This window comes from Rhinolophus ferrumequinum, chromosome 20, assembly GCF_004115265.2.
Source record: "Rhinolophus ferrumequinum isolate MPI-CBG mRhiFer1 chromosome 20, mRhiFer1_v1.p, whole genome shotgun sequence".
In the NCBI taxonomy this organism is placed as follows: Eukaryota; Metazoa; Chordata; class Mammalia; order Chiroptera; family Rhinolophidae; genus Rhinolophus; species Rhinolophus ferrumequinum.
The window spans coordinates 42514546-42658724 of record NC_046303.1 but is presented as its reverse complement, the minus strand read 5'-3'; the positions used below and the strand labels follow the sequence as shown (position 1 = coordinate 42658724).

General features: G+C 34.3%; 1 protein-coding gene across 2 annotated transcripts; it reads right to left on the bottom strand.

Annotated features, from left to right (window-relative positions):
* Positions 1 to 51371: 51371 nt before the first annotated feature.
* Positions 51372 to 122323, bottom strand: HGF (hepatocyte growth factor). 2 transcript variants are annotated; one of them, XM_033088901.1, is made up of 19 exons: positions 122134 to 122323; positions 121739 to 121865; positions 114764 to 114929; positions 111126 to 111238; positions 109458 to 109572; positions 104981 to 105108; positions 98694 to 98814; positions 97286 to 97404; positions 82706 to 82880; positions 79208 to 79335; positions 71252 to 71354; positions 67827 to 67960; positions 63164 to 63202; positions 61850 to 61946; positions 59243 to 59317; positions 58242 to 58388; positions 57356 to 57462; positions 57088 to 57233; positions 51372 to 54569 (listed from the first exon to the last, which is right to left on the bottom strand). In XM_033088901.1, exons 2-19 carry the CDS (start codon positions 121824 to 121826, stop codon positions 54393 to 54395), a joined length of 2178 nt encoding a protein of 725 aa, XP_032944792.1. In that variant the 5' UTR covers positions 121827 to 121865; positions 122134 to 122323; the 3' UTR covers positions 51372 to 54392. The 2 variants fall into 2 exon arrangements, with proteins under 2 accessions (XP_032944792.1, XP_032944791.1); XM_033088900.1 differs by having other exon boundaries at positions 104981 to 105123; positions 122134 to 122322.
* Between the last annotated feature and the right edge of the window lie 21856 nt (positions 122324 to 144179).

The window sequence follows — 144179 nt, the reverse complement described above, 5'->3', positions numbered from 1 at the left end:
TATGTGTTATATAAACCAAAAACAACAAAAGAACAAGGCAAACAAATGAGAAACAAAAACTCATAGACACAGACAATAGCTTAGTGGTTACCAGAGGGTAAGGGGGGTGGGGGGTGGGAGATGAGGGTAAAGGGGATCAAATATATGGTGATGGAAGGAGAACTGACTCTGGGTAGTAAACACACAATGGAATTTATAGATGATATAATACAGAATTGTACACCTGGAATCTATGTAATTTCACTAACAATCATCACCCCAATAAATTAAAAAAAATTATATATATAGATATATAGTTATTTATATATGCATATATATATATGTGTATATATATATATACATATATATCTATATCTATATCTATATCTATCTATATATATATAGATATCTATATATATATATATAGATAGATATATACATGAAAAGAAAGAGAAAGAAAATGCCAGATGCCAGATACTGTAGTCCATCTCACAGAAGTTCAAGTAATATGAAAATTAACTAGGTCATCTGAGATAATATCTAAGAGATAGGTAAACCCTCAAACCAATTGATTTCTATCAAAATGATTATTAATAGTTCTTATTATGTTAAATTAGTTGGTTGTTTCAAATGTGTAAATGTGATCATGTTTCTTAATCTTGGGAAAGTCGTGCATTTAAATATATTTAGATAAATAATATTTAGTAGGTACCAATTTCACTTAATTTGGAATATTACAGTGTCACCACCCACAAGGCAAATTATACAGTATTATTAAAACATCTGACATGTAACCCAAATTCAAATCATTATAAAAGAGAAAAACAATAAGCATAAATATTATTCCAATTATCAAACCATTTAAAAAAATCTAAGTCTGAAAACACTTCAATTATGTATTTTTCCTAAGGCAATATATAATACATATGTTTGTTCAACTCAAGATACAAACTCTTATTAAGGAGCCATTACCTACCTCGCCATTGAATTAGGCGTTTAAGGAAAGAAAAATGAATAAGGTATCACCCTACCTGAAGGGAATTACAGTGTCATGGGGAAATGAGGATTCAAAATTAATTTAAATCTACTCTGGTAATTTAGGTGAGAAAGACTTGTATTGAGGAAATGTATTTAATTAAACCTTAAAAAAAAAAAAATCAGATAACTCCTCCGTGGAGGAAGTAATATAAGAGCTGAGTTTAAATGTTTTATATGTTCTAACCAAACTAGAAATGAAAGGAAGTCCTTTCCCTTCCAGGGGGAGGAAACAGTATGAAGAAAAGTACAGAAGTAAGGCATAGTACATGTGCACGTGTGTGTGTGTGTGTGTGTGTGTGTGTGTGTGTGTGTGTGACCGAGAGTGTCTGTCCAAATAATGAGTAAGGTAGTCTGAGGAAAGGCATCACAGAGCTTGTACCTTGAACAGCAGAAAATCAACAAATGACCTTGTTAAGTGATATTTTTTTTAAATGTTGATATAATCAGATCTGTGTTTTCAATTCATTGATTTGAGTGTGTTGCAAAGTTTTGAGGGGTACAATCCAATGCTCAATTTACATGGGACTCTGTTACAGTTACTCAGGCAATAGGTAAGGAGGATCCAAGCTGAATTAATAAAGACAAATGGAACAAAAGGGGGCAGCTTTTTTATTATATGCAAGTGATGAAAAGTGTAAGACTTGATACTTCATTAGATGTGACTAGTAAGAGTGAGGTGTAGCCCGAATAGCTCCCCAAGTCCCTACCTTGGGTGTTATGTAGATGGAGGTGTCGTTGAGTGAAATGAGTTATATTGAATATATGATGGAGAAGAAGGAGAGAGCAGTGAATGATGATTTGAGTTTGGGTTACATGTCAGACATCCAAATGATTATTCACTGTGTAATATATGTTATAAATATTTTTTTTTCTAAAAGTCACAATAGAGATCATGTCAAGAAGTAAATATCTGGCGTAAAAATCAGCATAGGGTTGTTAGTTAAAATCTTGAGTTTAAGGAAGATGGACCAAAGAAGAAGGAAACTTAAAAAACAAAACAAAACAAACAAAAACACTAAGAAGAAATCACACTAAGATCATTCCCTAATGGAGAAAATCAAAATATGATTTTAAAAATATGTAAGAAAAAATCAGGGCAAAGATTGTCAGAAAGCTAAGGAAATAGAGTTCAACCATAAATTTGATGTCATGGAAGTCATTGGTTAAAATTTCTTCGTCACAATAGATGGAATGGTGAATGGGAAGGATGACTGCTGGATTTCTCTCAAAAGAACTTCTCTAAAAAGGGAGAAAGAATGAGAGAGAGAGAGAGAGAGAGAGAGAGAGGGAATTGAAGAGTAGAAAAAAGTTATTTAGAAAAGGAGAAACTTGAACAATGGAGCTGACAGAGAAGAGAGCAGAAGAACAATAGCTCATGTTCCCTGAGAAGAAAGGAGGTGGAACCAAGCGCTTAGAAGCAGGAATTAGCCTCCATGAGGAAAGCCCCTCAGATTTTGAGGACAGAAGAGAAAATATTACAGTAGGGCAATGTAGATAAATTGGCCTGTGGGAAGGGAGTAAAGTTGAATTGTTTGTAATTGTGCATCTTATTTTCTTAAAGAAAAACAGGAAGGGAGATTGTAGAGGCTGAAGAGACTAGGTTTGATTGAATAAAGGGATTAAAGAGAGCAATGAAAATTATGACAAGGCAAGCTAACAAAAAAAGAAAAAAGAAAGAAGCAGAGAGACTATAATAGATAGTAGATGTTAACCTCTCTATTATACATTTTTAGTTAGGACTTTCGATTTCAATGTTACATTCAGCCTATAAATGCAGCATACTCCATTCATCCAAAGGATAATTTTATATAGCTGATTATATATAATTGGGACCTTAAGCAATCCAGAAATTAAGAGAAAAGTGCTGGAAGATGCAGAACAAATGGAATTGAAATAGAGAACTGTAATATTGCAGCTCAAACCTAAACTGAGTTACAGGACCCTTAAGAAGCTTGACTATAGGAGTCAGTAAACTCCAAATCTATGATTAGGCCTTAGGCTAATCATCAGAGTTTAGAAAGGGAACTACATCTGAAGAGCTGAACCAAAACAGCAGAACAAACTTCTCTGGAAACAAAATGACCCATCTGCGAAAGTAGTTATCCACATGTGGGAGTTGCAGACTACGGAATCTGCAAAGCAGACCTTGAAGTAGCTCTAGAGTCTAGACTACCACTTGTAAGACTGTGTAAAAGCAAAGCCGGCCTTATCTGACAGTGAAATACATAGCCGCCCTCAAATGCCAAGTGCAAATTTCCTGTTTTGGTAAGGGTGGTGCTCCTGGCTTTTCTGCCTGCTGCAGACTCAGATACCACACTGAAGCCTGAATCTGGATGTGAGAGGTGCTAATTACGACTTAATTGTCTTTGCTTATAGACTGGGTTCTTAAGTTTCTAAGCCTTTTCAATGAATGGAGCTTGGGAATGCATATTAGTTTTAGAAACATAAAAATAAACTACTAAATATTTCTGATATTTCCAAATCACCTTTAAGAGCATAGAGATTTATCTTAGCTTAAATGCTGTCATCTTTTTTCTTTCATGCTGAAATCTTAATTCATAACTTTAACATAATGTCTAATTTATTTTCTCTGCTCTATGTTACAAAATAACAATACTAATGAATACAATTTATGTAACCTTGCTTTATGTGTATTCATGTTTAAAAATACCCTATTATCATATATTGTTGACTTATTAACACTGAACTCACCACCAACAGCACTATGACTTATTCCTGAATGCAGCTTTTCTGACTAACAGACACATTTTCTGGATAAAGCACATTATAACCTGCTTGCATTTAGGGACACTAGAGAGCACTTTAGCACTATGCTTGGGGTTCATTTTAAACAGCAAAATCACTAAAAATGTGAAAAATGTAACAGCAAAGAGATCACAAAGAGGACACTTATTTACAGTAACTGGGAATGTCCAAGGGACATTTTTTTTTCTTCAAGATGAAAAGAAAAAGGATCAAAACTATGAATAATAAAAATGGCAATAAAATTACTTTAAATGTAAGTGGATTGAATGCTTCAAAAGATAGGGAAGCAGAATGGATAAGAAATCAAGACCCTTACTTATGCTGCCTACAAGAGACTCACTTTAGATCAAAAGGTACACACAGACTGAAAGCAAAGGAATGGGAAAAAATATTTCATGAAAATGGAAATAAACAAAATAAGCTGAGGTAGCAATACTTATACCACACAAAATAGACTTTAAAACAAAGGCTATACCAAGAGACAAAGGAGAACCCAGTAATTCCACTTCAGGGTATTTATCTGAAGAAACTCAAACGCTACTTTGAGGGTACATGTGTATCCATATGTTCATTGCAGCATTGTTTACAATGGCCAAGACATGGAGGAAGCCTGATTGTCCATCAATGGATGAATGGATAAAGAGTAGGTGGTACATATACACAATGGAATATTGCTTGGCCATAGAAGGGAATAGGTTCTTGCCATCTGCGGTGGCATGGATGGACCTGGAGGGTATTGTGCTGAATGGAGTGTAAGACAGAGAAAGGCAGATACAATGTGATTTCACTTATATGTAGAATCTAAAGAACAAAACAAACAAACAAAAGAAACAATTAAAAAATGAATTAAAACATGTCAGAATGGCAAAAAGGAAATTGAGAGTGTTTTCATGGAAGCTAAACAAGAGCGAATTTCAATAGAGAAGAAGTGGGTAATAATGTTAATTATGACAAAGAAGTGAAACAAGTTAAACTCAGAAAGACATCCAAGAGATTTGGCAATTACGAAGGACTTGGTGACTCTAGCAAAGAGTTTCACTGCAATGAAAGTCAGATTGGTTTAGATTGAGAGGGAAATGGATAGTTAGAAATTCCAGGGAGCTTACTTATGATCAAGCACAGAGTTTCAGGCTTGTCAAGGTTCGAATCTCAAATTGGCCACTTGAAAACTGTAAAGTTTGGAAATTTATTTAGTGCTTCTGTGCTTTTGTTTTGTTATCTGTATAATAGATTTGATAATAGTATTTAAATCACAGAGTATTGTTCTAAAGAAGGAATGAGTTAATACATGTGAGGTGCTTAGAATATTACCTGGCACATAGTAAGCACTTAAAATTAGATACACTCTGATCACATACTTTTATAATAAACTCACTGTTAAAAGAAATATAGCAATCAAAAAGGGCATCTATATAATCGTAACTCTATTTATTGGAAAAGAAGGCCGACATAAAAACTCTACAAATATTTTTAAAAATTGGGTAAGACTTTGTTTACCTTTAAGTAAAAACAGACTGCAAAAAATTTAATTATGTTATATACTTCAGTTTCATAAAAAACAATGTTTATTTTTAACTTCGAAATCATGTCCCCTTCAAAGAGCCTTTATAATATTTCTTGTACATACTTAACTTAATATTTATCATTTTAAAATGCATTATGTACTCTACATTATAATATTTTACAACTTAGTTTTACTTAGGATTAAAACATTAAAATTTTTTCTAAATTAAAAAAATAGTAATTAAGATGAAAAATTGTACATTTATTTTATTTGATTCCCAGTTTAATCAAAATGTTATGTTTCACTTATTTATCCTTTAACATCATGAAGTGTTGAAAATTTTTTTAATGTTGTGGTTTTCTTGGACGTTGCATTACCATGAAACTGCAATGTTTTAAGTGTGAAAGCATTAGAGTTTCAACTTTGATTTGGCATGAAAACTTTTCTTTGGCAAACCTTCAGCATCAAAGACATACATGCCTATTTGTGGTTTCTTATGGTTTTGAGCTTCTTTGGGGGGAAAGGCATTGGCTTAATAAGGTTAAAAATATCTTTGTGGGGGTGCTGGCAGGTAGAAAGAGAAACAGACAAGAGAGACTGATTACATGATGGATTCTCAAAAGATGTCCCAGGAGGAAAAAATTATTCTGTTAACCATTTTAAATATAATACCCATATTAGGTACAGTTCATACTTGACAAAGTTGTGTTTGGTATTTATTTTAGCTAAATTTGCCTTGGTATTAATCCCAGATATTCAGTTTTCTATTTCTGGAACTTGGTGTGTTGTCTTTACCTTAAAAATGTCTCATCTCTTCTGAGCAACCCACAGTTGTTCCACCAGATTCTCGAATTCAGTTTTCCCAAATACATTATCATCAACTCTGTCATATAATTCCACTTACCCCTATATGAGTGGAATTTTATCATTTTAGTGGGGTCAGGATCTCTTTTATTCTTTCAACAGAATAATTCAACAATAAATGTTGAATAGCTAATATGTGCTGTACACTATTTATATGTGTTGGTACAGAGAGATAAAGAAAATCTGTTCAATGGTCCCTGTATGTAACTTTCAACTTAAAGAGCAGTCAAGTCAGTAATATTTATTGAAAATCATCATAATCACATTTTTCTAATGAGGCATGATGAGAACAATTCATAAGACCTATACTTGTAAGAAATCAGACAGTAAAGCTAAATTTCTGAAGTGAAAGCAGAAACAGTACGTGCAAAGACTTTATGAAAAGTAGGTATGAATAGCAATGAGGGAAAATTATCTCAAGGCATTCAGAGCTATAAAAATACCAGGAAGGCTGAAGTTGTATCTTGATTGGTAGGCAAAGGGTTGGGATGGTATGTGAGATAAATATGAAGATGAAGGTAAGAGTTGTGTCATGCAAAAGTTAATACCTATTAAGATATTCATTAAGTACTTAGTACTGTGCTAAATGCACTATTATTTACACTCACTTAATTTTCACAGTAATTTCATAGTATAGATACATTTTTATCCCTACTGTATAGAAACTTGGAACAGAGAGTTAAATAACTTTCCCAGAATTACATAGTTAGTAAGCAGAAGAGCTAGGATTTGAAGTGACTCCAGAGGCCGTTTGATTAGCCAAGAGTTTTACAGTCTCACTAGATGGACTGCTGGGTGATGCTAAGGATTTAACATTATTTCAAGTTTACATTATTCTAAATGCATTTTAAAACTGGCATGAAAGATACTAAAACTTTTAAGGCGAGAAGGAGCCAATACGATCACTTTGTATTTAAAATACTCTGATGGTTCATCGGGGAGTCGAATCAAGAATCTTACTGTATTTATTAAAGTTTTCTATTGGTGCAATAATGGTGGCTTAGACTTCGATGATGGCACCAAAGATGTTGGGAAGTGGATAGACCTGAGAGCTACTCAGGCCTTAGAATTCAAAATGGTTGGCTACTGGTTAGATTGAGGTGAGGGAGATATATAAAAGACTCCTAGGTTACTATCATAAACAATTTTGATTACTAGATTATGGAAATATAGACCTTTTACCCCACAAAGCAAATATACTAACATACGCATATAAACATGTGTGTGTTTATGTATGTCATGGAGCTAACAACCACATGAAGCATATGCAATGGCCACTCAAGGAATCAGGGATCTCAAGTTAAGATATTCTGCCCTATCTGTCTTCTGTATCATATTTCATAGAGGTTAGTTCTTTTGCTAGTGGAGCCAAGTTTCAATGCTTGGAATACAGTCAGTTCACCAGAAATTAGTCCAGACAGTGAAAGTAGTGTTGAAGGTGAGTTGAAGTCTGGATTCAATTCAAGAGCAGAAAATAGTTAGTATAAGAGTGAACCTGAGAACCAAAATCCAAAGAGCAAATTCCGCATCTGAGCTAGCAAGCAAAACTTAGAATTCAAATGCTGATTCTAGAAGTTATGAAACTGCTGTGGCAGATACCCATGAAAACACGTAACTGGATGCTCAAGGGTTTTTCTCAATTGTTCTTATAGGTAACATAAGAACCTATAAGAAATTTATAATTTGTACCATAAATTTATAATCACTTTACAAAATTCCTCTTAAAAATTACTAAAAATCTATCACTTTTCTATCTCTAGTGTTACTGTCCCATTTCACTAGACAACAAGTTCCAGTTGGCAGAGATAGTTGCCTGTTTTGTTCACTTCTTTATCTCCAACATTTAGAAGAGTATTAAATCTCTGAACACTATAGTGGTCACTCAAGAATATTGTTGAAATCATTCATAAATGCCCTGCCTTCTTTGTCTTGCATATAAGCTGACAAAATGGCATCCTGCTCCATCACATTTTAACTATATATCTTGGTAGGACCCAGAGAACAAGACATGAATTAACACAATTTTTGTCTTATCCTTCCAGCAATGATAGAGTAGCTTGTAAGAGACAAATTCTGATGCTGGGAATAACAACTATAAAAGCTATGTAATATTACAAATATAGCTGTTATAAGTATTTACAAGAGCAGCTAAGACAGGCAGGACTTCAGAGGCTAAGTTGTTGAGACAGGAAAACACATTAAGGTAAGACCCAGATTCTCCACTGCTTTTCAACCCAAGGTATTTGCATGTATATAACTTGCACAGCCTGATCAGTAGCTTGGCACTTTTGGAAGCCTGAAGAGTGTAGGTAGGCAAAAAATGGAGTTGAAGATTACAAATTAGTGCTATAAATTATAACTTCAAGTTACAGCTGAAGGGTTTAAGTCAGAGAGAAATAAAACTATAAGAAAAGGAGCATGGAATTCTGCACTGCTTTTTCTAGAGGTGTTTCCCAGTCCCTGTGTTTTATATGGTAAATGGCCAGGAAGCCAAGCCTAAAGTAGGAGAGGCTAAAAACCTTAAGCAAAACTTTAGTAGTAATAGTGCTGGAGAGACAAAGAAAAAAAATTAGAAATGGACCTCAGGGCATAATAAGAAAGAAGATACCTGGAACACAACCCAGGCCTCCAGCTGAGACTTCTGAATGACTTCACCATACAGGGAAGAAAATCACTCTTCCTAAGTGCTGAAATATAGCCTCAAGTCATTTTTGATGTTAACCTGTATCTATTCTAATAAAATGCCAGACAAGCAAAATCTTCCCTGAAATAAAGTAGAAATCAGAGAATAAATAATTTGTGTAGAAAGTAATTATTAAGTCAACTATTATAGCTGAGGAGGATTAGACAATCAAAACCAAGAAAAATAAATAAATTCATTGGAAAGATGTTCCATATAGTCGTTTTCAGACATGAATTTTAGAAAAACTAGTGCATTCAAGAAAATAGATTTAGAAAACAGAGAGAGACAGAGAGAGACAGAGACAGAGAGAGAGAGAGACAGAGAGAGACAGAAATTTTCCAGGGAACTTTAGACTACTAAGAAGAATCAAATGGGGATTCTAGAATTGAAAAATACAATAACTTTAAGTAAAAACGCAATAGATGGGACTAACATCCAAATAGACACTGCAGAAAGACAATTAAACTGGAAGACTGATGAGTAGAAATTGTTCAAACTGAAGAAAGGTGAGCAAAAAGAAAATAAGAGTTTACACAAATAGAAAAATCATCAATTGCTGTGGGAAATTGTAATAGATATTTTAGATAGCTGACAGAACATGTAGAAAAAAATGTATCAGTGTAGATTTGAATAACAACATTAAGAAACTAGCCCTACAGAACATGTATAGAATACCAATACCAATAATTATAGAAAACTCACTATTTTCTAAAACAGACGGAACATTTACCACAATGCTGGAAGCGAGTCTGAATACATTTCTAAGTATGTAAATAATAGATTATATTTCTAAACCAATTAAAAAAGAAAACAATAGGAATAAGAATCTAACAAATAAATAATTTTTTTCAAAGAATGTGAAAAAGAAAGAAACATCTCCATGTTTTATAGGAAGAGCATAAGTATGACAGAAAAACCTGACAAGGACATCACAAGAAAGGGGAATTGTGAGTCAACTTTTCTAACACACATCATAAAAATTCAAAACAAATATTTTCTAACTGAATATATATATATATATAATATATATACATATATATGTATATATATATATGTATATATATTCAGTTGCATATATATAAGTGTGTATATACTAATATATGTATATACTAATATAATAATATTATGTATATATACATATATACATACACATATATACTTGGGAATTAAGCAATTAAAGAGTAAGTATACCCTTATTCTGAGATACAGAAATCTACTGAAAAAAATACATATTTACATATTTGTTTCCAAAAACAAACATACGTATATATTTATGAAACAGTAGAAGTTATCTCCCACACCTCAAGTTTAAAATGAAACAAGAGTATTCATTATCACCATTTCTATTGATCATTGTTCTGGATATCTTACCCAGTAAAATAAGGAAGCATAGCAATATCATTATTTATAGTCAACATGATTGTATAGACAAAAAAAAACCCTAACAGATCTATACACTATGCTTTTATACTACTTTCCATTATTACAATTTTACTTTTAGAATTAATAAATTAGAAAGGTTGATGATACATAGTTAATATAAAAATCAAATATGTTGTTTATATTGTTATGTATCAAATATATATTTGTAAACAACTAAATGATACACTTAAAAAGTAATACCATATACAGCATATTAATATTTATAATATCTCAACATTGAATACTACATTACAGAGGAAAATTAATCACCTGGAATGTATTGTGGTAATAGATACACTTAATAATTAACAGAATATTTATTCACATTTGTCTCCTGGGCCACAGATTAAGGACCATTATGACAGGAAAAAAAAAAAAATGCCATGCCCTGGAATCACTTTCACCCCACACCAGCCAGCACTGAGTCAGAAAACAAAAACAATACTACAATCTCCGCTTGTGCAGGCCAGGAGTTTAAACTGTACCCAATTCCCATGTGAGCTATTGGGCTGTAAGTGAAGTTCTAGTGTCAGTTTTTAGTGTCCAATTTGGTAGGCAGTGCTAGACTAGTTGCTCCAAATTTCATTCTGTGTTTAAACTGAAGAGAAGTACAGGGGCTAAATCCTTAGAGCCATGTGACTTGTCCACAGTAGTTTAAGGTTCACCTTTCACCTTATGGTTTCAAGTTGGTCCTGGATGTGTTAATTATGTAAATTCTAAACAAGAATTACATAATTCTTAAAAAATAATTATATAATTTAGAATTATATAAATTCTAAAATTCTAAAGTAACATTCTAGAAACCAGAGGCCTTGAGGTCTCAGCTTCAATGAGACAAACATTATAGTTTTTAATCAATGAACAAATGAAGGGAATATAGGTCTGTATTTTAAAGGGAATATACTATCTTTTTTGTGATAAAATAGAACTGAGTGAAAATATCGAAACCAATGTATAAGAAGATAACTAAACCGGGCTTGGATGTAACAGTGTGCCTAGGGATTAGGTTTCCTCGAAGAGAAAATTTGGTGGTTTGTAAAAGATATTTCAGTAAGAAATAAACAATTGATAAATGACAGAGAGAGAGAGAGAGAGAGAGAGAGAGAGAGAGAGAGAGAGAGAGAGAGAAGGAAGGAAGGAAGGAAGGAAGGAAGGAAGGAAGGAAGGAAGGAAGGAAGGAAGGAAGGAAGGAAGGAAGGAAGCGAGAGGAAGGAAGACAGTAGTTCAATTGTACGAACAGAGACCTATCATGTGGTAAAAGATTGAATCCAAAGTTTAGCTGGAGATACAAACTAGAAAAATGGTATATTGAGGGAGAAATTTAATGCTTTCAGATCTTATTAATCTTAAATAAATAAAGAAAGAAGGAACATGTGTCAGCTGTTAATAGATCATACTGAGTGCCTGATGGAGCCAAGTCTCAAAGAACAGATTGGATCTTTCTTCCAAAGGAAGCTCAGATCCAGAAAATGATTGAAATGTACCTAGGTATTACATTTTCATAGCAAGAACAATTAAGAAATTATTTCCTTAAAGACTGAGACATCTAGGCCACATGATTATAGAAAACAATTCACTAACCTGCGGAGGAAGCCCAAGGGGATTGGAATAAAATACTCAAGGGATTCGTACTTAATTTTCAAAATGATACTAGAAGCAGAGCTACAGGTACTACCTGTGCCTAAGACATGTGTGAAATTAGTCTTCTAAGAGAAAGCCCAGAAAAAAAGACATATTGAAACACTGAGGATGGAGATGGAAAGACAAAGACAGATTGTGATTCCAGGCCTAGGTAATGTCCTTATGGGAGGACATCTGCTGGATGTGATTCTTCTAAATGAAGAATTTCAAGAAGGACAAGATTTATTTGAACAGTGGATAGTTTGGAGAGTTCCTGAGCTAATTTTACTATTTATCCTATGGAGCACAACACAAGACAGCAAATAGAAGATGATGAAAGTGGAGGCAGGGTAGTTATTGAGGCACAAAAGAAGAGGAAAAGGGAAATGAAAGAAAACACTCTGACCCAGTTTTAGTCCAAGTGTACTAAAGATGGAAAGGAAACAACTGGAAATAACTGGAACTTATACCCGCTCAGCTAAACCTCCCAGAAAAGAATAAAAATATAGAGAAATTGAATGCTAGATGCTAACCCACTACTGCTTAGAAGGTGATGTAGCAGAGAGACTGCTGCTCAAGGCCTGAAAGCTACACAAGCCTTTCAAACACTGAAGAATGGCGATGCCTGGGCAGCACAAGTAGTGCTACTGGTTCTGACTTGAACTATGGTGTCCACTTTTCAGAAATATCAGCTGCAGACTCAGTTCAGAAATCTCCTGAGAACAAACATACAACTGAAACAAATGTGGAGATGAAGGATAAAACCTTCCTTAGGAGTCAGGTATCAGCTGAAAGCCTGTGGAAGACAGGCCACCCCTGAGGGCCACGCCCAACTCAGCACAGGAGGAGCATATCAGGTAGGAGAGTTGAAATGAGCTGGACGTCCACACTTTGTGCAGACTGGCCAAAACACCATTTGCTGAGAGGGGAGAGAGTGTGAATCAGTAGCTTTTCCTCCCAATAGAAAAATGCATAATGTTAAATGGACCACTTGAAAGGGGAGACTCCCAATTAAGTTTAAGATCTCAACCTGTAACTCTGGACAACAGGTATAGGAAAATAAAAGGCATCAGTTAAGTCAAAAACTGATTTTCTCTATTTGCTCTCGTTATGTGAGATACCACTGCATTTCCACTTCATATTTTGGAATAATTCTGGAATCCTGTATTTGCCTGAAATAGGAGTAAGAGTTTGAAATTTTTATTTTTATTTTTAATTTTGGTAGATGAGGGGCCAGTGTGTTGATCATCTAATTTATTCCGATAATTCTTGAGTTCCTTTTGAAAGTGAGGCAGCTGAGAGACTCCTTAAGCCTCTGAGATACTGGAGGAACCACAGTGATTCCCATGAAGAGAACTCAGGCTCCAGTCGCTCAGAGGTGCTCACATCCATACAGGCACGGAGAACATCTATAGCTGAGTCTGAGCAGAATGAAAAATCAGTGAGAATGAGTTTTAGACTTTAATGTCTTTGAACTTGACCACACAGGGTCAAAGGAATTTGATTTTGCTCTTTAGCTATTCCTACTCTTTGAACTACTAATTGGCAACTTGGCCAAAGTCAGCCATGTAGGGTTCCAGAAAATTGGCCAAAAATGGTTTCTCCTCTCACATCTTTGTCATAGGAAATGTTTGATAAAACATAAGTAAACAGTAGGATATCATTTGGAAGAATAACATCCAATAATTGGAGAATTTGTATGTCACATCAATTTTCCAACAGATAGGTTTACATAATTGCACATATGCTAAACTTTTATGAAAATGATGGATGGATGGATAGATAGATAAATAGACAGATATCATCAATGATTCTTTCCTGTGTTTCTTTCTTCTCAAACATTTAAAAATTATTTTATGTCTGGTTTTCTTACCTGCCTACTTTTTTCTGTTTTCTTTTTCTTTCTCTTATTTTTTTTTTTTTAATTTGGGTGAATAAAATGAAGCAAATTTATTCTCTTTTGAAAGATGACTGACTGGACATGCTTGTATTTCTGGTGTTTCCCTAGCACAAACTTCGAAAAGGTAAGATAGCAGGCTGAAAATGAATTTAATATGATAATGACAACAATCGCTAACATTTATTAAAGCACTTATTCAATGCCAGATGCTATTCTAAGAGCTGTACAAATACTAAGGTATCTAATCTTCAGCATACCAATAATAGTGTTTTACTCTACTATTCAGAGAGTTTAGGTACCTTGTCCAAGGTCATGCAGCTCTTTTTGAGAAAATTATTATTAGAGTTGGGACATTATTTTTGCTTTGAGCAGGACTTGATAAAAGACATTCCAATTTTCAGAACCTGGCTGGGAATTTGTGATAATGTTGTTCTATGTTTCCTTTATTTTTAAATACATTGTCACAATAAAGAAAAAATCATCCAGAGTAACTTGAATTTGAACCTAGTGAAACAAATGAATAGTTGTGAGACCTTAACAAAGTCACGAATTTTATATTCTTTCATTCTTCAATACCTTGAAGTTATTCTAGGTACTGAGGATATGCTTGTGAAAAGACAGAACCAGGTCTCTGCTCTCCTGGAGAGTACATTCCAGTATAGGAGATGGGGAAAAGCCGTCAAACATAATTATAAGATAATTTTAGATAGTTAACTAGATAGCTAATACTTCTTAGTCTAGTCGATGAAAATCATCCAGCTTAAGAGAAAGTTTATAAAAGTTTGAGCCAAAATGACGACAATTGCTGGGAAGCAAAATCTCAACGGATTGAGAAAATGCTCCGCAAAATGTCAGTTTGCAGCTTATTTTACGCATAGACTCAAAGGAGGAGGATTACATGAAATCCACTGGTGGTAGATTACGGGGATGAGAGAAAGCAAAGTGGGGACATCTCTGGGATTGGATAAAAGTAAATTGGAGAGACAGGTACTTCTTTTACATTGGTGGGTATGGGACACTTAATAGTCCACATAGAGATGTTAATCAAGGGACAAGAATAATAATGAGGGATTCTGTAGTTTCCTGCTCTGGTCTGAAAAAAGGGATTACTGACATTCCAAGGATATCATCTTAGGTGCAAAAAGACAATAGACAGGCTCACTTAAGGTGAAGATTAGCTTTATGAAGGAAGCTTCAGGCTAAAGATGTGATGTCACACCATGGCCCACCTGAGTTATGAATTTTGTTTATGTTCACGCCATCTTATGTGGTTATTTTCAGTTTCCCAAGCTTGTCAGGTTTAACCTGTGGCTCCTTTTCTGTCCTCAGCCTCAATTTTCTTTTTTAAGAATTAAGAAAAACACTACTGACTTCATAGCTTTCACTAAGATTAACAAGATAATATGTGGAAAGCATTTAGTACAGTAAAAATTGCAGCTCTACTATGACTATGAATACATATTTAACTTTTTTGAATCTCTCTCGGTACATGTTTTTTTTCTTATAAAGCACAATATACATACTTTAACAAAATTTAAACAATGTAACTGACTTTCTTCACTATCATACAATAGAAATCTGTTTATCTTTGAAAATCTAGCCATTGGTTTCCCCAGGGTTAGCAATATTCTATTGTCTGTTCAAAATCTTTGCCTTCATTAGTAGCTTTCAGGAATTTAAGATAAATATTTGCATAAGAAAGAGTTTTTATTGAAATGATCCCAAATCAACATATGCTTTGTCATTTGAAATATTCCCCCTAGGAAGTAGAATGAATAATAAATGGCCAGCCAGATGTAAAACTTATTTAAGTACTTAACAAAGAGTTTATATTTGAGGCATTTAGCCATAACCATACTTCAGCTGTATTTTTGTCTTGACACATATTTTGTTTTCTAACTCCATGCATACAGAGAGTTTCAAATATGTACCATCTACTTTCTCTCTCTCTCTCTCTCTCTCTCTCTGGCTGTAATATATTTCAGTAGTAAAAGTTAATGTAGTTAAAATGTAGTAAAGAAAACTCAATAAACTTTGCTTTAATCTGATAAATGGTGTTCACAGGGAACTACCTATATAGGTCAATGTCTGGTTATTTATAAATATAAAACATAGTGAATTGTAACATTTTCCTAGAGGCACTTTAGCCTGGCCAGAATTACACAAAATACTGTAAGTTTATGAGTAAGCAGATAATTTTACTGTTTATTTTTTTAAAACAGATATACTAAAGGTTTTCTATTTTTTTATTAACTTAATAGCTGTTTTATGGAACTTAATGTGTGGCAAACAATGTTTTAAGCAATTTAAAAATATTAATTAATATGTTATAAGAACTCAATGAGGAAGGTTCTAATGCAGACCTTATTTTACAGATGAAGAAACAGAGGCAACAAATAAAGTAAATTTCCCAATATTTCACACTAATAAATAGTGTTATTGAACCCTAATATTTGAGTCATTTGGCCTGCATGCACTGATTGAAAGAAATACAGAAGCAGAAGTTTGTATTGGAGAATGGAAGTAAATTATTATTATAGGATTGGCCAATCTGGAGTGAGGAGAAGCTAGTGTTCTGGAAGACCCAACTCCCCTCAATGGAGTATAGGTTACAGATTGAATAGGGAAAAATCATAAGAGACCATTGGTTAGAGGTTCAGCATCATATTAAGAGCTGATTGCTCAGAGGTGAGGTAAATGTAATAAATCATTTATTCAGGCCTTGACAACAGCTCTGAGGTCTGCTCTAGCAATGGTGATGCCGTGGGTCCCCCCTCAGCCCAGCTAGTGCTGCATTGCCAGGGATATTCTTGTCTCCTGGGTGGCTGGAAATAAGAAAAATCTGGGGTAGCAATACTTAAAGCACGGGTGTCCAAACTTTTTTCAACATTTTTTACCAAGGGCCATAAGCGGTAAAATATACAAACAGCCGGGCCACTCACTCGAGGTGAAGTACGTATTGCCTCACCTGGTTTATTTAAGTAAACTAAATATATTTTTGGAATTTGCTGCAGGCCGATTAAAAATGGATTGCGGTCCGCAGTTGGCCCGCAGGCCGCAGTTTGGACACCCCTGACTTATAGCAAAAATAATAAATTTTAAAATGAAGACTATAATAAGAGACAAAGAAGGACATTACATTATGATAAAGGGATAAATCCAACAATAGGACATAACCCTAGTAAACATCTGTGTACCCAAAATAGGGGCACCTAAGTATACAGCGGGTGCTAAAACAGGTAAACACATTTTAGGAAAGGAAAAAAACTATTAAAATTGTAATAATATATACTAATAACAAATGATGAATAAATACAAATCACGTTTGACTTCAGCAATTACAAGAGGTGCTCAAAGTGGTTACCATCAGTGTCCACACACTTCTGATTACAGAGAACTACTGCTTGAGCAACACTGACGAAAGTGTCCACTTGTATACATTTTTTGGCACCCCTGTATAAAACAAATATTGACCAACATAAAAGCAGAGATCGAACGTAACACAATCACAGCAGGGGACTTTAAATCACAGTAGGGGATTTTAACACCCCACTAGCACTAATGGACAGATCTTCCAGACAGAAAATCAACAAAGACATAGTGACCTTAAATGACATACTAAACCTGATGGATTTAATTGGTGTTTTTAGAGCATTTCACCCCAAAGCACCAGAACACAAGGTCTGATAATTAAGGTCACAAACGATGTTGCTAACCTTTTTTTGATATCAGATGGATTATTCATTATGAATTTGTACCAACTGGACAACCAGTTAACCAAGTTTACTATTTGGAAGTTCTGAAAAGGCTGCGTGAAAAAGTTAGATGAAAATGACCTGAACTTTTCGCCAACAATTCATGGCTCTTGCATCACAACAAAGCACCAGCTCACACAGCACTGTCTGTGAGGGAGTTTTTAGCCAGTAAACAAATAACTGTATTGGAACACCCTCCCTACTCACAGATGACTTCTTTCTTTATCCGAAGATAAAGGAAATATTGAAAGGAAGACATTTTTATGACCTTCTGGATATCAAGGGTAAAACAACAAAAGCTCTGGTGACCATTTCAGAAAGAGTTCCAAAATTGCTTTGAAGGGTAGACTAGTCACTTGCATCGATGCATAGCTTCCCAAGGGGAGTACTTCAAAAGCGACTGTAGTGATATTCAGCAATGAGGTATGTAGCACTTTTTCTAGGATGAGTTGGTGAACTTAATCGTTGGATCTCATATACATTCTTTTCAAGTGCATGTGGGACATTTTCCAAGATAGAAAACATGTTGGGGCACAAAACAAGTCTCAAAAAATTCAAGATTGAAATCACATCAAGCATCTTTCCTGACCATAACGGTGTGAACCTAGAAGTCAATTACAAGAAAAAAACTGAAGAACACGCCAACACATGGAGGCTAAATAACATGGTACTAAATAATGAATAAGTCAACAATGAGATCAAGGAAGAAATCAAAAGACACCTTGAGAAAAATGAAAATGAAAACACAAACCCCCAAATCTATGGGACAGCAAAAGCAGTCCTTTGAGGGAAATTTGTAACAATGCAGGCCTACTTAAAGAAACAACAAAAATCTTAAATAAACAATCTAAATTAACACCTAAAAGAGCGGGAAAAAGAACAGTAAACACAAACAAAGCCAAAACCGACTACAAGGAATGAAATAATAAAAATCAGAGAGGAAATAAATGAAACAGGAACTAAAAAAATCAACACAAAAGATCAATGAAAGCAAAACCTGGTGTTTTGAAAAGATAAACAAAATTGACAAATTTAACCAGGCTCATCAAGAAAAAATAGAGAGGATCCAAATAAATAAAATCAGAAAAGAAAGAGAAGTGACAACAGACACCACAGAAATACAAAAAGAAAAAAAGAGAAAGAAAAGGAAAAAAATACAAGCAACTATACAAGTACACAAGAAATTAGACCATCTGGTAAAAATGGATAAATTCCTAGAAGCATACAATCTTCCAAGGCTGAATCAAGAAGAAACAGAAAATATGAACTGACTAATTACTACTAATGATTTTGAATCAGTAATCAACAAGTTCCTAACAAACAAAAATCCTGAACTAGGTGGCTTCACAGGTGAATTTTACCAAACATTCAAAAAATAATTTACACCTATTCTTCTCAAACAATCTCAAAAATTCCAGAGGGAAGCCTCCCAAACTCATTTTACAAGGCCACAATTACCCTGATTCCAAAATCAGACAAAGACATTACAAGACAACAACAAAACAAACAAAACAAACTATAGACTGATATCCCTAATGAACATAGATGCAAAAATCCTCAACAAAATGTTAGCAAACCGAATTCAGCGATATATTAAAAAGATCATATACCATGATGAAGTGGGATTCCTTCCTGGTATGCACGGTTGGTTCAATATCCACAAATCAATTCTTGCGATCCACCACATTAATAAAATGAAAAAATAAAAATCACAAGTTTACTTCAATAGATGCAGAAAAAGCATTTGACAAAATCCAGCATCCATCTATGATAAAAACTCTCAGCAAAGTGGGAATAGAGGGAATGTGTGTCAACATAATAAAGTTCATATATGACAAACACAGAGCTAATGTCATACTCAATGGGTAATAGCTAAAAGCATTCTCCTTAAGATCAGGAACAAGACAAGAATGTCCACTTTCAACACTTTTATTCAACATAGTACTGGAAGTCCTAACCACAAAAATCAGAAAGACAAAAGAAATAAAATGTATCCAAGTTGGAAAAGAAGAAGTAAAACTGTCATTATTTCCAGATATCATGATACTATATATCATCAAGATTCCACCAAAAAAACTACTAGAAATGATAAATGAATTTAGTAAACTACCAGGATACAAATGTAGTATTCATAAATTTGTTGCACTTGTATATATGAACAACGAACTATCAGAAAGAGATATTAGGAAAACAATCCCATTTACAATTGCATCAAAAAAAAAAAAACAACAACAACAACAAAAAGAACCCTAAGAATAAATTTAACCAAGGAGTAACAGACCTGTACTCAGAAAATCATAAGACACTGACAAGAAAAATTAAAGAAGATACAAATAAATGGAAATATATACCATGCTCATGGATAGGTAGAATTAGTGTAGTTAAAATGTCCATACTACCCAAAGTAATCTATAAATTCAATGCAATCCCTATCAAAATGCCAATGGCATTTCTCACAGAACTAGAACAAATAATCCTAAAATGCATATGGAACCATAAAAGATTCTGAAGAGCCATAGCAATCCTGAGAAAAAAGAACAAAGCTGGAGGTATCATACTACCTGATATCAAATTATACTACAAGGCCATAGTAATCAAAACAGCATGATATTGGCATAAAAAACAGGACTATAGATCAGTGGAACAAAATAGAGAGCCCAGAAATATATCCAGGCCTGTATGATCATTTAATCTATGACAAAGGAAGCAAGAATATACATTGGGGTAAAGACAATCTATTCAATAAATGGTGCTGAGAAAACTAGATACGTGCAAAAAATGAAAATGGATAACCTTCTTACGGTACATGCAAGAATAAACTTAAAATGGACTAAAGACTTAAATGTAAGACCCGAAACCATAAAACTCCTAGAAGAAAATATAGGAAATAAACTCTCAGACATTACCCTTAATAATATTTTTAGTGATATTTCTCCTCAGGCAAGGGAAACAAAAGAAAAAATAAACAAATGGGACTACATCAAACTGAAATATTTTTTCCACAGCCAAGGAAACCATAAACAAATGAAAAAGACTTCCTACTGAATGTGAGAAAATACATCTGGTAACGGGAAATTTGTTAAAAAATGCATACAGCTCCACACCAAAAAAGCAGTCCAATTAAAAAATGGGCAGAGGACCTGAATAGACATTTCTCCAAGGGGGACATATAAATGACCAATAGACATATGAAAAGATGCTCAACATCACTAATCATCAGAGGAATGCAAATAAAAACCACAAGGAGATACCATCTCACTCCTGTCAGAATGGCCATCATCAGTAAATCAACAAACAAGATATGTTGGCAACAATGTTGTGCACTGTTGGTGGGATTGCAAATTGTGCAGCCACTATGGAAAACAGTATGGAGGTTCTTCAAAAAATGAAAAATAGAACCACATTATGACCCAGCAATTCCATTCCTTGGTATTTAACTAAAGAAATGCAAGACAATAATTTGAAAACACATTTGCACCCTTATGTTTACTGCCATGCTATTCACAATAGACAAGATATGGAAACAACTGAAATGCACATCAACAGACAATTGGATAAAGAGGTGATACATATATACAATGGAGTATTACTCTGCCAGAAAAAAAAGAATGAAATTTTACCATTTGCACAACATGGATGGACCTAGAGGGTATTACGCTAAGTAAAATAAGTCAGATTGAGAAAGATAAATACCATATGATCTCACTTTTATGTGGAATCTAAAGAACAGAATAAATAAACAAAACAGAAATAGACTCATAGATATAGGGAACAAACTGATGTTTGCTAGATGGGAGGGGGGTTAGGAAAGATGGGTGAGAAAAGTGAAGGGTTTAGGGAGTACAAATTGGTAGTCACAAAATATTCACGGGGATGTGAACTACAGTATGGGGAATATAGTTAATAATATTGTAAAAACTGTATAGTGTCAGATGGGTATTCAACTTATCGGGGACATCAGTTCATAAATCATATAAATGCCTAACTACTATGCTGTACACCTGAAACTCATATAAAATAATTCTGAATGTCAAGTATAATTAAATATGTATATATTTATATATATATTTATATATGTCAAGTATAATTAAATATTTATATTTATATAGAAAAGAGAGGTATCATTTGGTAAAATGTATATATATACATATATATGGGATATAAAGTACAGCATAGGGAATACGGTCAGTACAATTGTAATAGCTCTGTGTGGTGTCAGATGAGTAGTCGACTTGTTGGGGTTATCACTTTGTGAAATGTATAAATGCCTAATCACTTATACAGGTGTTGTTTTGTACACCTGAAACTAGTACTACTACTTCTAATAATAAAAATGTTATCTTTAGCTTGCCAGAGGTCCAGAACTTGTGATCATTAGTCAGGTTCAGGCTATTGTTTCTACTGCCTCAGGGGTTAACGATTATAAGGGGTTATAAGGGGGAAATACTAGGTCTATGAGGTAGAGAGAGAGAGAGAGAGACAGAGAGAGAGAGAGAGAAGGAGGATGGAAGGAAGACAGTAATTCATTTGGAAGAAAAGAGAGGTATCATTTGGTAAAAGATTGACTTCAAAGTTTAGCTTGAGACATAAAGTGGAAAAATTCGAGAGCATCACTTCTGAAGTTATAATCACAAATCAAATCAAATCCTGAGATCCCTCGGTTTCAGTGGCCAAGCCAGATTCAGCACCAGCAGATGAACTTCTGAGGCACGGTTCTTACCCATAGTCTTACGATGACTCTTACTTGAAAAACATGTAGATAAGCTCGCTTTCAGGTAGTAAAAGAAAGTCAAATCTGGTTCTATTTATCATTTTATATCCCTGAATTTTTCTTATTCCTTTTTAAAAATACCATTATTTCCAAAAGTAAGTAATGGCATTCTAAGTTAATTCTTGTGTTTCGCAATAACTACCATTTGATCTCCACAGTTATTGAACATAGCATGATTGTACAAAGGGAAATGGCTTGTTATTTTTTAGGGAGAAAAATATATAGCCTCAGTTATTAGAATGTTCAAGTATATTTTAACAGACTTTTTTACATTCTTGGTAAAAAGTAAGATCAAGAGTTTTATATGTAACACAAAATGCATTTTGTGAGAGTTGGCAAATAATCGTCTGTGAGGTGTTCATATGGTGTGCAGACAACAGTTCTTTTAAGCTAACTTATTTCACTAATGCTGTATCCAAAAGAAGATTGTATACACTTGGATATTGACATTTAAAGTTCAGGTCTTGTTTTGTTTTGTTTTTAATTTTGTGGATTATCATAATTTCCTAGCTGATGTTACCTATGATATGTAACTATTAGCAATAATATAATAAGACCAATTGCTATGCTAGACACACAAGGATTGTGTAGCCTTTTTCCACATATCAATTAGTTGAAAACTCTGAAAAAGAAGAAAAACAATATGTCATAGAAAGGAAAGTGTATATTTCATATACTTAATAAAGAAAATGTGAGGTAGGAAGAAACTTTACCCTCACAATTCTTTTGGTTGGTCTAATAAATAAATCTACATGAGACAGATTAACAAGAGAAAATAACCAAATTGAATTACATACATACACATGGGAATCCCACATACACGAAGGAGTCAGAGACCCCACATACATGAGAGATTCAGGCACATAAATTTAAAATGAGGTATAAATGGCATCCTGAGCTAAGGATGAGGGAAGGTGCCGTAGGGCACCAAAGGTTTAGGGTAGGATGATAAGAAGAACAGATGTTCAGTAAGAACAGATGTTTAGAAGTTTGCCCTACTCTATAGATAGGTCATAAACAGGTTTTTTTCGGTGATAACTCTTACTATGGACAAGGCCCCTAATTTAAATTCTTTAAGGGAGAGATAAAAGTTTGCAGGGTCTTGATTGCCTTTAGCACAAAATAATTCACATGGTAATGTGGCACATTTCGGGGAGGCCTGTTCTGAACCCCTAGAAAAAGAAAAGCCAAGGATTACTGAATAAATTACATTTCACTGTAAATCTGGATATTATATTATATTATATTATATTATATTATATTATATTATATTATATTATATTATATTAAAGACCCGGTCTTATATTATGGTAAAATAAGACCGGGTCTTATATTAATTTTTGCTCTAAAAGAAGCAGTAGAGCTGATTGTCCGCCTAGGTATTATTTTCAGGAAAACACTGTATTATCATTTAATACCTTGGTATCCTTAGCATAGTAATATAGATAAACCATTAATCATATGCCAATATTTTGCCACTTTGGCCCATCATGCTATGCTATATCATAATTACATAACATGTGATTGACCCTTAATCCAGGTCAACTGCTTGCCAAAGCACAAAGTCTCCAGACTTGACTGAGCAAATTGAGTAGCTCTACAAAGGTAAATTGGAAGTGTAACCTTGAGTTCCTTTTACTTCATGTTTATCACAAGTTCATCATCATTGAACAGTAGCTGATCAATCTGCAGCCCATTCCTTTTTCTATATCTGTTCCTGGATTAATCTAGAATCTAATTGACCAGAGGACAGTCTGCCTGGTTCTTATTAGGTGCATTTTCCCCTTGGAAAAGCTTTCCCTGAAATGCTTCTTATTCAATAGTATTTGTTTAGATTTTAAAATATTGTAAGGAATGAAACTCATCAGTACAAAAAGATTTTTGAGTACAAGTGTTGTTAAAGAGAAAGTTGCAGGTCCAAAATGGCATCACTCATGCTAAAAGCCCATGATCTCAAACCTCAATTTAATACCTGATCTAATTGCAGTTTCAACCTCCCCCAAAAATGTAGTCTTAACCAACCAGTTTATAATTCTCTGGTCAATTACCAGTAAGGTAATCTGTCACTTGGGTCCTCTCCATCTACTCCTCACCACCTCCCCATAGAAAGAAAAGGCAATCTGTATAACGAATCCCCTTGCCATTCCCTTTTCTCCAAAAGAAGACGTCCTGGTCTACAACTAAGTTTTTTTCTTCTTTTCTTTTTGTTGTTAATAGCTCCCTTGCCCTACCTTTCTTTCTATCAAAAAGAACCTTCCATTCTGTACAACCCCTGGAGCACCTTTCTAGTTGCTACATAGGATGCTGCCCAATTCATGAATCCTTAATGAAGCCAATTAGAGCTTCAAATTTACTCAGTTGACTTTTTCAACAGTGAGCATCCCTTTATGTCTTTTTAATTAGAACATAGGACAAATTCATTTCTGGCTTGGGCTTCAGGAAAGCTCTGCCTCTTCTGAGTAATTTTTGACACTGTAAACTACATGGCTACTCATATGTCCCTCTTTGATTTGTTAGGAAGCTGGAAAAATGGCTGCCTCCGTTTACCGAGCTAGTATGCTTTTTTTGAGGCAGAGTTCTGTATATATTTCCTGTCAGTCTCAGCTATGGACTAGGAATGCTTGGGACACTCACGTGGGCTGGTACTACTGGGTCACCTCCCACAAACATTGCCCCAGTGGGACCCAGTATTGTGACTTTTGTTATGATTGTAAGATGCACCTTCGCAAAAACCATCGGGGAACTTTGAAAAAACAAGTTTTATTATTCACAAGTCCTGGAGAATACACAGCATGCTCAGGGCTACACAGTGAAGTCAGAGAGGGAGAGAGAGAGAGAGAGAGAGAGAGAGAGAGAGAGAGAGAGAGAGAGAGAGAGAGAGAGAGAGAGAGACAGCATACCCGAGGCTCTACTTTTATTGTGGTCAAGGATGGGGTGCCTAGAGTTTTGAGGTTTCACTCTTTATTGGTGAGTTTAAAACATTAGAGCAGAAATTAAAGCATGGGAAGGAAAAAGCAGGGTTATTCAGGTGGTCAGTTATTTAGGTCACCCAGGGCTTGTTAAAAGGATAACTTCATGAGTGGAGTGGCCTGGCTCTATCTCACTGCATAGCTGGAAATATGTTGCTTTGAGATGGATGCCTCAGCAGTCAAAAGCTTAATGTCAGGCACTTACATTACAATCAAAACAAACTAATTTCAGACACTTACACCACATTGTACTACCTCACCTTTGCTGTGCATTATTGTTTGCTACCATTGTCTTTCTTTGGAATTCTCTCTCATACACTGCCCCCTCCCATTTTTTCTGGGTGGGGTGGGCCAGCCCCTCCAGGGAGAGATATCACAGATATAGTCTCCATTATAGGAGTGGTGTTTGTACAAATTCCCAGTCGCAGTTAGGATGGTGCCAATAGCTATGAAGAAAGCTGCCAGGGAGAGCCGGGTCCTCAGTAGGACAGGTGAGAAGAGGAGGCAGAGAGAGACCTTGGTGATTCAGTCTCTCCTGGGGCACAGCCTGGGAAAAGAGAGGGAGTCCCAGTGGAATCAGTGAATGACGGGGACAAGAGCCTTGTTTGTGGTGGTGGCCTCTAGCCTCTGGGCCTGGTTTCAATCCCTGCCCTTCACTGAACTCACCCAGTATATGCCACCTTGTTTCTCATTACGCGGAGGCAATGACTCCAACCAGCACAGTGAGGCGGGCTGCTGGAAGCTGGATATGCCTGCGCATCTGGGACTCACACACAGATCCATTAACACTTCCCTGGCTCTCTTCTTCACAGGGGAGCTGACCTCCGCAGGCTGCACTTCCCAGCTCCCCTCAGCTGGTGTCTCACTGTATTCAGCCTGTGGGAGGCACTGTTGGAAAACTTGATGGGGTCCAGAGGATGAGAGAAGCCAGAGTACTCCCTGTCTCTCTCTCTCTTTAGATGCAGTTAGTAAGTGCTTTTTCATGTGGCCCTGGTTCCTGCCAGACAGGCCTGCAGTGGGTGTAGCTTCTCTGAAGAAACTTCAGTCCTTGTGTCCCACTAACACAGCCTCCTCACCATGTCCCTTCAGCTGAGGATGGCAGCTGCTTCCTGCTGTTGTTAATTTCTATGTTGCCTCACTGTCCCATATTTGGCCTCTCTCCTAAGTTATCGCCTGTGTAAACAATGTCTTTTATTAAAACCTGATTAGAGCCGTCTCTATTTTTCCGGCTAGACCCTGACAGTTATCTTGCTGAATTTCATGTACTTCCATTAAAACCTTTCAGAATAACAGCAGAATCTGGATAGATAGAGAGGGGAGAGGAAGACAAAGAGAGAGTCAGTCAGAGAGAAAGAGGGAGAGACTATGCAAATATTTCAAGATTATAATTGTTGTAAATAGATTTCTAAGGCATAATTGCTTTCAAAGTTGCATTTCTCAGATTCTGCAATTCATTGAGATTTTTAAATTCATTTTTGCTTCTTTCATATTTTTTGTAAGACTGATGTGAGAGAATGTTAAGGACTCTAACTTATGAAAAGAAACAATTAACTGTTCTTTTGCATGACTCCAAAAGTAGCTGCAATCTTTTAATACTTTCCATTTCTCATTTGGATTTATTTAAAGCATTCTTTAGTCTTGCCTAAAATAACATTTCTTACTTACGTACTCTTACACATTGAGTCAATTCAAAAATTATGGTCAAAATTTGATTTTTCAAAGAAAGGCACACTTGTTTTCTTTTTAATGTCATTAATATTAATCACTCCTAGAAGTTCCTGATATTAACATGTGGGGAGTATAATGGAAATATTATAAATCTGTTTAACCTTACAGCAACCTAACAGCTGTCTTATTCCATATGTGTTCCAGATATTTTTCCAGAATCCTTTAATGAGACATACTTGTATTATTATATACACATAATTTTAATGTGTTTGTTAGGAGTTTACATTTTTTATTTTTTTAAACATTCCTTTGTGACATGCCATATGTCAAGAAAAGACACGTGATGTGTGAGTTGTAGCTCTTCAGTAGCAGATGTACATCCATGGGAGACCTCGGGTTTCCTTTTGTTAAATATTTATGTGACATTCACACCACAAACTAAACTCTCAACAGGCAGCACTGATTTCTTTCTCCACACAAATACTTATATAATAAACATATTGACAAAGGCAGCTACTTTCCATTTTGTCAAATATTACCAACATAGAAATCAGCAATTGTTACTAATTATAATTTTAAACTATTGAGACAGACTCTGTCCTCCCTTAAAATCAAGACTATAGTTTCACAGATGGGTAATTATGATTACTGTTAATAATTACAGTATGTATTACATTGCAGCATTTATTTCCTTTTCCACAATGTACTGATTTCTCTCATCTTAATTTACTTATGATGTATAATTCACTGTCTTCCAATAAGATTCGGGACGAATAAAATAAGGTATACAGGGAAAGGTGAAAAAATATTATGAAATTTAAAAATAAATGTAAGACCACAGATATAGGGGTTGTCAAACTCTGGATAAACTAATTACCAAACTAAGTGATAAACATGAACATTAAGGCCAAAGAAGCCAAACAAATATTGTCTCACTCACAGACAAAATATGCGAATTCAATGGAACAGGTTTAAAGCACTAAGAGAAGGTTGAATAATCCATTAGGTTGGATAAAACTCCTTCTGAAACTATATTTGCTTATAATTTACTTGTAATTCCTTGCAAGTTTCTTTTCCAAGATCTCTATTTTGTGATAAAGTAATTTGCATATATTTAATACCTACTGAGAGTGTGATTATTCAAAGCATGGAGGTAGAATATTAAGAAAAAAACAAATCTTTGTTTTTTTTTTAGCATATCATAACTTAAAAAGGAGAATTACTTTAACAGCTTTAGTCTTGGTTACATTAAATCTTAAAAACATTTTAAGGAATGATTGTGGCTTTCATTTTCTTGTGTAATTTTAATTGCCTTATTGTCAGCTTTCTTTTACCTCCACCTAATCCTACTGGATCAGAAGTGTCCTATCCCTTCGCAGTTATCTTTGTCGCTTACACTTTGAGTTGGAAAAATCATAACTATTAAATACAACGTTGTGCCAAGAAAACTATTCCAAATTTTAAAGTAGTAGTATTAAAATTATTTATTGTGTATTTCTGTCAAAACTGGGATGACAAGTAAAATACCATACCAGACACAAACTCTTATTCAAAGATTGCAGTCTCCCAAAGGACAAAGACAAAGCAAACTGATAACTTTAATCATAGCAACTATGAAGATTGATTAGTAAGGTAGCAAGGTAGCTGAATTTACCCAAGAAAGCCCCTAAAATAGAAGTTATTTGTTCACATGCACAGTGCAGAATCCTTACATTTCAAATTTCTAACAAAATTTAACTCTAATTCCAAAGTAAACTTTGAAGCTAATTAAAGATAAAATGTATGTCTTTCAGCCAAAGATGAAAGAGTTAGAAAATGCAATAGGAACTTGGAAGTCAAACTTGGTGAATTACATTCTCTGAAAGGACAGAAAAATGATTCCTTCATACTGAGATTTACAGTAGTACATATTATAGTTTAGGGCAGTTTAGCTTAATTTACCACCTGATCTTCATAAGATTTAGTTAAAATATATACATATAGTTTTATATTAATTTATTTATAAAGGAAAATAAGTTGTGCTCAGCTCTGGTAATGTTCCCTTTTGCTCTGGCAAAGAAAAAAGAAAAGAAAAAAGGAAGAGAGGAAAGGAGCGGGTAATGAGGGAGGAAGGAAGGAAGGAAGGAAGGAAAGAAGTAAGGAAGGAAGGAAGGAAGGAAGGAAGGAAGGAAGGAAGGAAGGAAGGAAGGAAGGAAGGAAGGAAGGAAGGAAAGAAATTTGAAAGTTTGGTTAATGAAAAAACTTGAATGCACATTACACTTTATTATTGTATCAGTATGTTCACAAGGGAAAATTTTATTGCTAAAATATCCCAAGGGCGAAGCATTAAAAAAAAAAAAAAGAGCCAATTTGTTTCTGCAATTCAATCAGGGAAGTCAGAGCAATGAGCTCATTGGAGCAAGGTGGGTGACAAATTGGAGGGACAATTTTCAAATTTAGAATATACACTTCTATTCCCTCATAGTGCAGAAGACATATTTGTTTATGTGCTGCCTTTTTCACTGTTACACTTGATCTTTTTCTCTTCTTCCAGATATTTCTTTATCTTTCCGCAGTCCCTTCTGAAAAGGAACAGTAATTCTACTCCTGGATTGCCTTCCTTCATCGGGAGCCGAGATCCTCTCTAAGAACTTTCTGAGGAGCTCCCAGCTGCTGGGACATAGGTTAAAATCTCGCAAATGAATTTATCAGTTGTTACAAGAATAAAATATAGAAGTTCATCAGCTTAAGAGCCTGCAGTACAACATTAGCGCCACTTCCCTGATCATGTTGATGGCAGGGACTGGACCCTATTTCCATAACTACCTTAATTCTGAAGCCAAAAGAGCTTAATTTATAAAACAGCCTTGTATTTACACCAGATAAATGTGCAGTACAGTTTGTATTTGCACTTGATTGAAAGCTACATTGAATTATATGCCATTCTTTAGAGAGAATTTTACTTTTAGATTTATTTTTTGGAAAAAATCAAACAGCTGTTTTTAGTTTAAATAGTTTACTCTTGCTAAAAGCGATGGCAGTCCAGAAACATTTTTCTATCAAGGTTTATCTCCACTCGTTAAGTTTAGATAAGAGACTGCCAGATTTTCTGCTTCAAAAGAGATAAGAACAAATGTTACCACAGACACTGCTCATTTATCACTAGCATGTATGGCTTTACAGAACAAAGCAAAAATGCATCTATCTCGGCTTAGAAAGAGGATACATTTGAATTAGACCAAGGAGGAAACATCAGATATTTAATTTCAAAAGATAGTGGCACAGTTTTTGTACAAAGGAGAGACTCATTCATAACTAATACAATAACGAAATTTTAAAGATAAAGTTGATAAATTAGTTTTGAACTTCTAGACTCAGGTGCTTTCAAGGGTTTTTTGGAGAAGACTGAATGTTTTAAAACAGTCACTCATCATTATTCCGATGCTCAGAATTGAAACATAGTGATTTTTTCTACCCAAGGAGATTTGCAAATATTTTTGATGCCTACATAATATCTTTTTTTATTTAGACACTAACACTTATGTTCACTGAAATAAATAAATTGAGAAACATTAATCATTATAAACAAAATAATAATTGGGAATTATTGTGTAGGTAATATAGTCTAAGCTAATGCTAAGCACAGAGGATTAAAAGACAACAAATAAAGGATTCCAAAAGGAGAAGTTACTGAAAATTACAAGCAAACAGAACGTAGTATGATAGGGATTATGATACAACAATGAATGAACAATTTATGGGCAAAGCAAGATTCATGGATAGGAGGATATTAGACCCAGGACTTCAAGAATAATCAGGATTATACCAACTAAAGAATGCAGAAGGGAAAGACATTCTATTTAAGAGCCATAAGCAAAGGTACTGAATCATAAAAAGATATTAGGAGTTTGGAGTCAGAAATATACCATGTTTCCCCAAAAATAAGACCGGGTCTTATATTAATTTTTTTTCCAAAAGACGTATTAGGGCTTATGTTTATGGGATGTCCTCCTGAAAAATCATGCTAGGCTTATTTTCCTGTTAGGTCTTATTCTCTGGGAAACATGGTAGTATGACTTGATCATACATTACCAGATGCTGAAATGGTCTGGTGAGAAACTATGTAGGAGATATAGATTTGGGCCAGGTAATGAAGACAATGTAATTGAAGCTTTGGCAAAATTGCATGGTACATTTCTCTCATGACAAATAGGACACTAAGGCTAAAATATCTTTGGGTAACCAAAGAAAAAAAGAGGCAGATAAAAAGACTGGAAAGATATGTATATAACAAATTGAGAAAGTTTTTATGCATCACATCATCTAAAAAGTTTGTATTTAGCTTCTGTCAATAAAGAGCCACTGAATTAAAGCTAATGATTTGGTTAGATCTGTCTTTTGGGAAAACTGTGGTGATGCTGTGTAGTGTATGTGTAAGAACGTGCAGGAACTGAATTGCACAGTATCAGGCTCATGTTAATTTTGCCTTCCCATCATTCTTCTTCTCCCTTTCAGTAAAAGCACTTTTTCCTTTTTTTTTTTTCCTCCTGATTCTGGGAGCAATGAGCACCCTATCCTACTGCGTCTGGGTTAATTACAGTATTTTTTATCCCTGGCTACAGTGAAAGGACCAGAAATGGGTTTGTATGCCTAGTAGAGGAAATTAGCGTTTCCCTCAGGTGTTTTTTTTTTTTTTTTTCCCTTCCCTCTCAGCTGTTGCTTTCTGTAAGCACAAAAGCACTCACAATCTTACAACCAGACTTGTGGAAATAGCTGCCTAAAAATTACAAATTAGAAAGGAAGAAAAATAGAGATTGATGCCTGATAGACTTCTATTCCCGTATCTAATCTTCTTTAAAGCAACTCCATCCCATTCCTACATTTGTTAATGTGAGTATAGCAGATTGAGTGTGAAAATGGCACCAATTCTTCCTCTCCCTTTACATGTGCCCTCTGTGATATGAATTATCAGCTTCTCCCATTCAGAAGTAGAGTCTATTTCTCCACCCCTTGAATCTGGGATACCCTTGTGATTTACTTTGACAATAAGATGAGGCAGAAATAACTGTGTGCCAGTTCTGAGCCTAGGCCTCAAGAGGCCTAGGGCAATTTGTTCTCTGGAAACCCTGCCATTGCCCTCAGAAGAAACTCAGGGCAACCTGCTGAAGGTTGAGATCGACTGTAAAGAAGAGCTGAGCCAGCCTAGCCAGTTAACAGTTAACTTGCCAGCCTACCTCAGACATACAAGCTAGCCCAACCAAGATTATCCAAACCTACTCCGTATCAGCAGAACTGCTCCAGCTCATAGACTTCTGGAGCAAAACAAGTTTTATTGTTATATTCCACCAAGATTTTACGGTTGTTTCAGGTGCAGCACTATTGTGGCAGTACATGATTGACACAGGAAGCCAATAAATTTCCTCCTTTCTTGAGTAAGTTAATTGGATTTGAAATTCTGACATGATTAAATGAATCTTAATATAACTGGTTAAGAAGGCATGTCAATATCTAGGTAAGAGTTCAAGCCTGAAATACTGTGGAATGCACAAGACTGATATTAAAAACCAATCTGATGAGTACTGTACAAAACTTGTTATACAACTGGATATGGTTAGGGACAGAGGAGGCGTTATTAAAATGGTGCTACGGTTTCAATCTAGAAAAATTGGGTGATTGGTAATTAAAATGGGGAATGAAAAAGCAGAACAGATAAAGGTGGTCTGATAAAACAGTAAGCATAATTTAGGCATATATATATATATATATACATATATATATAAACATATATATATATATATATATACACACACATACATATATATATATATATGTATCCCCTGAATATAGAGAGTTGTAAAATTGTATAGGATATGATCTGGAATTTCATCAGTTTGATTTTGCTGGAGAAGAAATTGTGCTGTAGGAACTGGAGTCAACCAGGTCAGAGACAAAAGCAGGGTTCAAATCATGAAGAGCTTTATCCATCCCTAAGATTGGGATTTGTCCTATAGAGAAGCTTAGGAGTAGAAGACACTTATGGCAAGGAGCTATAAGTTTTTTGTTTAGAAAGATAACTCAGAAGACAGTATGGAGATAAAAAGAAGTAGAGCATGAAGTTGGGGTAAAAAGACAATCCAGGTAACGCTTTTTCAAACATCAATTATTCCCATAAAAAGTCATCAGGATTTTTTTTCATATCAATGTGTTACCTATATATGGCTTTACTTAATGTTTAAGTTATATCCACTTGCTTTAAAATGCAAACCTATTTATTCATAAATAAAACAAGTTATCTTAAAGTAAAATAAACTCTTTTTATGATTTATTCTTACATGCCTTCTCAAACAGTCTGTATTACTGGTGGCATGTGAACAATTTGGAAAACAATATCCTTTGTCATTATCAGGAGTAACAAAAAGGAGAGGATAGAGTTGAAAGACACTAAGAAAGAGATTCATCACACCTGGTAACCTATTGAGTTGTGGTGGTGATATTAGCTAACTTTATATTAGACCCTTAATGTGTGCTGAATGTAATTGTAAGCACTTCACCATATAAGAATACTATTAGTGGCCCTGTCTTATGGACTTATACACATACCATAGATGGGAAATGAGGCAGGATGATTCTCAGGATTCGCATCTACTTGATTTTTTCTAAAGATTCAGGCAGATGAAATAAAGAAAAACATCAATATCATTGTGATTAAGCCAAAATTTATTGGATACGTGTATATTATTATTAGATATTATAACAGGATATTGATGGTTGTTGGTGATATTAAGTCCAGGCACAAAGAAATAACAATATTCTCCCCACTTATGAAAACTAACCTCTTGTCTTCCACTACTATGTGACATGAATTTTCCTATAAAATTATTATTAAAAACTAGTAGCAAACTGAGGATTAAAGTGCCCATTGAAACTGTATTTCATAATCCCATCGGAAAACTGGTGAAATTGAGTCAGATGTAGAGCTTGGGCATTCTACTTTCTGCCAATCTACCTTTCTTTCTTTTATTTATTTAATTTTTTTCCCTTTATTTGGTAAACAAAGATTGGGTACCTACACTGTGTCAAGTAGTAGGATTACAGGATTGAAGATACACCTTTCTACCGTCCTGGACTTTATATTCTATTGAGAAAAGAAAGACTATCAACAAGTTAGATTTTGAGTATGTTGGTTGATCATAAGTGGCTGGGGGCAATAAAACAGGGCAAATAATAGGGAGAACTAGAAAGGTGGAAATGCAGTTTGTAATAGGATGGATCAGAGAAGACCTCATTGAGAGCTTTGCACTTTGACAAAGACCAGAAGGAAGGAAGTCATAAAATAACTGAAGTATTTCTATGCAGAGATAGAGAGTGAGAGCACCACAGCTCAGCTAAGATCTTATCCACTCAGCTGCCTACAAAGAGAAAGTGGAAGCAAAAGAACCAAGAGATGGCAGCCACCCTTTAAGTTATAGTGATTCCATTTGCTGGTTATTGTGATTTATTTGTTTATTCTTATTTATTTGTTTGTTTGTTTGTTTTATAATACACGCAAGCTGATCAAGCAGGCCAGCAATTACCTCTTCAAAAGGAGAAACTAATAATGGGTTTCACAGAGGCAGGCATGGCTCAAGCAAAGCGGAAAAGTGTTCTCCCTTGTGCTAGTCTTAGATTATTGATAGGCGAATAGAGGAACTTTGTACAAATAACTCCAATCCGTGCCAGAATGTGTTCAAAGGATTGCTTTTCCAAACTGATCTCCTTGTGTTATTATCATGTATGCATCTACTTCATTGAATTCATCACTGAAATAAAGGGTATGCTTAATAAATACTATGCTTAAATACAATGTCTGTTTTCTAGTAATTAAGGAATAATTAAAAGTAGGAAGTTTAAACACCGTAATAATGCAATTAATCACCATTTTGTTAGAGTTCTCTCACTTAAATGTAACCTTATTTTTCATAATGTATTGAGTTACAGTTTATAGAAATCAATACCTCATTGGAAAGGAATTTTGTGATAGTATAAGTACGCATTCAACCATTAAAGTTGCTCATAAGAGGAAAACAACCTCCAAACACACAATATCATTAAAAAGAATTTCTTATATCTCCCACTGGAAAGACTGTTTCTAAAATCATAAGAAGAGGGAGCTTATAAAACTGAATCAAAAGCCACTCAAATGTCAGCAAAATCCAGTAAAAGAGACACTAGCATGACTTTCCGATGTTGGCTCTACCAGAACTAGAAAATGCTAAATGGAGAAGGTATAGCTATAATGAAGCTACAGAAGGTTCTGGTGCCTTTAAAAACAGGCCAGGGGAGTATTCCCGTGGGTCTGCTTTTGCCCCAAACAATATACTGTATGCAATTTGAACCTAAGATCATAGTAAACTCGGGCAACATCTGTTGGCTTTTTTGTATTGGCCGATTGTGGCAAGTACTGTGTTCTTTTTACCTTTTTCATCATATCAACTACAGAGTGGAAAAAGCCACAGAAGTGATAAGGTTTAGACCATAATTAGTATCATCCACAAGGTACAAAAATACACCCCCCACAGAGATGCATATTTAGATTAAAGCTCATCAATATTCTCTTTGAAGATTTAATAATTTTGTATTTTATAGTCAGAGCTAGTATGTAACCTTAAAGTATGTATTCCGTTGGTATTTATTTACCTTGCATTACTTGAGCACTGACTATTTGCTAGCCAATAGGCTAGACTGTGGAGAAGACAAACAGAAGCTTTAAATACAACTCTTACTTTCTGAAAGTTTTTTTCTAGTGGAAATAGAAACATAATTATACTATATTATATGAGAGTATGTACCACAGTGAACGCATGTCCAAATTGTTTTAGTAACTCATAGTAGGAAGTGATTATTCTCTCTGTGGAAGTCTAGGAGTGTTTCCCAGAGATGGTGATGGAATGGAATATGAAATATGAATGTAAGTTTACCATTATAGAAGTGAAGTGGGGTAGTATGTGAGAAAGAATATGCAACATTGTGAAACAATATGTCATATCGGGTGAATGAAAATTAGTTTTGCATGATGATGGTATCGAGAAACAAGGGACAAAAGAGTTTGAATTATTTTTAAATATTATCAATGATTTAAAACTAGATCCTTTAGAGAATTTGTAACCATTGAAGGTTTTTAAGTAGGATTACTACATTTTATTTTTAGGAAGATAAACTGTGAAGCAATGTAAGACAAATATTACTCATTACAAACATTTAAATAAGTGATATTAAGTGGTTTAATGGAAAGAATAAAGGCTACGTATTTTTACAGACATGTTCAGATACTATCATGGTCATTTATCGCTTTTACTTTTTAAAAGCGATAGAACTAATTTTTTCTCTCTTTTGTAAAATGGTGATTATATATCTAACTTGCATGATAGCTGGACAAAATTTACACATTATCAAGTACACGATAGGTGTTCAATAAATAGTTTACCAACAATGGATTTTATTTACAGGGTCATTGTGATGACAAAAACAAATGTATACATTTAAAATTCTTAGTATAAACCGTGACGTATATGAAGCACAATGTTTCATTTCCCTTTCTCTTTATTTTTTAAACTGAAATAAGTGGTTTATTAATGGTTATTTTAACAAGGAAAGGCAAAACATAAGACATCATTTTGAAAATTCCATAAGAAAATCTTGGGGATTATAAGCAGTGTGATTAAGAAAAAGTGACAATAATAAAGTTATGTGGACATTTATTCATAAAAAAAATAATAGTTTTCAAGTGAAATGTTGACCTCTATATATGCAACCACAATATAAAATGAGTTCGGATACGGGGAGAGAAATGGTCTATAAGTGTGATCATGGAAAGAGCACATGATATAGTGCTGAGAGTACAAAACAAATTGCAAAACACTATCTGTAGGCTGATCTCATTTTAGAAAAAAAGTGTATGTTATTATATAAATAGAATACTATTTGAAAGATATATACCAAACTGTTAATGTCATTTCTGTGATAGTGTGTTACTTTCACTTATTTTATATTGTTATATTGTTCTGCATTCTTTGCATTTTTATAATCATAGGTGTGTATTGTATTACATCTTCATAATAAATACAAAGCTTGGTAAGACAAACACACCCACCCCTCAACAAGCTATTTATCTTACACCAAGATAATGCACAAAAGACAACATTAATGAACAAAATACCAGTTCCTTTTCCACAGGGCCCCAGCTCACAAAAATGCAAAGGGGAAGTGGTGGCCTTACCTTAATGAAGATAAAGCTGACATTGAGAAAGCCCAGGGGAGGGTGATTGAAGAGACAGGCAGAGGAAAGCCTCCACTCATTATGGTGACTGACTCCCAACAAGGCTGCCATGCATGGACAGCAGAGGCAATCTGTGAACTCACAAGTAAGCAAATAAAGATAAATTTTCCCCTTTATTCTACACAGAATTCGAAGCAAAAGGGGTCAGCAACTGAAGTGATAAATGGCACAAAATTAAACTTCAGCATATGGTACCTACAGCCACAGAGGATATGTTTCAGAGATTCCAGCTAGAGTTAAGAAAGAAAGTTTGCGTCATTTTCAAATGATAAATTGAAGGTATAATATTGTGAAATGGATTAATATGGAGTCATAAAGACTCTCATTCTGAGTTGCACAAAAAAATGTTGGCAATGTTCAGGGGAAACATGCTATTTTTCATGTAGATGAGAACTCAGGTTTTCTCTTTTAAACACTTTATGAACATTTTGCATTTGTATATATTATGTTTTCTGCTTAGATAATCCCAAGGCTGAGAGGGAACATTTGGAAAATCACAAACTAAAATCACCTACTAATTTATACATCATGTTTAATTTCTTTTCTTCCTCAATTGACTCTTGTCTTTCTAAGATCAGCAATAGCACACTCTACCTGCCAAATCCTATAGCCCCTATTTTTTCCTATATTAAATGCGTGTGTGTTCATACACTAGAGTGATAAAATTTAGTGAAAAGTAGCAAGAATAATTTAAAATCACTTCTTAGTCCATCATCTTATGGTTGTAGATGTCATTATTTTGGTTTCTTGCCATCCCACAGGTTTTTTTCATATATATATATATATAGATATATATATATACATATATATATATAGATATAGATATAGATATAGATATGGAGAGAGAGATCTCACAAGCACAAGCATTTTATATGTAACATCAGCAACATAACGTTTTAATAGCAGCAAAATATATCTATGAATTTGTACTATATATTCTATTATTCTAAAGCTGAATATTTAGGTTGTTTTGGTATGTGAGTATTATAAAATTCTTATTTCAAACATATTTGCGTGCTTTTTGCTCTCTGTATACATTATTGTTTCCTTAGGCTAGATGAGTTAGCCTTCTTGATCTTCCTCTCAAGATTCAAAATAATGTGTATAATAAATCGGTACTTGACACCACTCACTCTGGCCCAAACCAGAGTTGCCTACGAGTGGCAGATAAACTCTAAATCTACTCTTCTTCATTTGGAGTGTCTGCCTGTCTGAATTTTAATTTTGGTTTCATACGTGAAACTGCCATTTGTTTTCTCTCTTCAAATAATCTTTTCTTTTTCAGCTTTATTGAGGTATAATTTACAAGTAAGACTGTCGTAGAATCTTAATGCTTATTGTGTTACTACCTTCATGTAAGTGTTTTAGTGTAGAAGGTCTGACAATTAAGTTCGTGAACTTGTTGCAACAATGTTGCTAACCTTTTTTGATATCAGAGGGATTAGTCACCATAAATTTGAACAAACTAGACAAACAGTTGACCAAGTTTACAGTTTGGAAGTGCTGAAAAGGCTGCGTGAAAAAGTGAGATGAAAACTACCTGAACTTTTCACCAACAATTCATGACTCTTGCATCACGACAATGCACCAGCTCACACGGCACTGTCTGTGAAGCAGTTTTTAGCCAGTAAATAAATAAACTGTATTGGAACACCCTCCCTACTCACCTGATCTGTCCCCCAGTGACTTCTTTCTTTACCTGAACATAAAGAAAATATTGAAAGGAAGATATTTTGATGACATTCAGGACATCAAGGGTAATATGATGACAGCTCTGATGGCCATTCCAGAAATAGAGATCCAAAATTGCTTTGAAGGGTGGACGAGGCACTGGCATCAGTGCATAGCTTCCCAAGGGAGTACTTTGAAGGTGACTGTAGTGATACTCAGCAATGAGGTATGTAGCACTTTTTCTAGGATGAGTTTGCAAACTTAATTGTCCTATCTCGTATCCTAATTGCATTCTTCTGAAACATAAATAAAGCAGTCAAGATAGACTAGATTATGTCAGGTGATAAACAACATGAATATCCTGGTGGTTTTCAAGACAAGAGCTTTGTTTCTTTTCACCCCACATACTCATTGTTAGTGAAGAGGGCATGAAAAAGGCCATCTTCAGAGCTAGACAGACTTGCGTTCAAATTCCAGCTCCTCTTGGAAGCTAGAGCAGGAGAAAATTGTCCTTATTGTACTATGTGAAGAAACCTAAACACATCAAGCCAGAAAACAATTTATTATGCTCCAACAACATTTAAGTTTTCATGTTGTTGATGGGAGCTTAAATTCACACAACCCTATTTTCAAGGCAATTTGAATGTGTGTGAAGAGCTTCAGAAATAATCATCTCAATAATCTATTGATTCTTTTTGTAGGGCTTTAAGTAAATAGAGAGGTTGACCTGTTTAACTGGTAAATCTATTTGTTTCAAATAAATAGCTGAAACTTTATTTTTTCAAAATTGGAAAAATGTATTTTAAACGGTATGATTTAAATTTTGTTATATAGACAATATAAAATTTAGTTGGGGGGCCCAGAAGACCCTCAAAGTCACCACAATTACTATGGTAGTTTATGTCATTATTCACAAATGTTCTCTCCCACTCCCTGGGGGAGTATTACACTGTGTCACACAGACTCTGAGTTGCCCATGTGACACACTTTTTGCCCACGGGCAGCAGCTCTAAATCCCTTCTGCAATAATGACTGGCAGTGGTCCAGACTGAGCTATTTTCATCGAGTTGTGTAAGCAGAGAATTGTACTACTTTTAGGATAAATGCAAACTCCTAATCATGGCCTGTAAAGCTCTCCATATATGTCCTGTCTATTACCAAACGATACCTTCCACTGCTGTCCAAACCCTCCTCTAGACACTCGGTCCTCCTTGCAGCTCTCATTCTATAATTGAACAAACTGGTACCCCATGAAGCGTACCCCACTTCATGTCCTTTTCTTTCCCTTCCCTCCCCATATAGCATGGATTTTTCACCACATGCTTTCTGTCTCTACTCAAAATGATCTTCTTGAAGAGAGACATCTTCCCTGACCATAGATCTACTACTTTAGGCTCTTCTTCTGATTTATTTCCCTCCACTTTGATTTCTGACTTCTAAAACTATTGCTTTTATATTTTTAAATATAAGATTGGTTTTTACTTGTTTACTGCCTGGATCATTCACTGCTGCGTTTTCAATGTTTAGAAAAGTACCTGACTCTCAGCATCTGTTCAATAAATGGGTGCAGGTTAAATTAATTAACAAATGTAACTGGGAGCAGGGTCTAGTTTCCCATTCTTGAATAAATGGTTTGTTGTCTTGCTGTAAGGAATTTCCATAAATATCAACAAGCAGAAAGTAAATTAATACTAGGAAGGCAGAGCATACAAATACAGCAACAACACTAGTATTTATGTAAAAAGATGTTTAAATTATTTCATCCTATTATCAAAGAATGAGACTAAAGTGCATATTATGATGGAGCAAGATGAAAAATCCATGGTTAAGAGCACATATTGGATACTATCAATTAAGACTATCACCATATGTAGTTCTTAATATTCTGTTAACTTGTAAGTAAAATGAAGATGTGCAGATTATTGTAAAGTTTAAATTAGAAATCTATATTCATTTCTTAGTATAATATCTGTTATATAGGAAACACTCAATAAATATCAGCTGTTTTACCTTTAATGAATATGCTTTCATTTGGGGGTATATAACATTGTTATTTGGAAGTAGATTACCTAATCATAAATATTTCCCAAATGAAATGTGTATTTAATAATGAAAAACTATGCATTACACTAGTTATACATTTTAATTTAAGAAATTGGCCGTTGTAAAATAAAACTTTCTTCCGCATAGGTACATAGAATGCATAGAAGAAATGTTTATGGAATATCAGGCGTTAGTGGCAGTATTTGATGTACTGCATTCTTTATCACAGGAATATAAAAATGTTTAATATAAATTGAAATAGTTGCTAGAACATTCATAAGAAGTACTACTCCACTTTCCCTCCTCTATAAAATCTCTTTTATTATCAGGGATATCATTAAATCACATGATTGTTACCTGAAATACTCATGACACGATGTTAAGTACAGTTTTATCTTCTTAATTTTAACAAGATATTTTTAGGTTTTTCTTGGTTTTTAAAGAAACTCACTGATTGATTATACATTTTTTCCTACAAAGTATACAAAATTGGTTACAATACAGGTATACATAACATACATTAAACAATAAAATTTCAGGACTATGATCAGATGAAAACACTAGAAAATAAATATAAAAGGAAAATTTGAGGAATGTGAAATTTCATTAGCAAATATTCCCATTCTTATTCTGGATACTGGAAATACTTATTTGAACCTCTTATAAATACTGATTGTTCCTTTCTGTAGCCTGCCCCTGTCATTTAAATAAAATTATCTTGTCACTTTGTGAGTTAGATAATTATATCAATAGTTCCTCTAAGGAAGTATTATAAAAATACAGTGGTACCTTGGTTTTCGAATGTAATCTGTTCTGGAGACCATTCAAGTTCTGAAACGTTTGAAAACCGAGATGCAGTTTCCCCATAGAAAGTAATGCAAAATAATTAATCCATTCCAACCTTTAAAATCAACTCCCAAAACTGCAAATTTAGCATGAATTTTACTATCTAATGATACCATAGATCCATACAATGTATGGCGTTCGTAAACCGAAATGTTCGGTAACGGAGACGTTCGAAAACTGAGGTACCACTGTATTAGCTTGTTACTTACTTTCCATCCTTCCCATATAAGCCTCCTACACAAGGAAGAGTGAGATGTATGTTATATATTCTCTTCAAAACTGAGAACAATTCTGAATATATTAGTCCCTCCTTATCTGTGATTTTGCTTTCTGTGATTTTAGTTATGCACCTCAAACTGCAAAAGTTACAGCCACAGTGCATAAATGCTTATTTAAAATGAAAAAGCATTGAAATTTGTCATAGGTATGTATGTGTGTATAGGAAAATGCACAGTATATATAAGCTTCTGTATTATCCGTGGTTTCAGGCATCCTCTGGGTGTCTTGGAAAGTATCTCCCATGGATAAGGCTTACTATAGTTGGGAAGAAGGGAAAAGAAGGTTTAAATGTTTTCTATAGAAAAGTAAATCCTCTGTATCACAGAATTTGTTAGTGTTCCCCCAAATCTATTCTCCACTTCTTCTTTGGTAATAGAATCCCCAATATTTAGCTGGGCACATGGAGCCTGAGACACCATATATCCTAGCCACCCTTTCAGCTAATTTGGCTAAGTTTTGGCCAAGGAAATCCTGGCAAGTGTTCTTAAAGGGAGGTGCCTTTTCTTCCTCCCTTTTTCTTTCCTGCTATCTGGAACACAGACTTGATGATAGGCACTTGAGCAGTCATTTCGGACATAAATTGGAGCTGAGGCTGAGAATAATGCAGCAATAAAATAGAAGGAGTCAAAGACCCTGATCGTTTCCTGAATTTACCATGCTGACTCTGGACTTTTATCTCCATATTGCTTTTATATGAAAAATAAATGAAATTATTATTTTGAAGTTTTATGAATTGTAGCCAAATCTAATTTTAACTAACAAGCCCACACCCATGGACTTTTCTTCTATGTTAATACACAGAAGACTTCCTAACCTTGTAAATTACAACACCAAACCCACAAAAGTATCGGTAGAGTCTCTTAACATCATACACGTCATGTTAAGTACTTACTGGAGTAAAAATTAGAATGATCCAAATCACTGCTGGTTAACTAAAAATCTAAAATTAAAATAAATAAAATAAACACAAGTTTATAATAATTATTTTAAAAGGCATTTATGTGTTTTCTAGATTCTATTTCATGGAAGGAAAAGCAAAATTATCAGAATCTATGGTTCAACGATAGACACCTGTTCCACCTACAGTTGTAAGCACATTAGGTAACACATGATGTGGAAGGTGACGTTCCAAGGAAGACAGACCACCTGTGAGAACAATGTCACAGGGGTTATACATGTGCCAGTTGTTCAAGCCCTAAGAGCTAGGCCCAGTTAATAACTGCAGAGCTGAGATCCCGTTGCCACAGGGAAAGTAGGTTCTTTAAGGATATCCATCTAAAAACAGATGGAACAGATCTAGAGCAGTGCTTATTTCCCAGACAACGGGGCTGGCAGGAACTAAACAAGAAAGTGGGACCCAGCCAGCCAGCTGGTTGGGATAAAGACCAAAAGGAGGCTACACCTAGGGTCAAACTCAAAATGCAAGTAGAATTTAGCAACAAATGGAGATGGTAGGCAGAACTATTTCAGGAAGACAGACACCATGACAAAATTGTTGAGGCAAGAAACAAAATAGAAAATAACAGACAAACAATAAAACAAAACAAACCACCCCTCTTTCAAGTCAGTTACCATGGTATCTCTTTGCGTACAGCTGACTTAACAAAGAGGGAAGAGGTATGGAAGGGGCTATGAGGTCACTAAGAAGCTTGGGGTCTGTATTCTGGCAGATGGAGAGCCATAGCAGATGTAGGCACAGGCTGCCTTTTTCACATGTGCCTTTTAAACAGGTCATGCAAACAGCATTGAAGAGGATGGCTTACGAGAGAACCAATTTGGATTTAGACTTTTAGACTACTGAACCAGTGAGGGAAATAATGAGGGCATCAGCCAGGGAAAAAGAGGTGCAAAAGAAGAAGGGTGGTCATTGTCAAGGCATAATCAGGTGGCAAAACCAGCAGACCTGGAGATCTGAGCAGTGGGGAAGTAGGAGAAGAATGGGATGAATCAGGGCTCTAGTTTTGGTGGTTTTACAGATGGTACTGCCACCACTGGAATAGAAAATATTCGAGGAAAAGCAGGTTTAGGGGGAAACAAGATGTTCTGGGTTTAGAAGATATCATCTGAAGTACCTACTGGACATCGAGGTGGAGACAGGCACAGGATTTGTCCTTCTCAGGAACCCTCAGAGAGAGCATTTCGGACCCCACATACTGGAAGTTGGAAGTGTAACACTGTAAGAAAGGTCCACAAATTTAATTGACTAAAATGCATGCCACATTATTGTGAGGTTACTAAAAACAATATTTTCCGGGTTATCTTTACTATCACACACACACACAAAAGTCAGTTTTATGCAATTGTACATCATTAACCACAAGCTGAAGTGATAAAACTTCAAATGATCAAGAGACCACATTTGCCAACCCCACCTCTTCCTCCATGGAGACTATCACGTGAAGGAAAGAGACTGAAGTTTCCAGACAGGGTCGTTGGACTAAGGTGGGCTTTTGTTATGTTTTCAGATATGTCCTGGAAATGCTCATAATATTCTAGGGTACAGAGAGAGTATGAAGAGTCAACGTGATGAATTAAGGTGGCTGAGACATATGGAAAGCATGCACATAACATTGAGAACTATAAGCACAATTTAATAAGTCTTCAATCCCAATGTGTAACCTCGTATTTGGGAAGCAGAGAGCGAGAGTGTCAAACTCATCTGTTCACAGGTTGCACAACCACAGAACACCCCTAGCCCTGTCTGGGGAACTGAAAACAATTCTAATCTGCCAACCAAGCCAATCTTTTAAAGCTGCTTTAAAAAATAAAATGACCTCTCTAGGTCAAGACCTCTTGCAGATTTCTGAATTGGTTAGCCCGGCAGGTTTATTTCCCTAGAGCTGAAAGAGACAATCCTGCATTCCTCATTCCATTTTATGCTACTGCTTGTTAGCTCTTGCTTTTTCTGAATTTCAATTCCGTTTTTGCCAAAAAATGAATCCCCCAGCTTGTCCTTCTGACTGGCCGAGTCCAGGATGGGGTCAGATCACAAACAGAGGTAGGGAAGGAAGCCAAGTGACATCCCTTTTGGCTTGCTGCCTCTGGAGGAGTTGGCTAGATCCTTACCTGCTCTCTGTCCTCTCTGCCAGGCCTCTGTCCCGATCTCCTTAGACTGTGAAGTAGATCCGGCCCCCCCTTTAATCGGGCAGCATTTCGCGTTTTTGTTCATCATTCTTTTAAAATTCTTTTAAAGTTCGTTTGAGGTTTTGACTGAATTTCAAAATTATGTATTTTATGTTTATGATCTCAGACTAAAGACAAGTAAATAATAAAAGCAAGGTTTTTAATTTAAAAAGTAGATTTAGTTTCTAGGACAGGTTTTGCCTCTAGCTGTCCAAGTCTGTGTACCACGCAATAAATGCAAAAAAAAAAAAAAAAAAAAAGTTATACTAAGGTGCTCCCCCCACACACCTCCGGGACTGCAATGGCCCTGTGTAAGAGATTCTAATTTCCTTTGAAGGTGTTTCCCTCTTTCACGAAACACCCTGTTGTATCTGCAATAAAGGGCCGGCACTATTTCTGCTTTTCTTTTAGAATAAATTCTGAGCTTTTATCTTCCCTTCGAGGCCCCTTTGAATTCTTACCACTTTGTTATTCTCTACAGTTCTTACTACTTCGATCTCACAAGTCTGTCATTTTTCTTTGCCAAGAGCTATATGCCCCTCCCCTATCAAAGATAAAGAAACCTCACTGCTAAACTAACCCCTTTCCCCACTGACCTTCGACTTCTAAGTAATTAGCATTAGTAGCAACTCATATTTGAGCCATTCCTATTTGAAGGTGAGGAGGCCGCGTGCCTTTAAGTGATGTCTCACAGAGCTTTGAGGAAGGCCTACTTGAAAAGCCGTTTGACCTCTGAAAGCTTCTTGCTCATATCCTTCCCAGATGATGGCAGCGTTTTCTTGTTTAAATAGGAGTTTCCCCCTTTTCGTATTTTTCTGGAAATAATTAAATGAAGTGCTCATTAAACGGGATAGAACTAAAGGGTCAAACAAAATTAATATTGAAAATCTGCCCCTAAGTGTGCTGTTGTTACAAGTTATTTAAGCACTTCCTTTTCTCTAAAAGAAATGTAGTTATAAAACCTGACTACGTAATATTGTAATGATGATTAAATGAAATAAAACAGAGCCTGGCAAATAGAAAGAACTAAATAAGCATTATCTATTTTTCTTAGATCATCTTCAATGATAATTAGAAACTTACAATGATAAAACATTTATTAGTCTTGCACTAGCAAAAGAAACCTGTCTAATTTAATCTCGAAAAAATTGCTAGTCTTCTCACCATTTAAGAAGTTACATTATTTCCTTGGTAATAAATACATAAACCTCTTTGAATCTACTACAAGTGTCATAATATTTTTGGGAACATAAGGAAGAAGGAGCAGGATTTAAAAGCTTCGAACTTGGAAAAACTGAAAAAAGGAAGGGGAAGATTAAAGAAAAGCAACATGAAACTTGGTTAAATAATTAGTAATGCAATGGTGGAAGTGTTCATAAAACAGAAAAAAATGATATTCCAATCAGCAGGATTTAAGACTATTATAATATTGAAAGATTAAGGGAAAATGAGCCAAAAAGCTCAGTAAAATCTTACAATATGTTCCAGAACCTATTTGGGCTTCTCAGTTAACACTTTCAGGTTCTGATTCATGCTTGTCTCCTAGATCGTCTGTATTTATAATGAAGGTAGGGGCCACATTTTATTCACACTTGTATTCCCAGGACCTAGCACTATTTTAGTAACTGATCAATAAATATATGCTGACATAAAACAAAAGTGTATGACAGAAGGCAGTAGAAACCACCTCCCCAACATTACCACCAAAGAAATTTGGAGATAATTACTATTTTCATAGTAAACAAATTTAAAGATTGTAATGTGATTTAGAATTGAATAAAAAACCAAAAAACCAAAAAAACCTGCCTGCAAGAAGATAACTACTGATACATTCATTTAACAAATATTTATTATGTAATACTTAGACAGCAATAAAGATAAATTTGTGAAGAATTTAGACCTAGCCCATGTTCTCATGGAGCCTACAATCTAGTAGGAGAAACCATATACATATCTATACCTATACATAGGTACATATGCAAATAATTTAATGAACTGGTGCATCATACTTTGAGTTGTGTAACTGGATTAGGAGAGTGGGCGGGAGGATAGTTGGTGACATTTAAGCTGAATGATGAAGTAAGCATTAGTCAGGCAAAAACTGGTGGGTGGGGGATAATTTCAGGCAGAAAGAATAGCATATACAAAGGATTTGAGGAAACAAAGAATTTAGCCTACAAACAGAATAGAAAGAGTCTGATGTAGCTGGAATATAGTGGGCAAAACAAAAAGAAGTGAACAGTCGAGGACATGTAGTTATAAGTAGGCCAATGGGAAATCCTTGAAGGATTTTAAGCAGGAGAATGACACAGTTGTATTTTAAAATGTCTCTAGAAATTGAACAGAAAATGGTTTGGAATATATATGGAGAAATTATTTTCATATTATTGTAGTAACAAAGGAGAAAGAAAATTGTGTCATGACCTATTGTGGAGCCACTGGAGACGGAGACATGAGAGATACAATATATATTCAGGAGATAAAATTGATGTGTTGGTGTTTGAATGTAGAAAGGGAGGCACAAAAAAGGTAAAAAGTTATTTTTTGAATTGTGGTTTGAGCAAGAGAGATTGACGTATCTTCTACTGAGAATGAAGGGTAAGAAGGGATTGGTGTTTAGTTTTGAATACATTCAATTTAGATTCTGAGAATATATGTAAGCAGGGAACAATGTCAAGTGGACAGCTGAACTTTTGCCTTTGGCTCTCCACCTGGTACTTCAGTTTTTTCCCACTGAGTTTCCTTGAAGTTCTAGCCAAGTTCACCTGTAAGTTTTGGCAGTAGAAAGATGCTGAAGTCCTTGAATGTGAGAAGGTCATTGTAATATTTAGAGAGCAACATTGCAATAATACAGAGAAAGCTCTATGTTTTTCCTCTTACTTTGCGTCACAGGTAAGATGTAATTGATGGAGGAAGCAAGTGAAAAAGGAATGGAGAAGTTGAAAAAATAAAAATGGGACACTGACTGTGAATGTAGGCAATTTATACTCATACTCTGTTAATTTTAGGATGACTCATTATATTTAGTGTTTACAAAAGGATTAGTGAAGCACAAATGGTTGTGACTAAGAAGAAAAGGGCTAATAAAGAATAATGCTTTATATCTTTTTGTTGACCTTACAAATGGGGATATGTAAACACCTCCAGAAAACTTTTTCCAGCTTTCCTTCAGGTTTTGTTTTTCTTCTTTTTCCTCTGTTCTACTTTTTTTTTTTTTTTAAATAATCTTTACTTATCTTTTTTTCCTTAGTTCCCCCATGAACATTCCAAAGCTGGAAGTTTCAGCAGTTGAAGGGATATTGTGAAGGCTACTAAGGTGGAAAAACATATTAACTTATTTTCTTTTTTTCCTCCATCTTTAGGTGGTAAATAGTATCACTTTCACATTTCTGTTATATTTTTGCTTTTACATTAATGATATATGAGAGGTCAAGCAGATGGTACACATATGTCAAGAAAAATATGCCTTAACTCTTCCTAAGTGTCTAAGTTTTACTCAAATTCAGTATGAAGGAATAAATCATGTAAAAACAAACAAAAAATTGATCTGGAAAAATTTGTCAAATGGGAAGATTGCTGGAGATGGAGACGTGAGAGATACCATATATATTCAGGAGATAAAATTCTCAGAATATATTTTTGTAGAAAAGAAAAAATATTGTAGCTTATAAAAGATAATAGAAATCTCAAACTATGTAGTTACCACTGCCTCTGATTCAGAAAATAAGTATAACATGTAAAATAAGTATAACAGAATATAAGTATAACAGAATTTCCGGAACTGTATTTAGCAGAACTCTAATGCTCAAGGTGTAAATATTGTCTCCATAATTTTAAGGGGGTTCTGTTCAGTAAATTTGTAGACTATGTCCTACCGTACTGCCTCATGGAGCTTCAAAATACACGTGAACATCCAAGGTCCTGGACAATTCTGCAGCAAAGTGACCTACATAAAGCATCTCAGCATACCTAAAATTTATTCAAGCCCTGAATATTTTGTTCTTCTCAGCACAGCTTTTACGTATCCTGCAGAATGGTGTGCCACTAAAGAACAGTTCAGGTAAAGCTTCCTAAGTCATTGAAGGCATATTTCCTGTTTTAAGAAATGTCCATAGTAAGAGAGTCCATGAGTTTTCTTATTAATTTATGTATTCTGGAGCCTTCAGAATTATGAAGTTCTACCCGGTACCAAAATTATCTAACTCAAATATCAATCTTATTTTTCCCAAATTCTTGCTCTCTTAACTAGAAGGAACTGAGAATTTTCTCTTGCAACAACCTAAGAAAGATATTAAATCATACGTGCGCCTTCTCTTCTCTACTTTAAAAATCCTTAATCACTTTTATCATTCCATAGTGTCAATTTTCCACTTATTAAATTACTCATTATTTTCACTCTATAGGATATAAACTCTTTGTTTTAGGGTATAGTAATACAGGTATTCTAAACTATCAGTGCAGTTGGATTTTAGCCACCTAAAAATCAGAGGTCTGAAACTGGACAGTATCTTTGTAAAGCTTTAAAAATATATGAAGAAAATAATACAAAGATCCATCTGCCTTTTCTTCATTTCATTCCATTGCAACATGTTACCCAAGTTGGTTTCTCTCAGTTAAGAAAACTCATCATATTAAAACATTTTGTTAATTGAGTCACAATATTGTGAAACTTCTGAATTCACAGAACATGGCATATTTGCACACAAGTAATGAGTGGACTATTATTGACTCATAATATATTTAATTAATTGATATGATCCTTTTCCCCTTAGTGTTATGACCTCAACACTTCATGCAGGAAACTCAGATGGGAAATGTTCACCAACATAATCTACACTGTATTAGCTTATATGAAGTAAACATTTGTAGCCATTAGCAAACTAAAATCCAGTTTTCCATTTTTATTTTTAATAACCACGTTTACAAATATAAATGTATAAACTCTTTAAAGTTAATAATTTCTCTTTTCCAGCTACATGCTTTAATGACAAGAAACCACTTAAAAATAGTCGTACTATTTGTATTTGAAAATACAAAATACTATTGCATTTGTATTTGAAAAAGATTCAAATACAAAATCCTACAATTCTTAACACTCAAAAAGAGAGAGCTGCATGATTTTTACAAAAATTTACAAATCTTGGGTTATACTGATAAACCTTAAAAGAGATGACTTATAGAATATTAATAATTATAAAATATATAGGGTTTCATGATATGTAAAGCACTGAGCAAAATGAAGAATATATAAATATTAATAACAAGACATTGCTGATTTCTCCAGGAGCTCAAACTGGGTGGAGGTGGACTTGACATTAAATACAAAGCAAAACAAAATGAAACAGATCTCATGTAGTCATAGGCAGACTGTTATAACAAGTGTAAAGAAAGCTCCAGCAAACCCTGCAGTAAGCTGAGGAAGTGATTTCTAGATAAGGAAGCTAAGGAAGGATTCACGAGGGACATTACAAGACGTTTGACGGTTTTCAGGAGTTAGAGAAAAGCCCGATGTTGTCAGGGACTGTTCGAATGCAGGCATGAAGTTTCAATGCAAAATCAGGTTCAAAATGATGAAAAGAAAGTGATGAGTGTTCAGGATTATTTGGGAGAGATAAGGGCCCAAAGTTAGTCTGGAGTAAGATGATGTCATATTGATAGGTTTTGTTTGACGTTTACTTTTTTGAGGCAAAAATATACATATAAGTAACCTATAATCTCACAAGTCTTTTGAATTATATAAAGTAGAAATGTCTTTCTTTTGCCCAGTATTTTCTGTCTTGCTTTGATGTGTTTAGGCAATAACATATGCTTCGTAGTACTGTAAACTTTGTCCAAATTGCTACAAATAGTATTTTTATCTTAAAGTTACTTTTAAATTTCACCTTTCTTAAACAACACATGCAATGGGGATATTTGTAAATGTAAGGGGCAAAAGAAAAATATAGACTGCCTAGAATAATACATTTAATCTGAATTTTACATGAAAGTGTTGTAATTTGGTGAAATGACATAGAAAGTATTTTTAGGACTATATGGTTTAAGGACGGTGCCTGTGTAGACAAATAATGGAATGGAATGAGCAGATTCAAATATGCCCATATACATAATTATAGTAAGAGAAGGGGATCATTTTGATAAAAATGTTTTATTAATAATAATAATAATATAATCATGGTTATAAAAATAACAACTTTATTAACTACAGACTCTTTATATACAAGTCATAACCACAGTGTTCCCTTTTTGGGTTAGCATCCTGCTATACCACTCGATAGACAGCTTATCAATTTCCTATTTACACACAACACAAACAGTCATAACATCCACAGTATTCCATTTTCAGTTTCCTAAAGACAGAAACTTTCTGTGCAAATGGAAATGAACTTACTTAAAATTACACTGTCAAGATTTATAAGGTCCAGAAAATTTTAACATTTCCTTTTCATTAGTAAATTCTTAGTTCAAAACTCAGTTGAATGTTGAAAGATAACTTATTTTTGGACTTTATCATGAAAAGTAATTTATCCACACAAAGACTGTCTTTTTATTCAAATTAATTTTATTTTTCAAATGAGGTTATCTATATATATATGGGATATTATTGTTTGAAAGTGATCAATTTTTGAACCTCAGTAAATCAATTAAAATTTTTTAGTATGAGATCTTATTAAAATTCTTTACCTCATAATCTTTATATTTCAAAACCAGTATTTCTTTTTAAAAAAAGAAATGTTTGAACCAATAAGAACATGCCTCACAGTCATTTTTCACTTCTTGACAGTGTTTTGTTTTTTTGTTTTTGTTTTTTGTTTTGTTCCAAGAGAATGTTGTGGCTATAACATTCACTTTGTACAGTACCATTGGTACCAACAAAAAATATTCACAGGAATAAGTGAAATACAATTTTGCTATCATATACCATTATTGTTATTTTTCTTGCCTTCCAGTGTCTCGATTTTCCCATAGTTTGAAACACTTAGATAGCAAGCCAGAGCCTGTTAATACTAGAGATTGATTCAATATAAACCGTTTTACCGAGGACCTGCCCACAGCAAATAGGTAAAAGTCATTACATATTTTACAATAAAATTAAAGAAGTATACAAAAGGATTATTATTCCTTCTGCACAGCAGAGGCATTATGACAAACAGTTTAAATTGACATTACTATTCCTGGTAGACATAAGAAAATGTCCACAATTATAACAGCATATAACCATCAGTCAAACAGCCAAAACAAAAATAGCATTGAAAACTTCTAATTTGAAAGATACTTTTGTCCATGATTCAAAATGAAATGATTTTTGGATAAATTGGATTTTTCATTTTTTTGTAGTTTATTAAGAAAAGAATGCCCAGGAAATAGTATTTTTCACTAGAAGAAAAAACATGATTATACCCTGTCCTACCACGTAAAATCATATGGATCTTGTTGATCTTGTTTTCATTGTCAATTCCACCCACCTCTGTCTATTACAAACTTTCCAAAGAGAGAACTACTTTATATACCATGTCTGATGGTTTATTGGTGGTGTTGTTTTTAACCCTTTAATAAAATCCCTGGCCTTAATAGAGATCTTTCAAGAAAAACGAGTTAGAGAAATGGGAATACTGGATTTAAATCATTCAAATAATTATGTTTTAAGATTTTTTTTTGTACAGGAAGATATTTTAAAAATTCGGAACTTATGATATTACTCTGTTATTTCATTTCATGACAAATACATGATCTTTAGCTAATCATGACAAATACAAAATATAATAATATGATAATTTGGCTATGATGATACAGAGTACAAAATTTGAATGAATATTTCCCATCGCATTAGGAAAGATCTATGTAAAATGAAGTAAGACAAAATGAAGATATCTTGCTAAAATATCTCATTCAGGAGATTCAACTCTACTTAAAAAATAATAATAATTGAATACAGAGTTTAGACAAGCCATTTTCTTTCCCTATACATTTTCCTTTGCTTGATTAAAGTTTTATTAGGCTAAAAGACTTCTAGGTTGAAAAAATATTGTTATTTTTTTTCTTCAATATACACTTTAATGCATAATTTGATAAAGGGCTATTTGCAAATCTTTGGGGATGTGGAAATTTTCCTCTGAAACAATTTTTAAAAATTAAGGAGGGTAAGCTAGAAGTCAATCACAGCTGCAAGTCATAGAATTAATGTACTTAAGTACATTTTAAAAACATAAACAATTTTAAACTTCAGTTACATATTTATCTAAGAATTAAAAAAAAGAATACTTTAGGAAAATAGATAAAAAACGATCTTGCATTAAAAAGTATCCCTAAATTTGGAGGAGATAAATAATACTAATACACATATTACCCTCTTGCCTTTAAGAATTAGAAACTACAAAAACTAACTAGGATGAGAAATATAAGTAACCACCTAGATTAGATGTTATTTAATTTTGTGGGTCATGAACACACCTTAAATGCTAACCAGTAGAGGTAATCTGCAGATTATACATGGAGGATGAGCTAGTCATTTCTATCTTGGACCTTTCCTTAATATTTCTACTGGTTTTCAGAAATTTCTATTCTTTTTTCTTAAGGAAAATCTATAAGTACACACCTTCAGAATATTTAAGGGTTACATTAGATACACCACAATTTGAACTCTAGTGCATGCACATGTTTACCCAGGCATGTGTATATGGGTACATGTTCTTGTAAAATGTATATGTACCAGTATTACAGGATACATGGTAAGGAGAAACAAATGAAATATAATGTATGGCATATGAAAGGTGATATAATTTAATATTGAGTAACACTTTAAGGAAACAAGGTATAAATTGTTTTGTGAGATTAAAATAATGTTTAAGTTATGGTTTATTCATTATTAAGAAACTAACTTTGGAAAGCAGCGTAGAGAGATTAATTGATCTTTTCCATTAAGTCTTTTATCACCCAATTCCTTTGCATTTTTAATCCATTCAAGTATCTTCAGGAGATATGTTACTACACTTGCATGTACCTTAAGTCACTTCAACATTTACAAAGTAACACTGACAAACAAAAGAAAACACGCATAAATATTAATGAGTATCTTAACAAACATGACACTCAAGTAGTTGTCTTAGGATTGTTTTATGTGACATTTTAATTCCATGTTCTCTGAATCTTCATGTAAAAGAGAGTTGTTTTGATGGAAGCTTCAGTCACAGTTACACCAGCTATAACTGTGGTACCTTATAAGTTAATATAATTTTGTGTATCCATTTTGCATAATATGCTACTCGGACAAAAATGCCAGGACGATTTGGAATGGCACATCCACGACCAGGAACAATGACACCAAGAACCATTCTCATTTTATGTTGTTCACAAACAAGTGGGCCACCATAATCACCCTAGGGAAAAGACATGTAACAATAGCAACAACAAAGTATTATTTTAGAAATAAAAAATTAATAATTCATAAACATTTTCTATATAGATTTGTATCTTAAAGGTACATATATACAGAAAAAGAGAATAACTGCAACTGAAATATGAAGACATAAAGTTGATGTATTAGACCATTGTTTATCTTTCTATTGAATTAGCCAAGTAAGACAGAGATAAGTACAAAAGTTCAGTGTTCTATCATATGTAGTATTTTTTTATGAATGACATATTTTCCAAAATATTCACTCATCTTTTAAAATGGGTTTTGCCTTTTTGAATGCATACTAATCCATAACCAACTAAAAGCTATTTAAGAAGATAGATTTTATGTTTATTTTGATTTTCTTCTGATGTTCAAAATATGCTCAACATAGAAAATTTGGAAAATGTAGAAAAATGAAAGTACAAAATCCTCACAGGTAGTCACACAGTTTTAATGAATAAACTGCCTTAAATATTCTCTTATTTCTAAAATGTTTTTTTCCCTTCCTCCAACCCTGCCCTTTAAATGATCTTAACAAGTGAAATAAAAACTGGTAGTTGATAAAATGATCCTATTTAATATTTAGAAATTGCTGTTCCAGGCATAAGGAAAGAATGTTTCTGCACTTACTGTTGTTATTAGTAGTTAATATAGTTATACCGGCTAAGAAGGCAGCCTATGATTTTATTGCAATTTTTATATAGTAACCCTGTTGTATCATGAATTATAGATAGGGGATAGATGAAAGATGAATAGATTGATTTGTGTGTATATTTTTATATACATATATATCTATACACATTGTTGTATATAATCATTACAAATGTGCTGCATCACTTCCATGCACCATGTAGCCTCCTAAGATTGTGATGACATGTTTTTGACATCCTTGTATGAAGAAGAGTGGTTGGGACTATCTTAATTTTCCCACAACAGTGATCAGACAAGATGAAAATAAACTACTGAAAAATTTACTTCTATAATACAAGTAGAAAGAAGAGACCTATCAATATTCTATGAAAGCGGAAAAAAATCAAAGCAAGGGTAAAGTAGAAGATAAAACAGTAAAGAAAAACAGTTTATTCTAACAGACTTCATATAAACTATGCCATGTAAGTTAATAAATTTGGTTTTTAAATAAAAGCACCAATGATTACTGATATGATCTCTTCAAAGCAGTTCACTTTGGGAAACTTTCACTAAAGATGATGTTATTGCTATATCTCAGAACTTCATGCTTACAGGGATCTTAGGGTAAGGAAGGAGGGAAGACGGAAGGGAAGGAGGGAGGGAGAGAGAAAGGAGGAAAAAAGCAAAAAAGGAAGGCAGAAGGAAGGACAGAAGGAAGGGAGAGAGGGAAGGAGGGAGGGAGGGAAAAAGAGAGGAAGGAAGGAAAGGAAGGAAGGAAGCAAGGAAGGAAGGAAGGAAAGAAGGAAGGAAGGAAAAATTCCTTCTCCTAGCAGATTTTCACTTGTTATAATGATTACAGTAATGCTGACTTACTGGGGGGAAAAAATTAAAAGGGGTTATAAACACATAATCTGTTTCTAACCACATCATTTAAAGCTGTTCTAAAAAAATATTTAACTTATTAAACATTGTTTTTGCTTTCAGGAATAAACCGCAGATATATAATATATATATATATATATATATATATATGTATATATATATACATATATATATATATATCTACATATATATATGTGTGTGTGTATATATATATATGTATATATATATAAAACACAAGCATTTCAGTACATATTTATGCTCTATTCTTAGGGCATTTTCTGTATGTCAAAAGAACATTTCACTATTATTGAACTCATTCTATGCTTTGCTACACATAATATTCTATAATTCCACAGCTCTCCGGATTGGAGAGCATGTCTCTTATGTTCAAAATACATCTAAAATAACAGTTGAACAGCTTGTCTATGTAAAACAGGGATAGGAACACTGCCAAAGTGAAAGAACAGTTGCCTAACAAATGACAGTGTCCAAGCTCTTACATTCACAACTTTGACCTTTTGTTTTTTTTTAAATAGAATTTGTTAACACACACATAGACATATACACACTGGCTTAACCAAAAACACATTTAAAAGTTTAAAACCAGGTTTGTATTTCTTAGTAAAATTATTAATATAGTTCATTAAGGGAGAATTTGGGAAGATCACATAAATAGAACAATGCAAGCTATTGTATCAAATTCATATTGTGTAGTTCTAATTAGAACAGCTATCCTTTAGAGTTCTGGCTGTATTAGTTTATTTTATTGAGAGATAACTGTCATCATAGTTTGCTGGTAATAAAATGGATAGCCTCACTGTTAAAAGAAATATAAAAGGAAAATACAGAGTTATTTTTTCCTAATTCCTCTTAGAACATGTTGGTGCACAGTGATTTTTGAGAAAAATAGACAAAACAAACATGAGAAACTGTACTATTCATCACATACTCCTTATTTAAAAAAAAAAAAAAAACTCCCTTTTTACCTCGCATGGTCCTGTTACAATATTTTCAGATCCAGCACATATTTCAGATTCATTCAAAGTCACCTTCCCTTGATGATACTGGCTGCATTTCTCATTCCCCATAATAGAGAGATGGGCTACTCGTAATAGATTATCAGAGTTGATCACTAGATTAGGGCAAAAAATGTACAGTTAATGAGCACAGGATAAGGTGACAAAAATCAGAAACAAATACTATCTTTGTATAAAATAAATATGATATCGCCTTATCTTTTTAAAAATAGCTTACATCCAGTGTAGCCCCATCCATAAATACTGCAAGTGGTTTTTTCAGGAATTGTGCATCCATAATTAGGCAAATCAATTGTACTAACAAAATCATCCAGGACAGCAGGTCTGAAAAGAGAAAACATGGTGTAGTACTCTGACTGGATTCAACAGAAAATTAATATGTTAAAATGTATTGTTAATATTTAATGACATTTAGAGAGAATAAACGGTTATGTCTTAAAACAGATGGAAGAAAAAGGGAATGTCTAATATATAATGCAGAAATCTACGCCATGTTTCCCCGAAAATAAGACCTAGCCAGACAATCAGCTCTAATGCATCTTTTGGAGCAAAAATTAATACAAGACCTGGTCTTATTTTACTATAATATAGGACTGGTATAATGTAATATAATATGATATGATATAATATAATATAATATAATATAATATAATATAATATCGGGTCTTATATTAATTTTTGCTCCATAAAACACATTAGAGCTGATTGTTCGGCTAGGTCTTATTTTCGGGGAAACACAATAGTAGGTGGTAGAGAAATGAGTTATTTGCTGATATTTAAGAATAAATGGTCACTGCTCTTCTTTTAATCATTAGCTTACCAGTTAAAGTTATCATATAATCATTGCTCAGTAAGCTTTGGTTTTAGAGCAGGCTGATTAGACCATTGGTCCAACTTCATTTATTCATTTTAGAAAATTTTGAAAATGCCTCAATGTGTGCGTGTGTTTACACACACACATACACACACACACATATGAAACATGTGACATATGCTTTTATAATAAAACCACATGAGAGAGAAAGAATAGCCACATAGCTGAAGAAAAAGCTTCAACAATTCCAGTCTCGGTTAAAAATACAAAACCTTTTAAAAGAACTAACCTAGCAAGCTTCAGCAACACCAGATCTGATCCTTCAGGCCCATATACCAGTTGGGAAACATTCAGAACCTGTTTGCGTTTCTCGTCTCCTCTTCCATGGACATCATGAATTCCAAGCCAAGCTTCATAATCTTTCAAGTCTTTGTTTCTAAATAAAAAATCAAAATGCAAAACCTAATTTTAAATTGTACAATACTATTCACACATATTGTTATTTTAGCTTATAAGGACAGATAAATTACCTAAATTTAGAATTTGATTCAAAGTATAATGAACAGCAACACATTTGTCATGCGAAATTCTGACTGCTACAAACACATAAACGTAGGAAGAATCTATGAATTTGTGAAAATCTAAATGGCTATTTCAAAAAACTTTTGATTATGGTTGCTAGAGAGTAAGTTATTTGTGAAAAATTTTAAGGTAAACCACATCACGTGAAGTATAATATTACTGCAAATTATCCTTTTTATCTCAGCTGTGTATGTTTGGTTTCTTAATGGGGCTTGCAGACCTATACTAACAAAATCAGCGTAAACTTGATGAGAATCAGCAAGTAAGCTTACAAATGTTGCCTCTATATATTTTCCTTAGGCTAATTTTCATTGCAAATTATTCCCAGGATGATTCTGAGGCTGGCTCTACATAAGAAAGTAGAAATGAGGATTGAAAGAAATTTTTTGAGAATTTAGAAAAATAATTTTTGTCTAAAAATATAGAGTGCAAGTATGAGGAGGTTGGAGTAAAAACTATTTATGTAATTCTAGCAATTTTTCCCCCAAACGAGAGTAATGCCAATTGTGGGAAGTATTACCCAGTAAGTATATATTAATTAAATCAAAGAAAGTTTTGTTAGCTAAATCTGAAAAATAAATTAATTTGTTTACCCCATGCTGGTAAAACTCTGTTAAATGAATACACATTCTAAACCTAAAAGCTAAGTGAAAGCCATACATATTTTTAAATGCTCAAAACAAATAATTGGTTTCAGAAACACTTTACCGTGAAGGGAAACACTGTCTTGCCGTTAGAATCCAACTTTCCTTTATCAATGATCCTCCGCAGATATGTTTATTTCTTTGAGAAAGAGGAAAGAGAAACAAGTAACATCTGTTCAGGAAGGTTGCCTGCCAATTAATGCAAAACCTATGGCAACGTTTGTTCAAAATAAATTCAACTGAGAGAAAAATGTAGAAATTAACCCAACTAGAATAAAAGGAGTAATCCTTATGTATCAGAAAGATATTTGGTGATTATAGTTATTAGCACTTTTCTTCATAATGTAATTACAATTTTATGAAATCAACTTTGTTTTTGTAAAAGGAACCCTGTCACTACACACCAAGATCCCTGCATTGTGACAGTATGTGCTACAAATATAGGATAATTAGAATGAACAAAAACACAAACAACAGAAACAATGTAGACTTATTTTAAATTCAGTGTTTGATTATGAAAAATGCAAATTTGAGTTTTTATTTAAACCCTAAAAAACATGTGGTGGTAGTGATATATAAAATTTGCACACTACCTCCTTCTTTCATTACCATTATTTGGTTTTGATATGTTAATTTATAATATTACTGAGTTTAAGTAAATTTGTTCAGATTAAGATGAGCAATATATTATTTCATTTATAAAATTAAGACAATTATGCAAGACATATCATCTAGGAAATTATAAAATATTTGTAGAGAATAATAAATACTAGTACATTTATTTGATGATATCCCAAATCTGTAAATCCATTATTTTTGGCAGAGATGTGAAAAAAGTACAACATTTCACAATTTACATTTCCAATGAGTACAGATGTTCAGTGCTTGAGAGAGTAATAGAAGAAATTTCCCAGACTAAGACCACATTTATGGCTTGTACCACACAGGAGGATAAGAGTATATATTGAGTTTTAATTTCTGTTCCTCTCAGTATGTGTTTTGGAAGAATAACTAAACAGCTGCTGTTACTAAGAACTTGGATTTAAAGAAAAACTATTTTTTTCTAAAAGTTTGTAGTACTCTGATCTGATGAAAAACAGTTTCACCTGCTTCTTCATAGAGACTTTCAAAATGCTATCCTTGTGTAATCTCCTATTGGTAATAATAAATTCAGAAATGCATGCCTCTTTTTTTCCTAGATTTATGAGATTTGCAAAGAATCACTAATTCAGAGACGTGGATTCTTAAACTGTTTTCTATAATAAAGAAAATGAAACACTCCCCCTAAATTTTACAGTTTCATTAAATCTTCATAATGCACAATTAGCTTTAATATTCTGGTGAGTTTCAAAATTCTATTTCAGTATTACACACCTAGGAGAGCTACACTATACTTTCAACATACATATTTATAAAATTTGATGATTTACTCTTCGAAAGAAAGACAAACTAAAAGAGAATTTTAGGCCATCTTCTACTTGGTGTATATCAGTGGATATAAATTCTATGTTTGCTAAGAATTGGCTTATTCATAAAAGAAATTCAGTCGTAAGTTGTCTTTATTCTACTTTAATATCACTGTGATTTAATTGTATAAAATTTATATTTTCTTACTTTACTCTAGGAGGCTAGAGGTAAAGGAACAGGGAGGGTTTCCCCAAACAGGAGATATTTGAGTTGGTATTTGAAGAATGAGAAGGATTTTCCAGGTATAAAATATACCACATGCAGTAGAAACAGCAGCACAGTGGCTCGTAAGAAGCAACATAGGGTGTCTTGAAAACAAGGGAAAATGTGGCTAGAATTCAGGTGAATTTTTGGGTATGTTATGTGATGAGGTTCCACTAGAGTTAGATGTTGAAAAGGATATTTTAACATTCTGATTACCATATGGTGTAATATATGTAGTATATGTAATATATGTAGTATAATATATGTAGAAAATTTTAAGATCAGATTTTAAGTTAACTCCCATTTTCAATATTTAATTCTTGTAATATTGTTACTAAGCTTAATTAGTAAGCTTAATAACAACAGTATATTTTGCAGTGATTTTACATAGAACATGTCATTGATTCTTAAAAGCACTGAGAAATAGACAAGAATAGTCAAGATTTTTTTATCCGTACTGAATATTATAATAAACAAGCTATGCAACCATCAGTGTTGTCTGTGAATATTTTTCTTAATGATAACATATTCTAGAATTTAAATTATTGCTATTAGTATGACAATGAAAAAAGTAAAAAATTATAAACAAATACAAAATTTCTGATAAGATCATGCGTAGGCATGTTAGAAAATAAAGTCAAAATATCCTAGTTTAGGAAATTATTATAATAACATATGCATTATAACTAGTATGGCAATATCAGAGTATAAGTTCTCTGTATAGTTGTCTTTTGATTAATCAGAAATTGTATCACATGTAAAACAATGCCAACACACATTTGACCTTTGTGAACATTTCAAGTCACTATCTCTGGAGGCAAAAATTGCAAAATCTAGGGCTCTTTGGCAAGCAGAGTGTCATCAGCACCCTCCTGTGCCCATCTCCTATGGCTGCCCATCTGGAGGGCACAACCTGCATGACCACATATGGCCATACTGCTGGGAATACGCCTTTTGCAAATAAGCCAAATACATATGATTTGTGTCTGTTAATAATTACCTGTATTTCAAACTAACCATCCATCCTACATTTGTTCGTGTTGGAATTCCATTTACAACTCGCAGTTGTTTTGTTTTGGCGCAAGATATTACAGGATCTACAAAGAGGACAAAACATAACATTTTGACAAAAACATTTTGAAATACTCTTCCTCTCGGCTTTCTTAAATGCAGTGGTAACTAGACAAATGTAACTATTGTAATTGTGTCAGTAGAGCATTTTTTTTGGGGGGGGGGAGGGAAAGTAAATCTTATCACTATGGAGCCAAATCAGGCCCAAAATGTTTGCTATCCTCATTTAGGTAGACGAGTAACACAGAAAAACGGATCAGCTCAAGGTTAACAGCGTTGCCATGACAGTGACAGTGGCTTTGCTCACCCAGCACTACGTACAAGTTCTTCAGATCTAATGCTAATTGTATTTCCCTCACCAGCCTCAATGTAAAATGAAACACTATTAACTATAGCAGTTATTTCTCAATGTCAATGGAAATCAATAGCTTGAGTGAAAAAAAACAAAAAACGATATTTGGTTTATTACTTCTGAAATTGTAAAGTAAAAATTCAGAGCCATTTTGAAAGAGGTTACCAACACTATATTTACTGAAACTGTATCCAAACGACATTATTATGTCTAAATCACTATATCCAAATGACACAGTACAGAATTCTTTCAAGTAAACATTTCCTGACCTTCCACTGTGTCCCTTGCCTTATCCTTTCTACTCCTGCCCATGGTCTGAAACAGATTTCCAATAGTTTCCTCAGCTTGGAACAAAGCAGGTGGTCTTTTAAATCAAAACGTTTGAATAACTTCCTTTAGCCCAAGAAATATGTAAAAATTAAAAACATGCAACTTTCAACAGATTTCCTTAAATTCAGGATTAACTGAATCTGTCAGATTATGTCACCCTTTGCCTAGTAGAATGTGCAAAGAGCTTTAAAGACAGAGCATGATAGAGATGCTGCTAACTTTGCAACCTTCAGGTTTCATTTTGACTTTTTCATCTTTGTTTAATTTAAAGGAAATGAAGACTCATATATACATTTTGCCTGAAATTAAAAGCAATATAAATGCTTTCTCAAAGTTAACTATAACATCTATTTTCTGATAGAGAATTGAATTTTGGTATTTATTATGCAGTTGCCTTTGTAACCCCATTACATATGCACATAGAAAAAATTAAATAAAAATAAATAGATTAATTTACTTTTATGATGGAAGTTAATATAGAGATATTTTTCTATGAAGAAAATAATGACATTTCTGACAGTAGAGACTCAAATATACTGTATATTTTGAAATATTACTTACGGTCTAAATTGACTATTGTAGGTGTAGTATCACCTTCACCTGTAAAAATAAGTATATACATATAGGCATAATTGGTAGATACATATTTCTGTTATATACAACCAAAGCTATATATTAAAATTCAAATATCCATGAATTGGATAATTTACTAAAATTCTTGACATTTTATTCAAAGATAAAATGTCATAGTACTCTTTTGAGTAATTATGTATCACTTTTACTGGACAATATTGAATACACATGCCTTCTGGTATCGGGTGATATGAGGAAAAGGTCCGTTTTATGACAGGAGACTCCACTGGCTGCCTCAAGGAGTGGCCTCATTCTACAAAGATGCCCAACATTGTACACAAGGAACATTTCATTAAATAGCGCCAATGCTCACTATTGCTTGCTTGTGCCATTCATATAGATAGACTATGGTTTGTTTGCTCTTTACTGTAATTTGGCACATTTATATTTTTTTCTGAAAACTACTTTTTTAAAAAATATGATTGAGTATAATTGAAACTTCACAGGCTTCGGACAACTTCAAAAATTCCAGAAGATACAAATCAATGTTATCATTGGAAAAAGAGTGATAACAGAATATAATTTTGTTTTGTTAGAATGTTTCAAAGATTGTTTTTCCCAGATGATATTAAAAAAAGAGTATGGAAAAAAGAGAACACCAGAAACTGGAAATTAATTCTGACTAAAACCACATAACTCACTCCTTTTTCACAACCTCCCTACTGGGGCTTAATTGCTACAAAGTGAGGCTTGGAAGATGCTAGGATTTGAAAATACTTACACAGTAACGAATGAGGCACGAAACATTTCCTGCATTTTAATGTCTGACTGCTCTGAATTGATGGCATAGAGTTTAGTCAGGTACTGTTTAGACCCAGCTGGTTGTTAATCCCTGGAAATGCCCTGAGCTCAAATAAACTGGCAACAAAACAATAATGGCATATGGATTTCTTTGTAATAGATGCAAATTTAATTTCTATTTATGGAGAATCTCCAAAGAATTAATACCTGCTAAAGAGTTTTTCTTAAGTTCATTTACCAGACCTACACATTTTAAATGAATAGGGAAAAGGTGAACATAAATTTTATAATTTCTCTTTCCCTTTAGCTTATCCTGGAGGAGGGTTTTGTCTTAGAGCTTAGGTCAGTGCTTTATATATATACGTGTGTGTGTGTGTATATATATATATATATATATATACACATTTCCTCTGAGCCAATATTTCTCACAATTTAGAATAAGCTGAAATACCACTTAAAATCAGATTTCTGGAGATTCTGGGTTGAAAGCTAAATTATGAATTTTTCAAATGCGTCCCAGGTACTTCTGCTGCACGCTACGAGCAAAACCTTAAAAAACTGCTCTCTAGACATTTTTCATTTTACCATCAAATACTATTCTCACTTTTTCTCATTTGCTTTTCCACCACTAACTCCACCACAGTACTCAATCTGAAAAACTATATATAACACAAATCTTATTTTGTATTGATTGAACTTTAATTTAAAGAAGGAAAACAGGTCAATGGTAAAAGTTATACCTCTGGAAGAGTAGTTCTGTGTGTGTGTGTGTGTGTGTTTGTGTGTGTGTGAGTGTTTGTATGGCCTCAGAATCAAATACAAACTCTTGCTGAAAACAAACGAAATCTTTTAATATATTCTTAAATTTTTGATTCGGGTTCAAAACTTTATGAACATCACATATTTCTCCAGGCAGATATCTATGTTCCCATCCTCATTATATAATCTAATGTTAATATGTATTTCTTAAATGATTACATTTGCAAGTATTTACATAAATGTCTCCTTTCTACACTGAAAATAATTTGAAGGTAAGAAATGTTGTTTATATTGCTGTATAACTAACATATTATATAGGGCTTTGCATACAATAGAGCTTAATTTCAAATTGTTAATAAATGAATAAATAAATAAATAAATAATAAATAAATACAAACAGAAATGGATGTTACTTGCCCAAGGCACTTACAGTAATAGAGCTAGAATTCTTAGCCAGGAACCTAGAGTTGAAGCTTTTAACTAACTATACACTCTCAGTAGTTAAAACAAGATTTTTCAAAGATATATTGAGTGTATATGGGCATAGACAAATATAGTTATTTCTACAGTTTTATTTTTACATATTTGTATGTAAAATAATCTTAAAATATAGTATAACAATAATCTTAAAATATATGTTAAATATTATTTTGTACGCAATTTTAAAAAAGAATAAAAACTTAAATGTTTTGTATGACAAATATACAGTGCAAAAATGACTTATACAGTCAGTGCAGTTAAATAAATAAGAACTCAGATCTTCTAAAGATAAATGTTATTAGCCTTTCACCAGTGGGAAATGTAAATAAATCCTGGCTATAAATATGAGTTAGAAAAATGACAGTGTAAAAATATTTATTGAAATTAATGTTCAGAATACATTGAAATAAAAATGAGTTATCTGCAATAGCATTTAATCAAACACAACACCTTGAAGACTTTCAACTTCACATTACAACTTTTAGTTTTAAAATGTTAGTTGAAAATGTTTTGAAAACTTTAAAATTATTTGAGTCCTGTGTCAGTTAGAGTTATAATATAAAGCACAGTTCCCTTAGAGTCTACAGGAACATTTTCCTCTATGTGCTAAAGTTAAGCTACTGTGATTTTTATAAATCTGGAATTCTGTAGGGAAAGAATTAGAACCTGTTATAAAAGCCAGATCATTGATTTTGTTTCATATTAGCCTCTATTATTCTTAATCATAGAAATTTCATGAAAAGTTACCATGAGGTAAAAGTAATATTTAAAAAAAATAATCCTTTAGCCATTTAAAAAACAGTTTGTGTGCCTGAGACGTAGGTTTGTTTGCTTGTTTTAGTGTTAAAACTTGAAAGATGTCTTCTATAGAACATTTTCAGGACCTATGAAGCCCTAATATTGGAAAAGTAGAACACCAGGGAAACACTAATTAATTTGAAAGGCAATGATTATAGCTGATGAAATAAAATATAAAAATATGAAAGAGTATTTCTTTGCAACCATAAATATTTATTATTATAGGTAATTTATTAAAAATAGTTTTGGAAGTTCCAAGTCTTAATTATAGATACACTTTATTAACACTGTATTTAAGAAGTTTCCCTTTTCATGCTAAATATCATGAGACATGACTAGTGTTTCCACTTAAGGTGAGAAATTCTCTCTTTAATTTGACCTACATGAAGAAAAAACATAGACTTGTATTTTTATTTCATGTTTTACAGCAAACATCATTTCTTCAATCTACTCTCTAATTTTTAAAGTGGGTATTTTTGCTGCTGTTTTCAAGGTACTTGCTACTGGCTTTGTCTCACAAAAAAACAGTCTTAAAATACACTCTTACTCAACTTATAAAGGTGTGTCCTTTTTGAAAAAAGAAGGTAGATTAACGTAGTGTTTAAAGATGTTTGCTATAACATGGAGCTGTGATATATGTAGCATAGTACAAAGAAGCCATGCTGCTGACGCAGCTTTATAACAAGGCTTTTTCACTCAATAACGTACTGAGGACATAGTCCCATCTGACTATCAATTGCTGTACATCAGTGGATCTCAATGGAGGTTATTTTGTCCACTCCACGGGGACACTTAGCAACATCTGGAGATATTTTGGATTGTCATGACTGGAGTGATTGGTGGTGCTATTGACATCTAGTAGCAAGAGGCCAGGGAGACTATTAAACATCTTATATTGCACAGCACAGCCTTCCACGAGATTTATCTAGCACAACATGGCTGCAGTGCTGAGGTTGAAAAATGCTGGTACGTTTCCCCAATCTACTTCCAGACAGGGTTACCATTTCAAACTGTAACACAGTATTGATTACCCAGGCCCTCACTAATATTGGGTGTTAACAATCATTTTCTTATTTGCCAACCTGCTAGGTGGAAATTATTTCTTATGCTTTTATAGTTTCATTTTTCTCACTATTAAGCTTTAACGTCTTTCATTTGTTTATTAATTATATTTACTTTTGAAAATTCATTTTCTTCATTATATCCTGAATTATCTCATCTTTTTCTTACTGATATATAGGAGCTCTTTTATATGAAGAATATCAGACATATGTATTTTACATATATCTTTTAATTTACACACTAATACTCTTTTAACAAAATAACCTTGGGCCAGAGAAGTGGATGGAATACTCTAGGCTTCCTAGTTGGCTAAAGAAGACAGAAGATGATGGAAGCACCATCAGCACTATTTCAGGTCTGTTCGTTGGTCTCTTAGTGGGCTGGGGGCTTTGCTGAGAGCTTGGCTACATTCAGAGACTGAACAGCTAGTATTCATGGTGGGGCATGGAGAAGTCGTTCTAGAACAGTCATATTAGAACCACGGCCATTTATTGTTTCTGGATTCCAAATGGGAATCTCCTAAGGGAGGGAAATCTTTAAATGGTGAGCAGAATGTCTCCTTGTCTAGATGAAAAATGAAAAAAGGTGTGTGTGTGTGTGTGTGTGTGTGTTGCTCTCTGGAGTGCCTCCTCACTTGGGGGTCAGCTGCAGCCTTCCTATATTATTTCTACCTCCGATTAAGGTATCAATTTAAAGGCGATGCAGTATATTTAAAATATGTCATCTAAAAAAGATCACTAATTATACTTACAACGAGAAATAGGGCAGTAATCCCAAGGAATGAGAGGATTCCCGGTGTAACACCAGGGACCATGGGCGTCATCATCAGGATTCCGGCAGTAATTCTTATTTAGCTTACTAGCATCTGGTTCCCAGAAGATGTGCCTGCATAAACAATAAACTCTGAATATCACAAGATGCTTATTTTGTCCAAAAAAAACAAAATGTCATCAAGATGATATAATCCTAACACATAACTTTCATTATAGATACAATGCATGCATCGACTAGTATAAATTTTGGTTACTTTGTTTGAGATTTAGTTTGTTGTTCTAACGGTTTGGAAGCATGTTTTCTAACTCAAGCATTTGGAACAGGGCTGCATAATTAGCATAGATAACATGAAAGATTTTGTGACTTTACTTCAGTTTAATAATTGCAGTGGCAAGGTAACAATACCCTTGTGCATAGAAATGGAGAAACCTTAACAACAAAAGAGCAGAGGATAGATCAAAGCTCTAAAATACATAAAAAATATAAGCCATTGCAAAAGTATTTTTTTATATTTCAGAAACACTTGAAGCATCACTAGCCAAATCACTATGACAAAATATAAGATATATTGAAAAATTAATAACAATGTGCTAACAAAACAGTTACATTTTAAAATACCACTCGTCATAGAGTTACAAAATACAATTGTTTTCATAGATAACTGAGTAATACTTTATTTAGCCTTTCTTATTTTATATCTTAACAAAATTACAAAGAAAAGCAAAAATATTGTATGTTATTATATAAAACCATGACTCCTCATATAACATCAACATTTATATTTACCTCAATGACATTAATGGAGTCAAATTCCACATGGCTATCCTACGTCATGAAAACTATACATCTAACTGGATTTGTTTTGGATTATTCATTACTACAATGTTTGAATGTAATTAATATGTCATTTTAAAAATCAAGAAGAGTTTTGATGTGGGAACTTGGATTATCTTTCCAAACTCAGGTTCATTTTCTGGAGAAATAATAACAACAAGCATATATAGTACTTACTAAGTTCTAGATTCTATTATATGTGATTTACATATAGAAACTTAGACCAACATAATGAAACCGGCTCTAAGATGATGCTATTTTGTATTTGAGGACACATGGCTTATAAGCAGTAGAGCAGGGGTTTGAATACATCACTCTTCCCAGAGTCAATGTTCAAAACCTCCATGCTGTATTACCTCCTTACTCAGGTGTAGTTTGTTCTTGAACCAAAATGGTACCACGCAACTTAGTCATGCATCAATTTTGTACAAATTTTCTCCAAATGACTTTAAATTATTTCCATAAGCCAAACCAAACCCAATTAATTCATTATTATAACCACAGTGATACCTGAATAAATATGTCACATATTTCCAATAGTAAGCTGCTAAATGTTTAACTGGCACTCTGAGGTGTGCCTGAGGGGAGTCTTTATTTGTTGTTCATACTGATTTCTGTGGTGTAAATAATTTCACTATAAAAATGATGACCTTCCAATGTGAGATCACTGAAGGCAGAGTTGGTACAATTGTCTCATATTAGTCCATGAGAGCTAGATCCACCAAACTCGATTTGTAAAAATAATTTTAAAAATAGCAATGTTGAAATCATTTAATTTCAATCATGCCAATTCTTGCTTAAAATTCTTTAATGAATGCTTAGGATAAAATCGAAACTTCTTACCACAGCTTATAGGGCTTTGCGTGGCATTGCCACTGGAGAATTCCTTCTCTGTCGACATTGACCAAATTATACTGTGTTTCAACCTTACTAAAAATATTTCTGATTTTTAAACACTTCAATCTTTGGGCATTTGCACAAGCTATTCTTTCTGCCTGAGGTACTCTTCCGCCTACATTTCCTTTTACCAATTCCTACTTATCACGTATGTCCCAGCTAATGTCTCTTCTAGGAAGTCTTCCTGACCATCTAAGGCTTGGGTTTTTCCACAGCATAAAATATGTGATTTCCCCCTGGCATTTATAATATAGTCTTGGCATTTCCTGTTCTCTGGCATTCCATACTAAAGTGTGAGATCAATGAGTGCAGAATTCTGCTTATCTTCGAAGTCCTAGAGCTATGGTGTCTAACACAGTAGCTACCAGCTACATGTGATTACTGAGAAATTGGTATGTGGCTAGTCCAAATTAAGAGGTGCTATAATTGTTAAAATACACCAGATTTTGAAGCTTTAATATGAAAAAATGTAACAGACCTCATTAATAATTTTTATATTGAATACATATTAAAATTTTAAGAAGCTTTAAATATGTGGGATTAAAAAATATATTATTAAAAGTAATTTGCCTGTTGATTTTTACTCCTTTAAATGTGGCTGTTACAAAATTTAAAAGTACATGTGCAGCTTACATATGTGAATTGCCTATTTATATCAGAGAGCACTGCTTAGAACTGTCACTGTTTATGAAGTAAATGAATTGAAACAATATCATCCACTAGTTAGTACATTTTGGAAAAAAGTGAAGGCTTTAAGTTAAAGTGGGACTGGATACAAAATGACGCAACTTCTCTGAGTCCTAAAATTCTTATTCACACATAAAGAAATATCTTCCATATAGCACTGTGATGGCCAAATGAGATAACAACTCATGTAAAGCAATTGTGTACTTGATCAAATGACACTAACATTTTTATCTCTTAGTCTAGTGCATATATTTTTGGATATTTATTAAATATTGGTTTTACGTCACAATTATGTCTCATACTTTTGTAATTTCAATCACATTAGCATTATTGCTAGGGTCGAGTGGAAAATAACTTATTTTTCTGTGAATATATCCAATGTCAAAATGTCTAATTCTCTGAAATATATAGATTTTTTTTCTAATTACATATACATTCCTTTAATTATAGAAAAATTCTATATGTTAAAATCAGGCTATACAAGGAATTGTGTCTAAGTTTTTAGTAGTTGATTGGATATTAAGGTATGTATGTACATGAAAATGGTAACTTATTGATTTTTCATGAATAGCAATTAATAATTAATTATGAGAAATAATAATATAATGTACTATATGAAACATGAGCTTTGCCACTTAATTATACACTGTCTTATCAAGTTATATAATTGTTTTCTCAATATGACCGTATCTTGCTCAAAGATGAAGCCAAAATGTGTGTCCACTTTTTGTTACTGTTCCCCATGGCACCTATCACAGAGCAAAACATATAGTAAATGCTCAATAAATATGTGCTGGATTGACTAACTTATTTAAAAGTTTGCTACTTAGAAAATATTACATTGAGTTCCACGAATCATCAAACTAATGCTTTTGTTAGCTTACAATGATATACAAATAATGGAAAGAAATAGCAATGTACATGAATATACCTATTTGCTGTTATCACTACATACTAACTATTGAAAGAAATATATTTACACACCGGTGTAAGTCTTCCATGTTCTTGTCCCACATTGAACATGTTAGTCCAGATCGTGTTTTGGATAAATTGCCCATATAATTTTTGCCATTCCCACGATAACAATCTAAATGTAAATACATGGAAAAAAAACACACACACACATACAAAAAAACTAGTGAATACTAGGGAGGATAGAACAAAAACATTTTTATAAGCATATAAGTTCATGAAAATCAACATAAAAATTAAAGCACTCTGAAATTTGTACAAATCAGAGATTTAAATATCTCAAATTAGAATATCTTTATTTTTCAGCCAAATTTCTTTCTCATTAAAATGAGTTTATGCAGCAAATTACACAGTTGTTTTTTTTTTTGAAAATCAAATAAAAAATTAAATGAGTGGCTCTTAGGGACACCAAAGAAATGAGAATTTTTAGAATGACATACGTATTTCCCAACATTTTCTTCTGAAAAATGTACTCCACAGGAAATAATGATGTAATGAATACTCATGTACTACTCCTCACATTTGCTCTGTTTTGGTGTTTATCTTTCAGGAGATTCTCGAGTCACCGAAACCAACTGTTTTGCAAATGCTCTTTAATTTCATTTTGTCTTTTTATTTTCTCAAGAATAAAACCAAGTTTAAGACAGGGATATTGCATAGGTGATATTTTGTCCAATTCAGAGCATTATATCATGCAACATATGATCAGTTTGCTTCATGATTGGTGGTGAGTTTCATAACTTGGTTAAGTGGTGTAAAGGAAGAACTTCTCTTTGTATATAACAATAACAACAAAAGAAATAGTTGTGGCCTTTGAGACAGAGTAAACATCTTATTGTCAAACAATTTTCACAAAATGGCTTCGGCATACTTTGATTAATTTTGCATGAAGTAGTACTACGCTGGTTTTAAAGTAGTTATTTTTTTATTTCCTATACTTTATTTATTAGCTGTCATTCTTGTCAATGAGAGCATTTCCTTCTCCCCTATTCCTTCCATTTAGGTATTAGTAGTACCAGTAGTAGTAGCAGTGATAGTAGCAGTAATACTAGTACTAGTGGTAGAAGGAATAATATAAATATGGATTTTTTTTTTATTCAATGTGATATATAATCTATTCCTGTTATTCATTTTGATGCTCAAATTGTTCCAAATTTAGCCAATAGGAGCCACTTTAAACTGGCTCCTGCATCTTTCATCATGTCCCATGTGGTTTTATTTTTTACTTTTTTTCAATTGAGCAATTTGTGTTCTGTCAGGCATTGATCTAAGTGTCCATATTCTTAATTTTTAACAAATCATGAAAAGAAGTCAAGCTCTTCCAAATAAGTTGCAGTTCTACATCTTAAAGGAAACACTATTCCATATTTTAAAATAATAACATGTATTTAAAAAAGTTATTATCTGTGAAACATTCCTAATTTTTGTATGAATAAAACCTGTAGATTTGACTATAAAATGTTATCTACAAGTATACATCAAAATTGAGATCAGTCTCTGTTTTAAACTTTGTAAAATATAGTATATTATCATTGGTTTTGAATACACTCTATTATAAATAATAGGTATAAATCCTAATAAAATTTAAAAAAATAATTTAATAATTTGTTCAGGAATCAGTTAACACAGTGAAAAAATACATACACACTTACATATATGTAAGTGTATATATATAAAAGTACATACCTATATATAGAATACACACATATATACATATATATTATGAATATAAAATATTTGTATATATATTCTATACATTATTATATCCCATTCTTCATTACTAGTAGTAAATTCATGTATTTATTACTAATAGAATATCAAATATATACTTTAGTGTCTTGCTTTTATTTTGCTTTTTTTTAAAATTAACAATATACTTGAAAATCACTTGATATAAGTTCATGGAGAGTTTTATCATTCATTCTTTTTTCATTACCTGAGTTTGTTTGGGTTATTCTGCTATTACAGAAAATGCTGCAATAAAAAAATACACATGTGTATGTTTTTGCATATGCTGGAGCTATATTTTGAGGTGTTGGTAGTGCATTATTGGGCTAAAGGGAGAATGCATATGTTATTTTATTATTATAAAATTCTGTTCCATAATAGTTTTACCATTTTGCACTCCTGAGAGCAATGTGTGAGAGTTCCTTTGCCCATATAGCTCTGCCAAAAGATAGTGCAAAAGCTTTTGAATTTTGGAGAATGTATATTTGAGAAATGGAAGTTTCATGTTGTGAGACATCTCAATACTTATATTTTACTTTTCTCTTGTTATATATGAATTTAAGCATAATTTCATATGCTTAAGGGACTTTTGATAACCATTTTTAAAGATATCTTTTTGTTCATGTATTCTTCCATTATTTACATTTTTTGGTCCTTTATGTTTCAATTTCAGCTCTTTTCCATATTAAAATATTTTCTTTATTTATGATATTCAAAACTTATTTCAATATTGCCACTGTCTTTTGAATGTTTGTTTTGTTGTTAGTGTTGTTGTTGTTCTTTTGCCATGGTAGGTTTTTGATGTAGTTTATATAACTTTTTCTTTTTTTGCCTCTAGATTTTGAGTGTTAATTAGAAAGCATTTCATCACATCTAAGTTACAAAGGCATTCTTCCAAGTTTACCTCTAGTATTTATATGGTTTCCTCTTTCACAGTCACATCTCTAATCCATTTGGAGTTTATTTTCAGGTATAGTATAAGGCATGAATTTAATTTTATCATTTTTCCAAATTGTTACCTTGTTGATCCACTACTACAGTTTAAAAATTCATTTTTCATTCAGTGATATATAATGTCACATTCTTAATATAATGTCCATTCTTAATCCCAGTAAACAGTCTGCTTCTGGATTCTGTGTTTTGTTCCAATTGTCCATTTATTCATGGGCTAGAACTACACTCTTTTAATTATAAACTGTTCATAAAATATTTTAATATCTGATGTTTAATTACCTGTAATCACTTTTTTCCAATGTTTTCCTTGGTATAGTTACATATTTATTCTTACAGGAGAACTTTAGAATTAATATGTTTGGAATCAGAAAAAGACTTGTAGATCTATTTAATAACATCACATCAAATTTATTAATTAGCTTAGGTATAATTTATGTATTTATGATGTTGGCTTCTCATATTTAGGATAATGAATCTTTTTCTACATTTAAAAGTACAGTTTCATGGCTTTTCAAAGTGATTTAAAATTTTTATTACATATATTTTGCACATATCTTTATAAGTATATTCCTGAGTTTCCATCCATTTTGTTACTAATATAGATGTAGCTTTCTATTTAATTAGATCTTCAAACTCATATATATAATGCTATTGATATTTGTACACTAATTGTATGTGCTGCTACCTTAGTGAAATTTTATATTACTTGAATTCAGTTTTCCAAATATATTACTATTATATCATTTACATAAACAGAGGTCTTTTGCTTTTTTACCCAATCAATATGCTTTCTTATCTAGTTGTATGCAATAATATCTCCAATAGAGTGTTAAAGGGAAATACAATAACTTATATTTACAATGTTAAAGGAGATAGCAGAGATTCTTGTTTTTCTTTTCTTTTACCTTATTACGAATGTCTCTAATGTTTCCTGATCAAGTAAGTGGTGGTTTCTTTATTGGACCATTCATCCAAATTTCATTTAGTATCTGTATATTAATATTAACAAATGAGATATGACTATAGTTTTATTCAGTGCTATCTTTATCATGTTAGATATCAATGTTATAATTCTGTCATAAAAATAATTTGAAAGTGTTACTGTATTTGTTAAGCTACAGGGCAATTTATTTAGCATTGAGATTATCTGGTCTGTGAGTTCATCAAGACATGGTATATTTTTGCTAGAGTAGTTCATTAACAAATTTGTATATTTTGTCTATAAGAATCAGTCTATTTAAACTTTCTATCTCTACCAGGGGCAATTCAAGCCATTTCATTTTTATTTTCAAAGTTTTTTTCCATGATGTATAAAATAGCATCTTATGTTTACTACTTTTCCTATTTTAATGGTTATCTCTCTTGATAATAATATTTTATAATTAAATAATATCTATAACATACATTCTAAATAATTATATTTTATAATTTTTAAAAATAATTAAGCATATATATGCTTTATATATGTATATATATGTGTGTATATATGTGTGTATATATGTATATATATATGTGTATATATGTGTGTGTGTGTGTATATATATATATTTGTGTATATATATATATATATATATATATATATATATATATATATTCCTTTCTTGAGACAGCAGGTGTTGTCTATTTTATTAATTTTTTCAAAGAAACATTATTTTGCTTTAGTCATTAGTTCTCTTTTTCTTTCTCTGCCTTATTAACATCCGCTTTTATCATCATTTATTTTTCTTTCTTATATTGCTTTTGGTTGACTTTTCTCACCAATTCCTTGAGTTGTAAATTTCATTGACTTGTCTTCATTATTTTTGATATCGAAGTAAATATTTAAAGCTGTGAATTGTCTTCTCTCTACTGTCTTAAGTATATCTTATATAGTCTAATAAGTTTGTTTTATTGGTATTTTTAAAGAACTTCTGCAGTTTCAGTTTTTTAAGAGTTATTTAATATTCAAATAGAATAGCATATATATACTAATTCAGGTACTGCAAGATTTGAGAAACTTTCTAACTCATCAATCTGTATGTCAAACTTTTATTTTCTATTATATGGAGAAGGATAAAAGCAACATCTTTTCGTGTGTGTGTGTGCACATGTATGTGTGCATGCATGCATACATATCACATATGTAACAATGCATACCATTACCTTGACAATATCGTACAATAGCATAACTGTATGTTAATATTTCACAGCCGAATGTTGAATTGGCTAACAGTGTCTCTCAAGTAAGACCTCTCCATTCTTAAATTGCCCCACAGAGCCTACACATTGTTACATGTATGATATACAATATTACTAAAGAAAAATAATATGTTAAAAAACTATATGTTAAAGTATTAATGAAAGGGAGAAAGTGTGGAGTAATAGGAAGGTCATTTTAAGGAGAGTTAGATTCAATCCCAGCTGTGTTAATTTGAGGATTTAGGCAAGGTATTTAAATTCCATGAAACAAATGTCTTCATTTATTCATGTGTGTACCTATTAGATAAGGAATAACATCTGCTTAACTTCCAAAAGGCAGAATTTTCATATTCTATTACCTGATCCTTTGGTGAATACAGTATATATATTGTACTTAAAGGTATCTTTTTCTCTTCAAGGTTTATAAATGGACCTTTCCTCATTTAGAGATTCCAACAGTATTGATGTGAGAATTCAAGATGCATTTTTTTGAAGGCATTAGTTTAATTTAATTTTTATATTAGTTTCAGATTTATAAAACAACATAATGATTAGACATTTACATCCCTCACAAAGTGATAACCTAATCTACTACCCCTCTGACATTGTACATAACTGTTATAATATCATTGACTGTATTCCTACACTGTACTTTATATCCCGTGACAACTATATGTATGTATACATATTTATATATTTAATTATAGTTGACATTCAATATTATTCTATATCAGCTTCAGGTGCACAGCACAGTGGTCAGGCATCTACACAATCTATGAAGTGATCCCTTCGATAAGTCTAGTACCCATCTGGCACCCTACAGAATCTATACAGCACTATTGGTTATATTGCCCATACTGTATTTCACATCCCCAAGACTATTTTGTGACTCCTAATTGTTACTTTCTAATCCCTTCACCTTCTACCCCATCCCCCACCCCTCCTCCCATCTAGCAACCATAAGTTTTTTCTCCGTATCTCCAAGTCTATTTGTTTTGTTTGATCGTTTATTGTGTTCTTTAGATTCTATGTATAAGTAAGATCGTATGGTAATTGTCTTTCTCAGCCTGACTTATTTCACTTAGCATAATATTCTTTAGACATCTTACTGAATGGGAGAAGATTATTTGCCAATGATACCTCTGATAAGGGGTTGACATCCAAAATTTGTTTTTAAAAATCATACAACTCAACACAAAAAAAAAACAAAAAAACACCCAAACCACCCAATTAAAAAATGGGCAGAGGACATGAAGAGACATTTCTCTAAAGAGGACATACAGATGGCCAATAGACATATGAAAAGATGCTCAATGTCACTGATCATCAGAGAAATGCAAATAAAAACCACAATGAGATATCACCTCTCTTCTGTCAGAATGACTATCATCAATAAATCAACAAACAACAAGTGTTGGCAAGGATGTAGAGAAAAAGGAACCCTCGTGCACTGTTGGATTGTAAATTGTTACAGCCACTATGGAAAACAGTATGGATATTCCTCAAAAAATTAAAAATAGAACTGCCTTATGACTCAGCAGTTCTACTCCTGGGTATTTATCCAAAGAAATCCAAAACACTAATTCAAAAAATATATGTACCCCTATGCTTATGGCAGCGCTATTCACAATAGGCAAGATATTGAAACAACTGAAATGCCTATCAATAGATGATTGGGTAAAGAAATTGTGGTACATTTATACAATGACACATTACTCTGCCATAAAAAAGAATGAAATCTTACTATTTGCAACAACATAAAAGTTTCTTAATACACACCAGAAGTTTATAAAAACAATTGTTCTAATTTGCTTCTATCACTTATAAATTATCAATAATTAAGTGAACAACACAGGGACAAAGAAGATCCAGTTGGTACCAAACCTCCCGTAGTCATTGGTTTTAATTTTATTTCCAGCTGAGCTTTTAAATCTGCCAAAGAACAGTGAAACTGACTGAAAAGGAACTCATCCCTTCTTCCCTCTAGGATTGTTTCAGTTTTTTATGCAAAATGTCACTGAGAAAAAAGTTAAGGATGGAAGAGTATGTATAGGGCGAAAAAAAAAAATCTATGAAATGAAGCTTTAAATTTGGCTTAGCCTTTTTGGGATAATTCAGGACTGACCATGACCATAACCACCAAAATTATATTTATGTGAAATAATATGATTATTTAAAAATCATAACTCTGAATTCATAGATACCAATGAATGCCCAGAGCCCAACATTATTATTAATCTTTGACAAATGATTTCTTTTTTTTACACCTATTTCAGTCTGACTTTTCTCTACTACTTTTCCCTGAAGCAATTATCTTCAATGGCATCTATGTTTCCAGGTACAATGGTGATTTTCCCAAACCACCCTGCTACACAGCATCTCCACTGCTACCACTGCTAACACTCAGGTCCACGCCACTCTCATCTCTTGCCTGAATTACTGAAACAATCACCCTATGCAGTTTTAGTCCAATTGCTCTGTATCCTCATCTCCTGCTACTCTCTATCTTGTTCATTCTGTACTAGTCACAAGATGTGCTGTTTCTTTCCTTGAAACTTTTCAAGCACTCTCCCATTTCATGTCATTTTTGTTTGCAGATTTTCTCTACTGAGAATGCTCTTTATAAATGTTTGCACATCGTACACATGCTGTTCCCTCACTTTTCTCAGTTCCTCCTTAAATGTTACCTTAATATGTAAGATCTTCCCAAACAATTGAAATATAAAATAGCAACACGCCTTTCTCCTGACTGAGACATTTTTCATTCTAGCACTTACTACAAACTAACTTACAATCCCCACCTCCTTTTTCATTTTGCTTGTTTTCTGTTTGCTAGAAATTATTTCCATGGGGTCAGAGAATTTTGTTTTCTTTAATGGTATATCTCCAGTGCCCAGAACTATGCCTGGCACTGGCACACAGTAAAATAAATAAATAAATGTTGAAGAAATGAATATGAAAAATCCAACTTTAGACTCGGTGACTTTGTTTGCTACTAGCCAGCGAAACCAGTACAATGAGAAGTAGATCTTCTGTAAAATGTGAACTTTCTTTTAGGCATTTCCCCTGAATTTAATCAGGCCCACACTGCAAAATGTCAACTATTACCTTGTCCACTTGACACGTCACATTTTGGAATTTGGGAGCAGTAGCCGACTCGGATGTTTGGATCAGTGGTAAAACACCAGGGTGACTCAGCCCCATCTGGATTTCGGCAATAATTTTCTCTTAGGTCCCTATTGAGAAGAAGTTTGTTAATGTAAATTTCACGAGTTCTTACACTGATGGAGTTAACATTTCTAAAACCCCAGAATGTATGCCTGTCTATAAATATAATTCTAAGTTTTAGCTTTAGGGTAGTTGTAACAATTTAGAATTTAATATACACAACTGACAATGCCCCATTACTAAAATAAATGCTGTCAGATGTCAGTATTCTTTTATTTCCAATGCCTTGAGTTCCACACAAACACTACTGTTCCATGAAAGAGAGAAATAGTACCCCTTCATTCTTCTCGTTCTCAAGACTTGTACTCTCAACTGTTACAATTTTTTAAAACCGACCTATTTATTATGTTTTCATGGCCCATATATAATATAAAAACAACATGTATCTCTCTGTAGAAGAAAGACTATTAGTAATAGTTATTAACTACTCTCATTTATAATGAAAGTTCCACCTATGCAAACATTTGTCACAAAAAAATGATAGCTATTTCTTCCATGAATTCTGTATTGCCTTGATTTATTTAATTTGCTACATAGATTTATTTTAATTATAAAGTAGTAATGTCTTGATTTTCAGAAGTTACTTGAATCTTTACAAATATTTTTGTAAAATGAAGGCTTAATTATAATACAGAAAACCTAACTACCCTGTTTCCCCAAAAATAAGACCTAGACGGACAATCAGCTGTAATGCGTTTTTTGAAACAAAAATTAATATAAGACCTGGTATTATTATATTATATTATATTATATTATATTATATTATATTATATTATATTATATCATATTAGTCCTGGTCTTATAGTAAAATAAGACCGGGTCTTATATTAATTTTTGCTCCAAAAGACTCATTGGGGCTGATAGTCCAGCTAGGTCTTATTTTCGGAGAAATATGGTATAGAAGTTGTCAACTGTATATCCCTTATTTTACCAGTGATTTATTAAACATTTAGAGTTCTCAATAAGAAAAAAACATCTATATAAATATTCTCTGTATGTAAAGGGATTTTAATGTGAACCTTATAAGGTCCACATTAAATGAAATGTTGAATTTATGAGTTACTTTCTTTCCTGAAGAATGCTCTCTAATTTGAAGCAAGTATGTGCTTTCTTTTCTTAGGATCCATGACTAATAACTTAACAAAATTTATATTTAATCTCCTGGAAACTCTATTATTTATATGACTGAGGTGCAATTAGAAGCACCCAAATTGACAATTAGAAACTGAGATGTTTTTAAAGAAGAAGGTTGGGTTTGGTTATAAAATCATAAATAATAGTTTATCTAGTCAAAATAGGTCCTGACACAAACCGCGTTATTTAAGGTTATCAGAACAGTAATTGCCAATAAGTAAGGCATAGTATAGCAAGTTTTCATAGTTATCACCCATATTCAAGTCTTTAAACCTTCTTATAAAATGATAAACTTATTAACTGGGAAGATAAAGAAAATCTTTTATTTCTTTTAACCAATTTATATTTATGTTTCAAAAGTTTGTCAGTACAAAAATATGTGCACTTGATTATACATAAAGTTTATACAAATTTGCAATTTTAGATGAATAATTGCTTAGTTAAATTATTTTAAGTTGTTCATTTAAGGCAAGATAATTAAATAGAAATCTAAGGCTAACAAAAGTCTTAGCTTTGGTCCACTTTAAAAATCTGTATCTAGAAGTACCTCATTCATCTAGATTAAGCAAGAATGAGAGTCAAGGTCTGCCCAAATATTTTTTCTTAGATCTTTCCTCTCACTTGAAGAAATAATTGTTTACAATTACTACAACAAATTAATGATTAAGTGATTCATGTAGATTCATCACAGGCAGTGTAGTTGAGTTATAGTTTTAAATATTGTCATTTATAAAGAGTCTTAGTATGAGGCAATGTTTAATACAACCAGAGACACCTGACCAGCACACTATTCTCTGCTAGGCCACAAATAGTAAATGCATCAATATTCTGAGAAAAATGTTGAGTCAGATTTTATCTGTTTTATAACATAGTTCACTTTTTGCTTTTTGATATTTATATTTGGTTATCTTGACCAAATGACTAGATTAAGAAAGGATGGCTTAAATTCTGACAACAAATAACAGCTAATCTTTTGATAATTTTAAACTGTGAAATGTGTGAATTAAGTTTCTATAATTACTCTTTTTCTTACAAATTAAGCTCATTGGGTATTTGCACATACATGATTTTTTATGTATTGCCAGTCATTAGAAGTTAAGAAAAAGTGTGAATGGCACTGAGACTGTCTTCTGTGCCTCTCTTAACTAATATTTTCTCATTTTCTCTGCTTTCTCTACTTTGATGTTTGTTTCTGATGTGTAAAACACATGAGTCAGGAAAAGAGAGTGAATTTTTGTGAAGAAAATGGTGGGAAATAAACCCAGAATGACAACTACAACTTTGTTATTATAAGGTAATAAAAAAATCATAACAGATGAATATTTACTAAGTACATTAAATTAACTAAAAAAAACCAAAAACCGAAAAACAAGAACATAATATATCTCCTCTCTCCAGTGAATGGGCCAACTAGTACTCAGTTCTCCATCTTGAAATGTTAAGCTCTCTTATTAAAAGCCAATTATATAAAGCCAATATATGTTATTTATAGGTGCTATTTCAGCAAAGCCTCTATGAATGACACGTGTGTTGTAAATCTCAAAAGCAATCATTTTATGTTCCCCATAACAAGGTGGACAATTTAAAAACATTTGGCACTGTGACTGTGTCTGTCCAGCAAAAGTCAAGTGGCGAAAAGCTCAGCCACAGAGAAGGCACATACAATTATATAATTAATATTAAAGGGCAGTTTCTTTGACTTGATTCATCTAAACAATTGTTTTGCTTCTCCATTTTTTAAAGCAAATCTTAAGCAACAGAAAACCTTCCTTTAAAATTTTTAAAATAATTTTGTTTTAACGTTGAAAACTCAGTGTACAGTGTTGACTGAAATCAAGGTATGTCTCATCTAGTAGGAGAAAACAATACATAATATCCCCTAAAGTTAATACAAAGATTTAAAAAGGCACTAGTTTGAAATTTGCCTGGTTATTATTACCATTTATCTGTTTATTAAATAGAACAAAGCTGCAAAAACAAAACTGTGATCTGAAACCTAGGGATGTGTTTCCCAAAGCATAGTACATCAACCATCTGATTCAGAATCACCTAGAATGTTTATTAAAAATGCATATTTGAGGTCCAAATAGCAGACCTAACAAATCAAAATCTCTAGGTGAATCAACCTGCCTAGGCACACTAAAGTTTGAGGATCAATAACACAGAAACTAGTAAAAAATAACTACCCTGCCTCATTTCCCACAGGGCATACTGAAATTTATAATATTTTCCTAGTTTACTCACTTGCACTTGAAATTTTCAGGAGTTATGTCATGCTGGTGAGGGTACTGGGAATCCCATCGCTGACATGGAATTCCATTCCAAATGGTATTGATGGTGCCCCGGTAACCTTCTCCTTGAGCTTTAATGCATTCAGTTGTTTCGAAAGGGACATCCGTGTCATTCATAGTACTGTGAGCTATTGGTAAAAAGAAATATAAACTAAATAAAATCTTTCAACCTATAACTACTTCTGAGAGTTCATTTGCATTGGTATTACCAAGGTTTTCTGTCACATAAGTTTTCATACTAATTAAGTGGAACAAAAAATTCAATTTTAAAAAATCATTATTACTATCACACTCAACCTAAAGGAGTGAGTTGATATGGTGGACTCAACTGTGAAATTCCTCTGCTTATAAGACAGAATATTTTAGCTTGGCTTTATATAGAAGCATTTGAAAAAGCATCATCTAATAATACTTAATATTAGATGTAAAATCTCTCTATTCATGTTTATATAGGTTTTTAAAAAATCACTTTTATTACAATGGAAATGGAAAAACATCTATGAGTAATACTGTGACCAAGTAGAGAAATTAAAAAGCACTTTGCTTTAAATTCGGTCATTAAAACATGTAAGAAAAGGAAAATTAATGTTAGTCTACAGAGCACATTTATTAAGAAAAACAATTTATCATTATTACTATCTCCATTACAATTTTCCTTTCAAACACTAAATTTGTTATTTAAAAAAATTTTAAAGGCATTTACTTTCATAAGTCACTATAACTTATCTATACTGAATATATAGTATTTCTAAAATAATTGTACAATTATTCCTAAAATTAGTTTGCTTAAATTCATATAAAGTTGATAATGGTATGAACCATGGTTTTCTTTCAATATAATAAATATATTCTGAGTTGATATGTTAAAATTTTCTTTTTAATCAACTTGTTGCCATTAAAAAAAACACAAAAATCAGATGCTCCTAAGCAGATTTATTTCTTGCTTTTTTTCTTAGTCCAACTGCAAGGCTTACCACACTTTATGAGGGTCATGAAAATCTCAGTAACATAGTGAAAAAAAGTACCAAATTAAATTTTTACCACAACTTGGACTCTTTCTTTTTGTCTATAATGTTTAATCACTTAAGCAAAATATAATTCAAAACCTTCTGGACCAACTGAAATTCATATACATTCTCAAAGCAGACGTGAAAATGTTCATGGGTCAATAGTGTAAACTCCCCAGCTTCCTTTACAATCTATATGGTCATTAAAGATGCCTCTGTGTAAAATTCAAAGTGACATACTCTAGGACAGTTTAAGAATTGAATAAATGTCTTTGATTCATCCATTCTGGAATTAGACATATCATTTCTCCAAGAGAGGTCAAAATTAGACATGACTTCAGAGGCTAGGATGTCTATAAAGTGTTCCATATTTAATAGCGTAAATTCTTTTAAAGTGGCCCCTCTAGTTTATTTAAATTATATCTTTCTTGCAAATAATTACTACCTTATGCAGCCGAATGCTTTATTTCATTAAATTCCATGCAAACTATGTAGAGCGTAAGTTTGGAATTATACTATGAAACTTTGTGAAAAAAGGAGTATTAATTAATGACTATCCCAATCACTGGAATATGTTCTATATGCAGATTTCTACGAATTGCCCTTATAATAACTTTTCTTCAGCTCAGTTTACAATGTGCTTTTTCTTATTTATCTACTTTAAGGAAAAAAAAAATGTGGCTCAGAATTATCCTAAATTAAAAGGAAATTCAAATAAAGATAAGAAAGTGTCCAAAGATTGACCCATAAAATGGTCATTGAGAGTAGATAGCCTAGAGAATTTACATATATATATTTATATAAATAAATATATATAATATATTAATATATATAATATATATTATATATAAATATATATTTATATATATTACAGACATATATATATAGATATATATATTACACATTAGTTCAGAAAGAACAAAAATTCTTGTACTGGGAGAAATTACTTGTATAAAAAAAGTTAAAAAAAAAAAGAAAAAGTTGGTGCTGGTTAACAAAATCCTTTATGATTTTAATCTTATCTAAACCTCTTTGTGTTTTTTGGGGGGGTAGGAGGGTAGAGCAATTTCACACCTAAAGCTCATTGATGAAATAGAAAATAAGATGGATTTCATAGGTCCTGAGGAACTCTATTTCATCAAAACAAATGCCACTAAGCTACTATGTTTCTGATGATTTGAGTTTACTGTTAAATGATTTGAGGAGGTTATGGGGTAGAAGGTCTTTTAAGAGTGATAATGTTAAAACATGTAAAAGGTCAAGCTTGTACTGACGTATTTCATATCTAGTTATAAAACTATAATGTGAAAGAAGACAAAATGTCCCTAGGAATCTATCAATTCATTAGCTTAACATTTTAAGAAGAAACGTTTTGATTACCCCACTTCTTGGGCACAAGTTCCTGGGGAAAAAAAAAAAAATTGTGACTTTGGTCAGGACTCAGAATCTTGACAATGGAGAAAAATCAGAGTTAGGGCAACCAAAGCAAAAACACTTCCATTAATCTTCTCACCAACACACTGCCTGTCTTGGGTACTTCAGCTCTTTTAGTTTCCTACCTATTTGTGTATGTTTTGTTTTATTTGTTTATTACTGACTCATTTTTTTCACATGGCTCATTAGTTTCACATGGACAGTTCAAAGAAAGTCATCAGCAGCTTTTGTTTAATGTACAAAAAAAAAAGAAGAAGATGGAAAAAGAGAAGGAGATGGAGATGGAGATGGAGAAGGAGAAGGAAAAGAAAAAAAAACCCACACAAACAAAATATACAAAATCTTGGTCTTAAAGGAAACTTATCTGTCGCTAAAAGTCTGGTTGAAGGAGTCATATATTTAGAAGGAAAATACAGTGAAAAATTCTTTAGAGAGCAGTTTTTAAAGTTGGAGAGCACGGAATTTTAAAGCTAGTTTGGGGGGCTTATTTCCCAGGCTCAAGTATGACTTTGACACTGTGAACATGTAACCAAAAACCCCAGTCTTGATGAGACCTGATGTCAGTGAGGGCCACTTTTGGCTCGATATGGGCCCAACACATTTCCCCAATAACCTAGTTGGAAGCTGAGCCCCTCAGAGATTAACAGGCCCATCTCCTCAGACAACAGTGTGATTTGCCAGATACTAACCTAAAAAATGAAAAAAAAAGGAATATGGTATTCAGAGATGATTAGGGATTTGGCTATTATTTGATGGAATTTCTAAATGTGCAAGCAGGTTGAGAGGGCTGTTTCTTCCACTGGGTAAATGTAACTTCTCATTGTAAAACCATGGCTATGTTGAGGTGAGAGAGCAAAACATTATGCCTACAGTGTCCACATAAGATTAAACATCAGATGTCATTTCTCAAGTGTGTTATTAGACAAGAATAGTTGCATTTTCAAAGTAATTTTTCATAAATACCTTTTTAAAAGTGATACTCTTGTAGAAATGACCCAGAACAGTTAAAAGATGAAATAATACACAGAACTTTTAACTCAAAAAAAAAAACACCACACTTTAAATACACTGCTATTTATAAAAGGGAAGGTAATTAAACAAATATTATCATGGTTTATTAGGAAATCAATACTGAGAAAATTCAGTGAATAAGCAACCGCATGATCATCAGACGATACTGAGAGGAATGCTAAAATATAAAAGCTAGAAGAAACTAAATATTTTCTAATTTGAGGGCAAAGTTTTCAAATTTGGGCGTCTCTATGAGACTTAATATCTATATTTCAAAACCCTAAGTCTAAGAAAAGGCCACTTATATAAGAATATTGAGGAAAATATTTCATTGCTGATTGATCCACTAATATTTGATTGTCAGGTTCAGAGACCTGTATTGTTGACCCTAACTTTGCACCTTGACTACAGAGGTCCCCAACAAGATTTAATTAAAGGATCTTTTACTTTTAAAAGTAGGAATCATAGAATCATCATCTGAACAATTAGACTGAACAGTTTTTTCTAAACTTTGATTGGTATAGTTTAAAACCTTTGATACAATCTTATCTTAAGAAGTCACTGAATATTCACAAAAAGACAATGCAAGTTAAAATGCTTAAATAAAAATCAAAATTTTGGATTTGGATTAAATAACTTGGATCGTTTGACATTTTCCAATTTGGAGGTAGAAACTAAAACCTTTTAAAATTGCAAAAATTACAGAATACAAAGAATTACTGCACATTAATAAAAATACAACATGGTACAGAATAAATAAGACTTTTCACTAGGACTTGCTATAGGTTGACTATTTGTGTCTCCTCCAAATTTATATGTTGAAATCCTAATTCCTAATGTGATTGAATTAGGAGGTGGGGGCCTTTGATAGGTGATTAGGTTATAAGGACAGAACCCTTGTGAATGGGATTAGTACTAGAGTTCCCTAACCCCTTCCACCATATGAGGACGCAGCAAATAGACAATCATCTGTGAACCAGGAAGCAGGCCCTCACCAGTTACGAATCTGCCGGCACCTTGATCTTGGACTTCCCAGACTACAAACTGTGAGAAATAAATGTCTTGTTTCTAAGCCCCACAGTCTGTGGTATTCAGTTATAGCAGTCTGAACTATGACAGTCTCGACAAGACATAAAGGATCTAAATAATAATATTATTTTTTGTCTTTTATAAGTATCTGTAAATTTATATATAATAACTTCAAACAACTTAAAGGTTTTACTTATTTTTGTGTTTTAATTCCATGGAAATAGTACTTATGTTTTTAACTACAAACTACGAGTATTCAGTATTTTTTTAACTATATATTTATTATATTTATTTATATTTATTTTTTATTTATATTTATCTTATTTTTAACTATATATTCTTAACTAGTATTTTTCTTTAACTATAAAGTACCCTCTAAAGTTAGCGCATCTATATTTATCCCATTTGAAATTCAGCTGCTAAAAGTAAACCCATAAACAAAACTACATAATTCTAGTCGCAATGTATAAGAATAAATAATATAAGCAAAAAGGATATATTTGTACAAGATACCAAATAGTTCATCAATAAGTAAGTTATTATGAGACACATGCAGCTGCTTAATGAATAATATAGGATGAAGACCATGATGAATAATTTGTCCATAGACCATTTGATTGTAATACAAATGTTTGATTTTGCTGCCCATGTACATACTTACTCTTCAAACAAAATGAATTATTCCTGAATGGCAATAAAATAGACTTCTTCAGCTGTCCTACCATATAAATGTCAAACCTTGGCACAAAAACAAAACAAATGTTTTATACCAATTAATTTGGAAAGGGCTATTAAATGTTGAGAAAGCTATTCCTTTGGATGTAATACTTCAACACGGCACCTGAATCAAGAAAAGGATTTGAAGTCTCTGGTGGCCAAGTGAAGGGTTAAATAAGCACAGAAACATGCCCAAATATCAGCTAAAGCTGATCAAATCTAGCCAAAGCAACAGGTTTTTGAAATAGTGCATCCCCACGTACACAAATCATTTTGCAAATTATGTCCACCAAGTTCACACTGAAATACCAGGAAAGCTTTTGAGAGTTCCTCCCAAATAAAACATTTGCCAGAGGTGTCAGTAGTGACACCCTTTGGAGCACATGTGAAGATATTTCTATGATCCTCAGTGGCCTGTGAGTGGAGGAATATGTTTCTTTGTTGATTGACACAAAGTTTTCTGTTTGGAAATGTTTTAAGGAAAACAACATTTGCTCTTGAAATTTTTTACTTTCCTGTTAGAACACAATCAAATACAATGGGTGTCTCTTGGACCATTAATTTCGCTTTGCTGGTGTGGATGTGCTAAGATCTGATTGCTAATAGGGAAGTTTAAGGTTTGAGTAGATTTTTTGAGAGAATGAACATTAACTGTGATGCAATTCTTGAGACAAGCATCTGGCCCCTCAAAAAAGAGACCAGTAGAACAATATGACTACTAAGAAACCTGATCCATTTTTTCTGTGAAAAGCTAGCTAAATCCCTATAGAGACCAGACAGCCCTGATGGAGGTCCACACAAGGCAACTGGAGAATGCAAATGCACATGCATATTACAGAGAGTCACACCCAGGGCTCTGTAAGCTTTACATGGAGGATAAGTACATCCTTACATCGACATTTGGCCTACCCACAAAAACATCTAGATTTCTCAGTGGTGATGAAGCTATTGCTGTTCTTTTGCCTACCGATAAGAACAAGTTGCTTCGTAGGCTGTTAGACAAATACCTGCTTATTCCTTGGAGTAGTTGAACCCAACCCACTTCTTATTCCCAGCTATTGAAGAGCAACTGAAATGTAGGATTTACTTTACGATGGTCCCGGGAGATTGGGGGCAGTATGTAAAGCTACTCTCCTGTCAACAGACTTGTATTCTTTGGGACCACAAAGAACAGCATCAGGCTCAATGTAAATTTAAAGAGCTTCTTGTTTTAAAATTGACATGGGAAAGTAGTATAAAGGCCTCCAAAGTGCTAACCTCAAATTGCTTGCATGTTTGCTTTCCATGTGAATATACCATTCCTATCTGAAACTTCCCTGGGCTTTATCCAAGCCTTTTCTGGTATAAAATGCTCGAGAGAAAAGACTTTTATGAAAGGTCTTCAATTCTGTACTCTTATTCCTTAGTAGAAGACTTGGAAAAGACCTCCAAGTACAAGATCATTCCCTTGAGGAAGGGTATTGATAACATTGTTTTTTTCCTGACTTAGAATACAATAAGAATATTTAATTTCTACAGATCTCTGTTCTGGCATGGATGAATTAATACAATTCACAAAAATAATCAGCATTCTTTAAGAAAGAAAATAATTTCCTAAAATTATTTTCCCAACATACAAATACACTGAATTTGAAAAGGTTAGATATTCTCTTAAAATGACCCCAGTGTACCTTGGTTACTAGAAGGAAGGATTCTTTTATTTATTACCAGTGGCAACATACGTGTATTAGTCTGCTCAGGCTGCCATAACAAAATACCACAGACTGGGTGGCTTAAACAACAGATGTGCATTTTCTCAAAATTCTGGAAGCTGGGAGGTCCAAGATCAAGTGCCTGCCAACTTGGTTCCTGGTTTGCAGATGGCCACCTTCTTGCTGTGTCCTTATATTGTAGAGAAAGAGAGATCTCTCTCTCTTCCTCTACTTATAAGGCATTGAATCCTATCAGATTATGGTCCCACCCTTAAGACCTTATTTAACCTTAATTACCTCCTAAAAGTTCTATCTCAAAATATAGACACAGTAGGGGTTAAGACTTTAACGTATGAATGTGGGGGGAGGGACACAGTTTAGTTCATACAATATTTTTAATAGAAATCTTAGCTATCAAAGATCTGCCTAGGTCAGAATTCAGAAATGGGGAGTTGTTCAACAGGTATAAAGTTGCAGTTATGCAAGATGAATAAACTCTAGAGATCCGCTGTACAACATGCTACCTATAGTTAACGATACTGTATTGGGTACTAAAACTTGTTAAGAGAGTAGATCTCAACTTAACTGTTCTTACCACACACACACACACAAAGGCGGGGGCAAGAGGAAACTTTGATGGATAGGTTTATTATGTTGATTGTGGAGATGGTTTCATGGGTTTATGGATATGTCCAAATCCATCAAATTGTATACATTAAACTTATAAACATTTTTATATCATTTATACCTCGATAAGGTTGTTAAAAACTAAAATGTATCTGGACACTTACATATCTAGAAGTGTAAGAAATAATAAGGAAAATAACTGGGAGGAGAAAAATAAGGTAAAATATTAAAAGTTTCATCTATTTTGTTTGTAAAGGAAAAGCCATCAAGACAACAAGAAACAAAGGAAAAAAATTAGTTCAGGGAAGCATGAAACCTGAGGATGAGTTGAGATGATGGGAAGAAGGTATGAAGCAAATCTTCCCGGTAGACAATGTCTTGACAAAAGTCAAGTTTTCACATGAAAACCAAGAAGTATAGAAGAAATTCCAGGAGACACAAAAAGAAAATGAAAGCTACCATTGTGTAGGAAGGTAACATTCATTCATTCAGCAATATTTGTGGACCTTCTGTCATGTGCAAGACTATGTGCTAAGCACTATGGGATACAAGAGACACGGTTCTTGATCTATTGGAGCTTACAAATTCCAATACAGCTATTAACCAAATAATTTCAAAACTAAATGTAAAAACTGAACTCTAAGAAGCACATGGAAGGAGAGAGAGGCTTATGGTGCTATAAATATATAAGAAGGAATTTGACCAAGTTAGGGAAGTTGAATGAAGAGATGATAACTGAAGGGATAATAACTGAGTTGAAATTTGAACAATGAGTGACTGTCAACTAGATGAGAAAGGAAGAGAAAATACTTCAAGGCAGAGGAGATGGCAGGTCTGAAGGAACTATAATGAGAATGGAAAATTATGAGGTATAGGAAGGAAACTATACTGGATGGAACGGAGAGCATGGAGAGAAATGTGGTAGTATATGAGGTTAGAGATATAGGTGTGGGAGTAAAAGATAGTTTCGTCTCTCCTTGTCCTAAGATCAAAGGAAATGATTGAAGAGTTTTTAACTAGTGTGTGTGTGTGTGTGTGTGTGTGTGTGTGTGTGTGTGTGGTGTATGCTAGGGATGGGGAATGCTATACTCAGGGTTTTAAAAATATTATTTTTGCAGCGTTGAGAAAGGGATTGGAGAGGAAAAATAGTGAATATGGATACAACTCCACTCAGAAGGTTATTCAAGATGAAAAATAATACTCTCTTGGAAAAAGAAGACACTTATGGAGTGTAATGGCCACATTTAAGAGGTACACAGAAGATAAAATTGACAGATCTTGAGGGATCAAATGTGAAGAATGAAGGAAAGGGCATGTCTGAGGTGATTCTAGGCTTTTGGAGTTTAAACTGTGAAAATGGTGGTAACAATCATGCAAAAGAGAGCTTCAAAAGCAGATTGGACCATCCTACACCATAAATGAAGAAAATCAGAGATAAAGATAATAAACAATAGAAGAAATCTCCAACCAGGTGAACTGCTGGTGATGAGAGGTGGGAAACAACTGGAGCAGCTAACAGGTATATCCAGGTTAGTGTATTCTAACAGGACTACATCAGCCTGACATGTCTGACATGGAGCAAGTAAGTTGTTGTCAGAGGAACACCTGGGGTTCTGGAGATCCTTTCAGGGATCTAGGAGATGAAAACTATTCTCTATATAGTGGAACTTCCAGATGCACTTGATGTATGATATTCCAAAAGATGGACTGCAGAAACAAATGAGACACTCAGTTATCTTCTTCTAATTAAGGTGGTATGAAAGAAATTTGCAAAAATCTAAATTTGCAAAAAATCTAAAACAATGCCATTGTTTTTCCTGTTTTTCTGGAAAAAAATTCATTTAAAATAATATGTGTATTACATCCAAAAATCTTATTTTTAGTGAATTAATGAATTTTTAAAAATTTGTTTTAGTTTCCAGTACAATGAATATTGATTCACCTAACCCACACTTGCAATTTGGGGCTCTCAATAATGTTAAAGTTGTCAAGATATCTTTAGCCCAAGAAATTTGTGAACAACTAATTTAAATAATCAATGAGATTTCTTAAGGGACATCAACCACAACATAGTTTTTCTAAGGCCAGAGAGCTATTAAAGTTCACTTCAGGAAAATACAATTAGTCCCAACAAATATTACTTCTTCCTGAAAAGCTGTGAACTAATCTCTAGAATGAACTGTTTTTCAGAATATAAAGTCATTACAGAGGAAAACCATAAGAAAGTCAGTACTTATTTAGGCACTATTCAGGACCTCCAATCTTGTTATGTGTTTGCAATGTCTTAAAATTCCATATACCTGGAAGCCTGTGAAAAGTTATACAGCCAGAGTATATGTGTGCTGCATCCGTGTGGGTAGGCAACACCTCCTGAGGAATGTGGTATCAAAACCGAGAAGGCCTGTCCTGAAACACCCTGGCACACAATTGTCAGGTGATAAGCAACGTTCATCCTTCATTTTCTGTGATACACAGATTGTAAGATTAAAAGGTTGGAAGCAAACTGACAAGAACAAATTCCTGGTTCATTCCGCTTTTTAACAAATAAAAGCAACTGACAGCAGTATGCAAAACCTTGATTCAGAAAGGTGTGAATATCCTTATGTCAAGGCAATGTCAGCTTTCACTTGACTAGTTCATGCTGCAACTCTGAAATTTCAATTGTATTACAGAGACTTTGGTCTGTTTTGTTCGCTTCTATATCCCTAGCATTGAGAAAAGCATTTGATATATACGAGCTACTCAAAACATATTTATTGAATGAGTCCTATAGAAAAGGGACAAACAACCTGCTTTGTGTGTTCTTGTACTCCCTGGGATTGCTGCTATGCCCAAGGCGTTCACTATCACTAGTATTTACGTATGACTTTGCATGACCTTCAGAGAAGACTGAACTTAGCTGTGCTATGAGCACACACGTCAAGACAAGCAGACCTAAACTTATTATCTCTCTCCTCAAATTTATAATTCTCTCAAATTTGCATCCCAATAATGTAGAAAATATTTTAGACTTTTTCTCTTTCTCTATGTCATCTCCCACTACATCCAAGTTGTCATTATATCCTGGACATTCTACCTCTTTAATATTGTTCATATCCTTCCTCACCCTGCTATCCGCGCAGCTTACTGCCTTTGTTCACATTCTCTTTATTTCTTACTGGCCTATTGAAATCAGATCTTATCAGACCCACCTGCCTCTTTCCTCAGCTCTCCCCATGCCAATTACTCGGCGTGTATAATAATTCTTCTAGATCAGTGGCCTTCAAATGTTGTTGGCTTTTTGTTTCTTTGTTTTTTCTCCTTTCACTAAAAGAATGTTATTCTGATGTATTTTATTTTGTTGGAGAGTCTTTTATTCTTTGCCCCATCATACTTTTCTGAAAGATTTTTGTATATTGAAATTAATTTTAAAAAATTTCTTGGATTACAAAATACTAAGAGATAAATACACACATTCACTAAACACGCACATACACATAAACACAGACATGTATATATGTATATATGTATATATATACACTCATATATATGTGTGTATATATGTGTATGTATACATACATGTGTATATATTCAAATTATATAATTGTTGGAACCAGTATATAAATGATAAACAATGTGTACAGTATTTTCAAAGATCTCTTTGTTTAGTGCCCCCCAAGGTTTTTACACGCCAGGACAATGCACCACATTAAAATTCAGGAGGGAATGCAGTCTGCCTTTGCTCAATAAAGTAGGAAACAGTGGTTGTGAATGGGAAGGTAGGATGTTGACCTTGAGTGACTCCTTAGGAAAACATGCATCTTAAGCAGAAGACTTTAGGAAAGAATTTACACTGAAGTAGAGGAGGCAGAATTTAAGCCCTTTGAGCTATCCATGCCCACAGACCTTCAGGAGAGTCATTGTGCTCCCTGGGGTGTCATTGACACCAATTTGGAGACTACTATTCTAGATCACAAAACATCAGATAAGACCACTCGCTGCTTAATATTTCAGGGTTTCTCATGGGAACTGGATGAGCCACTTTTGGCTCCTACTGGATCTGCCTCACATCAATCTTATCTTTTTTTATCTTCTTCCATTTCTCTGTTTTCAGCTCATCCCTACCTATATCAACCTAATTACCATATCTTGAATATTGCAGTGATACTCCACCCATCTTCCCTCACTGGCATAATCACAGCCATTTTGTAAAACTGAAATCAGGATTATTGATAATAGGTGGAAAGCACCTCTCTGTAGGTGTTAAATAAATAGTGGCAATTGTCATTTTTTAATACAGATATCATATAATGAAACAAGAGTTTAAAAACCCTCCTTCAACTGTAGAGGGGATAAGTGACATAATCAACTCTTATTTATTTCTTCAAACATTGAAAACTCAGAATGAATTCAAGCAGTCAGGACTCATAGATAACCACAAAGCCCGCCTATGAACTGAATGATACAAATAAAAAGTGATAATATTCTGTTACAACCAGTGCATGTAAATATGTGTGTGGTATGCAGACTGCAGTGGAAACCAAGATTGCCACCCACCAGTGTATACTCTGTATAACTCCCTCCTCTTAAGTGTGGGTGGAACTTGTGAATATCATGGGAGAGTCACCCTGATTATTAGCTTATTAGCTTATATTAGCTTCACAAAAATGAGATTTTTGCCAATGTAATTAAAGTCCCTAATCAGTTGACTTTGAATTAATTAAAGGAAAATTACCCTAGGCAGAGCAGACCTAATCAAGCAAGCTCTTTACAAGAGGGTGTAGAGGTCACAGGCTCAACGTAACAGAAAGCTTGAAGAAGTAAACTGACATATTATGTAGAGGGTCATGTGGTAGGAAACACTGGGATTTCTAAGGACCTGAGAACTTTATTATAGGTTTTACTGTATATGAAAGCCAAAATATTTGGAAGAATATTCATAAAACATTATCTCATACTTTCCAGAATTCCAAAATGTCAACTTTTATTTATTTGAATGAAAGTGTAGTCTCTCTATAATTTCACAAACTAAAATTTCCCTGTAATAAATTACTTCTAAAATATTCCCAAAGCTCAAATGATTATTTTATTCTTAACTGTTTAGGTTTGGCTTCTATCACCATTTTCGTAGAATTAAAATCCTATAAATACCACCCTCTGTTTAACAAAGCCATCAGAATTATTGTAAGTCACTTGCATAATTAGCCAACTCCTCCTTGGACAGAAAGGGAAAAAATATCTATATAATAGTTAAGAAGTGTTATATTCTATTTATTTCTTCTCCCAATGTCTTTTAAAAATAACCCAAGATTGGTTGGAAAACGAAGAGAAAGGCAACACTTGGATATTTTTGGTGTGTGTGTGCCCAATGGAAGTTGAACGTGCAGGTATGTGTGTGCGTGTGTCTGTGTGTGTGTGTGTGTGTGTGTGTGTGTGTGTATTTATACTGGTCTTATTCCAGAGACAATTTATAAGAGTACCTAACACACACATAACAATAAAATGGAAGGAAAACAGTTGGGTTACTGTACCTGAATAGTTTAAAATGATGGAAAGATGAACAAGATTTAAAAAGTCAACTGGTGAATCTAATTCAACCTATATAGAGAAACACTGTCACAGGACTCATCTTTGATTTTAAAGGACCAAACAGATGATTCAATTTCTTTGGAACATTCTGTTCACATTAAAAGCCTTCCAGATTCTGCAGTTATTTCACGTATGCCAGACACATCCCCTTTCTATGGGCTTTATTTGAGTCGCCCAAAACACTTCCTTTTATTATCAGGTCTAAGTGGAGAGAGATTTACCTTGGCAGTATCATATGGTAGATAACACTAAATTAGGTTTGTTCTAAGGAATATTCTGCTGTTCTAGGGAAATACACAAATACATGTCACTATCCTCATAGTTGTATAGTTATCATTCTGGATGCTGGTATCTGATTATATGTATATTATCTCTCTCTCTCTCTCTCTCTCTCTCTCTCTCTCTCTCTCTATATATATATATATATATATATATATACACACACATATATATATACACACATATATATATATACACATACATATATATGGATATATCTAATACATAGATACTATCTAATATATAATATATACACATATATAAAGATATAACTATATTATCAAGTCAATTTATAACATTATTACTTAATTACTAAATTTATGTAATTCTACTGGTCTTAAAGCATTTTAAGATTCAGTTGAATAAACAAGACCTGTACTCATAGAAATAAAAGCATATCTATATCTAATTACTATCCAATAGTATAAATTCAGAGAAGAGTAAAAATGTGTGAGTTGACCATGGAGAAGACCAAGTATACAGATTTGAAGGGATACCACAAAACAAGTGAGAAAAGAAGCTTTTTATCATAAATTCAGGAGGGTGGGATAAAGGACAGTATATAGAAAAGGACTATAGGACTGTGAAAAGACAGGTTGGAACAGAATGCAGGCTGTGTGCAAGGACAGCCATAGAAGTAGGGATCAGCTGCTAGAGATGAAAGCTGTCTGTGAGAATCTTCCACTAGACTTCTACTTCTCCATTGCAGCCTCTATCATGCACCAGAAGAGACTCACAGTCACTTGATGGCTCATGTTATGTCTGGGGAGGACAGATACAGGTAAGGAAAGGATACAGGACTGGAAGGTAAGCATCTAAGGTCCTAACTTTTCCAGCCCTAATGGCATTATGATTCTGCATATCATCCCTGATCTTTTCCTCATACTCTGGATTTTTTTTTCTATTTCTTGATAACATGAGCATGCTTACGCTTTGCAATAAGTATAAAAGTTTTGTGGATATGTGTGCACTTGCATATTTACCTCTTACAAAATAATGGCTCTCTGAAATTCAAAAGTTTGTGTAGGATTATGTAACACATTTTAAAATATTAAAACCTACACACATTAAAACATCAAGTAAAATAGTTGTTAACCTGTCTCACTAATAACCACCTGCTTAGATCTAGTCTGAGAGGAAAAGGAAGCAATAAATTTGATCCTAACTTACCGCACATTTTAATTGCACAGTACTCCCAAGGGGTGTCAGGGTCAAGAGTGTAGCACCATGGCCTCGGCTTGCCGTCAGGATTGCGGCAATAATTATCATCAAAGCCCTTGTCGGGATATCTGCAAACCACACGAAGAAAAGTGTCATGTAAATCTGCCTGGAAACACCACCCAGCCCTCAGCTCACAAAGTAACTTTTGATGTAGCTCGGATACTACCAGTTGGGGAAAAAACAGGTCCTGTGTGTTTTACCTGATGAGGACGCCTAATAATGGACTATTGAATCTATTAACTTTTATATTCTACCAAGTATAGCGAGGTCCCAAACCAAATCCCCTTTTCACAAAGCCCAATTAAGGATAGATTACATAAACATGACCTCATGTTAAATGCTCATTAAGAAAACAGGTCCTCTTCGATGGCAGGCTTAAAGTTTAAACTGAAAGATAGGTTTCAATAGCTCTGTTACTAATGATAGCTCAATTCTGGAACTAGAGACCTTTATAGGTCATGCCCTAACCTCCACCAGAGCAAGAGACAAACCATCACACCACTTTCTCTATACTCCCTCCTCCCTTTAAATTAACAGGGGCCCGAATTGGTGACTTCCTTTTAATTGCTACCATGTCCCTTCTGCTCTCACTTGAAAGACGAGAGATGCACTTAAAAATAAAGCAGAGTTTTAATTTCATTTGGAAGAACTATAAACGAAAAGAGAAAGAAGAAAGGACAAAATTACCTTTCAGCAATTTCCAGACAAAGGCAGGGATAGAGTTTTCTCTGCAATTATTTGTATTTTTATTTTTTATAATAAAAATAAGAGAATTTGTTTTTCAACTAAAATGTTTCATGTGAAATGAATGGGCCAAAGTAGACTTTTTGTTTTTTTAACCATTTAAGCTCAACACCTACTTCTGACTTCTCCAGACTGGCAATCTCAAAATACACCAGAATAAAGCAGCTAAAGAACTGTCTGCTCTACCATCTCATTCCCTTTCTATGGGAATGACCTCTGTCATATTGTCACACATATGAGCCCATTTGACCTAAGTCACTGAAGATGTGGCTCTAGGAGATGGGCTTATATTTGGCAATAACACCTCCTGCTACAGCTCAAACTTGTCAGAGTGGTCATTACCGAATGGGCCTCTGTCTTTTTCCTGTTCATGCTTCCTTTCCACATCCCACTGTTGCTCCTGTGTCCCAGACCATCCTGATTTCTGGAATCGTAATCTAGTCAGCCAAGCCCAGTTGAAAGTGCAGCCATCATTCTCATGTACCTCATCATAAATCCCTTTGCCCAAGACTTTCCAGATAACATCATACAAAGATTTATACGGCAGTTTTTCATGGAGCGAATAACAGTTTGTAAAAAGAGTCATCGGAGGCATGAGTTGGTCGTCTTTTACCTTTCTGGCAAGAATTTGTGCCGATGTGGCGTCTGATGATCCCAGCGCTGACAAATCTTGCCTGATTCTGTATGATCCATGGGACCTCGGTAACTTTCCCCATTGCAGGTCATGCATTCAACTAATAAAATTAAAGTATGGCATGTTAATTGCTTCTGACAGAAAAATCAAGCCCATCACTGTTCCATTTAAAGAACAGTAAATCACCTGTTTAGCAAAGTGATTTTTAGAAACCCTTACATCTCACTTTAACTTTAAATTAGAGCCTAATGTCCATAAAGAGTGACATGAAATACTCCTTACAAAACTGCTCATATAGCTTAAGTGGGTTTTTGTACTCAGTGTCAGACAGATTTACCATAAGGCCAGGATGCTACCTTTCTAATGTTCCAATAACTGAAAGGTATCCAGAAACTGGAAATATAAGGCAGAACCTTGAGGATTTTCCCTGTTGGTCTAAAATGCCAGGATATCAGTATCTATACTGTCAGTACAATACGCTCCTCTCTCAATTTAACCTCCAATCGCATACGTAGAAAATACACAACTTTTAAAATGAGTACACAGTGTACTCCCACAGCTAATGCCAACATCAGGACCAGATAGAGTGGAGAGACCAATTTTGGACAGAAATCTGGTACTATTCAAAGAACATGGATATTTTAAAAGAAGATACCACAACTCCTTTCTGTCAGTGAACGTCCACGTTGAATAACTCGGCAGGCTAACATTCTTATCTAGCTTAGGATAGAATCTGACCTGCTACTGAACTTCTTGTATTCACTACTTTTAAAATGTATAAGCTGATCTAATTATGCAGGACCTTACTGATGATTTTGTGTGGTTAATAGTTCTCTTCTGGCTGGCCTCTTATATCACACTGAAAACTCTGAGTCATATCAACTAGCTGGAAAAGAGACTTCTCCAACGGACAGGTTGATTTGTAGCACAGCAGGCATCCTGTGGAATAAATCATCGCTTCGCTTTCCTATGAATCAGGCAAATTTCCCCAAACACATCATTTGTATCTTGTGATTATTGATCATCTAACTTTAGCTGAAAGGGAGCAAAGATATCAATGTTTAGTTTTATCTACTGGCATCTAGCCTAACGAGCATTTGTAATAATTTGGGATACAATATTAGAATAATCACTTTTGAATCTTTGACTTTTGTAATCTAATAAGACATTAACTATTAACTTTCTAAAACATGAGACCATTTAGCTTGATCCATCTACTTCTGTACATGTAGGTTGAAACCTGTGAACGAACACAAAGGACCAATTCAGATCCTCTTATTTGATACTGAGATTCCCCAGACTACAGTCGGTAAGCTCTTGAACTGTAAATGAGAGGGGTCCAAGAGTATATTGATAAAGGTTCTCTGTTTGGCCAAGGTCATTTCCACATGGAAACGTTCAGTATAGTTTATGCATTATCACATTTCAGCTTTCCATGAGGCACAGATTATTTAGTTTCTTCTTCTTAAAGGACATAAGGTTTGGTATCTTCACAGAAAATGATGTGACATTTATCATTGTTGTATGCTCCTTTGTATTGAATGGAAAAATACTATGGTCATACATAAGACATAAGTATCCACATACACAATTACTCAGGAATCAGAATATACCTATTCTGCAAATGCAGTTTATAAGAGTATATCTCTTTCTAATGGGAGTAAATAAACTTATTTTCTAGGACGCTGTATTCTGGGGATGATTAAAAAAAAACATTTTCCTGGACTTCAGGGTTTTTAATTTTCTAATTCACTTTCCAAATTGAATGAAGCAGACCCATGATTCTCCAAACTTTAAGTGCATAAAAAGTCACTTTGAAATCTTGTTAAAGGAAAAAAGAAAGAAAGGAAGGAAGGAAGGAAGGAAGGAAGGAAGGAAGGAAGGAAGGAAGGAAGGAAGGAAGGAAGGAAGAAAGAAAGAAAGAAAGAAAGAAAGAAAGAAAGAAAGAAAGAAAGAAAGAAAGAAAGAAAGAAAGAAAGAAAGAAAGAAAGAAAGAAATCTTGTTAAAGGGCACGTTCTGATTCAGAGGATCAGGGCTGGGGCATTAATAACAAGCTTCCAGGGCATGTTGATGCATCTGGTCCTTGGATCTCATGTTGAGTAGCAAGTTTGTAGATAATTTGTTCTATTCTAAAAGTTTTAAGTGTTTGGCAGTAATGGCTTTTTAGAAGAGAATGGATTTTATGTGGTCCTTGAAGGATGGGTGAGATTTGGATAAGCTATAAAAGGGCAAAATAACACAAAATAGTACACTAACATGAATTATTATATTATGTTTATAGTAAAGTGAAGAGATAAATATGGAGACAGTTTGTAGACGTAGCGAGATTTTTAAAAATAATAAAAGTTAATAAGAATAATGTTCGATTTTGGTAGGCAATAAAAGTTGTTGTTGGGGTGGGAATTAAATGTATTTTGTGATAGAACTGAGATGCTAAATATATTCTAGTTACATAGTCTTTTATTATTCAATACTTTTAACATTTACAAAGAGATTTGGTTGGTACAGTTAGGAAAAAAAGGGCTTACAAAAGTTTTAAGGGACTTACCTAAAACAGAAAATGTCAAACCAGTGTCTGGAACAGAGGTCTTCTGACCCACAGCCCAGTGTTCATTTCATTCTCTCTAATTGCCCTTTTGGCCTACATATTTTAGCATGTTGCCTATATATTTTAACTGGTCATACTTAAATACAGACTGATAACAATAATTTCAGAAAGCCAATCCCCTGACTTTTTCAACATTGTCCCAACTGCTCTTTGCCCTCTTGTTTACAACAGTAAGTTGCCTTCTTATTGGCGTTCCACCAGTTGAAGGATATGAAAAAGGAGCCATGGGAAAGGAAATAGATTGGCTATTCTTATCCAAGGCTTAAAAGCTGTTGTTTCAGCATTCCATCAAACCACCAGGTTTGTCATAAAAAATTACCTCCAGAAAGCCAAATTTGCAACTCATGGTCACTTTTCAAACTTCCAGAATTCTAAGAACCTTCTAAGTTGCCCCAGCTCCACGGTAAGCAGTACAGGTGGAAAGCAAGTCTACCTACTCAAGGAACCGGGTGAAGTATGATCTACACAACAGTATAAGGGGTAAAGATTGCCCCTCCTGCTCTGTTTTCTTTGAGCTCTCTTTATTGTAGCCAGTGTATTATTTAACCCTTCTGGCAAGTTCTGCCCTTTAAAACAAATAAATAAAAAAGTAAAATGCTGTCCCAGATCACATAAACAGAAACTAAATAAATATTTCTATTCATAAGTACAGTATTTTTTCTAAACATAGTTCTGACCTAAACAGTAGTACAAAACTACAAAACTACACATAAATTGTAACATAAGTAGGATATACGTAACATCTTTCTTATCATACTAACCAACTCCCTCAAAAACTATCGTGTTCCATTTTTCTCAATCATAAAACTACAAGTGATCTGAGTTTACAGACTAAAACAGATATTTTGCAATTATCTCAGAAAAAAATCCATGCTAGTGATTACTTAAGAAAAAAATGAATGTTTAAAATATGGATAGTCCCACAAATCCACATTTATAAATAATGGTTATATTTATCTTTGTTTTTAAAAGTCTTTTTCCACACAGAATACGGAATTACACACGTAGGATTTTGGCAGTATTATCTGGGATTTTAAGTATAGGGTATTAAAAAATAATGATTATGGCTTAATAAAATTTGCTTAAATATTTGAAAATAATCAAAAAGACATCTGTTCCAATGACTGGTGATGGCTTTATGTTTAATCCTAAGCAAATGTTTAAACAAGAAATTGGATTTTATGTACCTCAGTTTTCTATAATCTTTGAATCAAACATTAATGGTCCTCTTTTCTTTATAGAATTATATAAGGTTTTAAATGAGATAAGAGTACTCATTTTCTTTTGGAATGCTTAATATATTTTACAGTTTTAAATTATAAGAAAATAATATTATTCACTGGACATCAGGTCTGTATATATCTTTTACGAACCAAACTTTCAAACAAATTTCAGACAATTATTTAGCCGAGTTTGATTGTTATAAATATTTCAAAAAATATATAGTGTTTTACATGTCTTTTTCAAAACAACAGTTCAAAATTTCACCAGTTATTTTTCTTGCTTAATTTTAAATATACAAAATGATTTGCTCATTACTACCTCATCCATAATGATGTAACCTTTGAACTTGCCATTTAATAAATTAAGATCCATAGATTGAAAAAAAAATGGCTCACCCATTATATTATTCAATCATTCTGGATTTTGAGGTTTCTCACTTAGATTTGTATTTTAATAGGAATTTATTTCATATGTACAGTATTTTGTATATGTTTATATTGTTTATTTTATAAATAGCTGTTTTTCTTTATTAATGTATTGACAATGCTTCTTATTTTAGATCTTCTTTATTAAAATCCTGCTAAAACATTGTTCATTATAATGTGAATTTAAATAACACAGCTCAACTCACATGCACTGAAATATGTTTAGCCTATAGGGCAGGTGCTCATTCACTTCTCTCACAGGAGGGTTATTCTATTCATGTCAGATGTCTAACTGTTTCCAGAAAACACATAGCTGCAACCTTTAGTGCCACAGTAACCAGTAGCATCATGTAACATTAACCTAATGAGAAAGGTTCTTTTCCAAAGGGGATGCAATGACCTCAAATGACTAAAAGATATTAGAGACGTATAATCGAATGAGATAAGGATAACTGGAAATAGGACTTTTACAATTACTTCTAGCACATTTATTCTACGTTGACTATCAGTCCAGATCTATGCTAGTGTATTTTGATGAAGGTTCTTATAAACCAGAGGTTGAAAAATCACATTCTCACACAGAGTAAGCAGGTCACATAAATCTAAGCTGTCTAAAATTTGAACATGTTACCGTCCCTTGAAAACACTTTCTCAGGTCAAACAAAACCAGTAACAGAAGTTGCAATGACTTTCAACCTCAGTAAACTGTGATAATGGACAGTTCCCAAAAAGTAGGTAATTTTCTTCCATGTGTAAATTTAAGACAAACATTGATGACAGACTTATTCATACAAAACAGACTTGTTCATAACGTTATCACAGATCAGTTTATTATTTTTAAAAGAAAAGAAAACAATGAAGAAGTTATAGTGAACAGAATATGATATGGAATGGAAAGTAAGAATTTACAAACAAAGATAGAACTGGATCTAGCACATGAAGTCAAGAACTTTAAATTAACTAACAACAGAAAATAAATTCACCTTCTCTGTGACAATTAACTAACGATCATCTTTTTATGTGATAAATATCAACCTGATATTAAATGGATATTTATGGGAGAAATATTTCTTCCCCAACCTGGTTAACAACAAACAGGTAAGATATCTTACTATAAAAACTGGACAGCACTTCAGCAGACCCCCCCCCCACAAGTACTTCAAATCTTACTAAATTTCTATCAGAATTTAATCCATGTTTCATTTGGATTTTTAGATTTTTAGTTTCTGACAGAACTAAAAAGCCAGCTATTAGGTAGCCAGGTAACTAAAAAAAAAAATGAAACCACATACAATGCTGAAATGGTTACTCCTTCTTCTTGTCAGTCATTCAGTTTCCCCTGAAAAAGTAAGGACAGTGCCCTCTTATGCTGTGAGAGGAGGTAAAACATAGAATGGATTTAGGGTGTCTGCCTTCAAGACAGCTTGGGATCTCCCGCTTTGATCTCTTCAGATACTATTCTCAGTGGTGTTCTAGTCTATGTATCAGATTTGGTTCTAGTCACATTTTTCACCCAAAGGCACACAAGGGTATCAAATTCCAGTGACTTCCCCCCATATTCTCTTCCAGGTCTATAAACACTTGCCACAGCACTTCAGAGTAGGTTTGACAAAATTTCTGTGGAAGCAGGAGCTGGATGAATAGAGAATTAGCTTTACTCAGAAAGGGCTACGTTTCATTCGGCTCCTTTCAGGTGATGTGTGGGAACGGATTTTGAGGTATGTGACCTCAAGACAGTAAATGAAGAAGCCCAAACTTTTATTCTCCCCAGAAGGATGCCTTAGGCTCTGTTGAAACTCAAACTGATGACTTGCTCCATTATTTTGCAATAAGCTGGTGATAATCAGGTTTTAAAATTTTGAGTAAAATTCTCAAATAATCAACTATAGTTGCACTTGAATGAACATATTTATCAGGATTTGATTCGTTTCTGTTAACCTTTAATGTGAGTTGCAGTTCTACAGAAAGGAGGGGCAGAGTGCCCCCCACGGCATTCAGGCTCATTTACCTTCTGAACACTGAGGAATGTCACAGACTTCGTAGCGTACCTCTGGATTGCTTGTGAAACACCAAGGTCCCCCTTCTTCCCCTCGAGGATTTCGACAGTAGTTTTCCTGTAGGTCTTTACCCCGATAGCTCGAAGGCAAAAAGCTAGTTTTAAAATGATAATCATTACAGTATAAGCACATGCAACTTTAGTTGTGGTCTATTAATTTTACTAAGTAGCGGGTATGTTTTCCCTGAAAGTAGAGAAATCCTTTATTCTAACTCAGATCTCCATATATATTAACCTGAATTATCATTTTCATCCATTCTTAAACTACTTAAATTTTGTTAACGTTTAGTTAACTGAATTCCCAATATTCAGCATGGTTAAAAGTGACTCATCTCTGGATTTGTGAAGAACCAATCATTTGAGGACCTAACTGACATTTTTTGAACCACAATTTCAAAGCTCCATGCAAAGACAGCTAGTGACTGAGTGAGGCCAGTTAAGAGAGAATAGAAGAAATACTGCAATCAGTCTTGAAATCTCACTATTACACTGCTTATCCAACATAATTACTTGTTTGATTATTGCCTTTATTTTGAAGAATACCCCCCCTATTTTCTGCACAATTGAGAAACAGATTGATGAAGTAACAGGAACAAAGGATCTAGAATCAAATTAAACCTGGTCTCAAATTTCAGCTCTCTTGCTCACTAACTGGAGACTGAACAGGTACTTCAGCCTCTTAGCCTGTTAGCTCACCGGTATACTGAGTGTAACCATAACTTATAACATCTTACATCTTATATGGTTGTTTTGAGAAGTTCTAACAGATGACAGAGTCATTGACACTTAATAAATACTAACTATTATTAAGCACACACTACTTAGTAGTCTACTCTGTCATAGTAAAAAACAGAAGTGCTATTCTGTTAAAAACTTTTAGTAATTTTCATTGTGACTGGGACTTGGTGTTTCCAGGTTTACTTAGTTCATTAGGCCACTGGATGCAGAGACTGAAATACACTTTAGTTAAAATCTTTAATGTCCTGGTCATAGTTTTGTTACCAGCATAAAGTATTTCAACACAACATCAGACAAATCCAAAGCCTTTTTTATTCTTTTGTACTGCTTGTGGCACTGGCCTCAGTGATGCTGCATTTGTCTAGTAGATGACACACAAAAATATCATGAAGCAAGAATATATATCTGTAGGTAATGCTAGTAAATACTGTATTGAAAATCTAATTACATTTTCAATGTTAAGTTCAATTTTTGCTATAATGCCTTATTTCTACTTTTACTGATCTCTGAGTTCTAAACAGTACTTAAATTAAAATCCAAGGATTTTAGTCTTCTGGTAAATACCACTCAAATGAGTCCCCTACCCACTGAAATTTCTAATTAATAAATCATCTTTTTTGTTCGTTTGTTTTCGTTTGTTTGTTTTGTGAAACAAAATGAATACGGACATGCATTGAATACTAAGCAACATTTTGCAATGAAATTATTTTATTTGGACATGAAATATACCAGACTTAAGTCCTTCGAAATTAGAAATTATTGGTCACAAGAGACATTCTAAGAGACTTACTAATAACCAAACATTTTCAAGGTACCTATTAAGTATTATAGACATTATTAAACTCCAAAATGTCTTTAGACAAAAAAGTTTATAGCCTTACTTCACTAGCATTCTAAATTTGGGAAAATAAAAATTAGACATTAGGCCATGTGATTGACAAAAAGTATAATTACAATTAAAGCTCATTATGATTTCACAGTTCCTAACAATTTTCAAAAGAAAAAAAAAGTCATCTTTTGTCTTAGTTTTAGTCCTATTATTCCAGAGTAATTTAGGACACCTTTTGTTTATTCTATTGCTTGAAATTTATTTTCTTTGATTTTTGTCAGTTCTCCAATTTTTCATAGTAAATTTAAAATGAAGTACTAATTTTTCTGATAGAACTTAGCATCCCATACTTGACCAAGGGATGCAGTCTAGACCCACTCTTTTCACTTATTCGTTTCCATTCAACAAATGTTTATGAGAACCTGTTACACCCAAGTCATGTGCCAGTCAGTAGGCTCTATAACAAACTTTTATTCACATACATACTATTTTTGGTTCTTTGTCCTTGTTAGCAAGGCTTTAAGAGATAAGTGAAGAAATATTTAAAATTGAGTTATATCCAAATGCACCTTGAAATATAAATTAGATCTTCTGGGTGATAGCCACCTTTCCTTTTCTTTTAATATAAACTGTGTTCATAGGAAACTTGATCTAGTCCATCATCTGCTTCATTAATGAATGCTGGGTGGCCAATGAAGGATAGAGATGTAGATATCAGGTCACTTGATTTTCCGGTTAAGCTTCTATACTAATTTCATCATCTATCATCATCTTCCTATTAAGCCACTTGTAAAATATTTTAATTTAGGGAGTCAACAATAAATCACTCCTCTAGACAGAGACATATATGTATTTCTTTTTCCATTTCCCATAAAGTGAATCTTTAGTTAACACTTAAAGTGTTAAAGCTAAGTGTTAAAGTTATCAAGCAGATATTCCAATAAGCTGTTAATTGATTATAATTGTGTTGCTCCCTTTGAATTAATTTTTTTATATTTTTTTAATTATCAGTGCACACGATCCTCTCAGCCCTAAACCTCTATATCACAAGGAATTGTTTGCTGGTAAAAGAGCTGATTGGACTGGGAAGCCTGTTCCCAGGGAGATCTATTTCACATGCACTCCCCTAGCAGAAAATCACAATCATAGAGAATTTGGGTTGAAATAAGACCTCTACCGGGTCAGTCCAGTGCACTCTCCTCGACTAGGGTAGGATTGATTCCCAATGCTATTCCTTTGTTCATGAAAAACATAGATGTATCTATTTAAATAAAATGTTTTTCTCACTATGCGAGGAGTGCCACTATGCAAATACTTGTGAGAGGACAAAATCAATTATATTGTTTGTTTTTGTAATATAAGGACAATATTGTGTTTCAGAGATATTCCTGTATAATCAGAAGTAACTATTTTGGAGAAAAATAGTTGTTTTCTGTTATTGAAACTCTGTAAAGCTGATTCGTTTGGACATGGACTAACTGGTGTTAATTAGGCTGCGATCACAGGTTTGATCTGAATGTGGAGAAACTAACTCTTTTTTTTATATGTGGGCCAATTAACTGGTCTCTGTTTAACGAAGTGAAATCATCTTGCATGATTGTGCTCTCCAAAAAGGCATGAAATGGAATAAAAAGTGAATTCATTAAGGCAAAGTCAACTGCCCTATTGCAAAAACAAGTCACAGCATGTGTCCTACTGATCAGCTAAGTGATTCATGCTTTGGTGTGAAAAACAAAGGTTATAGAGAGAAACCAGTTGGACTCAGAGTCTGGCCACACCATTGACTAGTTGTGCATGATCTTGAAAAGTTATTAAGGCTCTTTGTGCTTCAGTTTTATCACATATAAAATAGAATTAATAAAACCACCCACTATGTGGTTCTTGGGAGGATTAAATGAGATATACTAGATACGCTGCTCACCAAGGTACGTGGCACATGGTAAAACTAAATCTTCTAATGCATTTAATAACTTGGGAGAGCTATTTTCAACGACTTTAGTTCCTGTTTAAATTATTTGTGAAATAAGTCTTGAGAACTGTGGCTATATTTAGTTCTCTAGTGGGTAATAGATATCTGTTTCTCCTCCATGATGATTAAAACTCTCAGACTAATGAGCCAATGGATATCGTTTACTCATCTTTAAATAGCATTCATCTGTTATAATGAACACAATTCTTAAGTGTAGACATTAAGTCCCAAAATATAAGAAGTTTTCTCCACTCATTAGACAATAGGTACAATGAGAAAGCCGGTCAATTTGAGGCATGAGTTTTTAGCAGTTCTCAATGTTGATTGTACTTTGGAATCACCTGGGGAACTCTAAAAAAATACTGGTGCCTGGGTTTCCCCCCAAAAGTTCTGATTTAATTGTTCTGTGTTGACACCTGGGTGGTGGAATTTGTTAAGGGCTCATAGCGGCTGATTTTAATGTGCAGCCAAGATAGAGAACCACCATGGATAGAGAACATCCGGCCCCTGGGTAAGGTCAGAATGTGATCCATCTCTAATTTCTCACAGTCAGCCACTCCACTCCAGCTGCAGAGGTACTTCCTCAAAGGCAAAGGGCGGGAGGGAAACATCTCATTTAAAAATTACATGTTCATTACTGCTTCACAAACACCAAGATCTATAAATTGAAATTTTGAGGTAGGATAAGGTTAAACCACATCTTAGTGATAAATGTGTTAATCATTGGCTAAATATCAGTCATGAATTCACATAATCCTTGGCCTGATATAATTCAGGAAAGTTAGCTAAATTAATATAGAATTGTAGGATTATTCTGAAGGACTAACATGAGATTGCTAATACACATATAGAAAAAGAGAGGCTCTATCCTCTCTTCTTTATGCTGTTCTTACCTGTGTTCGTGTGGTATCATGGAATTCCAGGGCTGGCATTTGATGCCACTCTTAGTGACAGATACCGTTCCCTTGTAGCTACCTCCTTTACCAATGATGCAGTTTCTAATGTAGTCTATTGGAGGAAGCAAAAAACAGAAAAAAAAGAAAACAAAAATGTTATAACTGTGTGTAATATATGCTGTATATATGAAAAAGAAAAAGAGATTTCCATTCAAATCTTTAAGTAATTAACTCTTGTAAACTATCTCAAATCATATTAAAATGTCTTGTCTAACGCTTCTATTAATAGTTTCAAAATAATACATTTCAGAATAATCCAAAACAGACAAGAAGAGACTATTGAAAAGTTTTAATTTTGTGAGCATATACTTGGATAACTGCAGAGATTAATCAAATACTTAAGGTAGATTAGGTCTCTACACTTAGTTGACCCGGCAAACTTAATTTGGCAGAATGATTTGCTCAAATATTCAGCCCATTATAAGAAAATATTAAAAACAAAAATTAAGTCATTTGTAAAACCCATATTGAATTCAGAAGTTACTTTAAAATAATAAAAATAATTTGTCTTCATCTCAGAAAAATCATGTGGGTTATGTATGCGTGTGTGTGTGAAAGACAGAGATAATTATATTATGCTTATGTTTTTCCATATTTTTGCTAACATTTCAGCTGCTAAATAATAAAGCAATCAAATTGAAATAAGCTGTATATTCCTACCAAATGATAGTATTTGATAGGAACAATATCTTTGCTTATAACCTATAAGAATAAAGATGGTCTTATGCTAGACTATAAATTATGTTTTGGATTTGTAGAATTATTGGAGGGTTAGAGAGCATCTTATTTTCTACCATGAATTAATTTTAATTTAAAATCTACCTTATTAACAAGAAAATATCTGTGTAGATTGACAAATATCAAAATTTAATAACATACACTATGACTGAAGAAAACATTAAAATTGAAATAAATACTATTTGTACAAATTATCATAAATATAGCCCATGATTATTATTATTGGAATGAGAGATTTATTTTGTTCAATTCATATTTATTTATCATTCTTCAATTATTTTATTGATATCATTATGCTTTTGACCAAAGTAAATACCTTGTGAATGTAATATCAGGCTACCAAAATAGACAAATTAACAAATAATATGGTCTCAATTTTTCTTTTAAAGATTTTTAAGAATATAATTAGAAACAGATCCAACTAATAGATCCAACGAATTTTTTTCACAATCTCCACATTTTTTAAAAATCATTAATCATGACTATAACTTAGATTAGTTATCCAAAATTGTTAACATTTAAAATACTATAGTAAGCTCAAAATATACTATAATATATCTTAAAATAATAACTTCAGGTGGCACTTTCTGAAATGACATGGAGAATACCAGTTCTGGGAGAGTCTCCTAGAAATGAACAGAGGGAAGGGATAATCTAATTATAAGAAGTTTGGGAAATGACCTTAAATCAAAAGGACCATACTGAATATGCTTGGGAAATGCTAGTGTCATCTGTCTTAACGGATGAATTGAATGCATAACAGATCCAGTATATATTAGAAAAATCAGGGGAAGAGCACTGTGGCAAGAAATTACATGTATGTTATACTTTATTTCATTAGGAAATATTTAGGGAGAAGCCAGTTACCTTTGTTTTCATAGAGGTCGAACTCATGGCCAAATTCTTTTTTCACTCCACTTGACATGCTATTGACAGGGAACCAGAGGCATCGTTTTCTTGTTTTATCAAAAACAAAGGCCCTGGGGGGGGAAAAAAATCTGAATGAAAGAAGGGATACTACTATTTATACAAGTTTTAAAGAATGGGCACATAGTTTAACCAAAGAGGGCAATATAAACATATTTTTAAGCCAAAATGATAAATGCAAAAATCTCTGAACTGAGAATAGTAAAGTACTTGATAAAATTTTCAACATATTAAATGTCACCATTTCTTACAATAGAGGAAATGATGTTGGAATTCCGAACGGTTTTCCTTCCATAAAGAAAATGGTATTAAAACTCCTTGCTGTGTACATTCTAATTACAATGTCACCATGTACAAGTATCTAATTAAGAGAAATACACAGATTTTCTAAGAATAGGATTTTTTACTTCGAGTCCATATATATTTTGAGAACAAATAATCTTCTTGTAAACTTTAGATATTTCAAATTAGTCATTTACATCTTAGTATTTTGACAACTTTTAAGTACTTTTAAATGAGGGAAAATAACTTTTATAAAACAAATATTAAAAGGCAAACGATGTTTTAAAATATTTCACCTATCTTTTTTTGTATTTACTACATTTTATTTTATATCTAAATCTTCAAAAAATATATTCATAAACTTTGTGCATTGATTTACATATGGACATTTTGAAATGCCTATCTATAAGAACATTTAACATCTAAAATAATAATTAAGAGCTAATCATAAAAGAATACTTTTGCGGCTGTATCAGAATAACTTGATAAGAGAGAATTGGCTAACAGACTTGAATTTGGTCTGGTAAACTGTAAGCTAATGCAATACATGTGAAATTCCCTATTTCCCTATTGTAGGTTGTGTGGAGAGGAGGGTGTTAAACAACTTTGAAGACATAATAATTAGATAAAGAACACATATAAAAATAAAACTGACCAAACATTTTAAAAGAAAATTTAAAGTTACAGAATCAGTAGCCTCACATTAACTTCACACTAAAACAAAAAATGTACCACACATATATAAACTACTTTGACCTGAGATCACCTTGCAGATGACTCACGAGTGCCATCAGGAACATTCCAGATTTCCCTCTATGACTACAAATGTAAATCCTTCTGAAAAGTGAGGACAGGCTTTCCAGTTTTCTGACTTCATTTACTCTTTTCTCTCCTTCCATTACAATGCCATATTCTCTCAAAAAAGCATTTCCTAATATATCATTTTACACCTTCATAAGGACTGGATCCAAACTGTCAAATTCCATGACTTGCGTCTTCTTTTAAGCTTGACTTTAAGAGTCTTTCTCTTAGCCTTATTTTAATTATCATCTTCGTTTCAAGAATTTATTATATCTTGTTTTCTGGTTGTTCATGACAGGAGGGCAATTCCAATACTAGTTAGTCATGGCTAGAAGAGGAAAGTCTATTTTCTTCTCTTGAGCTAATTAATGAAGAGCAATTTTCTGAAGAGCTTAGAATCAGGCATTCTGGTCATCTTTCTGACACAGCAAAGAAGTATTTCGATCTCTAAAAAATCATTATTGTTGATTCTTTCTCAAGAGAAAACAGTGTTTGAAAATGTTTCACCCCGTGCCTACTCAATCACAGATGTTTTCACACAGCTTTGTTGATATTTTCCAAACATTGTCCCATATTTGCCATTGTTTTCCAGTGATTCTAGTCCATGGCAAGTCTGCAAACAGATCTTTTAATTCATTAAGAACCTAATTTCAGACTATCATAGTATGCCCATTCAATTCTGAATAACTAATATATTTAGTGATTCCAAACACATATGTTAATATACACATATTGGGTTAAATGGATGAGAAGGATGATACAATTTCTGGGCAGAAGAACTCTGGCTGTCCACAGGTATTATTATATATGGTTTTCAGTACAGGTTGCCATAAATTTGGAGACTAAGTTTAACTCAACCAGAATATGGTAGGAAAATATGAAACCTCATAGACATGAAATATGTAAAGATTTATTAATCAGGTCACATGTGTCTCTAATGCAGCAAACTTATTTTAGTTTCTCCTAAATAAAACAAAGGGAAAGGTTTTTTGTTTTGTGTTGTTTTGTATTTTAATAGGCATACGGCTGACTAACGTGAAGATAGAAAGGTTGCAATACTTGCCTTGGACTTGTGGATGCAGGCAGGAAAGCGTACATTCAGATCCAGAGTTAAAAACCAACAATGACATGTGGTTCTCCCATTCCCTCTGCCCAGCCCTTCCAACTCCAAAAGGAAAATACTATAAATCCAACTTCATCAGTTGCCAGAATAACATATTCATAAATCTACACAGCTAAGATGTTGATTGAGAGTAGTTTTCTCAAATTTATTTTTTAAAATCCCAAAGCTTTTCTAGGAAAAACAGGGAGAGAAACAGAATGATCTAACATAAGGATATACTTGCAAAGTCGATCCCGCATTGCCCTGGCCATGAAATATCTCTCTGAAAGTGGCAGTTTGGATATAAACATATTTCCAGAGGAGCTGTGAATGAATAGAAAAGAGACGGTCTCTCCTCTCCCTAACTCAGCTGAAGACCTGTTCTGACAATGTCCTTTGTCCGCAGGTCCGTGACACTCTGAGAAAGACAAGATCAATTTAGGACCGCTTGCCATGACATTACTAAATCTGTGTTCACATTAAGTGTCGTGACCCAAGTGTAATAGAGTAGAGTTTAAAACTCACAGGGTGTCATGCTCAATCCTGTAAAACATGGGATGAAATAGAAAATGAAAGCGTGGAAAGTGAGGGAAGTAAATGTTTATGAAGAACTAGGAAATGCATTTTATTCTGGCAGTTCAGAAGACTATTCAGATGAAATTGTCACCTTGATGGCCCAAAACTCCAAGTTTTATCCTCTGGGATCACTGGCAAAGTAGTCAGGAATTCTTCCCTGCGAGGTTACACAGGGACTTTCAAAAGATAAGAAAACTCACTCTTTGAGTCTGCTCATGCCTCTGGGAATTATCCCCATCACTTTTCACCTAAAACTTCATCATCACTACTCCTAACCTCTTTTAAACAGCCTCTGCTGCTGACACCAATCCCTCTAGTTTTTAATCTAATTCTCTCAACACCTTTTATTTAAATCCCTAAAGACAATGACATATGTTGCAGTAAATTTTGGCTGTTGCCCAATTTATATTCTGAAAATTCCTTCACTCCCTTTGCAAGAAAAATAAAATAAAGACAATGTCTACTCCGAATAGAACATTTTCAATGTTAGAGGGATGAAAGTCAATCTATTTGAATTTTAGTTCCTAAAGTTTAACTATTTATAAGAGGAGAAAACATCAATTCTATAACCAAAGCCATTGTGGATTCTAAAAGATATCAGTTTATACGCACTCCCTTACTCATATTTCCACCAACTGAGAGCTAAGTCTTCTGTTGTAATGGGTTTAAAACTCAAGCCAAGCTTATAATTCTAAGGGCAAATTACATTGACTAGGAAAAAAAAAAAAAAAGAAAGAAAAGAAAACGAAAACCATGATGGTAATAAGCACATGTTATATTTGGAAAATTATCCTAAGAACAAAATGAAGCAACTTACTTGCAAGTGAATGGAAGTCCTTTATTCCTAACACATCTATTGGCACATTGGTCTGCTGTGTTCATTTTTTTTGTTTTTATCTTCAGTAATGGGTCTTCTTTAAATAGAGTAGTCTTTGCTGACTTTTTGAATTCATGAAGTGTGTTTCTTCTTTTCTTCTGTCCTTCTATTAACAATAATTAAAAAAAAAGGGGGGGGATAAGCTTTTAAGTCTCATGTAGAAAAAATGTCCTTAAGGATCATCTATAAGATAATGATTTTATCTGACAACGTATGAGAAGACCTCCAAGGGTTCGGGATGGAGTGAGGTAGGGAATGATACTCTTAGATAGTTAAGAACAAGAGAGAAATATTGTAATCAGTGAAGAATAAATAACTTGTGATGTAGAGCCACCCATCTACATTCTTTTAAATGAAGGATGTTTTTAGAAATTAGGACAGAGTTCACTCTAAAGAAACAAATAACATGATATTCTCCAAACAGTACGCAAGCAAGTGCCAGGACATATCATATCAGGCTGTATAATTAAATTTGTCATTTCCTTCCATAATTGGTCCTTATGTGAGTTATGGTATTAATTAGATAAGCCAATTTAGTGACAGGTGAGAAACTTCTCCCTAACAACGGTGTAGTGGATAAATTCTTCTGATTTGCTCTTTAAAGTATTTCATACTATTCATATTTTAGCCCATCTCATTTTCTACATAAGTGTTTTCTGTGCGTTGAGGCACTATTTCTTAGTATCACTGAACTGTTTGTCTTGAAATCAAGCCAAATGCTGCAAATTACATATATGTAAAACTTCATCCTTTAATGTAACAATGTCATTTTTCCTCATGAAATACTCTACAAGGTCCCTAGATAGCATAAAGCCTCCTATTAAAAACCTACAAACAAAACTGAAATATCCTAAAAGACTTACTTTTATGAATAACTTTAGGGTATCAAGAACTTTACTCTCAATTTGCCTAAAGTTACCTGCTTTCTAATGATCATCATTTTCATAAAGATCAAAATGTCTAAGAGGTTGCAGCTGTTGTATAATAAGGATAGGCATGGTTGTGCACCTCTTCTGCCTGTCAATTCTTTTGAACACCCTTAAACAAAGTCAGTAGTAATCTATTCATTTTTAAGATGCAGAAACCAAGACACCGGGAAAAATTGACCACTCAGAAGAGCTGATTCAAAACCCAGCTGCCTAGCTTGAGAAATCCCTTCTTAAACACTTATGATGACGTCTTTCTCGAAGAATTGCTAAGAAAGTATGTGGAAATATGGCTTGCACATATTTTCTGAAGATTTGGTTTAGAGATATCAATATGGAAGAAATGTAGACAGTAGAACTGGAAATGGACACCTAGTCTTATATATGTGGTGAAATGTGTCAAGAAAAGAGGGTGAAAATTTTTGTTCAGAAAATCTGGAAATCTGGCTAGTGGAGTGAGGTACCAAGAATGGCATTAAATTTGCCAGCAACCACTGTCTCCAGCTGGTTGATTAAATAGACAGATGCTACTCATTAATGTCTGTCCTAAAATGAAGTCCACAATAAATAAAAGAAAACATGAAGTCCTCTAAATTTCTGGTTCTCTATTAAACTCCAGAACACAAGCACCAAAAGACTGGTACTAATTTCTGTAATAATGCCTTCATCTTTAATTTTTCTTTGCCCTACAACATGGGATAGCTATGGTACACAGGTATAATTTAAAAGGCATTTTGACATAGAAATTCAATCAACCAAATAATCCATCAACATGTTATTTATTGAGTGTGGACCAAATGCTTTGCATGACGTTGGCAGACAGATGATAATTCTGGCATTCTTATTGACTTTCCAAATGACTTTGTTTAATTACCTGAAATGCTAATATCCCAATTACTGAATCTAAAACATGCAAGTTATATTATATTTGAACTAAAATGAGCTTTTTAAATTATACTCATTAAGTAAATATTTGGAAATCAATTTGGATAAATAATGTTATTAACATGCAATGATTTAGTTTTAGTTTTGAAATTTAGTTTCTGGCATATGTGTGAAACTTAATCTCCCAGGCAAAAAAAAAGTGGTACAATTCTTTTCAAATTTTGGGTTCTCCCACAGCACCATGAGAGAGAAGAGTATGTTTCTCCATTAAGAGATTCTCCTTCTTTTGACCTTAGTGAACTATTTCTTAGATGCTGTGAAATGTTTCACAGCATAATAATCATCTGATTTTCTGTATAAATAGGAATATTTCTTAGAAACAAATAGGTGCCGATCCTCTAATTTTTTTTAAAAAAACTGTCCACCTCAATGGAAGAATTGTATATATATTTCTCACATTCTGTTAACTAAACATATAGAACTAAAATTGGCCTCATTTATAATGTATTTATTATACATATCTAAGTGAGAGAGAATAGTATAAAACTAAATTTAAAAAGTCTAAGAAAAACATTAAATTCAGATATGTATTTTCCTAGAGCCCCTCATCAATTTTCTGGTGTTTTTTTTTCTTAACACCATGCAGTATGAAAGCGAGCATTGAGGACTACCGTAGAGAAAGAAGGTCTCTTTTGGATTGATTGTGTTTGGTTCTATATCCCCTCAGTTGTCCTATTGAAACATGTTAATGTGTAGCTGTACCTCATAAAAACAGTCTACTCTTGCTTGCTGATAAATTTTTCCATCACTACCTTTCATCTAAAGATCAAAAAGCATTCTGAAAAGCAAATCAATCTATGATTTCTCTTTACTAGATAATAAATAGGAGTGAAAAGTTTGTCTGGGGCTACAAAGCTAATCAGAGGCAAATGGAACCAGATACCAGATTCCCTTTTCACTATGTATTTCTCATGACTTAGAAACTTTCCTTTATAATTCAGTCATTTCTACTAGATCAGTAACTAATTAATCAAAAATGTGAAGTTCAAGCTAATTGTACATCATGTATTCCACACATTTATAAAATTAATTCCTTCTTCAATAAAAGAGAAATTCAAAACAGACATCATTCAAAAATGGCATCTGAAAATAAAATTCCTTTGCTGAAAATAATTTTAACTTTTTCTTTCATATGTGTTAACAATCGATGCTTGTTTTACTGAAAACAGTTAAAAGACAAGCTTAATTTGGAAAGAAACTGAAAAATATCTTTGGATCAGATTTTTCCCCCTACTATATTTTTATGCATGACTGTTAGTTGAAGTTTATAAACAAAATATTGAAATGAAATCAAAGGGTGAGAGATCACTCCAACTTGGTCATGTTTTCCTGTACTTTAAATTGCGACTCCTTTTTCCTCTTCTCTCAGTATGGGAAAACATTCTGGAAGCTATGTTTCCTGAAGAACCTGAAGTCCCTATTTCAGAACTGAAATCATTAGGATCTTAGTGAAAACCTATAAACAGAGAGTAGGGTCAAATGTATCAAGGTGCTTGAAAAAAGACACATTTCTCCCTCTGGTCCCTGGGCCTCACACTCATTTCTCTCAGTACCTCATATATTTTCTTCTCTGTATGGACTAACCATTTACTTCAAAGGAAAATCATGCAAGGAAAGGATTTGCAGGGTGTAGAAAGAAGCAGGAATCTGGCTCCACATATTCTGAGAAACTTACCACATGATTAGTGATTAACAGCTTGAAGTGGCAAAGTGTTAAGATGAAAGTACACAAATAATTAATGGAAGGGAACGGTTGTGACTGGAAATTTTAAATTTCTCAAAGACAAGAATCATAAAAACGAATCCATTTTGGAACTATGAATATATGAAAATTTGACTATCTGAAAATAGCTCCTTTTCATAGCTATTATCTAGGACTTGGATTTCACAATCATCTCTCCTTTTTGTAGAGAAGGTTAACAGTATCACAAGTAAAGATGTCAAGAAGAAAGGGATCATGTCAGATTTAAATCCAATGTTGGTACTTCAGAAGCAGCAGAATAAGCTCCTCCAAAGAGATTTCCAAAACAAAGCGATGTTCACTGTGAGATCAGGAGGTTCCCTAGATATTTCCCTCCTTCTCTTTCATTCCACTTCCTTGTTCAGTATTTCCTTGGTATGGAAGCCTCCTCCTGCTCTCTTCCTTCACTGTTTGTTTCTGTCTACCACTCTCCGTCCACACAGCAACCAAAACAACCACACTGAAATATTTCTGTCAGGTATCTTGTCAACTCAAAATATTTTAGCAGCAGCCCGTGATGTTCAGAATAGTTTAGCATGGTACTCATCGCTTTTGCATGCATGCTATCCTATCTTAGTTCTCTAATCACAGGTCATACTACTCTCCCCTCAGGTACTCAGTACACCAGCCCACATGGTTACCTGCCCTTTCTTATACTTTCTCACGTCTACAGCTTTGGTCACGGTGTTCCCCTGGCTTAGGGACTACTGACTGTGTGACTACCCGTCTTTTCATATTCAACTTGCTTTAGACTTTCTAAACCTGGTTTGATCTTTTAACCTAGAAAGGGAATCTCAACCGCAGTAAAACAACATTTCTAAAACAGAGTTTTTCTTATATTTCTTAGCAAAATTGATTTTTTAAAGGCAGTTTCAGTTGGTTTCACTGCTGTTGGCTTCAGTATAAATATTTAAAAAACAAACAAATACATATTTTATTCACATAGATTTGGGTAGGAATATCAGCTCCCTCCCTTAACTGAGATAATAAAATAATTAAGATAGTCAATCTGGGTTTACTCATGTTAGAGGAGTCCAATAATGCCAATTTTATTAAAATTAAATAAGCTTTGTTTTAGAACTTGGTCCATAACAGCTGCCCAGTAATGTAGGTTTCTTTCTCATTTGTTCTTTATACCCCACCCACCCACAGACTCCAGGACATTAGGTGCTCAATTAATGCTTCTTTTGTTACAGAGGATTGGATATTTATTTCCACTGTAGGTGGAAGTTGATAGAGGGTAATTCTATGTAGACCAACTTCTACAAGAATGGCTTGGATTCACTATATTGAACATTCCTTAAGAAACTTTTCTATAAATTATTTCCATAATATATTCTACTTAAAACTGGCTGTCAAGTCATTATAGTATCCAGTTCTTTTCTAACAATGTGCTATTTTACAATATGTACAAATATAGACTCACAGGATAAATCAAAAAGTATATCCGAAGCAAGCAACAACAAGAAAAAAACTTCTAAATGTTCAATGTTAGATGATAGAAAAAAGAACAAACTTTCTGTATGTTCTAAGAGGGCTATCCGTGTTTTCCATTTTGAAGAATGTTACACACACAAAAAAAAAACAGAACAACTATCAAAATAGACTTGCCACCCAAACAAAGGCAGACCCTCTTTTGATGACAATTTTAGCATTATCCACTTCAGGAATTATTCACAGCATATCTGTAATTCCCAGTTGGCCTCCCTTGCCTGCCAGCACGCTCTTGGGCTGCATTTTCCCTATACTCAGGAAACGCAGTCATTTCAACATTAGCCAAAGTGAAATATAATTACGAATGTATATCTCCTGCCAAAACTTCGTAATGCATGCCAAAAACAAATAGACATTGTCTATGGTTGATCTACTGTTTGGGTTTTCCACACTGTGTCCCCCTTGCATTAGCACAGATATTTCAGGTAACAGATTCTACTTCAGACCAACAGCATTTTAATCTTTTACAATGAAAACCCTCAAAATGTTAGCCATGATTTCAATTTATGCTCAAACTCCCCTAAACCAGCAATGTCTTATAGGAGTCTATTTTAAAATGACACATCTCAAGCATGATGTCCTGCTTGATTCAAGTAACTTCTTTTTCACCTTTTCAGAAATCTTACCTAAATAGTTTCAAACTGACCCTCCCAGACAGTGTTGTTTTCCAAAAGGGCCACTTTGCAAAATAGAAGAAAGCCAGATGGACTGAACAATTTCTTGACATTTAGCAAATTATTTATGTTTTCAACCCTTGTATTACATCAGAAACTAGATCAGAGGTCTGATGAATTTCACATTTAACTTATCTCAAAAGATAAGCCAATTCTCTGCTTTAGATTATACAATGGCCATGTCTACCATCTGGGCATTTGTTTCATGCTTTTATTCCCTTGTGCCCACCCATGATGCTCACCACCTTGTCCCGTTGGCATCTCAGCCACTGCAATGATAATACAACCAAATGCAGATGTTTCCTCCTGCCCTTATAACAACAGAAACCTTCCCAAAGCAGCAAATGAAATCTCTCAACTTTCCGGGAGTATAAACTCCCAAGCAATTCCTTCCCAACCTGTAAATTCAGGGGAGAACATGGGAAATGGAAAGGAGAAATTCTGCAGCTTTCATCAAAGTCACGCAATTTTTGCCTTCCTTGCACTACAGTTGCAAAAGGGCAGGCAGGCATCCATACCCAGAAAGAATGAGATCTCAGAAGAGAGGCTTTCTCTTTCATTTTTATAACATGCATATATTCAGAGTTCAATCTGCCTTCTCCAAATGAAAACCTGGATAAAGCCATAATTTGGCTCTGAAAGGTGACTGAGTGATGGGGGGTAGTGGATTGTCATGGAAAATTATCCTCTGGAAAAAAATGAGTCCCTGCTGTACTGACCACCACTCTCTTCCCGTTCAGACGAGACCTTCTGTTCAGCTTTAAACTTGTCCAAACCAGCCAAGTTCCAGCCCCTGTTAGCACTTCACTCCTATCCCACAGTCCTCAACTATTAAGCTAATTGAGAAGGGGCTGGCTCAGTAGGAGGAGAGGTGGGCGCCACACACTAATGGGATGTTAATTATCATGTTAAATGCTTTGCAAATAGAAACAGAATATGAAAAGAAAGGACAATGAGTGGTTAAAAAAAACAACAACAACAAAAAAAACCCCATACTAAATACAGAGCTGAGAAAGGATGCTGGGATTAGGCTAAAGGGAGAGAGTGAAGGGAAAAGGAAAGGTTAGCAAGAGAGAGTTAAAATAATAATAATAATAATAATAATGATGATGATGATGATGATGAGAAAACGAACCTGCATAGGGGATGGCGATGGGAAGCAGGAGGAGATGTAGGAGGACATGCTGCAGCAGCAGGACTGGCAGAAGTTTGGTCACCCACATGATGCTGGACACGCTGTCGGATCCCACTGGAGAAGATGCCTGGGGGAAAGAATCCTGTTCCGACTCAATGCCTAAAAGAGCCAGGCGGCTCTGAGCTGCTTTTTATTGCGATGAGCTAAGTTTGTTGTGTGATTAACTGGAAAGATCTAGGTCTGAACTCCCTCTTACGGTAAGAAACTGTTTAACAACAGCCCTTTACTCTCTCCCAGCCCCCCCTTTTCCTCACTACCCCTCCAACTTCACCAAACAGATCCCAGCTCCCCGCCCCCCCCTCCACCCCCCAACTCTGCTTAGGAAAGAAACTTACAAAGAAAAGGTCACCTGGCCTGTGGCCAGCTTCAATTTGGAAGTTCGAGCCCCAGATCCCAGTGGCTCCTATCCGAGTAGGGAAGGGAGGAGCAAGGCTCAGCCCAATAGCTAAATCCAGGCACAGGCAGAGGACCAATTCGCTAAATTTAAACAGAAAAATACTTGTGTTTACATATCTATTTGGGAAAAGAGGAAGGGGAAGCAGCATGAGAAGAAAGCAAAGAGCTGCCTCTCAGTCAAATGCGCCTCAGCTCCTGATCTGTTAGTCTCACAGCCAGAGCAACCTAGGGATTCAAAACACTGACACGGGTTCCCTAGAGTGTTGGAGACAGGGTGGGAGGGGGAGGCAGGAGGGAGGCAGAGCCTACAGGCAGGTCCAGCCCAGGTAAAAAGAGGTTAGGTAAGAAAAGGGTGTGGTATTGTGCAGTGAAAATAAACAAGCAAAAAAGCACGCGCAATGTCAGGTGGGAACATTGTCCCTGCCCCGTGGGCTCAGAGCAGGCAGCTTTTTTCAGAAGCTATGCTAAGCTCCCCGCCCCAGTCACCACACAGGTACCCAAAGTGCATAAAAGAAACTTGTCTGATGTGGGGTTTGTGATCAAATCTGGTCATGCACTTAAAATGTCTAAGAGATTGGGATGATCCACTTCTTGTCCTCGACAGAGAAATGTAGCATGGACTATGTGCCCTTCTGATGCCAGGGTAGTGAATCCCTCAGGTGGGGACTCGAATCCTAGGCCAGGAAGGTTCTTGGCTTCACGTAGGAAAGAATTCAAATGTGAGCCAATATAGAGTTTAAAGTGAAAGTAAATTTATGTAGCAGAGAGTAAGTAAGATAAGACCATCCCGCAGATAGAGTGGCGGTCTCTCCTATATTGTTTCCTGTTTCTGTGGAAAATTTCATGGTATGGGGAACTTCTGCAAGATCAAGAAGAATACGGGCAGGTTTACTTTTAACTTTTATAAGGAACATCCTGTGGCTAGTTTGTAATAAGTTCGATTATGGGAATGGCCATTACAATGGAAACGCTTCGCATAATAAGCTTCAGTTGGTCTGTTTTGTGTGATTGATTGCTATCTGCCCAAGTTCTGTGTCTGGCAGCACGTAAACAGCAGGCTTGGAATTCAACCTCCTAAGTTTCTTCTTTTGTAAAAATAGTCCTCAGGCCCCTTCCCTATATTATTTCCCGCCTCAGAGATTTTGTTCCCTTAATCTGAAGGGGTTGTTGAAGGATGAAGATCGTCTTCTGTAACTTCTTCAAGGCTGAGAATGGGCAGTAGTCCCTGCCTGTCGGGAATAAAGATCTCTGGAATCCTGTTCTAGAGGCCCCAGGGGCTGACGACATGAGTTTGGTTTGTGACTGGAATCAAAACAGGTTGGAAGTCCTGTAAGATCATCATCTTCAGATGAAATTGTTGTAGCCTGAAAGATACAAACTTGATAAGATTAAAAAGACAAGGGCCAAAGATTAACAGTAAAACTAAGGCTACTAGGGATCATAAAAACGGCAATACAGGTAAAGCCAGGAAACTACCCCTTAAATGTGTCTTGTAAATCTTTATTTCCTTTGTTATACTGATGTAACCATTCAGCTTGATCATATATGTTTTTGATGTTGGTTTCTATGATTCCAGAATTGTTGACACAAGTGCAACAGGTTTTATTAACAGCACATATACCCCTGTTCGGCTAGAGTATAGTCTAAGGCTAATCATCAGTTGTCACAAACTACATTTGCTAATGAATTTAGAGAGGTTTGTAATGCCCCTAATGAGTCTGGAGCGTCCCTAATGACTTCTACTTCTGTAATTATTTCTTTAAGAGTGATTTCATGATAAATAAGTAAATCCTCCCCATGGGCCAAGGCCTAGATGGCTCCAATCACCTCTGCGAGGATTAGGCCAAAAGCTCTTTGGATCTTGGGTGTATCTTGGTTATGTTAAGAATGGTAATACTTCCCAGGGCTATGTTTCCCAGAGTGCAATCCTGTCCCCCTCCCCCACCCCCATGTTGGGAATTGTCTAAGTGAGAGTAGCGTCCTGTCTCAAGGGGCTCTCTAGTTCCTTTAAGAAAATCGTTAAGGGGTGTCTCAAAGCCAGTAAAGTCTTGATGGAAGTTTGATTTATTTGATTAAATCAGTATAGGAATATCCTGGGTGGATTTAGGCAATTGCGTAAAGGTCTGAGAGAAGACTGGATTCAAGGATCCTTTGTTGCCGGAGGCCTGTTAAAGGAGGGTAATAGTCTTTGAAGAGTGTAGCCTAATTTCCGGGAAGTACAACCAGCCCCATCAGACCTGGAAGCAGGAGCTAAATCAACATATGAGTGAGTTGTATTGGGGACAAAATCGACTTAAAATTGAGCTATGTTACAAGGTTAGGCCAATTTAGTGGTTTCAATATAGATCCTTCTCGTGGGAGTGTTACCCCTGACTTAAATTTGCTAAAATTTTGTAAGGGGTCTATGTCACTAGTATGGGTATCATTGTAACAGGGTGTGTATCCCACATTCATTTTACAATTTAAAGAGCTGGTAGTATAAATAAACTTGTGAGTAGTGAGGTTGGTTATGTGAAAACAAAGAGCGGGCGGTGAAGCCAATTGTGTTATAAGACTGAATTTTGGTCTTCTAATATTTAAAGTGGTATTTAGGGTCTGGAATATTGTGCCACTACTTATAGGATAAGCTCTTGAGTTAGTTTGGGCATTTCCCAGACTTGCAGATCTCAAATAACAGACCCAGCAATTAGACATTTTCTCCCTTAGTAATAATCCAGGAAGAATTGATAATCAAATTATTTTTCTATGGTAGACTTAGGCAGTCTGTTAATATAGAGTAGAAGTGTATAATGTTAAGTACAATTTTTATGATGAGAGTGGATAGACCACCTGGGAAGGCCTCTCGATGTGTCTAACTTATCTGTTTTCCTTCCAAACAGAAGCTTGAGGTCTTCTATGGGTTCACAAGAGTAGGCCATACTTTTTGTCCAGCTTTCTGGAGAAACCTGCAGGGACTCATGAGAAACAGGTTTAATTTGAGACAGCTGTACCCAACGGTTGATTCCTTGTAGTTTGACAGCAGTTGGGATACCTAACAGAACTTGGTAGGGCCCCTTCCATTTGGGTTGAAGTTGATTCTCTGGGGATCCTTCCTCCCAATTTTTTAATAACACATAGTTTCCTGGTTGTATTGGAGAGTCTAATTGCGTTTTAGAGGCACTCAGTACAATGCTGTTGCCGTACTCTTGGAGTGCCTTTTGACTTGGCTTAGATTAATGATATGAGATAGTATCTGTTGAATTTCTTCATTCAAATATAAGTCTGAAGTTACAAAGGGACTTCCATAAGTTATTTCAAAAGGGCTTAGCTTCAAGGTGTACTTAGGGGCTACCTGGACTCTTAACAGTGTGATAGTTAAAAAGAGTTACCCATGTCTCAGAATTGTCTCGGCAGCGTTTAGCTAGGACTTGGTTAGCTTTCTCTACTTTCTCCTAGGATTGGGCCCTCCAGAAAGAGTGAAGATGATACTTAATTCCTAAAGCAGAGGCTACTTGTTGGGTTATTTTAGCAGTGACAGAGAGCCCGTTGTTGCTCAGTAAGCTCCTTGGCAATCCAAATCTAGAGATAATTTCCTGAACTAAAAACTCAGAAACTTCGAAGGCCTTTTCAGTCCTTGTGGGGAAGGCTTCTATCCACCCAGTAAAAGTATCGATAAATACTAATAAGTACCTAAATCCTTTGTATGATGGCATTTGGGTGAAATCTATTTGCCAGTCTTCCCCAGGGAACGATCCCCTGTGTTGTACTGGCTTTAACAATGGAGAGGGTATCAGGTGGCTCTCTGGGTCAATGCGAGCAAAAAGTTCACAGGCTCTGGTTACTTCTTAGTGGTTTAAGATAATCCTTTCCCTATGAAGATTCGGGAGATCAACTTATGTAATGAATCTCAACCTAAATGGGAAGAGTCATGTAAATGTTTAATAACTTTTCATTATTCAGCTCTTTGGAGGAACAATCATTCTTTATCAGTGAACCATCCCGATGGGTCTGGGTCGAGAGTGAGGTCTCTTTGTTTTGTCCATGTAGTTTCTTCTAAGGTGTAACTGGGTGTGTAATTGGGAAGTGGGACATCTGGTAAGAGGACTGCCTGGATGAGAGGGGTAGCTTTTGCTGCAATTCTGGCTGCTTTATCTGTTAGATTGTTTCCCTCAATTATATCTGAATCTCCCCTTTGATATCCCTGGCAATGAATGATTGCTATCTTTTGAGGTTTATTTACAGCTTCTAAGAGCTGTAAAATTCCGGATTTATGTTGGATTAGGGAGTTCTTTGCAGAAAGGAGACCTCTTTCTTTCCAGATGGCAGCATGTACATGAAGGACCATAAACCCATATTTTGAATAACTTATAAATATCTAGTCTAAGTCCTTGGCCCAACTGTGGTGCTCTAATGAGGGCAATAAGTTCTGCTTTTTGAGTGGACATATTAGCTGTTAAAGCACTAGACTCAATGGTGTCTGATAAGCTCACAGTCGATACCCAGCCATCCTGAGTCCCTTATCCATAAAGCCACTTCCATCTGTAAACCATTCAGCATCAGGATTGAGCAGGGTCCATCCTTTAAATCAAGCCTACTTGAAAAGACTTGTTCTATAGTCTTAACACAATGGTGGAAGGGAGTTTCTAGATCAGGTATAGGCATTAAGGTGGCAGGGTTTAATGTTTGACAGACCTGGAGAATAATATTAGGAATATCTAGCAAGAGGGTCTAATACTTTAATAATCATCCTCCCGTTAACCACTGATGTCCCTTTGTTTCTAACAAACTTTGTACTTGGTTGGGGTCAGTACCTTAAGATGTTCTCCTAAAGTAAATTTGGAAGCTTCTTTAACAAAAGTTACCTGATCTAATTGTTTTGAGAATAGGCAATTGGCTTTGGAATACCCCTGATAGTCTTAAAACTACTCCCTGTTTTTCAGCTATATAAAGGGTAAATGGTTTTTCTAAATTCAGGAGACCTAAAGCAGAAGCCATTCCTAACTTTTCCTTTAGGGGATTGAAAGCAGTTTCACATGACCTGTTCCAAAGTGGGGCTCAACATCAGGTCCTTTTATGGCTTTATATAAAGGCTTAGTTATTATTCCAAAATTGGTTATCCATATTCTGTAAAACCCCGCTATACCTAAAAAACGTTCTTAATTCCTTCTTTATCTGGGGGATCTAATTGCTAATATAGATTCTTTTCATTTGGGAACTAGAGCTCAGGATCCCAGTGTTAGAATATAGCCTAGGTATCTAACCTCTTGGAGAAAAAATTGTGCTTTTTGTGAGGACACTTGATATCCCCGTTCTCCTAAAATGTTTAAAACTTTGATAGTATTAGAGTCATAACTCTCTTTTATTGGGCTAATTATTAGTAAGTCATCTCCATATTGGATAAGATAATCATTTATTAACTTTAAATGTCTAAGGTCTTTGTCCAGGGCATTTCCAAATAAATAGGGGCTATCCTGGAAAGCCCTGGGGTAAGACTGTCCAAGTGCATTGGGTGATCTTTTGAAGAGTTGGGGTCAGTCCATTCTAATAGATATTGGCTATCAGGTTGTAGAGGGATGCAGAAAAAGCCATCTTTGAGATCTAGGACTGTAAATAATTGTGCATTTTCTGAAATTTGAGTCAGAAGGGTGTGGGGATTAGGTATGGCTGGATGAATTGGGACTATAGTTCCATTTATTGCCCTCCAACCTTGGACAAACCTGAACTCTCTGTTAGGCTTTTTTACTGGTAAAATAGGGGTATTACAAGGGGACTGGCAAGGCTTTAGTAGTCCATATTAAAAAATAAAATTAAATTAAATAAAATTAAAAAATTTAATAGTGGTTGTATTAATTTTGAGTGGGTACTGTTTGTGCCTTAATTTTGAGTGGGTACTGTTTTCTATGGGGATAATTCTTATCATGTTTTAATTGTATTTAATAAGAATGATAGGTTTTCCAAGGACTTCTGTGGCTCAAACCTTAGGACTGACCTGTGAGATAATATTGGGCGGTATTAATCTTATAAGGGTAATGGAGATGCAGTAAGGCAGGTGAGGACTGGAGTGTCAAGGTGGATAGTGGCTTATAAATGCTGTGACAAATCTCGTCCTCGTAGTGGGATTGGGTACTCTGGCATGAGCAAAACTTGATGGGTGAACATATGATCTCCTAAAATACAATTAATGGGGGTCTTGAACCACTTTGTCTTAGGCTTGCTATTAACCCCAGTAATAAGACAAGTTCAGGGGGACGTAGGCTTGAAAAACTGGGTTACAACAGAGTAAGCGGCTCCCGGTATCAAGGAAAAACTCTTCACCATGTCAAAAGTTACCCAAGGCTCTTTGGTCGTGATAGATGTTCCGAAGGAGCTGGGCTGGGGTGGGGGGGGGGGGGGGCGGTGCTCGGGCCCAGTCAATCTCTTTCCCTTTCGGCCAACATTGGCTTGGGAGTCCCCATCTCTCTTTGGAGGTGGGGGGAAGTCCCATCGCCAGTATCCTTCCTGTTTGCACAAGAGACGGGGATAGTTATCATACGATTTTTATGTTCTAGGTCCCGAGCTCCGGTCGCGTAGTTCTACTGGGGTTCCAGTCTGGGATTGCATTTCCCTCTCTTCAGGAAATGTGGTCCTCATTGCGGGCTGCAACGTGGTGCACGTGCCCCCTAGCGGCACCAGTAATTCTTTGTTTTTCTTCTACAGCCCAGTAGATAGAATTTGCAAGTCTTGTCAAGTTAAATCAAAACTCATAGTAAGCTTTTCAAATTCATCAGTAAATTTGCTGGGGTCCTCAGAGAATCTGCCGAACTTCTCTTTGCATAAGGCTAAGTCTGACAGAAAATGGAACATGTACTCTGTTTCCCCGTCAGTGTTCCCAACTAAGAGCATACCTTATTGTGGCGAGAGTGATAGGAGGCCCCACTTCTTGTGGTGTTAGTGGGGCTAATTTCCTCGGGGAGTTGTGGGTACAGAGGAGAGCTCAGGCTAGTAGGGTGAGAAGGAGGACTCCCAGAAGTTAGGGAGGAGGAAGGGGGAGGGGCCATCTTGCTAGGTCCCCCCTCAGAATAGGAGGAGGTAAGTGGGGGAGATTCCCACCTGATGGCCCAGGGTTGTTTTGGCATCTCTGGGGTGGGGCCCCCGTAATTGGGTCATTTGGTAAATCTGGGCCCAGGGATACCCATTCGTGGTCTTAATATGAGCGAGACACATTTTACAGCTCTTCCGGAGATTAGGGTCTTGGTAAAAGAGCACGAATGCCTGAACACAGGGGATATCTTCCCTTTGTTTCCATCTTTTGCAAAGGAGATATAATTGCAAAAATAGTACTGTAGCTTAATGAGCCATTTTTTGGCCAGACCTCTTGATCATCAAGCTCATATTGAGGCCAGGCAGTATTGCAAAAGAAGATTACTTTCTTTTTCTTTAAGTTATCAGTTTGAGGGTGTTCCAACGGGCCAAGAGGCAACCCAGTGGGGTAGTCTTTAGGAATGCTGGGTGCGCCGCCTATGTCTGGGACTGAGGGAAGAGTTTAGGGCAGAAAGAAAGTTGGGTTTGCCAAGTCTGAACAGCGTGTAATAGTAAAAACGGGAAAGGAGATTTTGGTCAACTGAGAACTGAGGGAAATGACTGCTTAAACAGTGTTGTAACAGGCATCCTAGGGGTTGGAAATCAGAGGGGACAGAGGGGTAGAAGGGCCCTATGCAAACACAATAAATAGTCTGCAAGAAAAGCAGACAGCAGGGGTAGAAGTGAAAGAATGTGACGAGAAGATCAAGCCGGAAAGCCAAGGTGCGAGCCCTGATGGGGCGCAGGGTGCACAAGGATCAAGAGAAGAGCAAAACTAAATGGAAGAAACGTGCTCTCCTGGAGGGTCCATAACCTATTAGGCATTGTGCCGTGGGAGGGGCAGGTGTATGCTTTCACAGTGTTCCTTGTTGCACGGACATTTGCTTGCAGTCAGCAGTGGGGCCTACTACCAATCTACCCCGTTCTGTGACAGCCTTATTCTTGCACGTGAGTGTTCCAGTGGCGAGTGCCCTACTGGCTTTTAAAGGCTTAACCCATGCCTACAGAAGGTGGCAGTTTTCCTCTGGGAGGGAGAGAGAGAAAGAGATAGAAAAGACTAGTTGTTGGGGGAAGAGCTATCTTAATGATTCCACCACATGGGTGATGTCAGGCTGAGAAACCCGAAGTACTCAGGGTGGCCAAGCCAAAGTCCAAGGGAGATGACTCTCCTCATAGATTGTTCTGGCATTCCAGAACCAACTGGGAAAATAAAAGGAAGTGTAATAACCGAACTGTGTCTCTATTGGTGTTGAGAGAAAGGAAGTCCTGAGTCACTCGAATATAGGAAAGGACAGGGGAGGAGAAGTTAAGGTCAAGAGCTGGGGACTGAGTGATCCCTGAGGCTCACTCACCTGTCCTGATGTCCGAAAGGTGCTGCACACAGTCTTAATTTGTGATCCATGTGAGGGTCTTGGAGTCCCGATCAATCTTTTCCAGAGGAGATGAGGAGCCTCTTCGTAGTCAACAAAGATGATGCCAGCTTGGCGAATCCACCAGAAAGGAGACTCAAGGCCTGGACCAAGAAGGTTCTTGGCTTCATGTAGAAAAGAATTCAAATGTGAGCCAAAATAGAGTTTAAAGTGAAATTAAGTTTATGTAGCAGAGAGTAAGTAAGAGAAAGACCATCCCACAGATGGAATGGCGGTCTCTAATCGCCAGTGGAAGAGAGATCCCTTCAACCCTTTGGGCTAGGGTTTATATGCGTTTCTTGTTTCTATGGAAAATTTATTGGTATGGGGAACTTCTGCAAGGTACAAGAATAGGGACAGATTTATTTATTTTTTAAATTGAAGTTTATTGCAGTGACAATAGTTAGTAAATTTATGTAGGTTTCTGATGTACAATTCTGTAATACATTATCTACATATCACATTATGTGTTCACCATCCAGAGTCAGTTCTCCTTCCATCACCATATATTTGACCCCATTTACCCTTATCTACCACTCTCCTCCCCCTTTACCCTCTGGTAACCACTAAACTATTGTCTGTGTCTATGAGTTTTTGTTTCTTTATTTGTATGTCTTCCTTTGTTGCTTTCAGTTTTATATCCCATATATCAGTGAAATCATATGGTTCTCATTTTTTTTCGCCTGACTTATTTACCATAATAATCTTGAGATCCATCCATGTTGTGGCAAATGGCACTATTTCATCTTTTCTCATGGCAGAATAGTATTCCATTGTGTATATATACCACATCTTCTTTATCCAATCATCTAGAACAAAAAGTCATCAGAATTACTTTTAACTATTTTCCCTGTGGCTAGTTCGTAATAGGTTTAGTTACAGAAATGGCCATTAGAATAGAACCTCTTTGCTCAGCAGACTTCAGTTGGTCTGCTCTATGTGATTGATTAATATCTGCCCAAGTTCTGTGTCTGGTAGCACGTAGGTAGCAGGCTTGGAATCTAACCTCCTAGCTCCTTCTTTTGTAACAATAGTTCTCATGTCTCTTCCCTGTATTACTTGCACACATACACAAACACTCACACATACAGGTATATATCTATATGATGAATGTCTGTGTGATGTGCATACTTTCTAAGAGTAACTTTCACTGGAAATCTCTCAAGCTTTTTCAATTTATGAGTAATGACTGGACCTTTCTTCTCCAGCTCCATCCCCCTGCATCCATCCTCCAGCCTCCCAAAATCGAAGTGGAGGGATAAAGAGTTTAGGGATGGGTGTGTGTGTGTGTGTGGGGGGTGATTACTCACGTTTGTAGAATCTTTGTGAAATCCTTGCCCAGACCTCCCATTTTATTGAGAGTATTTGTCTTGCACCGCTCCGGGTGATGCTCTGATTATCTTCAGCAAGTACTTGTTTTATTTTTTAATGGATTTGGAGGGATAGTTGCCTCATGTGTCTCTGAGATGAGTACAAGTAGGAACCAGCATCTCTGTTGACAGAGGAAGGGAAAGTGGACATGATGTGGGAATGACTCTGGAGTAGCATACAGATGTACAGACGTGGTAGAGGGCAAAATTAAAGCCATCCACCTGGAGGCCATCCCTTTTGTCAGCTCTCATTCTTCCTCCCCCAGTTCCAGCCATTATCACCTCCAGAAAAGAAACCTAAGGTTGTGGGATAACTAGAGAAGTTGGGGGTTAAGAGAACTACTTTCGATGAATCCACTTTATATTACCTTTCCTTATTGTTAATCTTTCTCTTTGATGATTTTCTTCTCAATTACACAAAACCAAGCAAACTTCAAAATGATTTGTCAGCCTCTTCCTGATTCCCCAAGTATCCATTTTACTTTCCTTTTTACTTTCTATTACACTTTTTGGAAAATCTCAGTTTCAGTGTGTTCCGTGACCATGATCCTGAATTGCCCTGCGGCATGTCTTGTGCTTTATTAGGGATTTAGACTCCTTTTAAAGAAGCTAACATGTCTTGTGCTTTATTAGGGATTTAGACTCCTTTTAAAGAAGCTAACATGTCTTGTGCTTTATTAGGGATTTAGACTCCTTTTAAAGAAGCTAGATTTTTCTATAAGTAAATTCTGATAGGTAAAGAATGAAGGAGAACAGTCTTTCTATTTGTTTTAAGGAGATCAGTCTCTCTCTCTCTCTCTCTCTCTCTCTCTCTCTCTCTCGCTCTCTCTCTCGCTCTCTCTCTCGCTCTCTCTCTCCCTCTCCTTCATCCTCTCCCTGTCCCTTTCTCTCTCCTTCTCCCTCTCCCTCTCTCTCTCTCTTAGAGAAAACAGTATCAGGGCTGTAAGTATAATTGTAATTATCATTATAGGCTGGAGACAAAATCTATCCTGGATAAGAGATTATTTAAGAGGTCACACATTTTCACCATTTTTATTGTCACATTAAATACAATAAATGCTTAAAACTATTTAGAATTATGTATTTATGTTTCTCTTTAAACAGGTTACTTTATTTCTCTATGTTGAAATGATAGCTCATATGCATTGAGCTTTTAGTGTATGCTAAGCATTCTGCTAAGTATTCTTAAAAAGATTGTCTTATTTAATCCTTACAATAAACTTATATTAAGAAAAAATATTATAATTCCCATTTTATAGTTGAGGAAGCTTACGTAAATTATTTCTATTCTTAAATGACTTGCCTGAGATCCCAAAGGAATAAAAATTCAGGTATTAGATTTGAACAGAGTTGGTCGCACCCCATAAGATGGGTAAATTTCTGTAAACCCCATGAGAAGAACCATGTGTCTTTTGTTCAAGATTGTAATCACCAAAATTAGCCTAAGACTAAACGTATAGGAGATGCTCAGTAATAATTTGCTAAATAAACCGATATGTAAATAATTTAAAATCTCCCAAAACTATAATGAAATATACGAAAGAAATAAATTAATGGTGCTATTAATTTACTTTGTCTTGATGACACATTGTCTTTATTCTTTCTAAATTATAATAATGATGTTTTCCCATCCCCTTTATACTCCTTAGGTATTAGTCTGTATAAATCCCCAAAAATGTGTGTGAAAAATTTTTGGTAAAACAGCAAGTCTTGTTAGAAGAATACTTTAAATGTTAGAATTTGTGTAATTACTTAAATACAGGATGGATACTAATTGCCCATATAATGTTTTAAATCTGTTATAACATCAAGGTCTCTATTATCCCATGTAAACTATATGGATTGAGTGGAAAACTGTACATTATCATATTTTTTTAAAAAGGCAGCACTTGGTTCAAAAAGAAAACAAAAAACAAAAACTTTGTCTTCAAAATCCCCATGTTTCTCAAGCACAAGTAATGTTTGCACCTACGCACATCAGGAAAAAGCTGATGTGACTCTGTGATCTGCAGACCACCAATGAGTGCTGTGCTCTTGGACTAGTCATGTCATTTTTTAAGTGACTGGCACTGGTGTGGTGCCATTCTGTTTGTTGCTACTACACGTGGTCTTAATTCCCAGCTGTCTCACTTACGAAGTGTGTTACTAATTGAGAAAGTTCATTAATCTCCCTATACCTCAGCTACCCTACCACTAAAATAGGATGCTAACGTGCCAAGTACTCTGCTAGACGTTTCAAATGTATTATCCCACTTACTCACTCACCCCCAATAAAAGAGATATGTCTATCGAACAGGTGTGTATTATTCTTGTCACTGATTTATAGACAAGGAAACTGAGATTTAGAGATGATAAGTAACTCCTTTTAGGTTAAACTGCTAATAAAGTGTAATTCTAAGCCACAGCTGTCAGGTATCAAGTCACTGTTATCAACTACTATGCCACATTGAAAGAGATCCAGATTGAGAGATTTTCAACATTCTTCCCAGCTTTAAAATCTGATGATTCTATTTGTCTGATGTCTTTACTGGCCACCATACTTTTATATAATGCTTGTGTTCTAAGAAAGAAGCATCTGTGTAATCTTTGATATTACTTACCTTTCCCATGCAATTCTATCTTCTTATTCTTTCCTTCCTTATTGGTTCCACTCTCTAAGTGGTAATTTTTCATCTATAGGACTCACCACCGAATAATTTTTGTTGACTACTTTTAATGTAGGAAGTATTGCAAAAATTCATTACATTTCAGATTAATTTCCCTTAGATAGTACAGCTCATTTTAGAGCACGTGCACAAAATGTTGGTCAACACATTAATTTGCCTTGACTTATATCAAAGGTGCTATCATCCGAAAGTTTGTTTCCCCCCAAAATTAAAATATTGAAATCCTAATTCCCAAAGATGGTAGTGTTAAGAAGTGGGGGTTTGGGGAAGTGTTGAAATTGTGAAGGTGGATCCCTCATGGATAGAATTAGTGCCTTTATAGTAGGTGCTCCTGAGAGCTCCCAAGGCCCTTCTGCCCTGTGAAGACACAGCAAGAAGGCACCATCAATGAACAAAAAAAACGGGCCCTCGCTAGACATCAGTCTTGCTGGTGCCCTGATCTTGAACTTCCAGCTTTCAGAATTATGGGGAATAAATTTATGTTGTTTATAAGCCATCCACTCGATGGGATTTTGTTATAGTAGCCCAAATGGACTAAGACACAAGTATCTTTAACAGGAACTCCTAATGAAAAGAATTGTATGCTCTATGGAGGGAAAATGGTTATTGGGTAATTGATTTTCAGAAAACAAAATTGAAAAGTGTGTCTAATAGCTACCACTGAGTAGTATGGTTCAACTAAAACTTTGGATTAGAGAGATTACCTTTTTAAATACGTGAAGCAGAATGAAACAACAATGAGACAAGCAGGTGTGATGGCTATTTATTTGAATTTTTTGTTTTTTCAAGTATGGATACAATGGCCACAAAAATCTAGACCTCTGTGTTGTCAGTATGGTAGCCACAAGACATGCGTGGCTATGTAAATTAAACTTAAGTAAAATTAAAACTAAACTTTCAAAGTTGCACGATCCATATTTTGAGTACTTAATAGTCAAATATGTATGGCTATTGGCTCCCATAGTGGGCAATATAGAATTTTTCCATCATTGCTAAATGTTCTGTTAGATAATGTTGATCTAGTCTAAGATGACACGTATGTCACCTAAATGTGATGATGGGCTCAACCAGAGGGGCAGAGCAAGACAATGACTATTAAAGATGTAACGAAAAGAGGATACTCAATAAAGAACCTGTTGATGACATTTACTTTGAATTTATCCATTTTCTTGTATTAGCATTTTACATAGTTTAAACAAGGAGAACAGGATTTCGATTACTTTGTCTTTTGAACATAAAGTAAAAATGACAGCAGACAGCTCATTGTTTGGAAGATATGTCAGGCATACATTACAGACACAAGCACAGAGAAACTGGTCATGAGAAAAACATTTTTTAAGATAGGTATTTTTAACACCTGTCTACTAAGGAATGTGATGAAATCCATACATTCAAGTACATATAGGTTCTCTGGGAATGTGGCAAATCTGTCTATTATATACAAGTGATCTAATTGAAAGCAACTGACAGCAGTTTAGGACATAATGTAAAGGTTTTCAAAACTAATGTAACATTGATTAACCACTAAAAAGACTCTAATGTTTACTCAATCAGATCGTAGACTCAGCCACTCGCCCGTGACTTTTGCCACACTCCCAGGAAATCTGTTGCAGAACTTGTGGTGAGACCACAAGGCAACATCCAGGAAAATGACAGTAACAGTTGAAGGACATCATCACAAGGTAGAAATTGTCAAGTGTGTAAAAAAGCAGTTGTTTTTCTTCTTTTTTTCCTAGAAACATGTCATATATACTTAAGCAGAAATCATCATTTTCCTTCGTGCAGTTAACTAACGTTGATGCAGCAGTAACACAGAACATATTAAAAGAAATTCTTCCAAAACCAAAAGGACAGTCATGACTAGAGCTGTCCTTGCCTTTCGGGAGTAAAGATGTTGAGAAAACCAAGAAATCTGAGCTAAAACTAAACTCTGTGATGCAGAATTTTCAGTTTTCTTTTCTGAGCCGCAAGGGGCCATTTTCTGAGTCCAGGGGGCCTAGTTAAGTAACACTCATCACCTTGCGTTTAGAGGCCAGCTTTTATGTCTTTCCAGGTGTTAGCTGCTTTGTTAAATCTGGAGTGCCCCCAAACTTATAAAGCCTAAACATTCCACACCTGGTATGTCGGACAAGGGGATATTAGTAAAATGTATAAATTGGGAGATCAATTTCTTTTTGCTGTATTTAGAATCCAGTGATGATAAAATCATTAGTGTAAAAAAACTGAACTATCACAATAAGGTGCTTTTTTCAAAGCAACTGTTTAATCCATTTATTTTGTATCTTAAAAGCCACATAATAAAATGGAGGTTTCCCTTTTATTATATGTACATGTTGCATGTTTATTGTGGTCTTGGGGATATCTGAGGGCAACTCCATTTACCAGATGGTACTGAATACCAGGAATTACATTTCAAACTTGAGAGAAAAGGCTTCACCTGGTGGAGCACTGCTTTTGTGTGAGTGTGTGTGTGTGTGTGTGTGTGTGTGTGTGTGTGTGTGTGTTTCTTTATAATACACCATACTGCACACAGCTCATCTGGTCCATTGGCCCTACTTATGAATTACTTAAACTATTTAACTAATCCTATGATACTATGGGCCCAAAAAACATAATAACCTTGATGATTTTTTTTTAAATGACTGAATTCATATCTAATTTGTTCATAATAAGGTGGGATGGTTTAGGTTTTTAAAGAAGATTATACTTAAATTCCTAATGTATGAGCCTGGTACTCCTCATTCTAAATGGTAGGGCTCTTGGCAGACTTCTTGCCTCTCTTATGTTTGGGATATTTGCACTCATTGGGCTCCGGGAGACATTTTAGAGTTACGGGACTATCAAATTGATCAAAAACATCGCTTTTCTCTAGCCATGTAGCGCTGAATATAAGGAGACAAAGTCATGGTTCCTGAAACTGTCTATATTACTTATTTAATTGTGCCATGTTTATATGTTTTTATAATTCACAATAATGTTAGGGGGGACATCCCAGAATTATGGAAATTGCTGATCTTAAAAGACAGATGAAGTATGTTGCTCGATGTTTTAATATAATCCAGAATGGAGAAAAATAATTCTAGAATGAAGCAAATATTCTCACTCTTCAACTCTAAAACAGATATATACCTCATATATTGAACAAGTGATGACATTTAGCAGAACACCCACATGGAGGACACCAAATTATAGTTATCTTAAACTTTTTTTCCCTAATAAAAGAAAAGTGTTCATAGAATTTTCTGAATCTCTTTTCCATGGTTGGATTATTTTTTATTGTAAACTTTTATGACTAAGAGAGGTTACAGACTTCTCTTTTAAAAGTAAATAGAATATTTTCTTTATCTCTATCCGAAAATATATTTATTGTAGCATTTCTTATGTTTAAGCATTTACTAATATTTTTTCCCATTGTTTTTTTCCTTAAAAACAACTTCCTAATTCTCCAAAGTGCTAATATACATTATGGTTGTTGAGCATCATCCTAAGAGTTAGTTATAAGAAAACGTCATGCCCTGCTTAGTATTTAATTCAGGGTTTCTGTACAATATATAGCTTTAATGCCCCATGATTTAACGTTTCTTGTTATGGATTTATTTAATTCTTTCTTAAGGTATACAAGGAGATAGTGCAAAGTCAAGACCAGCTACTTCAAGTCCTAATTGTACCACTTACTAACTGAGAAAACCTGGACAAATTACCTCACTTTACTCATCTGCAAAATGATAATAAGAGTTGTAAAATAAGGGTTGCAACTATTATTTATAATTACATATATTTGATCATTATTAATTATAGTAACAATGGAGAATAGTCATTCAAAACACATGGGAAATATTTAGGAATACAATATAAATATGTTTAGTTATTTTTGTTGATACTGAAATATTTAAGACACTCTTTTGGTCATTTAATATCTCAGACAGAAACTACCTGAATTCAAATATGAAGTGAAGACATTCTCTTGGCATAATGACATTAGGAAACCCTCTAGTGTTTAACAGTTATTTAATCTGAAGTGTCCTTTAGTATTTTACAAGAAATTTTACGTGACACTAGATATGAATTTGTTTTGCATATGTGTCCATTTAGTAACCAATTTAGGGAAGCAGAAAAAGCTACAGAATTCCATGTTATAAAATATTGCTAGTAAAAAGTATACATTAATAAAATAATTTGATATTTTAATATGTAAAATATGTTGGGTATGCTCAGCTTTGCATTGGCATCTTGCCTGGATAAATGTCATTAAAATAATTTTCTTGATTTTACCTAAGGGAATTATAGCATCCAGAAACTAACAGCATTTGCATTTTGCGCCATTAAATCAGTAAAAAAAAAAGAGATTAAATACCAGCATTCTTTATCCAAAAGATTCTTATTGAATTGATTTCAGGGGTAGCCAGTTAGCTCAGTTGGTTAGAGCGTGGTGCTAATAACACCAAGCTTCCTGGTTTGATCCCCACATGGGCCACTGTAAGCTGCACCCTCCTTAAAAAAAAAAAAAAAAAAAAAAGCATGAATTGATTTCACAGTGCTAAAACATTAATTGTTTTTTTCCTATTTACAAATAATTCAAGCTACCCACTCATTTTACATTCAAGTGTATAGAGTATATGATTGAATAGATATTGTCCACTAGAGTCTATAACAGCATTGAGAATATCTTAGTGACATCAAAAACTACTTAGACTCTGAATAGACTTTATTAATTTTTACCTAATATATTCAAAATGTTTGATGTTGTCTTCAAACAGCATGACAAGATAGTAGTAAATTCACTATTTAATTTTATACACATAGACACATATATACACATACACACATATGAATGTGTACATAAAATCTGTTGGTCAATCCGTCATAAGCTACTCTAAGGAAAGCCAGTTTGCCATTTAGTAGACTTTTAGATTTTTAAGTGACTCAAAATCTGTCAATTTACAGAAGAAGAAATTGAAACTGAAAGCAAACTCCTACTTTGCTAGAACTTTCAAAGACCCCTATTTTCAGATACCTATCTTTAGACATTGATTTAAAACAAAAGCCAAGAACCACGTCTACTGACACTCTGTTATTGGCATTTGTTTTAGCTCGAATAAATACCTTCTTAATAGTATATGATTTGTAATAGCAAAACTTAGACACTGTTATTATACATTGACATTAGAATTTATTTTCAATTATAAAACATTGAGTACTATAGAAGCATATAATAATAACTTATAATAAATTCTAAATTGATATCTTTAAATCTTTTGACTTGAAATCTTTTATGTCAATTAGATATTTCTGTAGCCCTAGCCAAGTCCTGTAAATTTTTGTACCAGCAATGTCTATTTCTAAAAATCTAAATATATTTTCCTTATATCTTTAATATATCGCTTCACACATTTTTCTATTCATTCATTGATTCAAAACATTTATGAAGCACTCTGCTAAGTGCTAAAGATAGCACAGTGACGTTATATGTTGTGGTAGGAAGAAAAATGACTCCCCAAAATGTCCATGTCTTAATTCCTCTACCCAACCTTACATAGCAAAAAGGATTTTGCATATATATATATATATATATATATATATATATATATATACACACACACATATATGTATATGATTAAGATTAAGGATCTTGTGAGATTATCCTGGGTTATAAAGGTCGACCCTATCTCATGAGTTTTTTTTAAATCAGAGAACTTTTCTGAGTTGTGTCACGGAAACAGATTCTCTCCTAGAACCTCCAGAAGGAATATTGCCTTGCCATCATTTTAATTTTTTCTAGTGAGACAAATGTCAGATGTCTGACCTACACTAAAAAGGTAATATGCATTGTTTTACATCAGCCAGTTTGTAGGAATTGGTTACAACAGCAATAAAAACCAATACATATGTATATGTCTTACCTCCCTGAGTAGTTTATAAACTCTTTTAAAGGTAGGAGTTAAGCCTTACATTTCCTTATATCTTTTCAAATTAATTATTTTTATTCTTTTCACTTATTAAGTGATCAAGAAATCTTGATTGAATGATATAATAAGGAAGTTTTAAAAAAAAACATTTGTACTCATTAGGTTGTGATGGCAATCTTAACCTCTTAGTTGTTTCTGCCTTGCTCTGGGCAATGATGCATTAACTGCTTTCTGAAAGAAACATTTTGCAATGTGTTGTTTATTCAAGTAATCAGGAGAAAGCACAAAAATTACACTTGACATTGCAGGAAGATTAGCAAACAATAGTGCTGTTTTGAAAGACAGATCTGTATCTTTGAAAGGGGAAGTTGCAAAACTGTCTTTTCCTTTATCTGTTCAGATTCCTAAGGAAGGAGGATTTTACAACTAGTATTATCCTTATTGGAGGCTCTTTTCTATGTCTGGCACTTCTCCAGTCCAAGTTTATCTGATACCCTAAGGCTTCCTGGAGCCTCCTCTGGGATGTAAATCCAAAGTTCCTGTGCAAAATGTAACTGAAAAGATGATGTAGCGGTGCAAAAAATTGCCAAATAATTTATTTAAAAAGAGCAGAAAAATAGTTATAGGAATTACACAAAGTCTGTCAAACACAGATGGGTTTTGTTAAAAGTCTTGGCCACATCCTCTAGGACCTGTGGGTGTAAAGTGGATAACTGAAAGTATTTTTATCCCCCACTTCACCTTATTGGCCCATTTACTATTTCTTGGATGACTGTTGTATTTGCACATCTTATTACAAACATAAATCATATGTTAAAACCTACTCCAATTCTTGCACCTGCTGGAAAATGACATTAATAATCTTTGAGTGCCCGATGTATTAATAAATATGAGGTCATGCTAAGAAATAGGAGACATAATCCCCTCCAAAGGAGGACTTATCGTCTACCTAACAAGATAACCTGAGAGAGCCACTAGAGATGTATAAAATTATTTCACGTATTTTTACATTTAATTTTGTGTTTCCATTCTTTGTATTACTTTTCTCGTGATTTTTAAACTGTTAGGTAAGTAAGCAGAACTGGGTATTCTCTTCCTTTTGTTATGGGAGTCTCAGTTCTTCTCGCGGATATCAAAGGTCAGCAAGCTGATTAGTATGCAAGCAGGGCTTATTACTGATCCGTTCTCAGGGAGGAGAATGGGCCTAATCCATGTCGGGGCGAGAGAGAGGCACGGGCCCCTGTCCCCTTGTTCTGAGGACTTAATGTAGTTTGCTGGGTGGAGTGAGTGATTGACATTGATTTGGCGGGAAAGCTCTTCCACAGGAGGGCGTGACCTCCTAAGATGGGTGGAGGTCTGTTGACTCAGATCCTTATCTTTTCCAGACCACCTCTTGTCATCTGTTGTAAAAACAGGTATGTGGCTGGAGGAAGTTAATCAAAGCTATTTGTGAGCATTTTCTGTAGGCTTTATGGACCCCTTACTGCCCCTCCTCCTGCTTCTGCATTTTCTAACTTCTATCTAACACTTCCATCCTCAGTTATCCTACTTTTTGGTCATCATGATAGCTAGTCAGTAATAGTCACCCATTTCCAATTCCTACAGCCTTATTATTTGCACTGTATTTTCTAATTTAAAAATAAATAGAAATACCATTTTCATTAATTTAAGAAATGTGCATAGGGAATCACTAGGTCATCTCCCTTACTGAGTTTTTTGTAAATAATTTAAATCGAATAACTCCAGATCATAAATGATAATAGACGTTTATTGGAGCACTATTCTAAGCACTTTCTATATTTTATACTTAAAGCTTCACAACAAACACATGGAAAAGTACTATTATTATCCACACTTCACAGATACTGCGTTGCACTACACACAGATAGTATTGGCAAATCTAAGATTGGGAACCGAAGCATTTTGCTTCTGGAGGCTATCTTATAACCTGTGGCAAAAAAAGAAGGGGGAAAAAAAGGAAGAAGACTGAAATACTTCACAGCAGTCTAACAGCAGAGGATAGAGGTTTTCCTCTAATTGGAATTTGAATTAAATGTGGAAAATTGGGAGAAATCTGTCCATTAATAATTTAAGTGATTCCTCCATGTAGTAGGTAGCAGGGTGGATTAGTCACTTTTCTTAATCATTACTCAGGACTACCCCATCCTCTGTATACATCTATATAACTTTACATTTTTTCTGAATCCTATTGGTGGTTGCAAGTTTCTTAGATATTGAAATAAAACATTGGTTCTAAAATCTTAGTGCTCATTGCTATGAATGACACCTTTAACTAGTAGCCATCCATCCTGGTATTTATTCAAAGACAAGAAATCTACTGTCATTTTAGGTAGTTCTTTCTGGTGTTGAACAATTGTGCTGTTAGAACATTCTCCTTCATATCGATCAGAAATCTATCACCTCACAACTTTCATGTATTTGGTTCTGCTTCTGCTTCTCAGAAACAAAGAAAATAAGATGACTCCCTTTCAAACACATAAAGATATGTACTACTTTTTCAAGTGATGCATTTCATTCCAGTCCTTTTAACCTCATTTTCAGCTGTTATGTTCAAATGTACACTTAAATCACCAAATCCAGAGGAGACTGGAGCACCATACACATGGTCCAATCCACACATAGTGGAACTCTCTATTCGCGAACTAAAAATTAAAGAGATGTCAATTGGATTCAATTATTATAATGCAGAATCTGCCATCTATTGACAGGCTATTATAGCCCAAGATTGGGAAATAATTGTATATAACACCATACCATTTAATCTTCATGACAACCCCTTGAGGTGGGTAATGTTGGGGAGCACAATGTATTATTTCTATCCAGATGCAAATTTTCTTTCTCCACATTTTGTTCCCTGTGGTCTCTCAGTGCCCACTCAGTATCACTTCTTCAAGCAGCCTTGTGAAACGTCTCTTACATACTTTGTAGATATTTAGAAACAATAAAATATAAAATGTACATAAATGTATTTTATAGCAGTATTAAAATGATGTAGTAAAACTATTCCCACATAATAAATCCTCATAAATGCAGCAATTTTAACGTGTGATTTTTCCCATGTAATCCATTCTTTAATGTCAGCTCATATATTAACATGTGATTTGATTATGTAATATTTACAGATAAACATTTGTTCATAGAAGTTTTATTTTTTTTCAAAATGGAATTCTACCATATTAGGTAACAAATACATATCATTAAGAAAAAGCTTTCTAGAACGTAAAAATAAAAACAACTATACAAAGTTTCCATAAATCACAAAGAAAAGCCTTTGAAATATTTACCCACACTTAAAACCAGAGACCTGATTTTCAACTGGAATAAAATTTAATTATCATGCCATTAGCATCAAGAATAACTGTCCAATAATGTGTTTTAAATTAGCTAAATGACACCTAACACTCTTTTCACATCTACTCCAGAAACCCCTGATCTTCATAGTTCACAAAAATATAAACAGACTTGTCAGACCTTTCTAAATTTATTAAGGTTTGGCAGAATGCCTGCAGGAAAAAAAAAATCATATTTCAGATAATGTTTAAAATGAGTAAGAAAAATAACCTCTTGAAAGTCAA

What these genes read in the sequence shown, in the direction of transcription:
- HGF (XM_033088900.1), bottom strand. Translation starts at nt 121,826, where the DNA reads ATGTGGGTGACCAAACTTCTGCCAGTCCTGCTGCTGCAGCATGTCCTC. An exon ending in CGACCTCTATGAAAACAAAG is followed by an intron (nt 109,573 to 111,125) that starts GTAACTGGCTTC and finishes TTCCTCCAATAG; the next exon opens with ACTACATTAGAAACTGCATC. An exon ending in TGACGTGTCAAGTGGACAAG is followed by an intron (nt 71,355 to 79,207) that starts GTAATAGTTGAC and finishes ATTTACATTTAG; the next exon opens with ATTGTTATCGTGGGAATGGC.